The sequence below is a fragment of the Rhipicephalus sanguineus genome, chromosome 1 (assembly GCF_013339695.2).
Source record: "Rhipicephalus sanguineus isolate Rsan-2018 chromosome 1, BIME_Rsan_1.4, whole genome shotgun sequence".
NCBI lineage: Eukaryota > Metazoa > Arthropoda > Arachnida > Ixodida > Ixodidae > Rhipicephalus > Rhipicephalus sanguineus.
The window spans coordinates 247,303,035-247,447,213 of NC_051176.1; the positions used below are offsets into that span (position 1 = coordinate 247,303,035).

At 43.3% G+C, this 144,179-nt stretch overlaps 3 protein-coding genes across 6 annotated transcripts in view; all 3 read right to left on the reverse strand.

The window, feature by feature from the left end:
• Window positions 1–12,420: 12,420 nt before the first annotated feature.
• LOC119376434 (coiled-coil domain-containing protein 102A) lies at window positions 12,421–69,360 on the reverse strand. Of its 4 annotated transcripts, none has more exons than XM_037646269.2 (11): window positions 69,055–69,360; window positions 68,068–68,236; window positions 66,791–66,985; window positions 50,637–50,843; window positions 49,661–49,769; window positions 47,621–47,737; window positions 41,672–41,875; window positions 38,031–38,201; window positions 34,641–34,744; window positions 29,297–29,342; window positions 12,421–23,223 (listed from the first exon to the last, which is right to left on the reverse strand). In XM_037646269.2, exons 2-11 carry the CDS (start codon window positions 68,199–68,201, stop codon window positions 23,152–23,154), a joined length of 1,359 nt encoding a protein of 452 aa, XP_037502197.1. In that variant the 5' UTR covers window positions 68,202–68,236; window positions 69,055–69,360; the 3' UTR covers window positions 12,421–23,151. The 4 variants fall into 4 exon arrangements, with proteins under 4 accessions (XP_037502197.1, XP_049266963.1, XP_037502212.1 ...); XM_049411006.1 differs by having other exon boundaries at window positions 69,238–69,322; XM_037646284.2 differs by lacking the exon at window positions 29,297–29,342 and having other exon boundaries at window positions 69,055–69,353.
• Window positions 69,361–82,113: 12,753 nt separating this feature from the next.
• Window positions 82,114–135,096, reverse strand: LOC119376477 (C-Maf-inducing protein). Its single transcript, XM_037646291.2, has 16 exons — window positions 134,256–135,096; window positions 129,168–129,347; window positions 122,187–122,258; window positions 119,393–119,482; window positions 119,201–119,308; window positions 113,087–113,167; window positions 112,900–113,003; window positions 108,186–108,287; window positions 100,800–100,883; window positions 98,496–98,561; window positions 98,316–98,342; window positions 95,668–96,118; window positions 92,471–92,617; window positions 92,303–92,408; window positions 91,311–91,381; window positions 82,114–86,004 (listed from the first exon to the last, which is right to left on the reverse strand). Exons 1-16 carry the CDS (start codon window positions 134,700–134,702, stop codon window positions 85,951–85,953), a joined length of 2,190 nt encoding a protein of 729 aa, XP_037502219.1. The 5' UTR covers window positions 134,703–135,096; the 3' UTR covers window positions 82,114–85,950.
• A 3,266-nt stretch (window positions 135,097–138,362) lies between these two features.
• Window positions 138,363–144,179, reverse strand: part of LOC119376486 (programmed cell death protein 5) — a 14,494-nt gene continuing 8,677 nt past the window's right edge. The window contains exon 5 of the mRNA XM_037646297.2: window positions 138,363–138,477. Within this exon, the coding sequence (XP_037502225.1) occupies window positions 138,433–138,477 (45 nt within the window). The 3' untranslated portion in view covers window positions 138,363–138,432. The remainder of the gene's footprint in view (window positions 138,478–144,179) is intronic.

Genomic DNA, 144,179 nt, shown 5'->3' on the forward strand with positions numbered 1-144,179 from the left:
ATTCGTCTCCCGCGTTACTCATCAATGCAATGTCATCAGCGAATCGTAGGTTACTCGTGAAATTACTATCGCGTGAAATTACTACGACATAAATGTAAAGTACGCCGTTTGGTTTAATTTTGACCATCAGGGCTCTTTAACGCGTACCTTAATCTAAGTACTCGGGTGTTTTTCTATAAATTTCGCCACAATTTAAAACTGCACAAGGCAAATCAGTTTTGCGATTTCCGGGTCATTCTATGTTCTGTTCTTTTAAGGGGACAATTTAAGTACCGTAGTGTCAGGCGTGACTTGACATAAATATTTCAGTGTAGTGGGACTATAGGACAGTACACAACTAAAGGTCGTCGCGTAACCTATAAACGACAGTCCCGAAGTTATACACCTAACCACAAAGCGCAAGTGCACGAGAGCCTTTTTTTTTTACCACCGAGCTGCTAAAAGGCTATATTCACATGAAATTTAATACTTCTCATATTTAGGGCAACGCCTAGTGCACTTTGCGATGCGCTTGAACCACAGAGCGGCACCTACACTGATATGACTCTCGTGAACGGAGGGTACGACGATCACACACTCTCGACAAGTGCACTCACTGATATTATTACAGTACATATACAGCCGATCAAGGCCAAATGCTTCTTTACATCGTGTTAGGCATACGTATGTGCGGTTAAAGTTGCACTAACGCAACGGAACAAGCTGCCTTTTGAGCACCTGCACAACGAACGCGCACATGCAAACACAACGTGGCTAGCAGACGACGCATGGAGCAATCCACACTAGGTGCGGTTCAGCCAGAAGCCGCCAGGCGGCGACTCCGCTCGATCTTGCGGCCAATTCACGGCGAGATCGACCTATAGGTGGCAGCACCGTCACCCCGCTAGTGTGGATACTGGTTTCGTGTGGTGTGTGTAGAAGTGCACGGGGCTTCTGTTTTCACATCGTTCGTTATCGATGGTGAGGTTTTGTTCGGTGCCACAATGCCGCACATACTGCACAGAGCCAGGGATAAGCTTCCATTTTTATCCCACCGACGCGGAACGTCGCCGACTGTGGCTCGTTAGGCTTCGTAACGGCAGGACGCCTTCCAAGTACGCGACGGTGTGCAGCAAGCACTTCGACGACGGTGCATTCGCATTCGCAGACGAGAAAGAATGGTGAGTAGTCAGCGATAACTTTGCTAATGTGTGCATTTATATGCTTGTTGCAGCTGTGCACTACGAGCGTGAAGACGGTCGCAGTAAGCGAACGCTCGGGGAAGCTTCCCTGTGCTTTGATTTTCCTACACTTCCGCAGGAAAATTAAGCGAGAATCAATCGAGAAAGAAGAAAATTAATTCATGGAATTTATTCTTTGTCATTCGAGTACCGTCTGCGCTGTGAATGCAAAGTTTGTTCGCGCTTGGCTATGAGTCTGTTTAAACGAAGTTCGCACATGTTCCATTGCGTTTATACGGCCGCGAGAACAGTTCTCAGTATTCTGCAGGGCAAGTACGTGCACCGAAACGCGGCAAGAGTGTATGCATGATCTGGTGTATAGTAAAGGATATCGTTTTATGAGCCCTCACTCGCCACGTAAGCGATGAAAATACGCGAGCGAGTTTATCGCCACTGCTGATCTTGATGAATATTGTCACGGTAATAAAAACGAAAGTCAATAACAGCCCGGCTTTCAGCACGACATTTACAATCGAGCTGAACGTCGTTGTCCTCTTCTACTAGCCGCCAAAAAACTCCGCCACGCACAAATAGCAAAACTGCCTCGCACAACAGACAAAGACCCACTGTATGCACGTGTCATTACTCCCCCTCTCAAAAAGCATCGCCTCGATGCTTTCGATGTTGTAAAGGCAAGGGGAAGTCCTCAGCGTGAGTGATATGGCTTCATCCTAGATACGTGGACTACGTCCGGTTGTGGTGCACGACGAGAAGATCGTGTGCTGCTCTCAGGAATAACTCGGTAGTTGATGTCGCTGAGGCGTTCGAGAACTCTGTAGGGCCCGAAGTAATGACGTAGGAGTTTCTCGGACTTGCCGCGTTGGCGGACGGGAGTCCATATCCATACTTTTTCTCCGGGTTCGTACGTCACCTCTCTATGACGAAGGTTGTATCGGTGAGCGTCGTATTGTTGCTGAGAGCGGATGCGAAACCGGGCTAGCTGACGAGCTTCTTCAGCGCGCTGAGCATACTCGGCAGCATTTTCTGTGGTGGTCACAAATGGGTCAGGTAGTAGCATGACGTCTAACATCGTGGTAACCCCGCGGCCGTGAAGCAAGCGGAAAGGTGTGAATCCTGTGGTCTCCTGGACGGCGGTGTTATATGCGAAGGTTACGAATGGTAGAACGCGGTCCCAATTCTTGTGATCCACGTCCACATACATGGAGAGCATGTCAGCAATGGTTTTGTTGAGCCGTTCGGTGAGGCCGTTGGCTTGCGGATGGTATGCTGTCGTCCGGCGGTGAACGGTGCCGCTAAGTATCAGCACTTCTTCCAGAAGTTGGGCGGTGAAGGCGGTGCCTCTGTCGGTAATGACCACTGCTGGTGCGCCATGACGAAGGACGACAGCATGAATGAAGAAGTCGGCGACATCACTAGCGGTGGCTCTTGGAAGAGGTCGCGTTTCGCAGTAACGTGTTAAATAATCCGTTGCAACTACTATCCAGCGGTTACCAGTTGAAGATTTGGGAAATGGACCAAGTAAGTCCATGCCAACTTGCTGAAAAGGCGCTCGTGGGGGTTCAACGGGTTGTAAAAGACCAGCAGGTTTCATGGACGGAGTCTTGCGCCGCTGGCAGTCTCGGCAGGTTTTAACGTAGTGCTTGACAGTGCGGGAAAGTTTAGGCCAGTAGTATTTGTGGCGCATACGCGCGAGAGTACGCGTGAACCCGAGATGTCCAGAAGTTGGTTCGTCGTGACACGCACTGAGGATCTCTTCTCGCATCGTGGATGGTACCACCAGGAGATCGGTTTGAGCGCTAGGGTCAAAGCAGTGCTTGTATAAGACGTTGTTGCGGAGAAAGAATGTCGAAATCGTGCGTCTGAACGTCCGCGGTGGATTGGTAAGCTGTCCCTCAAGAAAGTCAATGAGTGGACGAAGCTCCATGTCGTCACGCTGTCGCTGAGCCAAGTCTGACGCTGTGACGGCACAGAGGAAATTGTCGTCGTCCGTTAGGTCAGGTGTAGTCTTTTCGACTGGGGCGCGTGACAGACAGTCAGCATCGGTGTGCTTGCGCCCTGACTTGTAGACTACCGTAACGTCAAACTCTTGAAGACGCAGACTCCATCGGGCGAGGCGGCCTGAGGGATCTTTGAGGCCTGCAAGCCAACACAAAGAGTGGTGGTCGGTGACTACTTTGAAAGGTCGTCCGTACAGGTAGGGTCGGAACTTGGTTATAGCCCACACAACAGCTAGGCACTCTTTCTCTGTAGTGGAGTAGTTGGATTAAGCCGATGACAAGGTACGACTAGCGTAGGCGATCACCCGTTCGCTGCCTTCTTGCCACTGCACAAGGACGGCCCCGAGGCCAACATTGCTGGCATCCGTGTGGATTTCAGTGTCGGCATCTTCGTCAAAGTGACCCAGGATCGGTGGAGCTTGAAGGCGTCGCTGCAGCTCGCAAAAAGCATGATGTTGCTCTCGGCCCCAAACAAAAGGGACGGTGTCCCTTGTAAGATAGTGCAAGGGTTTGGCTATTTTAGAAAAGTTTGGTACAAAGCGACGGTAGTAGGCGCAAAGTCCCAAAAAGCGACGGACCTCGCCTTTGTTCGTAGGAGCTGGGAAGGCAGAAACGGCTTTCGTTTTTTCGGGATCCGGCAGAATTCCATCGCGGCTTACGACATGCCCGAGAAATTTGAGCTCTTCGTATCCGAAGTGGCATTTTTCGGGCTTCAGTGATAGACCAGCCGTTCGAAGCGCATTAAGTACTGTACGAAGACGCTGAAGGTACTGCTCGAAGGTCTCCGAAAAAACGACGACGTCGTCTAAATAAACAAGACATGATTGCCACTTAAGACCGGATAAGACTGTATCCATCATTCTTTGAAAAGTTGCAGGAGCAGAGCATAGTCCGAAAGGAAGCACCTTAAATTCAAAAAGCCCATCAGGGTTAATAAACGCAGTTTTTTCCCGGTCACGGTCATCGACTTCGATTTGCCAATAACCACTGCGCAGGTCCATGGATGAAAAGTATCTGGCGTTTCGAAGGCGGTCGAGCGAGTCGTCGATGCGAGGAAGCGGATAGACATCTTTCTTTGTAACGTTGTTCAATTTGCGGTAATCTACGCAGAAACGCAGTGTGCCGTCTTTCTTTTTAACTAGCACAACTGGTGACGCCCATGGGCTTGTAGACGGCTGGATGATGTCGTCTGCAAGCATTTGTTGAACTTGTTCGCGAATGGCGTCTTGTTCTCGTCGGGAGACACGGTAGGCGTGCTGTCGGATGGGTCTTTCGGTGGGTTCGGTTAAGATTCTGTGCTTGGTAACGGATGTCTGCTTGATTTTCGACGTAGTGGCGAAGCAGTCGCTGAATGAAAGCAAAAGAGAGCGAAGACTATCTTGCTGCGGAGCCGACAGCTTGGAGCTCACATCTAACCGGACTGTATACTGCTTGTCGTCGTGAGGACCGGAGGATAGTTCTGCAAATAATGGACTGGTTCTGAAGTCGCTGATGTCCTCAAAGTAGGCGACAACGCTCTGCTTTATGAAGTGCTGGTACTCCTGACTGAAATTCGTCAGTAGAACCTTAGCGGGCTCTTGCGTCAGTTCCATGAGGCCGCGGGCGACGCATACTTGACGAGACAGGAGGACAGATACATCGCCTTCTACAATTCCGAGGGCCATTCGGTCGCTGTCGCTCACCACAGTAACCAGCACACTGGAACGGGGCGGCACCGTCACGGAATCGTCGCATACACGCAACGCGACAGTGCGGGATTCGCTTTCGTGTGAGTTCGTGTCGCGTGAAAATGTCACCAGCAGCTCTCGAAGGTTTATGACAGCCCCATATTCTCTCAGAAAGTCCATTCCTAATATGACCTGCCTCGAGCATTCCTGTAGTACGACAAAAGTGCCGGTGAAGGTTGAGTCACCTATATGCACTCTGGCAGTGCATCTACCAACCGGTGTCACCAGGTGACTACCCGCCGTACGCAGCTGGGGACCATTCCATGGTGTCGTCACCTTTCGAAGAGCAGCCACGAGTTCACCACTCATAACCGAGTAGTCGGCGCCGGTATCCACGAGAGCGGTTACTTGGAGATTGTCGATAATTACAGCAATATCAGCGGAAAGTCGTGCGTCGTTATCAGAAGATGGCGTAGCGGATAAATCGGCGTCGTCGTCGTTACTGGGTCGCGTCGGAGGATGTTTGTCAGGTCGGTCAACAGCGGCCCTACCCCCAGAGGTCGCTGTCCTCAGTTTTCCTGACGTGGGCGAGGACTTGGGGACCTTTGGCGAACATTAGAGAACGTGGAGTAACGACTGGGTGAGGTGAAGCGCCGAGGGGACGGTGAACGGGACTGGTGCCTTGGCGCAGGAGGGTATGACTGCTGAGCTGCCAGGTACTGCTCAATCTCGCGTGGGCGCTCACCATTGCTTGGTCGACGTGCGTTGGGGTGGAATCCCTGAAGGCCCATTCTGCGATAATGGCACTGGCGGTAGAGGTGGTCCGCTTCACCGCAGTGGTAACAAAGCGGCCTATTATCGGATGTGCGCCACACGTTTGACTTCCGGGTGACTTCGCGCGGGACTTCGAAGTCATAGGCATTTGCAGCCGCAGCAGGTAATTGTCGTGGCAGTACAGGAAGAGCGGAGGGTGGGCGACGTCCCATAGATGGTTGAGGGGTCCGTAGCGCTTCGGCATAAGTCAGAGCTGGGGCTCCCGCGGGCATTGTCACTAATGGCTGGGTCACGTTCCTGATCTCGTCACGAATCATGTCCCCAAGAACATTCGCGGTCGGCTGATGAGTAGGGTGGCGAGCTTTCTCAAGCTCCTCGCGGACAATGCTCCGCACAAGCTCCCGGAGCGCTGCTACGTCGTGTCCACCCGTGAAGGATGACACGGCGGTGACAGTACTTTGGCGCTCGTACTGAAGAAAGCGTTGCTGAAGCGCCCGTTCCATTGTCATCGCTTCGGTGATGAACTCAGCGACGGTAGATGGGGGCTTGCGCATGAGTCCAGCAAAAAGTTGCTCCTTCACCCCGCGCATTAGGAAACGGACTTTCTTTGCCTCGGCCATTTCTGGGTCAGCACGTTTGAACAAGCGTGACATGTCCTCAACGAACATAGCGACGCTTTCGTTGGGCTTCTGAATTCGGCTCTCCAGGGCCTGCTCGGCTTTCGCTTTTCTTTCAGGATTCCTGAATGCGTCACGCAGCTGTCGTTCGAATTCTTGCCAGGTGTTCAGAGAACTCTCATGATTCTCGTACCACGTACGAGCGTAGTCTTCGAGGGCGAAGTAGACATAGCGCAGTTTCCTCCTTTCGTCCCACTCGTTGGCCGCTGCGACTCGGTCGAAGTGGTCTAGCCAATCGTCCACGTCCTCGAACACATCGCCGTGAAAGGACTTTGGGACACGTGCTGGATAGACCACACTCGCGATGGCAGTGAGGCGGTCTACGTCGCTCTCTTGCGTCTGACTTGCCGTTGTGGCGAACATTCTTGCTGAGCTCAATGGGCCGAACTCGGGAGGTAGTCCTAGCAAGCGACGGCTGTGCCGAAGTGGCCGGTTTTCCCCGGGATCGTGGAAATGGTGGTAGGAACTCGTCTTGAGGTTGAAATAGCGCAAAAGGGTCGTACCCCGCACCTCCACCAGTTTGTCACGGTAATAAAAACGAAAGTCAATAACAGCCCGGCTTTCAGCACGACATTTACAATCGAGCTGAACGTCGTTGTCCTCTTCTACTAGCCGCCAAAAAACTCCGCCACGCACAAATAGCAAAACTGCCTCGCACAACAGACAAAGACCCACTGTATGCACGTTAGAGCACTGCACGGGCCGTAATTCTCGGCCCGGGCCCGGCCCGGGCCCGGAACTTGTTCAAATTTACCCGCCCGAACCCGGCCCGGTGACTCAAAATGATACCCGGGCCCGGCCCGAACCCGAGAAAAAATTTCGCCTACCCGGCCCGGCCCGGCCCGACCACAGATCAGGCCCGACTGAGGCCCGACCCAGTAATCTAGGTGGTGTTACCCGAACATGGAATCGACAGCAAGGTGTTTTAAGTGGCAAATATCTACGCTTTGTTGGCGTGTGTTTCGCTAACAATTATACTTTACCATACGATAATTTCTGGTAAAAGGGGGCTCACGGTGCAAACAGTTGAGGGGACATATTGGATACAATGATTGTTTGTTAGGCAGTTGTATACCGTACCCATTTTTTCTGCAAATACACTGGGGATCATGAAGGGCGTTTTGTAGCAGACATTGTAGCAAAGAAAGTGATTTGCAGCACGAGTTCACTTTCGATAGGGCACGAGCCTACATGACGCCTTGGGTTTTAGAGACAATGGAAAGCTGAACACACCCGCGATTGAAATAAGTAAGAGACGGTTAGAGTATTGGTGGCAGAAAACTAGAGAGAAAGGACAAAAATAAATAATGGGGAAAAAAAAATAAGGACATTCTGCCGTAAAGGGCACAGAACGAAGCTGAAAACTTAAGGTTTTTTTTTTGTCTTCTGGAGTAAAATAGTTTTAATTGAAGTAAAGACACTAGGCCAACGCTAAAAAAAAGGAAAAAGAGAGTAAAGGTTTTCTTTTTTTTTTTTCGAGCCTGGTGGCACACTTGTCACCGCCCCGTTATAAAGGGGACGCTCATAGCATCCATCCATCCATCCATGGATTGATGGATGGATAAACTTTATTATGGTCCATCGGAACGCGCTCTAGCACGTTGCGGGCCGCTTCGACGTCGGAACAGAAAGACCAAGTCTCTCTGCTGCGTCGCAGGCCCGTTGGACTGCCCATATAGCTGTTCTAGCGCGGAGCTGGTAATAGAAGCCTCCCATTTGGACCGCGTGATGACTTCGCCGCCACGTAACACGGAGCACCGCCAGAGCATGTGTTCTAGATTAGCTTGGCGGAGAACAAAACGCTCACTTCACTTTGTTTTTATTGCACTCTATAGCCTATTGAAATTTACAGCATGCTGTAACCACAAAGCCAATCGTGCACCCTTCTCGATATGTACCACCTGTTTTCACCATTGTAGCACCTTGCCACAGCAAGAGAAACAGAGGGGGGAAAAACAAATTTGTGACCGTTGTTGCAAATACACTAACCTAGGTAGAGGTATGGAACCGCGTGCACCACGTGTATGCGTATAAGCAGCCGAAAGGAAGAAAAAAAAACTATTTCTCATCTATAAACCTCCTCTTTGAGGGCTTCTTCTTGAAATTTTCAGCAGTGTATGTTATGCACGGTTTGCACCGTGGTCGTTTTTTTTTTTTTTTTTCATATTATAATGGCTTATGCCTTCCCAGCGATGTTGTACCGGTAGAAGGTGGCCATTGGACTACGCGGTTAGGACTGGCAGGAAGTGGACGAAGCGATTTCGATATATTTTCGGGGTCCGTTCGAGTTTGGTAATAAAGGCGAGACTAAGCTTCTCGAAGCTAACTCATTAGATGCATATGGTTCGAGGTAAAGGGACATCACCCGGCACGAAATCTGTCATTGTCCTTTTTCAAACCAGATATTTTGTCAAGCGAATATACTTCACCCCACGCCTTGTTTATTGGACCTTTTCTGTTCCTGCACATTTCAACGCTGTTGCGGCAGTATCATGTAGCTCTCGCGCACTATATAGGGCCTCAAACACGCGGCTCGCGGACCTCTCGCTAGCGGCCCGCCGCCCCCACATGACTGCCTTGATCCCATTTTTTTTTCTTTAAAAGTATGTTCTTGAGATACACAGGCATCACAGATCGAAAGGATATTTTTCGTAAGGCGCCCCCTGCGGTCACCGTGTGTTGATACATAACCGAGAAACAAGAGCTAGATTTCAGGATCGGCGTCGAGATTTTAGTCATTATGGTTGATACGAAATGACTGTTTCCCCAGACGTGAAAGAGAGACATCCGTTTAATGGCAATACTAAAGCCGAACTGCTGCGCCGGCCATGTGCACGTGCCCTCGATGTCCCTCGGTTTCCCCCTCTTCGATAGAGTCTGGCACGCTCCAAGTTGCTCCGTTCCGCAATGGGCATCGATATGTTGTGGCACTCCTGCCGCAAAATCCCCTTCAGAAATGATCCCGTATATGAGATATGGGAAAGGTCTACTGTGAAATGACGGTAGCTTTAAAACCTGTTCCCTCTCCCACGCTCCTACCTTCGTCATTGCCCTAGCCCTTGCGGGAGTAAATTTTCGTGAATGCGGCCCGTTAGCTGAGGTGAGTTTGAGACCCCTGATATGGCGGAACAAGACGAAAGCTCAGACATTAACAATGTGGCCACAAAAGGCAGGTTGTGCATGTACATCTCGCGCCACATGACCACTGGGAGCCGTCACAGAGTCACAGAAAAAGAATGTGTCTTTAGAGGGATTCTATGTGCAGAGGGATTCTATGTGCACGGAGAGAGACTCCGTGCAGTCCTTTCGTTTTAGAGGGGGGCTCTAACTTTCAAGAACGTTTCCCCGCTTTGTAGCTCTGTGATCGCTCTTGCGATGACATCTCATAAGTATAATTTTATTACATTACATTTATTACTGCGATTACAGAGTAACATTTGGGAAATAAAATAATAACGAAAGCAAATAAAGCACGGAATAGCGAGATGTTACATATAAGCGACTGGTCTATTTACCTTTAGCTCGCCCGTTTCAGATAAATCAAGTAGCTCATATGGAAGAAGAAAAACCAGTTCAGTTCTTATCCCTCATAAAACTTCTCCAAAGAGCTTACCCCACATAGAAAAAGCGTTTTTTCGAGATAAAATGTGGGCCTTATATGTATGCACAAAACAATTTTTCTATTGTCAGTAAATTACTCTTTTACCAATCCAAAAGCACCACGCTCGCCGCGACAAGACTCTTGGTAAGAGAGAAAACTCGCAGGAAAATGCAAGTAACGACGCCAACTTGAAATTCACGCACCAAACTCCGCGACGTCATAGATTCTGACGGCATCTACTGGGCCCTACGTAGCTTATAGTGGGTAAAAATGAAGTACATTGACCTCTGAGGGGCCTTAACAGAATTGATATACCAAGTTTTTGGAAATTTCGTTGAGCCAGGGTCCCCAAAATACGACGAATACACTTTAAAATCCATGACGTCACGTGCGGATTTTTCAGCGTGAAATTTTAAAGTGGAACTTTGACCTTGATTTTCTCCTTTATTAGTAAAGGCATTGACGGTGAAATTAATGACGTTCGGGTTCTCAGAGCACACTTTATCGGTCTAAACCGATTCAGTGTTTCACTTTAGTGACCTTTTAAGAACGGAGCAAAGTCCAAGCCCGGCCCGACCCGAGCCCGCCACCTCAAACCCGGGCCCGGCCCTAAGCCCGGAGCTTCAGGCCCGAGCCCGGCCCGGGCCCGCCGTGAAAGCTACTTTACCCGGCCCGGCCCGGCCCACGGGCCGGGCCGGGTCCGGGTTTTCGGGTAGGCCCGAGCCCGTGCAGTGCTCTAATGCACGTGTCAATATATTTTTCTCGCTCGGTCTCTTTTTTTTTAAAGGGTTTTCGCGGAAGAGATTGAGGCCTGACGCACTTCCGACATTGAACTTGCCAAAGCGCAAATTTGACAGGCATAAGCTATCCTCGCAAGTACACGGGTGTCTTTGTATACATTTCGCCACAAGTTATAAGAGCGCAAGGCAACTCAGTTTTGCGATTTCCGTGTCATTCCATTTTCTGTTCTGTTTAGGGGACAATTTAAGTACCGAAGTGTCAGACGTGCTTGACAGAAATATTTTTCTGCAGTGGGACCAGGACCGTACACAACTAAAGCTCGTCGCGTAACCTATAAACGACAGTCCCGAAGTTATACACCTAACCACAACGCGCAAGTGCATGAGAGCCTTTTTTTTAACCACCGAGCCGCTAAAAGGCTATATTCACATGAGATTTAATACTTCTCATCTTTAGGACAACGCCAAGTGCACTTTGCAATGCGCTTGAACCACAGAGCGGCACCTACGCTGATATGACTCTCGTGAACGGACGGTACGACGACCACACACAGCACTCTCGACAAATGCACTCACTGATCTTATTACAGTACATATGCAGCCGATCAAGGCCAAATGCTTCTTTACATCGTGTTAGGCATACGTACGAGCAGTTAAAGTTGCACCAACGCAACGGAAGAAACGGCCTTTTGAGGCCCTGCATGGCGTACGCGCACATGCAAACACAACGCGGCTAGCAGACGACGCATGGAGCAATCCACACTAGGCGCGCTTCAGCCAGTAGCCGCCAGGCGGCGACTCCGCTCGATCTCGCGGCCAATAGGGGGGCTGCGAGCCTCCGGGAGGAAATATTTCACCTACATCGTGGTCGCGAGCTTATCTCTAGAGGGGATCAACAGGTGGGTCATAGCTTTGTACGTGTACGTCACGTTGACGTACCGAGCACCATTGTTTTTTTCCTATTTTGCTTGCCTGCGGACTTTTATGTTGCGGCATTGCGCACTCCGCATTGGATGAAGAACCGAAGTCACACGTCATGGGCATTGACGTTCCACAAGGGCACCTCCATGATCCGAGATGGGGTCTGGCCAGATAAGTGTGGTCGAGTGTCATTTGTGCTCTGGGGAGGGGGAGGGGGGGCACGGGCCTGGTGTGCCACCCCCTGGCTACGCCACTGATCTAAAGGGGGGCGGCCATTCTGCACCATACCTTTACTCAGTCGAACCTTTCACGTCATTTTCTAATGCGCAGGGTTATGGCTAAGCATGTTTTTTTACCACAATGGCGACCAATGACTCATGATGTTGCATTCAAAGAACTGTTTACTTCCCACCTTTACCCCGGAAAGGCGGGGGCCAATGGCAGGCCATTGTGAGAAGCACGACGTCGATTCATTTCCATATTTGCATCCCTTGCGGAGCTCGTTTTCGTTCGGAATTGGCTAACGAGGTGGGGGGGGGGGGGGGTTGCAGAGAAACTTGCCCTCCTCCCACCCCTGATGGAGAACCTTGCGCACGCCTATGCCTGGAGGCATGGAAGACTCTCCTAATGAGCAGATTTGGAAAACTTTTTTGGTACATACGCCTCCCTGATTGCACCTTCCCCATGGCTGACTCAAATTTACTATGGGGTCCGGTAAAAGGTTCCTTCATAAACAATGCAACTGCTCAATTTCTTGTGCCAACAGTACAGCTTGGTGGTATTGCTCTACAGGTATACCACAAAAATTCAACACAAACATAAGACAGTGTATGTTCGATTTATTTGAAAGCGAAAGCTCACATTTTCTCTTTGAACTCGAACGCAGTGAAGAAACAGCGGAGAAAAGTTGAATAGAACGTGCCAGTAATCAAGATTCATAACTGCCTGCTAATGAACATAATGCCAGATTTGCAAACATTTAATTTTGATATCTAAGAAAAACATATATACTTGCATCGACGTTCAGTAAGAACGTCGATGCAAGTCTGCCGATCCTATTAAATGTCGCCTAATTCATATATTTTGCTGTCCGAATCCCCAGGATCGCACCACCAAAGATTGGTGTTGTGATCCTGGGGATGTGTTGAAATTTGCATTCGAAAAAAAAAAAAAAAGAAGTCTCCATTCAGCCGGAACCGCTTTTTGAGAGTTGCGTGAAAATGGGACTTCGTTGCGATCCTACGAAAAAAGTATTTAGTTGTGGGCCAGACATTTTTTTTCTAACGTACAATAGCGTGCGTTCACAAAATGCTGCTACCTTGCAGTGTTGGTATCGTTATTTTTTAAAAGAACAATGGCAAACAAAGCAACTTGTTCAATAAAGCTCAAATATTCGTTTTTTTTTTCTTCGCATCTAAACGATAAGAATTTTCAAAACCTCGCAGCGCGTTGCCACGCATTAGGTTAGCAATTGTACAAAATATAATTGCCCAGAGTGACGTCAGACGCTAACTATAAATTTTTAAGTACATATCTCTAAAAATGCAACACACTTAAAACTCGATCTCACGAAACCTCATTTTACGAATTTCCCGATCTAACGAAGAAATGTCTATTCCCCGGCAGGTACCCATAGGGTTTAACGGAAGAGAGGGTTCAGGCAGGAGTTGTCCTGCAGACGGCACCCTCGATCTCAGCCTTCCTGCGCCTGGCGTTGGAGGTCCGACGATATCGTTTCACCTCCATCGCCATCTTCAGAAGTGTCACGTCTGTTCACTGAACGGCGGTTTGCTCAGAAACAAAATTTTTGTCAGACTCAAACGCATCTGGTGATTTTACGGCAATGTCTTTGTGCGGCAATGTCTTTGTGCCAGAACTGCTTGAGCCGCTTCGATATATCGGTTTTTCGGATGGAGAGAGCTTTTTCTGGCATAAGGTTCACGAAAAAGGCGCTGTTCAGACCTTTCACACTACAAAAGTTGCGATCACAGGTAATCTTCTTATGCCTGTTCAGATGGCCTAAATGCTGCTTTAAGACGTGCAACTCGGCCATAAATCTCAGGCGAGCACAAGACGCACACGTATGCTCAAGTACGTTGCTCAGTGTAGGGGGCCACCGGGTAGTCGACGACGAGCCGACGTGAAAGCGGGTGTTCTGTCGCGACTTCAACCATTCTGCGTGGTGAAGCTGCAAAAGCGCCGCGCGTCATCTGCGTTATCAAAAACGTTGGTTATCAGATTACGGCCATGCGATGAGCAGCGACAAAGATCGGGTGGCTTATCCTCTCCCGCCGCAGGCTCGCATACATGCAAGATCGTTTGAAGATGGCGCTGCGAAGGGGCGAGCACCGCAGCAATGGCAGCATGCCGAGTCGCTGGGACGCATGTTGAGGTTTTTGTGATTTGCGTGAGAAAACGTAGTTATAATTGATTTCTCTTACTTTTCAAAGCCAAGTGTCCATTTTTTTTTTGTCATTTTGTTGTTTCGTGATTACGACAGAATATACGACCTAAGAATTAGGACTATGGCAGATACACTACATGATGACTATAATTTGCGTGGTTGGGGCGTTAACGTCAATTTGGTCATGGCTTTATAACTTCGATCTCATAAAAAAATAATGCAACATGTTTTCACAGATTAAGTTAGCACACGCAAAATATTGGATCTTACATGACCTTACAGGGGTCCTGAACCACCCTTCGCGCCTGGTGAAAAAAACACATACAGATGAAGGCGGATGCTGCTGTGAACACCTCACCTAAATCTTGCTGTCGTACGCGGCAAGGAGAGTTTACAAGCGGAGCGCGAAGTTGTCACTTTCTCAAACGCCCTCTCTTCGTACAGAGGCCATGTCTTCACTCTTCGGAGCTGACATAAACCAAGCGCGGCATTTGGATCAGATGTGCTTCTTGCAGCGGGGCGCCGCACACTACAGTGTGCTAAAATTACACGGTAGCAACACTGCCGCGCACCGGATTAACACCGGAAGAGAGCAATCGCGTTTCACAACGCGCACTGATCGCGTAGCTTCTTTCCCCCTTTGTCATCCCTCCCTGTGTAGCTTCCAGCTCTCTTGCCGGGATCCCTGCAACTCCGCTCGTACTTGACGGAAGATTCTTGTGGCGATGGAAAAGGTGTTCAGGACGCCTTTAAGTATTTTTGGTTAGCGTTTGACGTCACTATCGGCAATTACATTGTGTACAACTTGGTAACGCCCTTCGAAGTTTTGAAAATTCCGACTATTATGGATGCGAAAAAAAAGGGGGGCAGGGGGCGAAAGCTTGCCCTCGATCCACTGCGCAAGGCTTGAGACAAAGCTAAGCTGGCAGATTTGATGGTGTGTCGTGACTACCACTAGGTTGACCTTGGTTGAACTTGGCGCGTCGGCACCACCTCCGGTAGGCGGGATCCTGACGAAGAGCTCGCATACGCGCAGCATTGCGCTCACGGTGACCGGCAGTATCTACTTGTCGTCTCTTGTTCTCCGTTTCCGTGGCCGTGTATTCTGGGTCTGCCCGTTGCTGCCGTTCTTGTACAGCGACAAGCCTCGCTTCACGATGCGCTGCTCCTTCTTTGGGAGTACGTACTTTCTTTGCGCGAGGTGTCTTTATCGCTGGGCGTGGCTTAGCGGTAGCAGCTGCGTGGTTGTCGCTACTGCGCATGCGCAGCTTGGCATGACGTCACGAGGTTATGCCAGGTGTTCTAGCAGCTGCGGCGTCGCTGGTTTCCATGGCTACGGAGCCGGTGGCTTTTCGTGTACGCGCACTTTTTACGGCTGGCTTCAGCTTGCACGTGGTGCAAGGCGGAGCTTGTGGCCCAACCTAGCTTCTATCGGCTCCTACAAGCTCGACTAAGTCGTTGCTAGATCTGGCTAGGCATTGAAAGGCTTGGCTACGTGGAGCGTAGAACTATATTGCTCGGCGAAGTGTCCTTGTGGCTACGTGAAGTGAACGATTAATTAGTGATTTTTAATAAGCTAGGTCTTAATTAGCACTACTAAATTGCAAGATCTCAATTAGCAAATTCTTAATTTGCAAGACATTAACTAGCAATACCTCAAATAGCAACTTTAACAAGGTCTTAACAATAACCCTTAATTAGCAAGGTCTTAAGAAGACAAAGAGCATGCGCCAGCAAAGCAACACACTAGAAGGCAGAGACCGATCATGATGATAGTTTTTTGCTCACTCTGCATGGTCTAGCCTTGAGTTTAAACAGCTCCGCTGTTAAATATCTTACATTCGAGCAGTATTGAACAATGTGCCTCATTTGCGATTTTTTTTTAAATAACAGTACCAACACTGCAAGGTAGCATTTTGTCAACATGCTTTTCATAGTACGTCACGGAAAATTTTAGGACCCAAAGCTACAATACATTTTTGTAGGATTCCATCAGTCATAATTTCGCACAAATGCAAAGAGTGGCTCCAGCTCAGTGGAGACTTCTCATTTTTTTGGCAAAGGCATTTTTTTTTAATTTTTTCCTGACACCACAAAGATTGATATTGTGATCCCGGGGTCTCGGACAGCAAAAATTTTTTTTTCGGCGAAATTAAATGGGGTCAGCGGAAATGCACCAACGTCTTAACTGAACACACACAGCAGTTTCTTGTTCAGGTTCAGGTTTCAAATTTGTGGTGTTTAACGTCCCAAAATGGCTCAGGCTATGATAGATGCCGTAGCAGAGGGCTCCGCATAATTTTCGCCACCTGGGGTTCTTCAACCTGCACTGCCGTTGTATAGTACACAGGTCTTTCTAGAATTTTGCCTCCAACGAAATGCACCCACCACAACCTGAATCGAACCAGCATCTTTTGGGTCAGCAGCCGACCACTGTAACCACTGAGCCACTGCAGTGGCACTTAGCATTTTATAATGAATATGCTGAATCAAGTAGTTTGAGTTCGAACTGTTGCATCCTCTGTCTCAAATGGTAACCGATACTTGTGATTTGTATGCACAAAAAGGTTTCATCCATGGCAAAGGATGAGAATAACTGAAGAACATGGCCACACATGCCCTGGGTTATAATTTGCTGTGACCTCTACAGAGATCGACCCTGTATATCATCTCACACGTATTGTACAGACTATTTCGTCCACCCAGCCAACTTCACATGAACAAGTGGCAATCACTTTGCAACACGTATCACAATACCGATAGCATGTTCCAGTCTGAGCAAGGTAATAAAAATAAAAGATACAATGCACACTTACTGCAATAAATATAAAAAAAGTGAATGTAGAGTGAGACAACCATCATCCACATTTTCACATAAGCAACATCTTTAACGCCACCAAAATAGTCAGTATCAAGACACTACAACAAAGCTCAATACCAATGACCACACACAATAGACAACATCAGCTCTGTGATAAATACCACACAGAACAATAAATATGACTGCAGCTATGCAATTTTTACACATACAAATAGTACTAATAAACAAGACTTTCATGCATAATTCTACTTTGAGGTCGACAAAAGTAAGAATTATTCAGCCCATATAATAGCAAGCTACTAAAAGAATGACGACACAAACAAGTGGATACATATACAATCAGAGACTTAGCCCATGTTTCTGTTATTTGTTCCCACAAGAAAGCTTTTTTGTGTACTCACATCTCAGCTTTATACCGCAAATTTTTTTTTGCCAGACAATATGCATACATTTCAAGAAAGTTTTCACAATATTCATGTCTTCATGATCAAACAAACACACCAAATCCTCAGTGCGTCATGTGTATCACAAGTGAACACCACAAACATCCAGCCAACAGTGATGTCAAGGTATTTAAAGGGGCCCTGCAATACCTTTACAAGTTATCATACAATGGCCTTACTATTGGACTTGGTTGCCTCTCAAACATCCTGCCACAGAATTTGTTTCGAATTCGTGAAGTATAAACAGAGTTAACACACGAGGCGAGCTTTCTCTCTTCTTTCGTTGCCATGAGCATGACACACCGTCCAAAAGTCACACTGTTACACATCACGGCCTTGAGCATTTTCTTTTTTTTTTTTCCTTTCTTTGAATGTAGCAGCTGCTACTTCCAGTCCAGATGTGCATGGTGCCTGCATGTGACGGCACCCCATGCCAACCTATGAGATAGTCTGCTGGCGTGCCATCCATGAAATCAGTCAATATGTTTTGGACCCACTTGTTGCCAAGCTGGCAACAATATTGCAGAGAAGAGAGGAAGCAATTTTTGGTCATTTTTGTCATGAAATTGTAGATCCCTTGCTGTATGCAGCAAAATATTGTTCAGATGTTCATAGCTATGAAGTCTGGACAACAGATCAACATTTCCCAAATTCGAGTGTGTCGCAAACCATTACCACTTTTGTTTTGTGCACTATGGAAAATGCACCCAGAAAGGAGAGCAAGAGAAAAGAGTGAGTTCTGAAGCAAGATGGTAAGTTGGGCGAGTTGGTTAAAGTTCATTTTTGATGAAACAGCGCGTTACTAAACGAAGGGCGAGAAAAGGAGTACACAGGACATGCGCTGAACTCGCAACTGAAATTTATTTGAAAAAACACTTGCAATATATATGCATGAATGTAACCCATGGTAGGCACCAATGTCCATTCTATTTTACTCTGTTTCGACTACCACGCGTTACGTTCATGCACATATATTGTAATTGCTTTTTCAAATAAACTTCAGTTGCGAGTTAAGTGCATGTCCTGTACACTCCTTTTCTCACCCTTTGTTTAGTAACATGCTGTTTCATAAAAAATGTGAGTTGTGTCTTCACGCCACTTGTTTCCAGTTTTGGTACTGTCCTTGCTTTGAATTTTTGCATCAGCTCCCTTTTAACATATAAGTGTGACATAAATCTTTTTGAACACACCAAAAAAGCTACAAATATGCCAAAAAATTCAGCTTGCATCTTGAAATTTTACACCATCCTTCGTAGCCTCTGGTGTTACAAGAAATGGTTGCTATAAAATGGGCTGCTTCAGTGACATGAACAGAGAATGCCCCACCAAGCAGAGCCCTAAGAAATGAGTTTACATGTTGTACTATCGACTCATTTTAAAGTGTATCCGATAGTTGTGACGGTGTGCATTACATTTGGCTAGTCAAAATAAAGTGCTCATAATAAATTCAACTGGTTAGTTCAGTGTGCTGCACTCCAGCTGGGAGCACTTAGAGGCTCTTTAACCTTAACTCAGGAGTGCGACCCAGTTCTAGAGGAGTTCCAGTCACATGGTTCGTGTAGCCTTCCTTGTTAGTGTAGTTAGTATCTGCCACATCTAGCTGTGGCAGTTTGTGTAGCTGTGCCAAGGCACATGCATGCTTTGTTAACAGTAAAAGCACTGACATGTTTCCTCTTCTAGCCTTCAATTGCTCCAGCGAGTAGTTGCGTACCACGTTTACTCTGGCTTTAATGAAGAGCAGGCTCTGCACCTTTGAAATCAGAGCCAGAGAGTAAAGGGGGCCAGCCAAATGTCATGTGCCTATTAACCAGTTTAAGCACGTGAATAAAAAAAAAATTTGGCATGAACATGTGACCCTGCACATGTGTGCACAGTTAAAAAGCGACTTACAATCTCTCTGAAACTCTGCTGGTGCAGAATAGCTTCCAAAAATCACCAATGAAGGTTTACTATGTGGTAGCAGTTCATTATCATCATCAGCAGCAAAAGGCTATCTTACGTCCACTGCAGGATGAAGGCCTCTCCCAATGATCTCCAATTTAGCCTATATCTTATGCAAGCTGATTCCACTTTATGCCTGTCAACTTCCCAATTTCATCACTCCATCTACTTTGAGCCTGTCCTCGGCTGCATTTCCCATTCCTTGATAACCATTCTGTTGCTCAAAACCTGGTTGTCACCGGTTTTCTGTCCCATAGAATTTCATAATAATACACTAGAGGGAAATCTGGCACTAGTGTCTAAGGGAACTGCAATGCGCCACGCTTCAGCTAGCATGTGAGTGATGGATAGTACATGGATTTGCCTAAGCTTCAGGCTCCATGTGGCTTTTTGACGCTTAAAAATAGTAATTATGAAAGAAGTTCAGCAGTCCCCCTTCACCATTTTGACCCCTTTTAAGCTCAACAATTCAAATCAGCTCATAATGAGCCGTTGTTTTATCCGAAACAAAAGCCAAAACACAACAATAAACAAAACCACAAGAGTGTTCGAAGCCACAAGCATGAAGACTAGGCAAATCCATGTAGTACTACCCATCATTCCCAAGGTAGGCTGAATGATCGCAGTGCCAAAGTTCTCTCTAGTAAATATATTGTAAACTCTGTGGTTTGTCCTATGCATTGTGTGGCCAGGCCAGGCTATTTTCTTTCGCTTGATGTCAACTAGAATATCCGATACGCCTGTTTCTTCCCTGACCCATTCTGCTGCTGTCTTCCAATCTCTTAATGTCTTGCCTATCATTTTCCATTACACTGCATGCTGTGTGGTCTTTAACTTTTTTTCCTTCGTGTTTCTTTGTTATCCTCCAAGTTTCAGCCCCATATTTTAGAACAGGCAGCATGCAATGATTGTACACTTTTTAAGTTAGGGACAGTGGCAGATTGTCATTCTTTGGGAGTGCTTGCCATATGCGCCCCAGCCCATCCTTATTCTTTGGTGAATTTCCTTTTCACAAGCAGGCTCCTCTGTTTGTACATAATTGACCTACGTATACATGGACTCCAATGGTTGGTTGCCAATCGTGAACTCTTTATCTTTTGCAAGGCTATTGAGACCTTTGCCTTCAGCATATTTATATTTAGCACTACTTTAATACTTTCTCAGTTTAGGTCTGCAATCATTTTTTGCAATTCGTCGCCATCATTGTTGAAGAGCGCTTCTTCTAAGCATGCAATGAACAACATGGAAAGATCACCTCTCCATGTCTGACACCTTTATATATCGCAATCTTTTTTTTTCGAAAGTCTGCCCTTAGGCATAATAATTCTATTGCGTTTCTTGTGGGAAAGCAAAGTAGCTGCGGAAATGGCTAGGGTAATTATATATGTTCCAAGTACCCCTTAATGAAACAATGCTTTGAAGACTGCTGATGTCTGTTATGAGCCTAATGCATTTTCATAGTCTGTGAAAGCTATATAAAGGGTTTGGTTGTACTTGGCAGTTTTCTCAGTTTCCTGGTTGATCACACGACTATGATCCATCATAGAGTACTGCTTCCTGAAATCAGCTTGCTCCATGTTTAGGTTATTTTGTATAATACTGAAAGTAAGCTCATGGGTCTAATTATTTAAGTCTTTTGTGTCTCCTTTCTTGTGCATTAATATAATGTTGGCATTTTTCCACTGCATGGCACTTTTGATGTTTTGAGGCATTGACTGTAAAGTGTCTATTTTCTTCCATATTTTAAAATCCCCTCCATCTTTGATCAAATTGACTGTTATCTGTCATCTCCAGTCACTTTTCCATAAGCACATCACGTATGGTCTTCCTAACTTCATCATTATAATTACATATGGAACATCATTGTCTTGTTCAACTTTGGTTTCGCTCAAGGAAGGATGGCTTATCTCCAAACTGAACAGTTTAGAGTAGATATCTTCTACCACCTTCCACTATGTTGTTGAAATTGCTGAAAACTTTGCCCTGCCTATCATTTAGCGTATGCACTTTGGCCCTTTTAAAACAGTTTTACGACAGAGCTTTATGGTCGAGGTTTGCCATGTGTCGTAGATAGAAAATTATCATCATCATGAACTGGCACTCAAGCATTCTGTACAGATGGTTAACAAGAGACGCTGAAACGTGCCCACCAGCTCTGCTGTGACCTAGACTTGCGCGACTTAATGCAAGCTGCGCTAACTTTTTTAAAGCTATTCTGATGCTGCTGGCCATTTTTTTTTACTACTGCCTCTACCCATTTGAGGTTATGTCACTGACTTTCTTCTTGTTGATCTGCTTTGTTAGTTCAACGAAAGCTCAACGTGGCACATGTGCCGTGTCCAGGGGCTTTTTCGTCCTTTTGTTGCTTCTGCGCTAAATATTCATTACCATGTCTTACCAACAAGGCCGTATGTCTATTTTTGTCAGATCAGTGATTTTTATTTGAGATCGTCAGTTAGTCACTTCCATGGGTTGTTTCATTATAAAGAGTTTCGTGGTTTGGGAGAGGTTGCTTACTTCTTGCCTTGGTGCTTTATATCCTACTTCAAATGCTGCTTCAGAAATCAGTCTAGTTACATTTTCGTTTGTTCCCTAGATCTATGTCGCTATTTTCTTCTTGTTCAAAAGCATCACATTTGTTCTCAAGGGCCCTATATTCCTGTTTTTACTCTGACTACATCTAGGTTGCCCTGTTTTTTAGAGGTTAATTTCGCTCTTGTTCTCAGACTGAGGGCTATCCTCACCCTGACTTATAATCACTACACTTTATCTTGCTTATTACTTCTATGTCCTGCAATGCCTGGGTCACCGCATAATACCAAATCTATTTCATTCTTTGTTTTTCAATTAGGGCTTTTCCACAACTACCTCCTATTTCTATGCTTTCAGAAGAAGGTGCTCATTATGCAGTGTTGTTTTCGTTCCAGGAATTCAACTAACATATCTCCTCTATTATTCCTATAGTCAACACCATAGTTACTGAATTGATTCTTCCCCCTTCTGTTTTCTTCCCACTTTCGCACTGAGGCCTCCCATGACTATGGTGTTCTAGGTATGCTCCTTTTTGCAATGATAATCCAATATCCTCGTAGAGTTATTCTACCTCTTCGTCGTCACGGCTGGATGTTAGAGCGTAAACCTGTACTAGTTGCAGTTTATATCTCTTGTTTAGTTTTATTACGAGGCTTGCTACCCTTTTAATGATACTACAGAATTCTTCAATGTTGCCTGCAAACCGTCTCAAAAACTTCACCGGAGAAATTAGAAACTTTACCACAGACAAAACATTTTAAAACATAATTTAACATTTCTGTGTTGTCTTTCTATGTTGTGTACCAGGAAAAAATCACTAACACAATCTTGCATTACCTTGTATACTCCTACCTTGCAGCACAGCTGATTAATATTTAGTTTTAATATTGATAAAACAAAGTAGACTGTACTGGTGAAAATAAATAAAAGCAGTTGATGAAGCATGCTAATTTTGTTTCCTCTTTATCTTCATAGCCCTTAGAAATTTGAACAGATAAAGAAAATGTTCAACAGTTTCCCAGAAGCTTAGAAAGCTAAAAAAAAAAAAAAGAAGATAAGATAACCAGCAGCGCTCTTCCCAATTTGCCCTTAATAAGCGTTCCATACACTTAATGGATTTCTTTTAAGCTACAATTCTGCTAAGGTGAGTGGATTTCCTAGTCCCTTTTATGCTTTGCAAGAGAGTTTAGTGCATATAATGCAACAAGCCAAGAATTTAGCTGAATGTTTTGTATAAATAATAGATATCTTGCAGCCCAGACTGCATTACACCTTAATTCCTTCATATATTTGTTTGTAAATCAGCTACATATATACATATATATAGATATAGTACATGCCACTTGAAAGCTGCATAAGCAGCACTAAAGCTATCCTGCAGTCCAGAAAGCCTATCTCAAGAGGCATCAAAAAAGTTGTCAACCGTCGCCAACCTCGTCTTCACTGAGCAAATCAGCTGCCTGCTCGCCTCGGCTGCTCAGATGATGAAGGCTGTGAAGCTTGTGCGGCACACTGTTCTTCAGCCTATAAAACAGAGACATGGTCAATTAATATTATCAAGCAATAAAGATGGTATTAGGACAAATATATTTGGTAAAGGAACGCATGAAAATCACACAACTATTCATTGCCTGAACTTGTGCTTACGAAGCAAATAGACAGTTTGGTGACAACAGTGACAAGCATATCAGCGATCATTCAACAGAAGCACACTACAAGACAAGCTGCTATTTATACATACACCTCTTCATATTTTTGCCTAGTCAATGGAGCTCACGCTACGATTTTGTACTGCTACCAAATTTCGAATGACCATAAGTCTGGATGGCCATGTGGCGTAAATATTAATGCACTGCCTTGCTGAGAGTTGTGTATTCCTGCACTGGATAACATGATATCACTGCCATGGGAAAGGACCGCATAAAGAAACCATGTTATCCCATAATTTAGGAGGTTTATTGTCTGCAAATACATCACTCGTCACTGAATAGCACTGATTGCCATATTAGTAGCAGTGAAAAAGTTGCTCCAGAGCCTTTTAGATGTCTTTTAAAATATATGCACCCATGCTACTGATTCAATAAAACTTGCTGCTGGGCGAGTTGGTTCATACTTGCAAGGAAAGAATATTGATGCGCACACACATAAAGACACGGACTCAGGAGACTCGGACGAGCGCAGACTTTCAACATATGTTGAAAGTCTGCGCTCGTCCGAGTCTCCCGAGTCCGTGTCTTTATGTGTGTGCGCATCAATATTCTTTCTTTGCGTGCTACTGATTGCAGCACGCTACTGTGACACACAGGAAATGCCAGGAAAACACACACAAACTAGACTCACAAACTTCCCTTGCATTTTTTATGTCAAAGTAGTGTGTGGCAATCAACAGCTATGTGCAAACAACAGACTCGACCTTAGCTCTTCTATTCGCACAAAACCAGAATTTGGTCGTTTGACCATCGATTTAACATGTAGTGGCAAGCCCTGGTCTAGACAAATCTGTTTAGAGCTTTTGTTTTTGTCACCTCACATTAACTTGCTCTACTATTTGTTCAACTGTGAGCGGCCAGTCAAAAAGCACCACAGCCATGACTTGTGCAGCAATTTGTCGTTCATCATGTAGCAAGAGTCGGCCACTGAATCTGCCCACACTCGCTTGACTGGAATGAAATAATGTACTCCACATTACAAGCATATAATAAACTGCGGCTTTGTCACTGTACATCACCACTAGGTCAGCATGATCTCACTGCAGTTTTTGTTCCCTTTCAAAAAAGCTGACCACTGCTTGTGCATCATGTTGCCTAACAGGTGCTGTCATTTATGTTTTCATGTCCTAGCGACACTCTGCTGTCCTATACAGAACAAAATTTTCATATTCTGCTAAATCTAGAGAGGTGTGTGCTAATCTTTATGAGTACCATGCGCACCTGTTAACGGCAAATATTGAAAAGTTTATGAACACTCCTCGTATGAGCCTGCACAAAGGCAAATGCAAATGAGGCACGATTATGGCCCATTATGGTAATTATGCAGGAATGAATAAAAAAAGCACCAAAGCCAAGAGCATTGTGCTGTGCTGTCAATACAACATAACGTCATTACAGACATTTAGACAGTAACTATATTGCAGGTCTATATGCAGGTCTATATTGCAGGTTTATATGCATACTTTAAAACTTGCTAAGAAAAGTGTAACGGTTGTTAAAGTCTAGCTGCAGGTGATAAAATAGCAAAATCTGACATAAGTTGGCTTAAATAAACAGTTGTTATTCTAATACATCTTTGGAAAAAACTTTATAATCAAAACAGGTTCTACAGCATAAAAGTTCTACAACTGACCAAAATTGCACACCAGAGCTGAAGCATAATAAAAAATTAAAACTTTGAAGGCCACTAGGGGAGGAGGCCAATGATGAAAATCTGAGTCACAGCAACTGTTGAATGCATTTAGGTTAGTGACATGCAGCTCACTCTGCTAAACATATGTACAGTCGCGATCATAAATTTGGAGACCATGCGATCGCATGGCAGTGTGCATGTACACACCATCTAAGGGTTTGTTGCCTGCAGTCGAGAGTCTCGGAGTGCGTATGCGCGGCCATTCTGGCCGCTTGCTCGCTTGCTGCATGCCGGCATGCGGGCCAAATATCGAAATTTGTGGCTGCCGCCACCTGTAGTGCTTCATCACGAAACAGCGGCGCGGCAGCCTCGAACCCCTTGGTCCGATGTCGGCGCTGTTTCCGAGCCACATAAAATTGAAACATTTCTGGCGCAGATCGCTATCGCTGGCAGAATGTCACTATCGAAAAAGCGCTAGCCCTTCGCTCGACTATGCTCATGTATTTTCACTGTGTCATCACGTCTCCCTATTGGTGAACAAACATGCCTTCTGAAAATTCTTAAAGAGCAAAAGGTACACAGTGAATTTTACGTATTGCTGGTTAATCTTCCGTAAGCATGCCGCCATGAGTGCCGGTCGAGGAAAGAAACCGATTAGTACATTTATTTGTCGAGGGTCTGTCAACGCCAGATCTGTTATCTGTTAACCCTTTGAGGCGCTATGTACACAATTGTGTACACGACATGTTTCTGCTAGTTGTATTGGCTAGTGGCTAACATATAGAGCAAGATACATTGAGCTTTTAATGAACTGAACTTCCTGCATAATAAATTTGTCTTCATTTAACTTCATTTTTCAGTTTACTGTTGCATATGATCACTGTCCTGAAGGCACTACCACGTTCGACGAGTCGTTTGACATGCCGCTTCCCGCGATCCATGGCAAAACTAGTATCTTGCCTTTACCACAACTTCTATTAAGATTGTATAAATGCAGCAAATAGAATGAGATGATCTGGCTATATGACTGCTCATTGCACCAAATTAATTTTTCTTTAAAGGGCCAGTAAACAACCTCACGGTCCAAAATTTCTAATGGAGAAATAACTGCGCACTTGTTCGACTAAACATGCTACCGCAAGAACTTGGCGAATCAGTGCTGTAATAAGGCAGTTACAGGGCATAGGACGACCCGCTTTGGCTGGTTTCGGTTTCTCGCTTGTTCTTCCCACCCTTCTCTCGCAGCGGAGAGGGGTAGGCGTAGCCCTTTGTCTTGACTACACCCACTTCGTCAACGTAACAAGACGTCAGCGATTACGTCATCGGCGCACAGCCAAGAACTGAGCAAGGCTTCCTCCACGTGCGCACGTGTCATAGTGGTGTGGTGAGGAAGAACGGTGCGAGCAGTATGAGGCACTGGTGAGGCATGCACCCTTCCCCTAGTGGTAAAGTAGGGAGACGCCTCTTTATTTTGGAGGCTGTCATTGTCCCAGTAGTCTCGGGGCTTACAAAATGGCAGAGGGCAGCACAGGAAAATGAAAATGCGGACTGCGTGGCCAAAACTGCATCACCGCAGGACCCAGGCGCCATTTCGTAGTGCAAAGGACCAATTGACGAGCTCAGTGGCACGTAATGTTGCCAATGGGCAAGATTTAGTCCCTGCGCATACGAGAAGCATTGGACAGGCATAGGAAAGAGGCGCGGGCATTGCTTTTCAAAATGGAGGGTCTGCACGGCGCACAGCGCTGTAATATTCGCAAAATGTGATCACCGCGGTCTACTGTACGAATTAGCGAGCTTGTTTGGGGAGTGTAAAATAAAAGTAAGAGCCTGTTTACTGGCCCTTTAATATCAGCTCCAACACGAGCACACAAGAGGAAAGGGTGGTGTTATACAGTATATGAACACCCTGAACACAAGAATGTGGGTATATACCCCTGATGCTTGCATCTAGGTGCTTTACGAAGCACAGTGCTTTGCGTTTGATAAAGCTTCAGCTCCCACAGAGAAAGCGCTCCCTGGCAGGGGCTAATAAAAAGGCAAAGTAGTCATATCTATGGAGCCATAAAAGCACCAATTCAATTAGTTGGCCAACACAAGATGGAGCATTAAGATTAGGAAACAAATACAGAGCACCTGGGTTTGCTTTTTAAACATGCGCAACCGCTACTGGTGGCATGACCATGGGTGTTACCGCCAAACCTACTTGCTCCACACTGCATTGCCTGTTATGCCTACTTATCAGTAATGAGATTAAAGCAACTGCTGCTGATTAAAAAAAGTAATCAATTGCAAAACTGACAGAATGTTTATTTAATTACAACCAAATGAATCCAACAGACAATTAGGCCAAGGAAAGCATAGGGAACATGAATTGTTGTCTTTAATGATAGTGCAGTAATTATGATGTAAATTGAAATGAATTAAAGTGGACAAAAAATTGCCTTTTCCATTTGTGGGATCCAAACCCACAACTTTCGAATCCAAAATGATTAGAATATTGTGGGTTCAGATTTCCCCGACAGAAAGGGCAATTTTAATTAATTTCAATTTACATCATAATTACTGCAGTACCGTTAAAGACAACAATTCATGTCCCCTATGCTTTCCTTGGCCCAAATGTCTGTTGGATTTACTTGGTTGCATCTAGCAAAGAAACAAATCCCTCAAAAACATTCCCCTTCTTTCATCTATTTGATTACAAGTAATTATTTACATGCAATTCATGAAGTACATGTCTGTTCAAGAGCCATGCATTACTACTAAGCGTTATTCCAGGCATAGTGTACCTTGTGTTGGGCTTCACAGTAGACTGTTCACTTACTGTTGTAAATAGAAGGGCCACAAAAGATAATTTTTCAGTTTTATGCCTAATTTGTCTGCTCCCAAAAAAGTGGAATTTAGATCACCTACTGCCTGTATTGTGAGTTTTACTCCTCTTCTGTGCACATGTTGCCAATTGTAGGCAAGGTGTTTGTAACTATACTTTGTTACAGAAGCTAGTACTAGAGCTGTGCCATGCATTCTGTCTTTCTGTACTACTAATACTACACTTGTTTAGATAGTCAGCATTAGGCAAAATGAAGGCCATTGGTACCGAGGTAACACAGGCACTTCTGATTGCAATCAGGTCTGATCCGGATCGGATTTCTCGACTGCGATCAACAATGGTCACTGCTACACGATCCAAACTAAACCACACTGAGTTTGGGGCAGACGTCAGCCAAATCGCAATCTGGCTAGCGGATTCAGTAGCGCAGATCACGAATGAAAGTGACCGTACAGCAGCGCCTTATCCAGATTGAGCCTAATCCAGTTCAGCCCTGATCGCGATCAAAAGTGCCAGTGCGACACCGGTATAAGACGGCTATGGTATGTAATGTCACAGCACATGGTCCTTTCCTTGAACGTTCTCTCCAGAGCACACACAGGAAGGTGGTACTAGAACTGGAGTGACATTTCTGTATGCCAAGGAAGACGTCAGCTAAAGCTATTTCATTCTAATGTGAATGAGTGCGAACTCTTGCATGTGTCTCCACGGGCCAATGTTCATCAAGTGAATTCAAATTCAGTGCCCAGAGTATTGATTCAGAAATGTAATATCAGAGCCTGGATTATACATAGCATGCTCTTGAGAGTACCGGCGCTACAACAACATGTTCATTTTAGCCTTCTAGAAAATTTTACAAATACAAATTTTGGCATCATTAGTGAAATCCAAAGGCCTCAACCAACCAGTTGTATATTATTAACTCTTGGCTTGCAGCAGCTCACGCAGGCGCTGATTGTCACCAGCCATCTTTTATTTTTCTGCATTTTATAAACACTTAAGAGATCTGGAAACTATGAAAATGGAGCACTGGGTGTCATTGATGTCATTGGTGTACCCAGAGGGGAGGGAGGGAGGTTCAACACCCTAAAATGTTTACAATTGGTATGTATACGCACATACCTAGACGTACAAACACACAAACATGCATAAAAAAAGCTGACAACCGCCACAACCGCAAAAAAAAAAAAAAAAAAAAAATGTCCTGGCTATGCCCCTCAGAGCTGTCTACAAGAATGCAAGCTGAAATTCACTTATGTTTCGTTATCAGCCGAAATTTAATTTAAATGAAACTGAGCAAGGTCAACCCAACATTCGGTGCACTTGATATAGAATGGCCCTCAAGTGAAGAAAGCAGAGAAGTTAGTAAAACAGTGCATAAAAATGAAAGGACAGAAAGAAGACGTTGGATGTTAGTGCCAGTACCTTGATGGTGTCCGAGTGAATTGATGCAACCAAGCAATCTTGTTGGCTTTAGAAAATAAAGGGAGACAAAGAAAAGTACAGCCAGGGAAAACCACTCAGCAGCACTTCACATACTAGTATAATTAAAGCACATGATGAAAAAGTGCAGTCTTGTCCATTACACATGCACACACATGCATTACTATATAGAGCTGGCATCTTAAAACACGGGTTTTATGAAGAGGTGCAAACTATCATAGTCTAGATTGCCACCGCCCATCTTTCAATCTCCATTTCCTACACACGCATCAGCAAAAGCAGCCATATAAGCCATAATTATACTTTTTACAGCTTCATCACCAAAGCTTTTAGTTTTGTTTTGGTATTGAATCTTGAAGCTGTTGCTTTTCTGGGCTTCCCTGTATAGACCTATAATCACGCCTCGCACACTATCTGAAAATGTTGTGATACGGCTAGCTTTGCTTAGTGAATTGCATGAAATCTGCTGTAAATGAATGCAAGGGCATTCAAAATTGCTGCAGACTTGACTGTGAAGTCAGTCTCCACATGTTTCAGCACAGGGCTAAAGGCAAGTGGTACGCTCTTCCCAAAAGTTGCAGTTTAGTTTGGCAACTGAAAAATCTTGGCATACACATCGGGCACCGCGTTGATGGCTCTGTAAAACGAACGGTTACAAAGGAATAAGCACAGACACATAAGGTGACTATGCTAAACCTTGTAGAAGGAAGTCATCATCGCTTGCCTAGTCAGCACAGTTTTTTTTTTCTTCTAAATGTTAACTTCAAAGCCCTCAAGATGGCCTGAGACAACACTTCTCCATGTGCATTTTGTATCTTTATATGCAAGAGAAGCCATTACACATTCTTTAGCAATCTGACAAATAACTGCTGTAAGTTCCTCTCTTAGTGTACAACCACCACTGAGATTAATTAATCATGGGCATTCACATGCCTGCTTTGTTTTGCATACTGCCTAGTAAACTGGTTATGTGGTAGCTATATCATTATCCGTGTAAATTTTACTATAGTTAACGGGGCCCTGCAACTCTTTTTGAAAAGACTCAAAAAATGGTGCCCACAGTTGGAAATAACAAGCAGCACGTGCCTGCCTTGCATCGTCACGTGCCATGGTCAAACTCCCCCAGCCACTCGGTGAACAAGTCGTGCGTCAACTATGCCTTGGCATTGTGCCTGTAGCATATGGGCACACAGTGCCGGAAGCAACATAGCTTCCTTGATTTTTCCGTTAATAAAGAGCACATGCCAGCCACTGTCGTCCATATTTGTGCATAGAAGTATGATAATATGCATTTCACTATGTTTGCTGCCACTGTATGAATCTCCTTTCACCACATGCATTTTATTGGGCAGCATTTTCATTTGCTAAAATAACAAAGTTTCTGCACTTAAACACCTCACTCTCCATAGCTTACAGTGATGGCTTAGTTGATCACAAGCCAACTGGCAATATCTTGGTCACTTGCTCAAGCTGGCTTGCCCACAGGAGATTTAAAGAAAATTCCATGCCTCACTTTGAGCCAGTGTACCAACTGTTGTTTGCCAAGAAGTTTAGCAAAGATGTAGAGATCTTGCTTTTGGCCAGAATCAATCCCCAAGTTATAGGAACTTCAGCAGTGTGTCTTTCATGTCAGCATAGGTTGCTTTCTGCAGGCACTTGCTGTCCGTTGAGTTTGCATTGGAGCTGGTAATTTTCTGCTTGTCCTTGAGAACTAGCCCGCTATGCCTTGGGCGGTGCGGGCAGGGCAACATTCCTTTTATTTATTTTTTTACGTGCCCACTCTAAAGTATGCGCTTGAGAAATGTCAAGAGTGTTCATTTCAAGAAGTTCTATTTTTATTGCGATAGCAATTATATGGACAGTCTCGGCTGGATATTGCCGTCGCCGTCGCCGCCGTCATGCACCGTATATGTATAAGTATGTATATATCTATAAAGTCCCCACAGAAAAATAACTCAGAAAAATGCTTCCGAAGCGCGGAATCGAACCAGGGACCCCTTGCTCCGCAGCGAGCGGCGCTATCCACTACGCCACGAAACGCAGATCCTCCACGTAGCCAACGGCGAGCGTTATATACACACCATTTAGCGCTGGACGGACTCAGAGACAGCAGGCGATAATAAGCGTTTCTTCAATACCAGCTAGGTGGCGCTAGGAGCCCCGACGGGCGCATTTAAAAGTCGTCGGCGAGCTTTCTTATATTTGCGCATGGGAGAAGCTTGCCCTTCCGCTGTCTGCTCGCGCGGTTTTCTCGTGGCGAGGGGTAGAGGAATGTTTCACGCTTTCACCGTGATGTCCGCGCTCATGTTACGGCGCGTACGAATGTCACTCGAGCTCAGGGACGCCGCTAAACGAACAAACAGAAGATGAGAGCGAACTATCAAGTGTCACAGCTCGACACTTGAAGCACGCTAGTTTCCTTCGCTGCTTCGGCCACCTGTTGCAAGGCGGCCGCCTTGCAACAGAAGCGCTGTTCAAACTGAGAGTATCCATTGGCGAGCCTCACTTCGTATAGCCTTAGTTCCTTGCTATCGCATTCATTGCTTCGCCCTTGCGGCGAAACTGTGACTTTTTTCACTAGCTCCCAGGTTTGTGCAGCCTGAGAGAGTTCCTCCCAAACTGTTCACTTCGTGGGCATGTCCAGCGCTTTCCGTTTCGCGGCAGCTGCCAGAACACATGGCTTCCTTCTCATCTGCCGTCCCAAACACAACCGCTGACACAACTCGGGTGCAACTAAAATGAAGCACAAAGCACTTGCACCACACATACACCGACATACGCCGCAGATGACGAAGAAGACATGCAACTGTACCATATCCAACAGCAGTGCCTAGCTTGCACTGGCCAGCAACAAGAGTGGCATGGGAGCACCTTAGGTATAAGGCAGGATCTTGAGCAAAGTTTAATTGGATTTCGTCAGATGCTCTATCGATCCATCTCGATCGTCATCTCCAAGTCTGCAGTGGCTTGGTCGCAGCCAGCACAATCTTGACGTTGATATTGAAAACCACATCCCGGCCACTGGCCTGCACTGTCGTTTATGGGGAGAAGGTAGCCCACTTAGGGGGACAAAGTACCGGTGGTCCACCTTAGCGAGGCTCAGAAAAATAGGCTGTGCAGCGTCAAAGGCCAACTCATCGTGGCATAGAGGCAATGCATTGGGCCTACTGCGGCTGTCAGCTGTAACCGATTGGCAAAGCTCAAGGAAGTTCGTTGTATGTGGCACACTGTGCCATTGAAGTAATGCATATTTTCACGGTTGCGCTGGTTGATTCCATAAGCAAAAATTTGTTTTTAGTGGAGCTGTTATATGTGGGTTCAAAAAGTTGGGGACCAACTGATACTTGAGGAGGCCATTGGAATACAACCTCTTAACATTTAATGAGATCTCAAGCCCACAATGCTATACACAGTATACTGCGGCATCACCGATGAAACCTGGCATAAAAAAAAAAACACCCATACACATGAAAGGTCCAGGCATAGTAACAGTTCCATGTCGAAGAAAAGAATGTGTATCGATGGTGGAAACATTCAAACAGCTTATGTGTGCTACAAAAGGGGATTGCTTTCACCAGACTGCAATAGAGTAGAGCTGAGAGATTTTAAAAGACTTGCTGATGTTATCAGTACTCAAAGAGAAATGAGAATGTGCATAATAATATATACTGTGATCATTCCAAAAGTGCAGAATATTAAACATAACAGACAATTCATTCTTAGTGCAATTAGCACTGTTAAAAATCTATGACAAAGAGGGCAGTGATGTTGATGAACATGACTAGAAAAGACTGCATATGCATAAAAAACTAATAACAAACATGTTTATACCACAGTCAAGTGCCCTTTAGGTGAGTTTAGCTAAAATCCGAGGAGTCTTTTTTTTTTCTTTTTTTCTTTCTAACTTTCCGAAATGCAGGGGTTGGCTTAGAAATGAGTAAATATAGTAACTTAGTGAAGCTTCTTACTGTGGAGGAGGGATGTGTGTCTTAAAAAATGTTTTTTTTAAAGCTGGGTGAATAGCATGAAATTTAATACACTTATTCAGTTTTTTACACAGATTTGAAATATATAAATAGATTTTTAATAGCTGCATTAGATCAAAACATATGTAATTTATAACACATATTTAAGCATGTTTATTATGGGGATTTTTGGCAACTTAGCTTTGTCAAACACAAAAACAAAGTATTAATGAGAACTAACAGACAATAATGCCAAGGACAGTATAGGGGATATTATTTGTAGTAATTAGGATATAAACGTGAAGAAAGCAAAGTGGACGAAAAGATAACTTGCTACCGACAGGGACCGAACCTGCGACCATTGCGAGGGTCTCGTTCTGGCAGACTTGATGCCTTCAGGTAGTATGCAAGGGATTACTGGTCAGCTGCCAGCTCGTAAAAAGATCACGTGCTACGTGACGCCAATAGGCAGAAAAAGAGTGTTTCACACTCACCGCCATGGCTGCGATCGCCGCTGACTAACACTACTAGGTTTAAATGCTCGTATATACCCCATAAAGTGGACGGGAGGATGACTGCCACCGTAGCTCAGTGGTAGAGCATCGGATGTGTTATTCAAAGGTCGCAGGTTCGGTCCCTGCCGGCGGCAAGTTATCTTTTTGTCCACTTTACTTTCTTCGCATTTATATCCTAATTACTACACACAACATCCCCCTATACATCCTTGGCATTATTGTCTGTTAGTTCTCATTAATATTGTGTCTAACAAAGAAAAACGAGCCTTTAAAAGTCATCTTTCCTGCAAAAACAAAGTATGTGGCAAGACTGAAAGGAGGAAGCTGATCTGGCTGGTGATGCTATTTATTTTCTTATAATGCCGTTCACCAAATTATAATTCTCGATGATCAGATATAATATGCAGCAGAAAATTTCACTCATATTTGCGTCTATTTATTTTGCATTCAAAGTTCGTTGAAAACAATCAGATTAGCATCACTGGCTAGACCAGCTTTCTGGCAGTCTTGCCACATACTTTGTTTTGTTGTTTGACAATGCGATGTTGCCAAGACTCCCCGTAAATATGCTTTTGGAAAATGCACATCTTTTGTTCTAATGCAGCTACAAAAAATCTAATTAGACATTTGGAATCTGCAGAAAAAAATTGGCTAACTTTGTTAAATTTCATTCAGTTCACCCAACTAATCAAAAAATAAAACAAGACCCAGGTCTCCCCTTACGGTTTGAGAGTCAGAAAATGCGTGAACAGAATACTCTCAAACTACAGCTGGTATGAATTATGAACATGAAACATTAGGATAAAACGTTTGTTGACAGATAGGCTTATCACCATCTACACTCACCTTGTTTGCAAGTGCTCCAGCTGCATCTGCAGTGTTTCTATCTGCTCCTGCAGCTCATCATTACTGCGCTGAAGTTTGCGAATACTGTTGGTAGCAGTGTCAGCCTTCAGGGAGGTGGAGAAAGGCAATAGAGTATCTAACTAAATGTACATAAAGCACACGAAACGGTATCAAAGGCTAGTCATGCTGCAGAGGCTCATAAAAGGTTCCTATCATGATACTATAAACAAAAGTTCTCTATGATACAGTTACTATTTTACAGCGTGTTTTTCTTTACAATACAGATTTTTAATAAAAATCCTATGACAGAAAGGCACCTGTCTTTTTTGCACACGAACTCCATGTCGAGGGGGAAATACTCAGCCGCAGTTAAAATTACACTGTTGCGACTAATTAACAAGAACTCGTTAATTATCTTTTTAATTATTGACTTGAGGGCAGGCGTTTATATTACAGAGTTGTCGTGTGTGCCAATTTATGGCATAGCTATTTTTTAAAAATCACAAAAGGTGCACGTAGTTCGAGATATTCGTAATCGAATTTCAAGGGTGAAATCGAAACTGATCACGTAAGGCACGCACGAAGTGCGACTGTTCAGCTACGTGAGACCGGAACTACCCGTCACAAGGGAATCGCGAAACATAAATGAAGGCGCGCCACGGCTGTATGTTTTCGTGAAAAGCTGCAAGTCATCTTTCTTCTGCCCGCGCATCACCTTACTTTTGCGTGTAGTGTTTGGTGCTTATCCGTTTCTTTCGAACTGTGCACAAGAAAACCGCAATATCAATATTTTTTTTGTGTGGGAAGCATAAAACTCAGGTGCAGCCACTGCGGCGCTACTTCTTGCAGACAGACGAAATAGTTTTTCACCCCTCGTTATAGTTTAAAGGGACCGACAACTGATTTTTCTCGACCCAGTTTTTTATGGCGCGACAGGAAGCTCACCCTTCGTAGCGTTTGTAGCTGCTGTGGTTTATTCGAAAAGCACGTAGTTATTTCATAAGCAGTATTTTTCGATCTCAAAGGCTCCAAACACGCATGAAGGCTTGCTCCAGCAACGCTAAGAATTGATAGCGATGCCGCTAGCCCTTGTGAAAGCTGTCGTTGTTCTGCTTTCGCAGGAGTTACTGTAACTATGCTTAACCATCTTTATTTTGAGCTTTCCAACCATTTTTGAAAATAGCAAGCTGTTACAATGAGATGTGTGGCTTTATACACCTTCCCGGTATTTGTACAGCGTTGTGCGCGCCTGCGCCCAAGGTTGCCTGTGCCTGTGTCATGGATGGCTTGTCCCAGCGTCGTTACTCTCTCGATACACAAGCCAAGCCAAGTAATAGAAAACGTAACTGTGCATATGCACGGCCGCACCGAGTAGCAGCGCGCGTCATTTCTGAGACGAAGTGTAGGTAGCAAAACTATGTCGCTCCAAAACCTTAGCGACCTGGAAACTGCGTGCACGGTTGCATGAGCACGCTGAAAAGTTGCTGAAGACGCGCTGACGAGAATGGGATCATTACGTCACGCGAAGGCAGCGCCACTTTAACGCATACTACTAACGCAGGCCTATGTGTACATTATTATAGAGTAATACCTTTTAATATAAAGAAACGAACAATATTTCAATACTAACAAAAAAATCGTCGACCGCGTACAGCAATCAATGGTCACGTGGCCGTCTTTATCGGATCATTTGTGTTTTTGCTGCCAGAAGCAGGTCATTTTTCGCGACTTTCAATTAAGAAATAAAAATATAAATCCATCTCTCACGAAAAAAACAGGGTTGGTTTGAGACAGTGCGACGGACAATCTACATCAGTGGAGTCAACTCATTTCATATTCTGGGCAGTTGTCGGTCCCTTTAAGAAAGAAGCAGATAAGCACCACCCATCGCATGCAAACATTAAGCGGCCTACATGTGCATTTCAGAATGCTTGCCAATTTTTCTGACCAGATTCTGCTTCGGCGCGCCTTCATTCAAATTTTGTCATTTCCCTGTCACGTGTCATTCCGGTGTTCCGCTGCGCTTTGTGTGCACCGGGCACGATTAGTTTCGATTTCGCCCTTGAAATTCGCGGATGAATTTCTTGAACCACACGCAACTTATGATTTCTAAAAAATGGATATGCCATAAATTATCATGAACTACAACTTCCTAAGATAAACAAATGCACTCAAGTCAATAATTAAATAGTTAATTAACGAGTTTTGTTAATTAGTCACACCAAATTCATTTTAGCTACGGGAAAGTACTTCCGCCATGGCATAGAGGTCATGTGCGAAAGCGAGAGGAGCCTGACTGTCAGAATTTTTATTAAAAATCTGCATTGTATATGTGGATATATTCTTGACTGTATTCCGGAGATAACAGATTTAGGCACTCCGTGCTTACTCATTCTCACCAAAAGTGATCACACTTTGCATGTTTGTTTTGTTTTTTTTGCATTATTTCAAATTTCCTCATTTACAAACCACACATCAAGCATTTTCAACTAAATTACTTACAAACTTTATGCACAAAACTAATTTTACTGTTTGTCTAAGCAATATGCACGTAGTATATGAATTTGTATCTGCCACAAATGGTTAATTATGGACTAAATAAATTCCAACTTGTTCCCTTCTTTTTTTTTTTTTTTAGACAAATCACACTGAAAGAAAAGGTAGGCCTTAAAGGAGTACTGACATGAATTTTAAAATTTTTCGGGTTGTTGCTCTAAATGAAAGCACAGGTGTCGAGAACCCTAAAAAGAGTGCCGTGGTGCCTGGGGATGCATTGCATATATTTTTATTACCGCTTCTTTCAACCAGCAGTTTCGGTTTCGGTTTCGAGAGGGCGGCTTCATAGTGATGTGTCAAAACTGCCCGCGACGTCACGGGCCGACTGCAACCCACGAAATATGCACCTGCTGTCCTTTGCTGTCAGTCGAATGTGGTTCATGATGAGTGAACTGTCGTCCAGTGCCTCCGACAGCGATTTCAGTGATCTAGGCTGCATGCAGAACCCAGACTTCGCAAACCAAGTGAGCTGACTTGAAACGTCATAGGGCTCTCCGTGCGGTGAAGCTGCCTTGCAGATGCTGGGAGATGAAAACTTTAAAATCAAACTTAAATATTTATACGTGTTTCCCGGATGCGGTGTGGGGAGCGCTTTAACACTACATGCCAAGGAAACCAAAAACGTCCGTTTTGCTGCACTTCAAAATCGGGTCAGTACTCCTTTAAGGCCACGGCACTTTGTTTTTATCAAGCTGATTCTTTCGGCAAGTGGTGACCACTGTAATAATTATTAAAACCAATGAACGATTGAGCTTAATGAGACTATTATTAAACACAGTGCAAATGTATTTGCTAAAGAAAATAGTGCATTCCAGTTTTCAGAAAATGGCTCACCTCATCCTCAGCAGTTGCGAGTTCTTTTTTCAGTTCATCAATACGCCCCCGTAGCTTTTTCACCTCTGCCTCATACTGCTCCGATCGTCGCAGTGCGTGAGATAATTCTGTGCTCTTCTCCTGGAGAACTTTCTTCAGTTTGCTATGAGCATGCTTGAGGTCAAGCAATTCCTATAAAAAAAAAAATGGAAGTCTAATTTAAAGAAGCTGTCATACTCGGCGAAGAAAAATTGCTTACAATTTAATCCACAAAAGAAAAAAAATGCTATTTCTAATCTCAGTGCTAGTTATAATGGTGGTGCGAGAATGCCAAATTGTAGCTCTGGATTGAATGAAGCTAAAGTAATCAGAATGCTGAACTAAAGAGTCCTGATCACAAAGAAAACCCAGGTTAATTACAGCAAAGTTGTCTAACGCTAGGATCAAGGAGTACATTTAGGCAAGATTTAGGGTGGCCACAGCTCCGACAGAACCGCCATGCGGTTTCAGAGCACACAGACATGTGCTACGGCAGACGCCTTGAATGTAACGTCTGAGTTCATTTTATTTCTGCAGTTTCACGCACGCGTCTATGATCAGAAGAGGCGGCGTCCCCATCAATGACTGCGGCCCAATATGGCGCTCACCAGGACAAAGGGTGCCACCACCCTGCTCCCGGGGGAGGCAGCACTGACTTCGAGGCACCCTCATTCAGACAGACACGTTGTGCCATCTTGTGGTGTAATATGAAACGCCGAGTTGGCTGCATTTTCAAACTTAGAATTGTAAAAACCGCACGTTACACAGCGCTTTACACAGGGCCTTTCGGTTTTGCTTCTTCATTACATGGCCTAGCTCACACTGTCAGCCATGCACCCTGCGATTGGCATAGCCCTCTTTAATAAGACATACTAATCTTTCTCCAATACATCTCCTTAACCAATTGCGTTTGTCCATTGTATCGTGATGTAAGAGATCCCGAACCTGTAAGAGATCTCGCGAGTTCAAAAAGCAACTGACGTGTTCAGTTGCTCTTTGGTCTTGCTATGGGTCAGACGCCTGTTGTATGTTCCAAAGAGGAGCATCGGCAGTACAAGAAACGTCGGCACGGCCAGATGCGCGGTTGTGTGCGTCGCCATCAAAGCCAGTGCCACCAATTTTAATCGGGCAAGTGAAGCCAAATAAATGCACATGCGATGCCTCGCCGTCTCTAATCCCCCCCCCCCCCCAGGTGTACCACAGTACAACAGTAACAACTGACAGGGCAAAAGCTCCTGCAATTATGCTAAGTGCTGAAGTGAGTTGACACGTGGTCAACTACGACAAAAATCAGCAGAAGAAACAAGAAGTACGTACGCAAGACAAATTGCTCAACTAAAAAGTGAATTTATGGAATAAACACGAAAGGTTCAAACTTAACAGTGAAATTGCATTGTTCCACTTGGTTTACTTAACAAAATGCCTTTTTATGCACTAAAGTTAAAGAATTACTGAAATACTGCTGCATTTGTTGCAAACTTCAGGAACACATATGTTGAAACTAGTGTAACTCTCAAAATTAATTCCAAGTTGATATCACCTTTAAGGTCAGCAAGTACTATTTGTAAATTCCCCATTTAAGCTTGCTATCACATTCATTGTTCTAGATACCATAGAAACACTCCTTTTCATTTAAAGGTGCTATGATACCGATACTCTGAGGCTGAATAGCGCATTGCTTGTATGCCAGTATGCATCCCACAAAATGCTGCCAAGTTTGGAACCCAGTCAGTGCAGTGGAAATTTTGTTCTAAACATCTTACAGTCGCAGTTAACCATATAGCAGTGTGGCAACCATGACTGGTGACAAAATGAATTGACACTCCCAAAAATGACTCCCTCGGATAACAAAGGCCGATCTCGAAGGCCATGCTTTTACCATACTGAGAAAAGAGGAAATTATTGCAAGTACTAGAAAGCATCATGGCTATTATGCAATTTTTTCTGATATCCACGTGTGCTACAGCGGTTTGTCACTGCTCTTTATACTGTGGATAACTGGGTGGTCTTTTAGAGTTGCAGGATGGGTGCCAGAGAAAAAAAAATGAATAAGAAAGCTGCAGAAGGCAGAAGAGTAGATGGTGTGATGACACTGGCAAATTTGCAGAATCGCGCAGATAGCTGACGTGAAACAGGTAAATAGAGGATGCTCCGAGAGCTTTGCCCTGCTGTGTATGCCAAATTGGGCTACTGCTGTCATTATGGGCTACTGTTGTTAATGGCAGCAGTAGGTTGGTAACATTTGTTTTACTCATTCTTGCATTAAGAATATCTGCTTGAATTTCATGCAGTTTTCATGGTACTGGGATTCCAAAAGAATTGCTGACGTACCTTAGACGATCAAAACATACTCCAATTAATTAGTGATGAACCAAAATTGCTGCTCCACTAAACCAACCATACCATGCTCAGAAAAATGGCAAATTTGGCAAACACAGGAAATGCACCTAGTTCCAATAGCAAAATCGGTGACACAATACATGTGGATTACATTTGAAAAATCTAGCAAGGCATCATGTGACATCTGAGTTTTCAGTCACCATCATGCACTGGCCTTAGCACTTGTAATTACAGGGGCAAAACCCATGGTGCAGGAATTTTGTACCTAGGACTAGTGATTGCCATGAGATAGTTCCATGAGCAAACATAGATGACCATCACAGCCTGCCAATACCATTTAATTTCACTACAAGGCTGCAATCAAATGTATACGAGCATCTGCGCATGTTCAGTCATCAACAACCCCTACACACTTTTTTCTTGGTGCTATGGAGAATATTTATTGAGCTTCTTGCAAAATTATTACTTTTTTTATGGTATAAACAACATATACGTTACTGTGGTAACTGATGGCACCTCTACTCATTGGGTAACTAGAGAAAGATTAAGAGGCTAGAAAGCAACAAGTGTCTCTAACCAGTCACATATGTAGGTTAAGTAGTAAAGTGTGTTTGTGTGTTACTTCACATCTTTGAATAATCAAACTATAGTAACGTTAGCCATTCTGCTATTGTGGCTTGGATAAGTGGGAGTTTCGTGGCACACCTGTCTAGACAGGAAGTACATAGCTTGCGCTTGAAAATTGAAGGCTTAACCCTTTCAGCCCTGGATTTTTTATTTTGGTCGGGGACTTTTTTTGTGCGTGTTTTCCTAATAGTTATGACATCAGAAGACCACGAACGAAAAATTGAGCCAGTGGTGCAAGTATTAATGGATTTATAGACATGACATCAAATTAGGTCATCAGGGCTCAGCGGTTGTGAAATGAGAAAAATGGCATCTTTTTTTCTCCTATTCACTAGAGTACGCAAAATGTGAGCCACGTCTCATTTTTCTGTGTGATACTTATTGAAACAGCTTTGGTACGTCGTCCCGAAAATGACGCCTACCCGCCTGAGCTGACCCGCCTTGGCGTCACCCATGACTTTGGTCAAGCTTCTTCTTCTTTGTGGCTCCCAGCTCTGCAAGCAGGCCACAGTTTTGGTGTCGATCGCAGTGGGGATTATTGAAAAAGTATTCCCCCAAGAACGAGCAGTTTTGGTTTCATTTCCGAGGTGCTAGGGGAAATGTTGTGTGATGGTGTCAATTGACACCGCCAGGGCCGAAAGGGTTAAACACTCCACCTTTGTACGATGCTGCAGCTCAGCCTGAAGTGTCTTTTGGTCAGGGCTTGTGGTAGGAGATTGGGCCTTACGCTGCAGACACTCATGCATTTCTTGCAGTGATGCGCGCAGATTCTTGTTGTCCCGCTCCAGTGCTAATTTTTCCGTCTCCAAGCGCTCTCGTCTGCCCCATTCTGCAGCATTCTCACCTTGCAGCTGTACCAGCTGACAAGATGAACAGCAGATCACACACAAGACATCCAACACTTGCTGTGAAAACCTGATCATACAATCTCTGGGGGCTATGCAAGAATACATTCATAGTTCATAATCATTCATAAACAATTATGCTAAAATAAAAAAAAACGAAAAAAGAACAATCACACCTATTTGGACAAGATCAGACAGGCATGATTAGGGCATATTCATGATACCAGTATTCTTAGAATTCCACCCATAAGATGCACAGTGGGGCAGTTCATAATAGGGTGCCCTGATAATAGTATTGCCTTTTATGAAACGTGGGTTAGAGGCACCTTACTACAGCCGGCCACTTGTGCAACTTTAGTACTTGAAGCAACCAATATCATCAACCAACAGTAATTTTTTAGTATAACACATTGGGGTTTCAGGATAAGTTGTAGGACCACCACCACTAAAGACAAATATTATGCTGATGTGCATTGTTAAGAATACCATTCAGGAAACCTTGCAGTGCTTGTTTCATGCAAAAGAAAATGCTTCGTTTAACATAAAATTGCATTTCAAGGGTCTGCATATCCCGAATGCAATCAAAATCATGCAGCCCCAAGCGAGGATATACGATGTCGCATATGCTGTCACATCCCTGTACTGACTGACAGGCAGCGCTATGGTTTCTTGCCAAAAATGAAAAAGCATGGCCAGAAAGTAACTTATCATCACATGAACGTGTCATTTTCTCTAGCATTTAGAGTGAGTTAGTATGAGATGAAGCAAAACCAGTCAAGCTGTACATGTTAACAAAACTACTGAAATGCAAGTGCATGAGTGACAGAAGTTTTCGACCGCCTGCTTTGGCCGTGTCGTTGTCGAGAGAAACATGGCGACCATGAAGTGTTTCCAGCTCCCACTATTGAATCCAGTGTTCGCAGCAACCAAAAGCATAGCCTTTGTGACAGCTGACTGTTACTCTAAATAAATCGTCATAGAGATGCAAGATCGTTCACCACCTAGGTTAAGGGGAGACGTGGGTCTTGAAAAGTGTGTTTTTAATAGTTGGGTGAATGGAATGAAATTTGATAGACTTATTCAGTTTTTTCTGCAGATTCCAAATCTCTGAGTAGATTTTTAATAGCTGCATTAGAACAAAAGATATGCTAGTTCTACAACGTTTTCTAGCACAATTCTTACGGGGATTTTTGGCAACTTATTTTCATCAAACACAAAAGCAAAGTATGCGGCGAGATTGCCAGAAAGCTGGTCTAGCCGATGATGCTATTTATTTTCTTATAATGTTGTTTACCAAATCATAATTCTTGATAATCATAAAGTGTATGAAGCAAAAATTTTTCACTCATATTTGCATCCGTTTATTTTGCATTCGAAGTTCGATGAAAACAATCAAATTAGCATCATCGGCTAGACGAGCTCTCTGGCAATCTTGCCACATATTTTGTTTTTGTGTTTGACAAAGCAAAGTTGCCAAAAAGTACCGTAAGAAATATGCTCTCAGAAATTGCATAACTTTTGCTCTAATGCAGATAATAAAAATCTACTTGAGGATATGGAATCTGCAGAAAACACTGAATAAGTGTATTGAATTTCATTCATTTAGCCCTACTAATAAAAAAAATTTTTTCAAGACCCACGTCTCCCCTTAACATAAAAAAAAATATTTTCACTAGAATCGGGCAGAAGTGCAGGGCTTGCATTTTATTCCATGTTATAATGCACTGCATAGTTCTTTTTATTATGAGTCAGTGATTACTAGTGACAGAATTACACTGAAGAATTGCATTTACTCTACATTTACTTTAACTGCTGTTGATAATATGTATTGGAAATTTAGGCACAGTACTCAAACAATAGTCTATCAGTGAAGCCTAAATTGTTATTTGCCTTTAGTGTCCCTTTAGTAGTATATCTACTATTTCTATCAAGTGCACAGAATTGCAGTATTTCTGCCTGATTTCATTGCATAGGACTGCATTGTGTCAGCTGTTAAAAGAAAGACATGTAGTGCCTTTTCAAGTGGAGGAAACAGTGTATTAGTACATAATTAGAACTATTTCATTATCGTCTTCTGTTCAGTGTTTGCTTACTTTCAATGGTGTCACACTATCAAGAAAACGCAAAGGTCACTCCTTTTGCTCTAACTCTGATGTACACAAGCCACCATGCAATATCGCTGGCAAGATTCAAGCATACACATGTTTACTTTCTTGCTTTAGTTAGTAGTTATGTAGGCTTTTATGGCACAAAAGCAACAAAGGCTATGGTGTGCCAGCAACAACATATTTTTTTTTGTTATTTTTAATGTCATGAAAAAGTACTATCGGCACAGGCTGGATGTAAATTATCCAATATAAACCTACACTCTAAGAAAAAAAAAAAAAGAGTCAAAAGAGGGTCACGGCACTGTGACTCTTTGAGTATCCATTTGACCCCTATTAGAAGGTAGAAGCAGAAAAAGAGAGCATTTCTGCAGGAGTCAATGGACTCTCGTGAAGCGTGTTTCAATTGGCTTCCGTGATGAAGGCGCCACCGTATACGGAGTACATATTGCCACGCCCACTTCTTGTCTTGTTTTGATGTATTCGGGTTTGACCGGCAGGGACGGTTATCAACGCTTGACGCTGTCCGCGAAGTAGTGTTCTAGAAGCGTCGCGATGGTAGTAGATCGGTTTGTTAAGATTGCGCCCCGCACGCGAATGTTCCAGCTTTGTCTAGAGATTACGCCGCCACCAGGGATATTGCTGGAAAGTTCGATAGCGCCTGTATAAAAGCCGACGCGCGTGACCGCTTGTCAGTTGATCGACGGTCGACGCTCTGCTCGCCGCTATCAGTGCATACCGCGTGTATTGCTGTAAATCAACTTTCCGTTTCCCGGCCACAAGTTCGGCCAAATAAACAGTTTCCTCTTGAAAACGCCGACTGCTGTCTTCGTCGACGTCACGACCACGTGACAATATCGCGCGCTTGCCGTTCGGCGGCGCGGCTTGCCAACGGAGACGGGGCGCCAGGGTGGCGCGGCACCTCCACCTGCTCTCTCAGTCTGCTCAGTCTTTTGGAACGTGTTGCGTTGGTTGCGCTGGTGGCGTGTCTTGTCGTTTTGTGCTTGAGCGAACATGAACATCTTCTGTGGCAGTGATGCCAGGCTCCGTGCTCGAAGTGACGCTTTGAGGATGGAATATTCATGGAGCTGCACTGGACAATGTGCGCCTGTTAACGGTGAGTGTACTGCTTTCGTAGGTACTAATTACACAGCTTTAGCTTTGGCATCTGCAGCAGCTCTGCAGAAGTAGGTTGCCAGCCATTTCCAACAGCAGCCTGCATCCGCAGGGCTGTTGAGGATGCCCAACCAAAACTGTCAGTTAACGAGTTGACACCGTTATGCGCGTTGCTGTACAAGCTCCTATAAAATGAGCGATGCAAATAATTATCAAGGGTGATTGTTTGCGGATCGCACATTGTGTCTGCGCTGCTGAAGGTGCAAGGTGTCGTTTTGAGATGCGCTTTAGTCTACTTCATAACAACATTTCCATCGACATTGAGTGTGCAGCGTGCTTCCGCGCATAGGAACGTGAAAAAAAAAGTCTGTGTACAGAACACTTAGACGCGCTATATATAATGGTTTTTGCTGGCTTAAAGACGGTAGTTTGAGGTGCAAATATAGTACGATGCTTCCAGCACATACGCAGTAGTCACTTAAGTTGGAAACGCCTCGCCGGTAAGGTGAAAAGCTGGAGACTTTGAACGGCTGCCGTGCACTCTTTTCCCCCTCATTTCGGTTTGCTGTTTTCGTGGTTTGCCTACATCTGTGATGACTTTCGGCGTTATAACAGAATCGAGTGAGTGTACGTGACTGTGGGAGCTATGTGCAGTAATTCTAGCATATCACATGTCTGATCTCGACGTAGCGTCCCAAGTGTGCTGGGTGTCGTTCGGGCACTCGTACTCGCATGTGTTTATTTGAGTATTTAAGGATAGGTTGCGTTTGTAAAAGACACGGTCAGTAACCGCTCACGGCATGCCCCTGACTGTCAGAGGATGCGCTTGAGTGTCGGAATATGCGGGCGCAAAGCTGGGCTTATTCTGAAAGCAAGTTTTGAAGCGATTTCTCAGAAAAGAAGTGCTTTCATTCGTGCATACCCAGTGCCTATTGCGAAACGAGGTTCCCGCCTTCTTTTACGTGAAAATTTTTTTTAGTAGCGAAATTATTTAAAATGAAACACTTGTGTCAGATGTGTGTACAGAAACGGTGTGTTGAACAAAGAGTGGTTTTAAATACAAATAATCAGTGTGTGTGTGTGTGTGTGTGTGTGTGTGTGTGTGTGTGTGTGTGTGTGTGTGTGTGTGTGCGTGTGTGTGTTGGTTAGTCGCAGAATCCCGGATCGCTTCTCCCACCTCTTTACTTCGGTTGACAGCCACACTCGAGGAAACGAAGGTGTTGCTATGGTCTGGCGCCTCACACTCGTGATGGGAAAATCAACAGCGGCATTCGCCCTGTCAACGAAGCAGTCGGTCCTACATTTCCTTTGGTTGGACAAGACGACGTAGGAAAAGAGGTGAGTGGCACCCACGCAAAGGAGCCTAAACGAATTTTGTTTGTTGTGTAAAAGAGGCTCGCAACATCTTGTGCTGCAAGTCTGTCGCCAAGTGACATGTTACAAAAGCTACTATTTGCAAGTTGTGTTTTGCACGATAACGGCAAAAAACTTGGTTCCTTACTATGCCTGTTCGCATTTGTCGTTTTGTTGTGAGCCATCAATATGTCTGTGTTAATCACTTATTGTGTAGGTTTTGCAAACTCTTACTTCAATTCCGTTTTCTCATCATAATATCATGTTCTGCTTTTCAGATACCATTTTTCAGGGCTGCTCACGCTGAACAGGAACGACAACATAGCAAGTCACAAGTCTGATGCCTCCAGCCGTCACCAATTTTTGATTTATTCATAATCATAAGGAATAAATATGGAAACATGATGCCGATTTCTGCAGTTTATTTTGCACTATATGACACTATGCACATCACAGTCACACATTTTAGTTGGCTATACTCATACAAGCATGTAAATGAGGAATACCTCAACTGCTTAATTGGAAATCACAGACTATCTTTTCATGCTTTCTATATTACTCTGCAGGAAGAGGTGTGTTGTTTTGACGAGTTTTATTAAAATAATGCTAAAACTGAATTATTATTTCTTTGCAGCCACTGGGCACAACCACAAGTATTATTGGACTTGCTTAAAATGAATACTTCACTATTTCCAACAGTAGTCGTGCAAAAGTAGATAATAGTTGTGGAGTCGCTTGACGCTTCGGTGTGGGTCATTTGACCCACGCAGGAGTGGCAAGAGTCGTCAGACTCCCTCAGAAGTGGTAATCTGATCCTTTGGATAAGAGTCCTTCCACTCTTCCTAAGAGGGTCAGGGTACTCTCCTAGAGCGTGCCGACTCTGACCCACCAAGAGGTCACCGTGCCTCTTTAAAGAGGGTCCTATACATGGCAAGTCAGAACTCCCCAAAAAGAGTCACACATACTCTTTTTTTTTCTTAGAGTGTACTACAGAAGGTTGTATCAGGTGGAGTGCTATGTGATTTGTCACGAAGAACTTGCATAGTGGACAGAACAAGCTCATGCATATAAAATCAATGAGTACAGCGTAGGAAGTGCATACAGCACTGCAGAACCGAGAACAGAAGTACTGCATCCATTGAACCAAAGGAAAAAAGGTGGCTAAACCAGGGAAATATTAACTTACCTGAGCCCTCAGCTCAGTCATTCGCTTGTCCAAACACGTGCGGCCACTTGCCTCATCTTCGAGGTCAATAAGAATACACTCCAGCTCATCTTGGTGCTCCGCTCTCACTTGACTCAGCTGCAAATAAACAAGCAATTAGAGGAATGGCCAAGAAATAGTACCACAGCTGCATATACAACATAGCAGGACTGCCACAAGGTTATTTACGACTACTGTTGAAGAATTCTTTCTGTAGAACTTTTCTACAGATAGTCCTGTTCAGTTAAAAGGGCCCTGAAGCACCTTTCTATGAAATCATAAAATGACTACATTGCCTCACAAATTTCTTACCTAAAGGATATGTTAACCACTTTGTCCGGTATAATTTTTTCAGCCAAAGTGGGATGAAATACACTACCCCAGGCACACACAGTAGCTCTTGCAAGTTTCATATCCAAGATAGTAAAAAGAGGCATCACTACTACAAGTCTGAAAGCTACTCTTCCACAAATGTGTGCACCACCTTCAGAACACAATTTACATATGCCATGGACCTATAACTATTATTTAAAGCATTTTGTGGAGCAATATTGAAATAACTAACACATTAATTTGTCAATAATGCAGCAAGTAAGGAACATGTGCAGGTGGTCAACTATAAACTACATGCATTGCCTCACAAACGCCAAAAATACAAGCAATCAAGTTTACAGAGGGCATGTGGTATAGGAGTGGTGTATCGCATTATACTTAACACTCATGGAAAAGTATGTCATACACGCTAGCCTGTTTTAACTCTCTCTGGCATGGTGGTTGCCACCATGTAACCACCTTTTCATTTTTTACACTTGAAGGAAGCAAGCGCCAGGTATCAACTTTCAAACAGCGCGCCTTTTGAAGCTTTCACCGTCTTGAGAGACATGGCGCTAATCCCTTTGGGTTTCAATGCTGTGTTTTTCCTCTTCTAGCTGCTCTAGTCTTCAAGGCATGCTGCACAATAGACACGAGAGTTTTTTATGGAAAGAAAGGTAAGTCTTGTCCTTATTAAGTTAATAGCATGAGATAACATATTGAATAAGTAGCTAATACTAAGCAATCAAGAAATGATGTGCTGCACTGAACTAGTACAAAGTGCCATGTCAATGAAGTTTGTAGACACCTAGACTGACTACCATGTATGAAGGGTCTTGAAAGGGTAGCAGTATATAGTTTTTTTTCTTGGTGTTTCATCTGAGGACTTAGTCAAAATACATTCAAGAACTTTCAAAAACGACATGGATGTGATGAGACATGCAATGTCCCCTTGTGCCTGCAGAGAAACAAAAACTGTCCTGCAGCCTTCCACCAAGAGTGACCGGTAGACCCTTACTCCATGGTGATCACCTCAGGTGGCCAAGTGCCTTTTTTTTGTGAGAATAGCATTTGCTGAAGAAGATTTCACTATTTTTTAAAATAAATACTGTTTCCCACACAAAATGGAGCGCTATGCATGAAAAAGATAATGGTTCGGTGCAGCAGCCCAGACTGACTGCTGAGAATGGTTTTGGCAGTCAGATAGCCAGACTTTGTAAGAACTAGGCATATTCACTCAAACCATGTTTATCAGCAGAGGTAACGGCAAAACTGGAAATGAAGAACTCGGGTTGTTACCATACCATTTGTACCCGTCCCTGATTGCTTAGCAGAGTGTATTAGCAAAATGAAAACTTATTTACGATGAAACAGCATGTAGGTCGGCAGAAGTACTGAATGTTCCTTATAAAACAAATGCTGGGAAACACAAACCATTTCAATGACCCGATTAAACCTAAGGGCACCAAACTGTATATGTGAGTCACTACTTTGTTCATTCTACATAAAGCTTTATACTAACTTATAGTAATGAGACCCTAAACAAGCAAATAATGGCAACTTATCTTAACAATATGGGCTCTGTATTTAGCTTAGATACTTGCTACATTGTCAAACAAAAAGCAACGCGAATTCAATTTAAATAAGAGCTGTATGAAGAAAAATATCCCCCGCCCCAACACACACAAACATAATGAAACTGTGTTTCACCTCTTTGAGTGTGTCCTGGCGAGACTTCCGAAGCTCATCATATTTTGCGCGCAGTTGTCCAAACTCAGCCATTTGCTTCTCAAGTGCTTTGGTCAGTTGAGCTTTCTCCCTAAAATATGCAAAACCACGCTTACTTGTTCAAAGTAACACTCCCAAGCAGTGCTGTCGTTCAGTACTGTCACAGGAACCCACAGACTAATGCATGCTTTGAAATAACCACAATTAAAACTGCAGCAATCTGCACTGTTTAGCTGATGAAGAGTTATTTTCCCAAGCATAACACAAATATACTTCATTACAGAGTTGGGAAAGCAATATCTCAAAACTGGGGGGTCCTCAGGACTTGTGCTGGATGGATGGAGATGTGCTGAGTAGCAACAGGCTTCCACTTAACAAATCCAAAAATTTACATCATTTTATTGATAAATAAGTTAATGACTGCATAGTATAATCCATTTACAAATAATGTTTGCCTCTTTAATCCAGCCTATCCTGCAATGGCGTATTTCCACAGGTAATTTTGTTAAGCCTTGCGATGCCTAAAATAAAGAAAAATAAGAAAAACAGCTGGCAAAATATCGTAATACTGTATAACAAGGCTGACAAGGTATAAGGCAAATAATTTTAACAAGCATGATAACCCAGATTTTCTGTCCTCAAACACAGACTTAAAGCATATTACAACCACAAGGCGCAATCGATCAATCGATTGCAACCAATCAATTGCAACCAAACAATATTAAGACCACTAATACCATTTATGGGCCAATTAAAACTGGCCCATAAATGGCATTAGTGGTCTTAAGTTGCAGCAGAGGTCAAGTTAGAATAAGTCCAATATTTGACTCAGGTGCAATGGCATAGACAGAGATGCTCAAAGCATGCAGAGTTTCCGTGCACAAAGATTCACTGTATGCTTATATCAGCTGCACCTTGACATATTCCCAGATGTATCAAGAAAGAGCAAGTGGCTTACTGTCTTTCGGCATGGAGCAGCTTTGTAGCTTCATCCAGGCGGAGCTGCACTAATGACGACGGCTGGTCTGTGGAGTCAGGATCAAGCTGAGATGGGAGGCTACTGCTTGAATCCTGGTCGACATGCTCTCGTTCTACATGGGATGATGTGCTGCCGGAAGGTGCCAGCACTTCTGTCTCCCTGCTGTTGGTGCTGCTCTCCGCAATTCTAAGCCCAATCAAAATATAATATTTAAAACCTTCATGCATGTTGCTGCACATGAACAATGAAGTAAAACACATGCATAAAATCCTCATTAACAATCCATTCATTACAGCTACGGTTTTGCCACATTATACACATGCTTCTCTACAAGATGGCACTGTAATATAGTCCTAAAAATTTCAGCCTTCCTACAATGCATGTCTACAGACCCTAAAGTTTTACAGAAGTACATTTGTAGAGCTATTTCCTGCTACTGAAAGTGCCTGGTTCTTATGGCTACGGCGGAGCTGAAAGAGGTCTTCTGGATCATTAAATGTACTGCCACAAATGCATAGGTTAACGTTCTTTTGTGCTGTACTTGGGGACACTGGTCTTTCAAGAAGCAAAATTATGGAAAAATCATTTTTTTGAAAACAGCATTTTTGTAACATACGGGCATTGCTGCAAGTACTGACCAAGTTTCTTACACCTTGGATTGATATTTCGGTCACAACAGCAATTTATACCACCAAGACAGGCTACATTCTAACTGAAAAAAAAAAAAACACAAAAACAGGCCTTATTCACACCATGCTGTTGATGAATGATGTATGCCGCAGCAATAGGCATGCAGGTTATATCCCTGGTGGCTACTAATCATCTAACAAAAAAATTTTGAAATCTTGTGTTACATGCGGTTTAACATGGCTTTATTTGTCTTTTTTATTATTTTTTTTTTTGCATTTACTCAAAGCCTAAAAAAAACCAAAACCTTTGCAACCTTTCGGGAGTGATTTCTCAGTAATCAGAGCACCTACAATTGCAATTCTTGTTGCAGTACTGAGCTACATGAGTAATGCCCACAGGGGTAGGAGCAGATTTTTGTATTTCAGTTTGAATGTTTTTATTGTCCATTGATTAAACTAATTAGCCACACTTTGAACAGAAAGGTTTGATATGCTGTGTAATTGTTAATAGTTGTAATATCAAAAAAGTATTTATACCATTGTGAAGCCTACATCGCCTAGTATCAGGCTATGTGCCTAAAGCAAGATTTTGATTAGTAGTTTTTGCTCATTTGTTTTTTTAAAAAATGCTAATTAACTGGAATCAGCAAAGACAACTGAAAAAGGCTGTGCAGTTTCATTAAATTTGGTAAAGGTGATCTTGATGACTTAAAAAAAAAACACTCCCCCTTAAGGCATGAAGGACAAAGTGGAAATGAGACGAGCATGCTGTCAAACTTTCAACTGTTCATTTTTCGAACACTGCTGGTCAAAGACGCTATACACAAGGAATTGTGACAAAGTCGGGTGCTGAATGACCAAGTGAAAGACAGAAAAGAAGGCTCGTTTTTCTTTGTTAGGCACAATATTAATGAGAACTAACAGATAACAATGACAACAATGAGAACTACAGACAACAAGTATTCGCCGCGAGATCGGGCTACAGGTGGCAGCACCATCGCCGCGCAAGGGTGGATAGGCGGTTGCCGGCACGTACACAAACGCACAGCGCTTCGTTGCAAGCGATCTGACCCGATTTCCGGCACACAAAATGCGTTGACTGCAGCTTTCTGGTAATATGTGTGCTCTTCATTCCCGAATTAATGCACGAAGCGCGCCGACCGTTACTATCACTTGTCAGAGAAGCGCATTCTGTCAACGAAAGGGTTGCTCGCCTTCGGCAACAGTCGGCGTTTTCGATATAGATGATGTTTTCTTGTTTTCTTTGTACATGCTTAGCTTGCGTTCCACCTACTATGCACTGATGTAGCGTGACTGAATTAAATATTTACTTCTTGTTCATCTTGATATCCCCAACAAAAAGAAAGCCCGTATTCCTTCACGATGAGTTCAAATAGTAGTTTGTGCCCTACGTGCTCAAATATTCATCCGCATTTCTTATTCAGTTCTCCGTGAAATGTAGGACAGTTGATAGGTTTACTGAGGAAAGCTACGTGGCTGACAGCGCTTTAGCGCTATGGAGATGTTTAACACGCACACGCTTGTTTTTATTCCAGTAACAGTACGCAGAGGTAACTGTGCAGCACGGAACTTTATTCGATTGATTACTTGCACGACAGTAATGGAACAAAGACCCGGTTATTTCACGGGACCAAAGTACGCTTTTTCATGTGAATAATGTCCACTGCCTTCCGTCAATTTATAACACCGCAACACCAATGCTCAAGATAATGTAAAGAAAAAAAGATGTGGCTTCGCGTGAAATTACTACGACATGAATCTAAAGTACGCCGTTTGGATTAATTTTGACCATCAGGGCTCTTTAACGCGTACCTTAAGTACATGGGTGTTTTTGTATAAATTTTGCCACAAGTTAAAATTGCGCAAGGCAACTCAGTTTTGTGGTTTCCATGTCATTACATTTTCTGTTCTTTGTAGGGGACAATTTAAGTACCCAAATGTCAGACGTGACTTGACAGAAATATTTCTCTTTAGTGGGACCAGGACCGTACACAACTAAAGCTCGTCGCATAACCTATAAACGACAGTGCCGAAGTTACACACCTAACCACAACGCGCAAGTGCATGAGAGCCTTTTTTTTACCACCGAACCGCTAAAAGGCTATATTCACATGAGATTTAATACTTGTCATCTTTAGGACAACGCCAAGTGCACTTGGAAATGCGCTTGGACCACAGAGCGGCACCTACACTGATATGACTCTCGTGAACGGAGGATACGATGGCGACTCTGCTAGATCTTGCGGCCAATAGGGGATGTTATTTGTAGTAATTATGATATAAATGTGAGGAAAGTAAAGTGGACGAAATGATAACTCGCTGCCGATGAAAAGATAACTTGCCGAAAAGATAACTTGTCGGTCCCTGCCGGCGGCAAGTTATCTTTTCGTCCACTTTACTTTCTTCACATTTATATCCCAATTAGTACTACAAATGACATCCCCTATACCTTCCTTGGCATTATTGTCTGTTAGTTCTAATTAATATTGTGTCTAACAAAGAAAAACGAGCCCTTAAAAGTCATCTTCTTTCCTTCATTCATAGCGAGGGTCTCGTTGTGGCAGACTTAATGCCTTCTGGTAGTAGGCGAGGGATTATTGGTCAGCTGCCAGCTCGAAAAAGATCACGTTCTACATGATGCCAACGGGCAGAAAAAGAATGTTCCACACTCGCCGCCATGACTGTGATCGGCGCTGACTAACATTACTAAGTTTTAAATGCACATATATAACCCATAAAGTGGTCGGGAGGATGACCGCCGCCGTAGCTCAGTGGCAGAGCATCGGATGCATTATTTGACGGTCACAGGTTCAGTCCCTGCCGGCCGCAAGTTATCTTTTCGTCCACTTTACTTTCTTCACATTTATATCCTAATTACTACAAATAATACGCCCTACACTTTTCTTGGCATTATTGTCTGTTAGTTCTCAAGTGAAAGACAGAAAGGCAAGCATTTAGGACACAAGATTACGCATAGATAAGTAAGGATAATACAATGGCTGTCAATAAAATCAAAGGCTGCCTCATTTAGTGCCACGAAAAGGGCGCTGACATGGTGTTGCAAGTTATTCCTTAACATGAAATAAGCTGCCCAGAGTTCATGTGCTTTTTCAGAGCTGCAATCCGTCACCTTCTTGGTTTCATTAAAAATGGGCTTTCAGCCACATTGTGCACGATGTGCAGCTAAATTACCTAGTGACTTGAGCATCTCTGTTGCATATTTATGCTCTCTTAACACGGTGTTGATACAACATACGGAGTGCCCCATGTATCATTTCTCGCACACCTAAGTACCTTAAAGCTTCTTCTGTGAATGAAGCTATTAATGGGGCCAGGTGCTCATTATTCCTAAGCTTGATAAACTGTTGCTCGATACGGTTGCTAACTTTGTGGCTACATGACCTTCTGAGAGCTTGTCTCAGGCATGAGCAAGCAATGTCAGGCATTAACAAGCACGGAAAGTTCTAAGTTACAGGGAAGCAAATATTTACTGCTTGTTTTGTGCCCCTAACAAGTGCGCAATGGGTGAAAAGTAATTGGAATGTCTAAAAATTGCAAGCTGCTGTTTGCAATTTTGGTATTTGGTATTGCATTTGGCATTTCAACTAGACCAAGAAAAATGCCACAATGACCTTTTCATTGCAAACCAAATTCATTCACTGTATTCAAGAAACATACACTCATACCTTGTAATAGCGAAGTTGAACAGAGGGCCAAAATTACTTCGTTACATCCATTACTTTGTTATATGCATTACTGGCCTTTATTGTAATTTATGCCACCTAAGGTGCAAAACTTTAAAATTGCAAAGAAGATGGCATTGCAGCTCATGGTAATGCTACACAGTGACATATGCAATGAAATATAATTAGCCCTTTCCCTACCAAGTTTCTTGGCCAGAAACAATACAAAAATACCAATTTTTTTATTTGCCTATTTGATCCTATGTGTCTTGAAACAATTAAAAGAACTATTTAAAGGCGCTTTATTCACAAGACACAAGACGATTGGCTTCACTGCACTGCACCACAGAAAGTGCCCTAAGCTCTCCAGTTTTCAGTGCAGAAAATGTGGCTTTGAAGCCTAAAAAATTATGCGCAGGGACACGGGAGCCCGAGAAGGAAGCCTTGGACACGCTGGTGGGGGTTTGTTTACATCTATCGGCGTCCACTGCCTACATACATTGAGACGCAGTCATCGTCCGAATCCGATGATTTAGAATAAATATGCTGTGCTGTGTAGTCTCTGCCGTACTTGCAGGAGAACTGAAATTCTTTATTCCACAAAACTTCGGTAAACAAGCACTTTCTTTTTCGTTTTTTTTTTTTTTTTCCCCTGAACAGAACTATTGCAGGCATGCGCATGCCGCTCGCACATAGAGGAGGGCACCATTTTCTAATTCTGGTTACCAAAATCCAGCCCTTTCTCAACCAAAATGTGTGGTTTGAGCGCACTTTTAAACTTTTTACTGTACCATCGGTTCAAGCCAATGAGAACTCAGCAAAATGAACCAGAGTAGCTTAATCGCGGCGCCCCCAAACATATCTTTCAGCGTAGACGAGCCCAGCTCGTCTTCGGCAGGAGTGGTACAAACCGTGTAGGTGAACTCCGTTCATCTTCCGTAGAGAAAGGGTTAAAGCAGTATGAAAACCTTCGACATTGCCATTGTACAACTTCTTAGCACCTGGCATGACAGCCTTCATGATAGCTGCCTTCTTATCCAGTGAGGTGGCTCTGCACTTGGCTTGTCCATATTGCCGTGAAACTGGCGTAATGGCGACGTGGTAAAACATGGACAAGAGCAGAAAAATGTCTGCCATGAACGAGGAGACCACGGTGCACAACCCAGCTCACTAATTTAGCTGCTGATCCCGGCCACACCATTGTATGAACGAAGCACACGAGGCATAGGCCTTAATGTACTGGTTTGACTTGGCTGGCTTGAAGCCTCCAAAATTGTTTCGCAAGAACGCAATCATGGAATCTATGCCTAGCCACACCAGCGTTTAGAGCATTTGCAAGTCGCCGTAATGAGACAAGTGGATGTACCAGTTATTTTCATCACTACATGCAAGCAATGGCTCACCATTGCAGCATTCTTTCTAATGAGGGCACCATACTGCACAGTTAAGCGTAACCTCCGAGACTGCCGTGACAGAATCTCAAAGGCCAGGCCTTGACCCCGCATACCTGCTGCTATCTCGAAGGGCAAATCCCAACCTTGGCTAGCTGCGCTGGCCTGAAAAGTACTGCACAGTGAGAGAGAGAGAGAGAGAAGCGAGATGGCAGAGAGTGTGGAGGAAGGCAGTGCACTGCTGCTTGCGTGCAGCTATGCTATGCATGGCTTGCTGCACAGCAGTAGTTGGGATGGGGGAGTTTTGAGATACCACACCTCACGGCTGCCGAAACGTGAAAAGTGATACAGTCAGGACGAAAGTGTGGGAATTTCAAGGGGAACTTTATTTTCTTCATTATATTCCATTTTGTTGTAATGAGGTTTGAGTGTATTTAGATGCACATGGCATGCTAACATGCCTAAAGAACTCAACACCACATTACGAAGCCTTCACTTTTTTTTTTTTAACCTAAATTACACAGTGTCAGCTTCATGGCAGCTGTGCTTTCAAGTTGCACCTTTACTATTTGCGGTGATCACCTACTGCAGGAATTTACTCGGCTGATGCACTATCAAACTGCCTAAGCTCATGATACAGCAATCGGTTTTCAGAAAAAAAAAAACAGAAAACAATCACAAAACAAGAGGTTATGGTTCAGAGGCACCCAATTCTTTCACCAGCCAATACAGAATTTTGTTTTTCGGTTTTGTTACCTTGAATATCATTTAATTCAAATAAACAAAATTCAAACTCAGTGGGAATCCCAGTAAAATTCTAATTAATGAGCTTTTCTGTAACAGTATAAATGAGAAAACAGCAGTGTATAAGCACAACCAAAAAAGGCATCCACCGTTACTTCAATGCACAAAAATCCCCGCAGAATGCAAACTGTTTCAAATGTTGTGTGTCCCCACTGTAGCAGCGTGAGGCTGCTACAAATTAGAAATAAAAACATGCTGCAAATGGCTGTGAACTAGTGATGCAGTCAATAGCACTATCAAAACTATCGATAGTTGAGTCACTATCGAACTATCAATGGTAAAAAAAAACTATCAATAGCCCTACTAATAGAACATTCGATAGTGTACTATCGATAGTACACAATCAGCCGTGTGAACTCATGACAGCATAAGCTTAGTTTCCCGAGTGTGTGGTATATGGTGCAGCAGAAAGAGAAGGCTGAATGAGAAGAAAGTTGACATGTTCCTTCACAAGAATGCTTGGCTGACACATGATAATTCAGTCTAACTGTTAATATGAAGAGGTAAGGAAGCCAGTATGTGTGGTGGAACTGCGTGGCTCCAAACTTATGTTCCATGTTGTGATTTCAAAATAAACTCCCTGTAACATCATTGTAAGGTGTAACTGGTTACTTTTAAATATGAATTTATTGATGGATATATTCCGGCATTTTCAGTGTGGAGATAATTTATTTCTTTTGCCAAAATATTGCTCATAAATTAAATGAACTGAGCATTGCTGATAGCAGGCCATCACAAATGTTTCAGCAATGTCGTCAGCCAACAACAGCATAATTATTCACAGCGGAAGTAGTGCGACTGATGGTACTTTTGATAATTTCTTCACACTATCGATAGTATCGAAAAAACTATCAAGATATCGATAGTCAATTTACCGATAGCTTTGCATCAACACTGTGAACACTTTTTCACTTGTTTAAACTTGATAATATAGTTCAGTAAATAATATAGAATATCAGCACTTTTATGCTCCACAAGAGACCAGCACTTTGTTTTGGTTTCACAGACATCAAATGGGGTTGTAGCTTTCGCAATATTGGCCGCGAGATCGAGCAGAGTTGGCACCTAGCGGCGAGCGGATGAAACCCCGTGGTGTGGATGGCTCCTTGCGTCGTCTGCTAGCCACACCGTGTTCGCATGTGTGCGTACGTCATGCACGTCCTCAGATTAAGCTTATTTCGTTGTGCTAGAACAGTATATCAAATGCTTGTATGCATGCCTACACGATATACACAAGCATTTCGCCTTACAAGACTTGTATGCACTCTAATAAGTGAGTACATGCACGTGTCGGTATGGCGCTAGGTACCATTTTTCTCGTTCAAGCGCATCACATAGGGCATTTGGCGTCATCCAAAACGAAATAAAAGTGCTAAATGTCGAAGTGTGAATGCAGAACTTTAGCGACACCATCTCGTGATGTGATGGCGATTTGGAAATCCTTGTGATACCGCAAAGCATGAACTATACTTGGGGACAACTTTCTGTGGCAATGAAGGGAAAGCTACAGAGCCACAATGCACGTATCCTACCGCTAATGAATGTAGTCCCACAATTGCGTCCGTATTTTCTGCGTGAGATATATAAAATACTCCTTCATTTTCTACATGTAGCTTTTTGAGACAGAACGCAGCGTACACAAGCGAGATATTTGTATTTCTTTTACTTTATACGTTGTCACTTCACGTTTTTGCGTGCTTGAAATAGTCGCGCCTTTTACCCGTACCTTAGACGCTGAGCAGCTTTTACGTCGAAACGCAACGCTAGCCATCACTTTCCACGGCTGTTACGAGACGCACGCCAAACTGGACTACCTCGCATAGCAGTACATGTGCAGATGCTCCGCCCCCGTAGCTTTCCCTTCATTGTCACAGAAAGTTGTCCCCGAGTATAGCGCCTGCAGATGATGGTTAGCTGTAAAAAAGACCTGAAGCCACGTATTACTACAGCAGTACGCATATTCACACAAAGAGAAAAGCAGAGTGCACAAAGTTCTACTTCACCTAATTACGCAGATGCATCTAATTACGCAGGCTCAGTCGCACAGCACTATTTATATTGTGGTATAGGCAAAACAGAATTTAAACACGTGAAAATAAAGCAAGAAAAAGCATCGAGCACAGTGCAAAACATGAATGTGACCGAGGGCCAGTACCCCATTTATTGGCAGATTGCACTTCTCTCACAGGTAATAGGTACGTTAGGCCAGTTTCGTGCATTGATGTGGCAATGGAGGGTGTATACATCACCATTACGCTGTAGTCAACGCATTTTATTTGCCGACAATCTACTCAAACCGGCGGCAAAGTGCCGCTGCGTACATTTGTATACGCGCCGCCGACCGGCTATCCACACAAACGCGGCGACGGTGCTGCCACCTATAGCCCGATCTCGCGGCGAATAGTTGGAAAAAAAAAGACATGAACATAAGTTATTTTTAAAATTTTGTTACACAAACTGCAGATCTAATTAGGTTACAAAAATACATAATGAATGGCCAACATCCTACCTAACGAACGCTCTAAAGCACCACATGGCAGTCAAAAGAACATAGAAGAAATGCTGCCTATGATATTAACCTGCCTTAAAGGGACACTAAAGAGCAAAATGATTTTTCTCGCATTAGTAAAGTAGTCTTACACGATACCAAAAACACCACGCTTGCTGTGAGAAGACGCTTAATAAACGAGAAAATGCAGAAAAATAAAATACAGGTGGCGACACCACCTTGGAATTCCCGAACCATTTGCCGTGACATCACATATTTTTGACGGCGCCTGCTTGGGCCTACGTAGTTCCTAATCGGTTAAATCGAAGTACATTGTCCTCTGAGGGGGCGAGAGACATGACATAACGAGTTTGTGGAAATTTCGTCGAGCCAGTGGCGCCAAAATACGTTAAGGGGAGATGCGGGTCGAAAAACGCGAGTTTTCTAAAAAATTATCGATTTTTTGTTTTCACCTGTTTTGTTAAGATTAGTACCTCTACTGTTCTTTAAAAAAATCTATGTCGAGACTCAACTGGAAATGCTTTAAAATTGTGTCTAAAGAGCACAAGGTGGCTGTCAAAAGGCCGAAAGTGTGTCATCTTCGAGCAACTTGCCGCTGATAATGCGCCGCCGCTCGCCATTGTCGACCGCATGAGGCGAAGAGCCGAGCCTCACTCTTCAAATAACGACGATTTCCCGCGCTGCTGCAGCGCAAGAAATAATAAAGAGAAGCACGCTTTTGCCGCCTTTTTCGAGCGACGCGACTGGCTTTAAATCACGTGGTACGGATCGGGAGCCGCCATTGGCCGCTGCGCGCCTGTGTGTGCTGTGAAGCCTACTTGCAGGATCAGTGTCTCGTCGAGCAGCGCAGCTGAACAACGCTTTTCTCGAGTGCTTATCCGTTATGGATGAAGAAAGCCGTAAGAAGCGCAGTCACCGGCCTGTGAAGTTTCACGCGGCGCACGCAGCGTCGGCGTGCGCTGAAGAAAAAATCTCTTGTCGAGGAGTCAGCTCGAAAGAGCTGTGAGGGCCAAACCTATGGTGCTGGCGCATTTTAATGGCAGTGGCCACTACAAGGAGGATTGTTCTTTCTTGTGTACAAATTTCGTCACATTCAATGACATCTTTGATAAATAAACATGCAATTTTGACTTTAAAACGTGTTTTTCTCAAAACAAAATTTTGACATTTTTGTCAATGTGCCCCTCCTTTTTCAGGTACTTTTGGTGCTCAGATTTGCATGAAATTTTTCCCAAATTTTTTCCAAAGTACGAGAAATGCAATTATCTTTTTAAGTTTAAATATTCTTATTATATAATAAAAAAAGTTATGTAAGCTTTTACTAGGGTAGGAGAAATATGAACTTCCCATGTTAAAATTTTTCACGTCTAGTATATATTTTGTATGGACTGCCTAATTAGTTATTTGCATTCCACACTTTATTTGAAACATTATGAACTATCAATTGTAAAAAAATTATTGAAGTTTAGGTCTGAAAAGAGGGGGGTGTTGTGCCAGAGCACCTGACAGAATGGGGAAGCGAATAAACACCTGCACTTCGTTGGAAGTCCACGGCATCGCGACCAAGCTAAGGGGCCCGCACCTGCCACCTGGAAGCAGACTTAGCCCTGCATGCATTGTCTGAAATCCAGTCGTTTCAGCCAGCCACGTCGATTGACGCCAGTCGTTCTTCGAAGCTGCCCAGCTACGGAAAGCAGCATTCCTGAGGACGATGGAAAGGCTGCTCCACACCTGGGACCAAAGAGCCACCCTGTCAACAATGGACTGGTCCCCTATTTAAGTCTGGCCTGGTCCGTTGTTAGGGAGACGCCCCAGCCGACTTGGTCGTGCTGCCAGGCTCTATCCTGCTATAACCTGCTATAACCTGCTATTACCTGCTATTACCTGCTATACCTGCTATAAACGTTGTTAAGATTCATAAACGTTTTGCCTCCTTGCTTGCTCCTCAGCGATAAGTCCGATTGACGGCTACATCGGATCGCCCTCCTCCCGGCTTTCATCGTCACGCAAAACCCACTTCGTAACAGTGGTTGGCAGCGCTGGGATACGCTACCTTCATCTCATCGTTCGACACGCTGGGATACGCTACCTCATCTCATCGTTGGACAAGCTGGAATACGCTACCTCATCTCAACGTTTGGCTGCACCGGAATATCCTGATCCCTACGTTTGGAGAGCCGGATCGGATCCCTGCGGGCCCGAGGAGCGAGGACGCTCACGACACCGCCCGACGGGAGCCACAAGTTCGACCGGAGTCGACAATTTTGGTTGGGTGAGTGCCCAACGTTTACTGGTCATTTCGCCAGACCTCTCTAGCACAGACAGATGGTAGGAGAGAGTTTTGTTTTTTGTTTGATTCAATTTACTCACTTTGAACCATGGTATTCGTTTTAAAGTAAGAGTAAATTTTGTAGCAAGGCATCACGAGGGACGAGATCGCGATGGAGAAATACCTATTGCAGGAGCTCCTTGAAATTTGTGAGGACTTGGGCATTTCCGCCGGGTCCGCAAAAACAAAGCGATTCTCGAGGTGATGTGGGCGGAGAACGTGACCGTCGGGGAAGCTGACGAGACTTGGGAGGATATTTGCGAGAAAAAGCGGAAGGCAGAGGAGCGCGAAAGGCGTGAAAGGCGGGAGGCCGAGGAACGCGAAAGGCGCGAAGAGAGGCAGGCTCAGAGGCGTCACGGGAAGCGAGAGCAGGCTCTTAAAATGAGAGAGCTTAATCGTAAAATTGAGGCGATTAAGTGGCAGCGAGCACGATACTGTCTCCCCGTCTTCAAGTCAGGCTTGAACATTGAGACTTTTCTCGCTGGCTTTGAGACTGTCTGCGAGGAGGTTGGCGTTAGCCGAAACCTTTGGTTAGAAAAGCTTGTCGCGTTACTGCCGCGCCAAACTGCATGCGTTTTGGAGCGCTTATCCGCCAAGGAAGCACAAGACTTTGATAGGGCCAAGGAGGCCTTGTTGCGCCACTTCGCTGCTCCAGGTCCCGCTGACTGCTCAAGTCGAGACGTTAAAGCCCTAGCGCATGAAGCGCATCGAAAGGCGCAGGCGGACGATTCGCGCCGCAGAGACCAAGAGGTCAAGAAACGTCGCGAAGCGCTAGAGGCCGAATCCCGTCGCGAGGCGCTAGAAGCCGAAGCCCGTCGCGAGGCGCTAGAGGCCGAAGCCCGTCGCGAAGCGCTAGAGGCCGAAGCCGATCGCGAGGCGCTAGGGGCCGAAGCCGATCGCGAAGCGCTAGAGGCCGAAGCCGATCGCGAGGCGCAGGACGCCGAAGTGCATCATAGTGATGAAAAGGCCGACTTCGAAGGCCAAGGAAAGGGTTGTACCCGCGACATTGGTACACCGCCACGAATAGAGACAGCTCAGGGCGAGCTTGCTGACTTAGATTGTGTCGGGACTGCCGTTGGGTCAGATGCACAGACACCTAGCCGCGGCCCCGAGAATCAGTTAGTTGAGCCGTCTCAAGCCTTGGCAAAGCAAATGGAATGCAGCGTACTTGCGAGTACGAGTGCCGAGGCTGCGGGCATTCCGAGCAGTACCGAAAGGAAAAGGCGTAGGCGAAAACACGTGAAGGCAAACGCGAGAGCGACGAGTGGCGTTAAGCGCACTAAAGTGGCTAGGCGCGATGACGTCATCTGTCGAGACGCCAAGATCCAGGTTGGGCCTAAGAAATCGAAAAGGCCCGCTAAGAAGAGATGGAAGTTGAGACAGCTGCGGAGATCCAGATTTGGCGTCAGGCGCGCTAAAATGGCCAAGCGCGATGACGTCATCTCTCGAGACGCCAGGTTAAAGGCTAGGCTTCAGATCACGAAGAGGCCCACCAGGAGAAAGGTACAGGAGATTCCGAGAATGCCTACTGGAAAAGGTCTGAAGTTCAGACTCCTGCGGAAACTGAGATCTAGATTGAGCGTGAAGCGTGTCGCGAAGACCCGAATTTCAAGTAAATTCAAGCGCCGTACGTGAAGAAGCGGCAGGAGCGCAGCGAGGTGTCACGTACACCCGGTTAGCGACAAGGGCTGTTCCCCACAGTGGCAAAAGGGTAACTGCGTAGCCCGGAGGGGTACAATGGACAGACAAAACCGCTGGTATGCCGGTTTGTCTGAGTTCGGCGACCACGGTACAAAGGTAGCCGCGACTAAGTGTGTCGAACAGGTTTGTTCCCTGTCCCTTTGTCGAGATAGGACCCCTCGAAAAGTGTGGAATGCGCGGCTCCCAAGAGTTCGTCTGAAAGGGCGCGTTTGGAGACACCCTGGGATAACCGCAGCATAAAGATGAATTGACATCTTGAAAGAAGTTAGTGTGTTAATGTGTACTAACGAATTGAGGAGTGAAATTTTGTAATTTGTCACTTTCCTCCTCATTGTAGCAGACTTTGAGACATTTGTTTGGTTATTTGTTTCTTTTAATACTTAGAGCCATGACCGTCAGCGCTAGTGTAAAAAGCTCTGAATTGTTTTGAAGGAGATGTAGGCTGAGTTAAAAGCCTCCGTTTTAGATACTTTGTTTGTCTTTTTTTTTTAGCTAGAAACATAACCGTTAGCGCTCGTGTAGAGAGCTGTGAATTGTTTTAACGACGATGTAGGCTGAGCGTTAAGAGCCTCCGATTAAGATACCTTTGTTTTGGTATTTAGAAGCGCGAGCGTTAGGACGGGTGAGAAGTGCTGTTCGTTGTGTTTACAGAGATGAAGGCTGAATGTGAAAAGCCTCTGTTTAACATGCCTTCTTACGTATCTTGCAGTACGTGTTAGGATGCGCGTCAGTGTAATTTTAGTTTCTCCTTGTTTTGGGTTAAACGCCTGAGTTTGATTTTCAGTTTATTTCGTTTTGTGTTAAACGCGTGAGTTTGATTTTCAGTTTTCTTTCGTATTTAGTTTGAAGCGCTTTGTTTTCTTTATGTAATACTCATTTGCCAAGTGCAATGAGGGAAAGCGTTTTAGCGAAAGGCTAGTATTGTTTATCTTGAGATGTTTGTTGATAGGCATTCAGAACACTTGCGAGTGGTTTGGCTTTGTGTTGCTTCTTGGCAGTTCCAGGAAACTGCTGCTGTGCCACGGAGGTCACTCCTGGTCACTCACATTTGACGAGGGTCAATCAGCATCGCATTGTCCGAGCTGCGTTTGACAGCTCGAACTCTGGATGCATTGTCTTGTGGCGGGGGTGCTGTTGTGCCAGAGCACCTGACAGAATGGGGAAGCGAATAAACACCTGCACTTCGTTGGAAGTCCACGGCATCCTGGTCAGTGTCTACCCTGCGACCAAGCTAAGGGGCCCGCACCTGCCACCTGGAAGCAGGGACTTAGCCCTGCATGCATTGTCTGAAATCCAGTCCTTTCAGCCAGAACCGTCGTTCTTCGAAGCTGCCCAGCTATGGAAAGCAGCATTCCTGAGGACGATGGAAAGGCTGCTCCACACCTGGGACCAAAGAGCCACCCTGTCAACAATGGACTGGTCCCCTATTTAAGTCCAGCCTGGTCCGTTGTTAGGGAGACGCCCCAGCCGACTTGGTCGTGCTGCCAGGCTCCATCCTGCTATAACCTGCTATAACCTGCTATTACCTGCTATACCTGCTATAAACGTTGTTAAGTTTCATAAACGTTTTGCCTCCTTGCTCTGCTCCTCAGCGACAAGTCCGATTGACGGCTACATTGGATCGCCCTCCTCCCGGCTTTCATCGTCAAGCAAAACCCACTTCGTAACAGGGGGCAAAAGGCTTAAGTTTTTCACTTTGTCACATTGCAGAACTAAAAGTATGCAACTTCCAAGAAAACTAATTATATATTTGAAATCAGCGTAAAAATCTCTACAAACACCCCAAGTTTCATTGCTCTAGGATGAATATTAAAAAAAAAGTGTCTTTGACCCGCATCTCCCCTTAAATGCTCTTTGAAACCTTTTACGTCACGAATTACAAAGTTCGGCGCGAAATTTAAAAATGAAACTTTGAACTTGGTTTTCTCCTCTAATAATAAACCTATGGTGGTGAAATAAACTACACAAGAGTTCTCCGAGCACACTTTATCAATCTAAACCAATTCATTGTTTCTCTTTAGTGTCCCTTTAAAGGGACCGACAACTGCCCAGAACATGAAATGAGATGACTCCCCTGATGGAAAGGTTGACCGATGCACTGACTCAAACCAACCCTGTTTTTTTCGTGAGAGGTAGATTGATATTTTTATTTCGTAATTGAAATTCGCGAAAAATGACCTGTGGCGCCTCTGGTGGCAAAAACATGAATGATCCAATGTACCCAGCCACAAGATTGTTGATTGCTGTACGCCGTCGACAATTGTTTTGTTAGTATTGAAATATTGTTTGTTTCTTTATATTAAAAGGTATTACTCCGTAAAAATGTATGTATAGGCCTGTGTTAGTAGTATGCATTAAAGCGGCGCTGCCTTCGCGTGACGTAATGATCCCATGCTCGTCAGTGCGTCTTGAGCAACTTTTCAGCGTGCTCATGCAATCGTGCACGCAGTTTCCAGGTCACGAAGATTTTGGAGCGACATTGTTTCGCTACCTACACTTCGTTTTAGAAATGACGCGCGCTGCTACTCGGCACGGCCGTGCATATGCGTAGTAATGTTTTTCAATAACTTGGCTTGGCTCGTGCATCGAGAGAGTAACGACGCCGGGACAAGCCACCCATGACACAGGCGCAGGCAACCTTCGACGCATGCGCACACAACACTAACAATACAGGGGAGATGTATAATGCCACATCATCTCATTGTAACAGCTTGTTATTTTCAAAAATAGTTGAAAAGCTCTAAATAAAGGTGGTTAAGCATAGTTACAGGAAATCCTGCGAAAGCAGAACGATAGCTTTCACAAATCGCGAGAAGGGCTGGCGGCATCGCTATCAATTCTCAGTGTTGCTGCAGGAAAGGTACGTCCGTGTTTAGAGCCTTTCAGATCGAAAAATACTGCTTGTAAAATAACTACGAGCTTTTGGAATTAACCACTGCAGCTACAAACACTGTGAAGGGTGAGCTTTCTGTCGCGCCGTAAAAGAATGGGTCGAGAAAAAGCAGTTGCCGGTCCCTTTAACCATGCTCATGAGACATTTGGTTGAACTTTATCAGGATTGCTCACCGCAAGTATTCAAACTCTCGTCGTAGCTGATCGACTTCGGCCTCCAGTTCATGCTTTTCACGCTTGAGGGCTGCAGCCTCCTTTGTCGCTGCATCCACACGGCCCCTGAGAAGACGTGCTTCTTCCCGTGCTTTGTTTCGTTCTGTGCGCACCTTGCTCCATTTTTCACGCCAGTTAGCCGTGCAGTCTGACCACCTGAAAACAGCCCATGTTCTTTAGCGAGCTGTCAAGTGAAGACTGGATTATGTTTTAGGGCACCACAACCAAAACATGTTTATGCTGTAAAAGAGAGTTTAGCCTTACATAACTACAGCAGCAACATGTGTGAATTTTCCTTGCTTCAAAAAATTATTGCTGGGTTCCTTAAACAACACATTTACGTCAAATATCCAAATTAACAAATGTTTACCTCCTCATTCGGCTCTTTATTTGACCAGTAGAGCACCTTTGCCTACCCTACTCTAAATATCAATGGGTGTGCTGCCTCCACTTTAATTTTTTTTATTTCTTCTTAATTAAGCCGTATTGATAATACTTAAGCTATAATAATTACTAATGGGTGTTTGCATGTGGTTGGGGGCGAGCCAGGGGTTGGCACACCAGGCACAAACCCAAACTTCTGTTCACCATAGGATACCTAGCATAAAACAACAAAAGAAAACACCCGCATGCACAGACCCTACTGCCCAGTCGAGGGGGTACCCCTCAACAAAGTACTGAAATGAGAAGGCAAACACCCAGCATTTGTTCACTTCTGCTGGCAATGTGAATGTTTCACAGAACAAGAAACTACCTTCTACCTTATCCAATTTGAACATCCACACTACTGTAAGATAATGTCTACTTCCATAGCTTGACATGGTTTGAAAGCCATTGCACTATGCAGATATTAAGACTCAACTGCAATGCCTGCCAACCACCCAAATCACCCTGCATTTATAGCAAAATGCTACAGGCATAGTCGCTATAGCATTTTGCAATATGCCACTGTACTGAGTGACAGATGTTAAGCAGGAACAGTCTTTAATCATTCTAACTGCAAACATGCAAAAAGTACAATCACCTTTCTGCACTATTGCCACGGTTCACCATGAACATTTCAGGAATTCCTTTAGCTAACCGCATAGAACGAAGTCTTTTTTAATGTGCACTTGTTCTTTTGCAAGTTTATTTTGTACCAACCATAATAACTCCCTTTTGCAATGGCTTAAGGTCCTGGGGGTATACAGAATAAACAGGCCAAACTCAGTGTAGGTGGTTACAAAGACGTTACACACCAACGCATGGTTTTCTCCATCTGGGCTGCTCGAGCTCGAGCCTCTTCCAATTCTCGAAGCCGGAGCTCCTCTTTGGCTTCCCACTCTGAATCATAAGAGCGATATGAAGCATCCCGCTTCACATGTGACGACATGGTTTTATCTTGTACTTGCACTGGCCAGTTGTTGCCTGCATGTTCAAGACCCATTCATGTAGGTTGAGATAAATGTCAATGGATTCCCGATTTAAGCTCTGCATAACAAGACGCATGGCATACAACATTTTTGACACTGTGGAGTAAAAGATGTGTCTAATATATCCCAGCAGCCCCTCGTGTACATAAAAGATCTCTTGACATCTTGAAAGTTGCAGGTGCACACTTGCTCTGCATGTGCAGTGATCAAAGCTTGACAACTTGGCAACGTCATTCTACTGTGGGAGACATAAAGCTATGATCGGTTTATTTCGTAATCCGTGGTTGTAATCGGGGATAGTATTAGGTGGCTACTATGATAGCGGTGTCGTTCTAGCATCGGCAACTAACATTTAGACCCCCTTTGAGCGAAATGCGCAACGACGGGACAAGAAAGCTGACGCACGAGCGCAGTGTACAGATGTACCAACAAGCCCAACCCTTCATTGTGCTACATGAATGAATTCCTTTTTTTCTTTTTCTATTTTATTTGTCTTTAATCGAGAAGCAGCGCACAGATGCGGGTGACATTTCGCTCACATTCGAACGAGCACAACAAATGGCTTCGTCCACGTTGCCAGACTTCGTAAACGAACCCAATAGTGAGATTTCACTTTATACCTCGCAACCTTAAGGCTTGCGCGAAATTCCATACAGGAATATTACGCGTGATCACTGACAGTTTACTCAAGCGATGTTTCAACGAGCTGTGGCAGACACGAGCGACTATATTATTCCGTAAACAGCCGTCCATAAGACCCAAACGTGCCTTCAGATTAGGATATCCTAAAGTATTTTCCGAACGGTTACGCACCTCACGCCTCCACAGTCCACAAGCTCAGTTCAGAGAACTTCCCAATTTGGGTGGCCGAACTGACGAAACATATGATCAGGGATACCGTGCTGCATTATGACAGTCAAGACGAATCGCCTATAGTTTCCCCTTTGGGATTGAAGACAGTGCATCGTAAGGGTAGTTAGGGCCAGAGAAACGAACAGCTACATGGTGCATCGGCCAGAGTGGAAACGGACAACGCAGCACCGGGAAACACTCAGCTTGAGTGAACGCAAAATCGTCCGAATACCGAACCAACCGAACTGGCCAGCGCACCAGCGCACCACCATAACACGGCCGACACGGCACTAGGGTGGCTAACGGCACCAGCAAAGGTTGGCCAGGTTGGCTTTTAAACCGACTTTTAAGAACTGTCAAAAAAGCCAAGTCAGAAAACATCTATGGCCAAGCCCGGCCAAGCCCAGCCATAACAGCCATTACCGCCATGGATGATTACCGCCATTAGACCGCCATACCCGAAACATATTCTAGGGACCGTACCGAAACTGCCCGCAACCGCGTGGGCATAGAATAAAGAGCGTGGGTCTACTCGCGACATGGAAGAAAGCGATATTAAGAACATGTGTCATGCATGTAGGTACAGTAACACAAACAAGACCAGCTTTACAGCTCGATGACGCCACCGTGGACAGCCGAGACGTGTGGTCAGCCAACCACCAGGCAGTAGCACGGCGTGTCAAAACAGTTATGTCGGCTGACACCACACTGCAGTTGCAGTGGCTTCGCCAGAAGTTTCTTTCGATGGGGTGGGAGGGCTGCAAGTTCGATAATTCATTTCGGTTTCGACCTTTTAATATACTTCACAGCCCGCCTCCTAAAACTTCTTGTTGCGAGGGAGAGGAATCTCGTCGAAATATGTCGACCCCCCTTCACCAAACCACCTTGGAGATGCCACTGACCCTAGATTCACTTAATTAACATCTGAAGTCCACCACCAAAATTTCTCATTTTTGGGTACACTGCACAACCTTTTGCTGGGAAGAGGGACGGGGAAGGGGCTTGGTTGAGCACCCCTCCCTCCCAAACCCCCTCTGGCTACGGCACTGCTACCATGCAAATTACCAACTTCATCACGCCACTTGACCGCACTTTCTCCATCTTAGGCGTGCGTAGAGTTCTCTATCAGGGCGGGACCCAGTTTCACAGCAGACACCACCCCACCCCTTTGGTCGTGTCCGAAAGAAAACGAGCTCCGCAATGGATGCAAAAATGAAAACAAAGCAATGACGTGTTTCTCAGAAAGGTGGCCATTATCGTCAACAAAGATGCGTAGCCATAACCCTGCTCAGTAAAAAATGACGAGAAAGGCCCAACTGAGTAAAGGTACAGGGCAGAATTGGCCCCACCCATTCGATGATGACTGGGGGTAAGGGGGGGGGGGCATACCTCCCCCCTGCCCCTCCCATGCGCATGACTATGTCCCCCATCCTGCAACTTAGAGACCACCGTGCCTATCTGGCATACGTATGGCCTGCTCAAATCCATTTCTTCTTAATCTCAATTAGAATATTAATAATATAATAATTCCTGGGGTTTTACATCCCAAAACCACGATACGATTATGAGAGGCACCGTAGTGGAGGGCTCTTGGAAATTGTGACCACCTGGGGCTCTTAAATGTGCACCTAAATCTATGCACATGAGCCTCGAGCATTTCGCCTCCATCGAAATACAGTCACCGCAGCCGGGATTCGATCCCGCTACCTTCAGGTCAGCAGTCGAGCACCGTAACCACCAGTCCACCACGAGTTGAATTAGAATATATTGACTATCCCCATTTGTTCTCCATTGTGCACCAATTACTTTTAACGTCTGTAATTTTTCATTCCATTGCTCATTGCACTACTCAAAACCTCCATGTAGTAAAATGCCATGATTGTACGCTCTTCCTGGATAGTGTTATGCTGCTGGCCATGACATATATGCCTATCATATGGACTACAAGCAACCAGTAGCAACGCTGATCCACACAAACCCAGCGAGCCTCATAGCATAGGAGCAACGTTGAAAACATATTTCTATGCAATGAGCACTCCCTTTCAATTAAAGGTCTCCAGAGGTGTGCACGTATTCATCCACAAGGCTTGAACTGGAGCTATCCTACTGCAACATTACTGTATATACACAGTAGGCAAGGTACCAAATGCATACACTGGTACTATGAGGGCCTTCACTGGTTCCAGAACATGCCAGGCTGGCACAGTCCTACCAGGCATGGACATGTTTTGACCCTAGACACGTCAAGGAAAAATAAACAAAAGAAAAGAGAGATGCCTACTGACCTGTTGCCACCATTCCCCACTTCGGCTGCGGGAGAGTGCTATTCGTTTATATAGTGATAAAGATTTTTGCCTTACATTCTTCTGAAGATTTCCTTTTCATGATCCAGGTCCCTTGTGACAAAATGGCCTAGTTAACACAACTATTACACAAATCTAAAGGTGTCATGACTGCTAATCACAAATTGTCCTCTTTATAGGACTGAGGAGCAATATTCATCTGCCCATCAGATCCACTCTTACATTAGATAATATCATCAATCATTTGTCGTAAGTCATTTTCTTCTTAGTTCTGTACCATTGCTCCCCTTTTTGATCTTCATGATGAAAAACTTAAGAGGACGCTTGAGCTTCGCCTTCAAGACTAGGACGCGATAGCATAACTGGGCCCCATTCACATTGCCTTCTCAATCACTAGCCTAGCTTCAGCTCTCGGTAACCGAGACCTCAACCATGCCGCAAGGAAAGGAACGTCTGTGCACGTCAAAATTGGCGGTTTCAAACTATCCTAGAGTCTCTAGTGCAAGTGCAGTTGCGAAGTGCCCACTACGCCATAATTCTTCCTTTTGCGAGTTGGCGAAGTACCCACTACGCAACGCGCACCTGCACAGCTCTACACTTCGCTGATGCTGTTACTGATAATGACTAATTATGCCTGTACGCTTTGCAATTGGTGGACCTTTAAACCAACCACTTGTTGTGCTTTTCACGTTTTGACGCCTGGTGCAATTCTACGCTTCTGCCACGCAATATTGCATGCGTCATGGACACTCCTCGTACTACATGACATTCCTATAGGGTTTTTTTTCTGGAACAGGTCTTTGAAAACGGGTATTTCACCTGAAACAGGTGAGATATGTTTTTTTCTGACGGCATGGGCGTGGCTCTGAGGTAGAACACCTGCTTGCCACGTAGAAGTCCTGGGTTTGATTCGCACTCGAACCGAACATTTTAATTTTTTCTTTATTTGCATCTATCTCAAATTTTCGCTCACGGACAACGTTTATTTTTCGCTCACAACCAACGATACTGACGCAGACACTGTAATTTCTGCGAAACAAGCTCTTTAACGTTATCGTGTTAATAAATGCATTAAGAGGCACATCAGGGCCCTAGCCACAATTTCTTTTTCGGGGGCAGGGGGGCTGGCCATCATTTATGTATGTTTGTGCATGCATTTGAACGTGTACTAGAAGGGGGGTTGAAAGCCCCAAAGCACGCTCCGGCTATGCCTCTGAGGCATATGGATCTAATGGTAATTTAAAACTGGGTTAGTGAAGCATTTCAAACTGTGTTGAAGTGATGAATTTGAGGAAACTATTTTGGTCCCCATGTTTTTCTATGTTAATCTGTAAGAGCATTATATTATGCTATTTTCAGTCACTATTGGTGGGCAGTGGTGGCTATCCTAGCAAATACCAATATCATGCATGGTTACAAATCCCCCCCTATACCTAGTGCCACCACAGACAGGTCTTGCAGTGATACAATTCAGCCATGAAGGTGTCTGCAGTAACGTGTTTCTTCTCTCTTGACATAAATGTGTCACTTGGAGGTTTTAAGTTCATGAAAGTATACAGAGATGAAAGTGCCAGCGGTTTTTGGGCTGTTCACTTATTTCTCTGTAGACAGACATAACATCTCACAATGAGTTGTGCCCTATACAATGCCATCGATATCAGAGACATTCTTCTAGCTGGCTGCCATCGCATAGTGCTATATTTCTTCCTTGCACTAGCACAATTAATAGAGAGAAGGCAATTCTTATGCTGTAATGGTGTGTGTACTTCATTAACAAGCTATGCAGTGCCCACGAATGTGTGATGTGCGAAGTCAGTGATGACACCAAGCCACAGTAAGAAGTATATTTTGCTGAACAGAAGGTTGCGGCTGACAGTCCAGTCATCGTGATGCCTCAGCGGACCTGACTGCCCGAAAAGCACTCAGCTACGGGTCGTGCGTGGCTTCACGTCTCGTGCACCCGCCAAGTTTCTCTGGCACCAGCCACCATTGTCTTCCTCATCGTCGGCGATGCTGCTACAGGAGGGCGCCCTACTAGTGATGGAGCCATGTAGGTAGACGGAACGATACTTTGAGTAGCCTTCTTGGGGGTGTCGTGAGTTGAGGTTGTGTTGGCGTCTGAAGATCAACCGGTGTTGGGTTCACAGATTTATCCGGTGAATGAGGGAGTGGGCCTTCAACCAAGGCGGGTTTGATGCGATCGATGGAGATGGTATTCTGTTTGCTGTCTAAATCCACTACGAAGTGCTTGTGCACACAATGAATGACGCGATATGGACCATTGTAAGGGCGTTGCAGTGGTTTCCGTACTGCATCGTGGCAAACGAAAATGAAGGACGATGTTGCCACCTCTATAGGAATATGGGAAGCAGTGCGGGGCTGGCAGTGTGGTTCAGGTGCACGAAGTGAGCAGAATGAAACTCACAGATGGTTGATGTAGTCGGCAGGGCCAGGGCATGGTGATGAAATAGAAGGGCTGACAAATTCTCCTGGCAGGCACAGTGGTGCGCCAAAAACCATTTTGGCAGGCATGTAGTGCAAATCCTGCTTCAACAAAGTCCAAAGACTCAGGAGAACCATATGGTAGCGATGTAGACTAGTGGGTGGCATCAGGCTGTGCCCTGAGCGAGGTCTTGATGGAGTGGTGAAAGTGCTCAATGAGACCGTCGGCAATGGGGTGATATGCCATGGTGTGCATGCCGGAAGTGGCGAGAAGGATCAGCAGGTTGTTGAGTAGCGCCGATTCAAACTGAATGGTGGTAACAGTTGAAGGAATGCCGTAGGGGGAAACACCGCCTGTGACGAATGCATTGGAGATAGTTTCACTATAGATGTCAAGCATAGGAAACACCCCTGGCCAGCGGGTAAAATGATCGACACGGGTTAGGAGGTACGCATTACTGGTTGATGGCAGCCATATGGCCCCAATATGTCGAAGTGAAGCTTGTTGAAACATTCTAACGATGGTGTAAATGAGAGGAGAAGTGCCTTGGTGTGTCGGTCGACCTTTGATTGCTGGTATACAAGACAACAACACATCCAGGCACATACAGCCGCGTCCACGTCTGCGTAGACATGCGAGCAGCCGGCCTTGCTCTGCGGGGCGACACCATGCGGCAGTTTTGGGCTCCGACGTGGTGTGCCTAGGAGCATGTGCAGCCTAATAGACATCCAGACCTGCTTTCCACGAGTGACAACGTTGAACACTCCGACAGTTTGCTGATCACCGCGCAAAATTCATCATGCAGGCTCTGCAGCGCAGATGATTGTGCAATGGATGCTTCGGAATGTTCCACAAGTGAAAGTGCAGGATTTGATGTGCCCATGAGATCGTCAGCTGGACCTTGGCTGGGCTAGCTTAAAGTGACCATACATCCCGATTTAGGCGGGACTAAAGCCCCTCCATGCGTTTTCCGCCGGCTAGGTTAAGTAGTGTCATCTCGTCCTCCACCTCTCCCTTTACACCGGTTCCCCGCCCAGCGGAAGCCTAAGTGCTGCCATGATGTTTCTGCCGCTTTTCCAGTTGATGCATATCCGCCCCATGCCCGCCCATGCCTTCTCGACAGAAACATCGAGCAAAAACTCACTCAGCGGCAGGCAGTTTAGGATGAACCTCAAAACAACTACACTTGCGAAACGGAGAAGGAAATATTTGTTTTCTCGCGTGTGCACATGCGTGTGTAGAAACAAGATGGAAGGAAAAAGCAGGAAGAAGTGGCTCAAGAACTTCCTTCCAGAAGCTCCGGAATCGGAAATGGGCAGTGGCGACTGAAAAATAGATGGTGCTACTTAAAAAAGCGGCAGCAGACACGATGGAGGGGCGGGACATGTCCCGGTTTTGCGGCTGCGGTCCTGCTGTCCTGCCAACCTGCTTGCGAAAGGGTGTTTTGTCCCGCTTTAGGCCGAAAGCCAGCTCGCACTCGCAGTCAGCTACGCAGGCTGCGTAGCCCACCCCTTTGTTGTACTACACTATGCATGGCTATGATCTACTCTCTTTCTCTCTATCTCCGTTTGTCTCTTTATGTCTCTGTTTCTCCTTCTGTCTTTTTCTCATTCTCCTGACCATACCAAATCAATCATATGGTTCCCATAAATGCTTGTTCAGCGACTGCACCTGGACAGCTGAGTGGTTACAACGTTCGCCTTCGGATTGTGGGTACCCGCGTTCAAATCCTGCCTTGAATATTTATTGTGTTTTAGTTCTTCTTCTCCTCCTCTCAACTTCCGATCTCCCCTTTTCCTTCCTCCTCCCCACTTTGCCGAGCGCTCGCCTCCCTCCTACTCCCGAGTCCTTGCCTCAGGACTCCTCCTTTTACTATAGGCTTTACTCTCTCCCACCCCAGGCTTCAACCTCCTTCCCCACCGCTCCATCACTCTTAATTCTTCGTTCCGCTCTCTCCCTCTAATGCCTTCACTTTCCCTCGCACCTGCTGTACTTGCGGTAGTGGGGCTTGCGAGTTTTTGCGTACACTACGCGGACTTCCTCCAATCCTAATACAGCTCCGCTGTTAAAAGTGGAATTTTCTGTTTGAGTTATATGACATAGTGCTTCCTTCTGTCATTGTCTGCCTTGTCTCTGCTGAAAACGACGCAGTAGCTCCAATGGCTTGTAATTGCCAAGTTCTTCGGATTGAAGAAGCTGCTGTAGCCGTCGCTGTTCCCTCTTGATGAGCTTGCTCGTAAAGATGTCGAAGGGTCTGTCGCCGTGGGCACGTGGGTGCAAGATCAGGTCGCAAAGCTCGGTGGCTATCTTGGACGGCAGCAATGACTCGAGGTGATTGAAATTTTGAGTTTGCGAAGTGACTCGCTGTTTATTTGGGTGAGCCAGAGTTGGGGGGTCCACAGGCAAGTATTGTGGAACCGCACTGAAAGTGCAGCCACGTCGTGCTGTGGTACAGAGGCCATTCGGTCGCTGTCGGTCTTAGCTGTGGCACCGAGCTGATTGTCGAAAGTATTGCAGTTGTCGTCACCCATGTCCGATGTCGACGCGTGGTCGCCAGTCTGTGACGTGCGAAGTCAATGATGACGCCGAGCCACCGTAAGGAGTATATTTTGCCAAATATGAGGCCGCGGCTGACAGCCCAGTCGTCGTGATGCCTCGGCGTGGGCGTGGCACGGCTGCCCGAAAAGCACTTCGCACGGGCCACGTGTGATGAATTCGAGTCTCGCACACCCGTCTCGTTTCTCTGGCCAGCCGCCGTTGTCTTCCTCATCGTTGGCGATGCTGCTACAGATGCTTCTACAACAAGGTAATATGCATAATTATTGTTCCCAACCTGCATTCTTTGTAATGTGCCTACGTACTGCACACTCGAGACTACCACTGCTCGTGAAACGTTTCAGCTCCATTACAAAGACTGGCGATTCCAATAAGCTTAATTGTTACGCAAACTACTCACCGAACAGCCTGTAAGTAATTGGCTCATCACAAAAGACTAGCTCCTTTCACATTCCCGTAACACACAAACAGGGGATGTTATACTGATCTGCCTGCTGGCAGACATTTAGACCATGATCCTATCCAACCATGTATCCAACTAAGAAAAGAAGTTGCCAACCAGCAGGTCACGTTGGGTCAAGTATGTGGCAAAATACACCAACGCACCACTTCTCGACATTTTAAGATCACTTGAATCTCCCACTCTACATCTGCAAGAGCTGGCCCCACTCCAGAAGAGCTACAACCAACAGTATACCGTCAGTGATGGTAGCCAAGATCAAGCACAACAGGTCCAGACACAGGCGTAAATCACCAGGGGTCAGGGGGGGTCGTGATCCCTCCTTGTGTTCGGGCTGGGGGGGACACCCATTGCATTGTCCCCCCCCTTGAGATTGCCACTTGACTGCTTTCAGAGGACTCAATAGAACAATGCAATTACATGAGCTGAGAACCTATGCTCATTTTCTTTAATTTTATTTCAAAGTATGATTTTAATTTTTTATATAAATAAAAATGATAACAAAATGGTTGCCATGGCAAGAGGTGTGTCCCATCCGAGTTTCCTACAACATTGGGAAACTCTATGGTGTGTCCCCCCTTGTGATTTAACTGGATTTACGGCACTGGGTCCAGACAAGTAGAACTCATCACCAAGGCTCGGCTCAACTTTGATGACTTGGGCTGAGAGTCTGAGAGATGTTTCTCACTCTAAAAGAAAGCCACACCAACCGCGAATTTTAGTGCTCCATTAACTTTGTAGGTTTGCCTATATTTTTGATACAATGTTAAAAAAACTGCCTGTGGTACATACATATAAACCACAAAAAACAGTATAAAACAAATTTCATCAAAATCAAGCCAGTACTCTGCTGGAAAAATGTGGCACACATATCTCCCACTGACTCGTGAAGGTACTATGAGATCACTCCACCGGGAATTTGGGATGAAACGGCAGAAATAAGTGGCGCAGAGTACTTCTCAAGTTGCGCAGAGGAACGTTGAGCGCACCTCATTTCCAGCAGCAGAACAGCACCTGCACATTCGTCTTACAAGACTTCATAGGGCTGTTGTCTGTTCATCATGTAAAGCTTGCTTCACCGCATACATCAACCATTTTTTGTCGATTTTGTTGTCCCTTCTGCCATTGTCGAAATGGTCGGGTACTGATGTTGTCCCTGGATATCTACCCATTTTTCAAGAGGTATATGATATCAAGAAAATTATTCCCATGCATCATTATCCACAATTAGGCTTAGCAAAGAGTGTGGCAGTTTTACAAAGGATTGTGTTTCGATGCATTTATCAGTCAAGTTACTGCACAAGTCTACAAAAACACATTACGACTAGGAGCTGAAATCACCTCTCTAAAAAACCAGAAAAAGAGAAAATTACCTGGCATTTTGAATGACAGTCTTTTTTTTTATCTGAACAAGAGGAAAATTCAGCTTTCATGAAAAATGGGACAAATTTGAACGGCATTGTGGCACTACTGCCACCTTTCGAAACCATGATAAAACAGTTTTTCTCGAGCTTAGATAAATAGCAGCCACTTAGTGTTGCACTAATTGCAACAGGTGATGTGGGAGAAAAATTTTTGTGCAGAAGGAAAGGTGGGACGTATATGTCCTGCTGACGCACAAAGGGTTAAAAATACAATAATAGTAAAAAAGAAATAGCATATTTTCTGGTATCTGAATACTACACCCTTCTGCTAAGCTTCCATTCTTCTTTTGAACTTCAGCACTTTCTGCCCCACTTCTATCATCATAGGCATATAATGAAGTTCAAGAATATCAGGGTTAATATGGTACATGAAGAAACTCATTTTAAATATTGCAGCACTCACTAAGAAAAAGTTCGCATATGTCCTAAAATTCACAAGCCTACATTATGGGTAGGTCATATAGCGAAGCAGTGTGTTCTACAAGCACACAATGGCTACAATTAGAAGAAATCACTTTATAGCAATGAAAGTCAGTGTACTGCTGCATAAAATGCTGTGCAAGGCTGAAAAAACAAGTAGATAGTCTGCTTTTCTTTGGTGCTCCATTTGGGATGTTAAAACCCAGATATTATTATTATTATTATTATTATATTATTATTATTGGAACTCCGTGACTGCTTTTGCCGCAACAGACCCAGAGAGCTTCTCTATCCAATGTTTCTTGGGTATGAATAGTAAGGTTAGGTTAGGCCAATAGTACTGTATTTTGCATGAAATTGAATGCCACTGCTTATTACTTACCTTTGATTGTCTGATCTGTCCTCTTGTGTATGGGGGAAGCAACAACTGGAACAAAGCTTAGCAAAATGTTGCTGAGATTTCTCTATTACTTACACATAACGCCCTTGCACCTGTAACAATGATAAATTGAACATTGCAAACTTGGATTTAAGGCAACCATACAATATGTTGGAGGCGTGTCACAGATTTCACATTAAAGGTCTGTTGTAGGATGTTTGAAAATGCTTTGGTTTACTGTTTTACTTAACAGGACGAACATTTTTTGGACAGAGCAGGCAAATCTTAGGAGCTTGAACTAATGCTGTTAGCTGGGCTAATTGATTGATGAATACATGATTCAATGTGAGCAATGCAAAATCAAATGGGGGAAAAAAACACCATACTGTGAAATGCCGAGCAAGCGCCCTCACTCGAGCAAGCGGCCCCCTCCCTTTTTCGGGAGATCTGAAATAAGTAAGCGCCAGTGACCGAGCAGGTGCCCCCCCACCCCACCCCCTAGTCCCTTTCCTCCCTAGCGGCTGCTTTTTTTTTCAAGACGAGCATCGCTTGTGTAAAAAGGACCACAAGTATCAGCACACTGAATTCGCATCTAATGTTGTTTATGAAATTCCGTTGTCTTGTGGCGGGTCGTATATTGGTCAAACCGACCGGTCGCTGCTTCAATGGTTTGACATTGACGAGGGGGACTAAAAAGAGTACATAAATAAAGCATTTCATTAGAAATATGGATGGGCGTTTTTTTATTTTTAGCGGATCTCCCGCCCCCATCTTGAATTTTTGTCCGGGACCGAGCAAGCGCCCCCCGTCCAAATCTGGTAGGATTATCCTTGGGGGGGGGGGCGCTTGCTCGGCATTTTACGGTAAATGCTGGACCACACCAGGCAGAAACCATACTAAACAGCATTACTGACAAGCAAGGATGCCACTCGCACTCTAAGATAATGTGCTTCTTGCTTTACGATGCCAACAACAATGTTGCTAACTCAATTTTCTTCTTTATTGGGAATAAATGTCTCAATGGTGAATCTGTTATGTTCCTATTTAAATGACGTAGGATACATAATGTGTGTGTTTCATCTTCATCAGTTATCAGCTAGACATCTTTGGCCCTGCTGTTGCTTCTACATGTGTGGTTTCTCTCAGCCTGTCACGTATATATATATATATATATATATATATATATATATGTGCATGCTATGTTGGTCAGACTGGAAGGTGCCTAGAATGTTAGGCTGAGAAATCATTGCACATATGTATGTAAAGCAACAGCAGCTAATCATTGTCGAAGATGGTGTAGTCTGCCTTTTGCTAACACAGTGTCCTATGTCAATTTAGACTGAAGCAGATCAGATTTGTCTTTGAAGAATTTAGCATAAGACGGGAGATAACTGCATTTATCTAGCTTTTTGCTGGTATGACAAGTAAAGAAATTTTTCATACTAGAGGACAAGTGGCACATATGCAAGGTATGCATGGTAAAACTTCCGAGGTATGGTTCCCAATAAGTGTAGCCAGATTTTAAGCATGTCACTCAAAGTATACCATTTGTGGAGCCTCTGTCTTCTCTTTACATCATGTTTGATCTCATACTAGCAAAATGAAACACAAACAAGCTTTTGAATGCCGGGCAAGGAAGAAGCATGCGAAAGTGTTTTAGGATTTTAGGAAATGGATATAGTGAGGTAGCAAACAAATAGAACTTGGTATATGCTCGTGATCCATAGATCATTAAGATATGAATCAATGTTGCAACAGGCCCAAGTAGTGCCCACCGTTGTAGTATTATGCCCTATCTGTTCACACCCAGTGGTGCACAGGTAGTACGGATTTGTTTCAAGATGTTCTAACGCGCAGCATACTGAAATTCGAAACGGAATGACAGTTCACGTTAGGACATACATTGACATTTAAATTACGCCATAGAATCTAGAGCCTTGTGCCCTTGTGGTTGGAACCAATGTAAACCTCAATGGCCACCTTAACAAAATGACAGTGCATCAACTAGTAAAGTATCAATAGTGGGACACATGCAGTTACAGTAACAGCATGTGGCTGTTACTCTGTATGCATGGTACACTACTACATATACACTGAAGGGTATTCTGACAATATAAAATGCATGGTTTAAACACTACCTCCAAGCATCCGCTTGCTTATAAGCTGGCCTCCAGCCAGACATCTGCCTTTTATGGGGTACAACACTTGGCAAAAGATCCATAGGCTTCTGTGCTTGCTTTGCAGAACACTACAACTCTTCAAATGTCTACAGCAGAGGCCTTTGCATATAGCATCCAGAATACCACACATTGAGGTAAGGAGCCTTTGTGTTGGATCCTTTTCTAATGCTGAAAGTACCACAATGGCCCAAGCAACTGACTGGAAGCACGCTTGCATCTATTATATTGGTAGCAAGGAAGTATGCACAAACTAAACATAGCTGCAAGTGCTGCTACCATACGACTTAAGTGAGTTGCAAGCTTTGCTTTCCCAGAGCTCAGTGGTAGCATGACGACTGCAAATGTCAATACCTACCAGTTTCGATACTAAGAGACACCAGCCACACTTGGTAGTTTTAATTTCTCTCAAGTAAATATTTTTTACCCCCATATCATTAACAATATAATCAAATTACATCAAAATTGTTGCATGTGATTCAGACCGACAAAGTAAGATTGAACCCCACAGCGAACGTTCACCATGTAAGCTGACTGGAAACTACATAAACACCAGAGATTTACGTTTAAGTGATTTTAAATGCCTTAACACTATTCATACCTAGCTGTGATAGTCAAAGCCTAAAAATTAGTTCTGGTATACAGCAAGCATCCTATTAAACCCACTAAGGAACATTCATATGATACAGCTAAACTCCCCTATGGTACTTCGACCGTTTACATTCCTGCAAAAAATATCAGCTTAGTGAGCGCAATGTAATTTGCATACACTAAGTTCAAAAAGGTTGCATGAATGCAAGCTCTGCTTATAGAGCCAGGTGTTCTGCTAGCACCAAAGTGACAATAAAAAGCACACAGTTCATAAACATAATCTATATTTAATACAGCGATAAAAACTGAAGCAACAGACATTAAGCACATACGTGAACAAGATATTCAAGGCAGAGATCATACACAAAAGGATTTGAATGAATAAAAGGTGGTATTATGAACAGTGTCAAATGCAATGTTCCCAAATTTAATTTTAGCAGTTACTCCCGGCAAGTGGCGAACATGAGTGTCCAGAGTATGTCAGACTTGCTCTCTTTCAAAGTTATAAATATCAACAACAAATCACACAAACAAAGTTACCAGTATGTATATTGTCTAAATGCAAGTACACAACACACTTATCTTAGGCATTCCCACACAACACGTCCAATGCACCAGATGAAGGGCAGCAAAGGATCTGCCAAGCAATTCAGCAAATGCTTGCCATTTTCCTTTCTATTACACTGCCACATCACACTCCTTGCAAAGGTAGCATCATTAGTCTCCACCTTATGAAAAGCATGGAGAGCTATATTATGATTAGAATGCACACACTGTGTTCTCTGACCACCTGCACATTTTTAGCAAGAGACCTTTCGCATCCAAGTGCAAAAGAGCCAAGCATGCATGCTCTGATTCCATGCTGCCCTGATGGTTTGTGTGATGTGTATTGGCATAGAAGCATGGCAAAAAGCAAGTGATGTGGTGACACCCACAAGTGAGCAGTATCAAGCTATGTGATAGAAGAAAGAAGACAGTCGCCACATATAGTCATCTTTCACCACGATACAAACCACAAAAATATATTTCCATGAATCAAAGCGTTCACATGAAGGACCAAACCTCTTGTTCGTGTTTGTGAGCCAGTGAAGAATCGTTCAAGCCAATTGAACTTACCAGCATATACACAAGTCACAAAGACAACAAAGCAACAAAAACAAGTTCGATCCCCATCATCATTAATTTTGTCGCTTGCAAGCATAATCAGAGTAAACAACTTGAAGTTTTCAAAAATCTACATGTTTTTTTTTTTTGCCTGGGCAGAAAGTTTGACACAAGCAACATGAATGTCACACTACATATGGCAGCAAACCCACCATGCACTAAACTGACATACTGAACACTGTGAAGACATTTGTACATCAAAAGCTAAGCCTGCAAGATGGACAACACTTTGAATTCATAAACTTTATCAGTGAAAGTAGTAATTTGTACATATCTTTGTGTCAAGTGAGCTAGCACTCAAGAGTTCAGGTTTCCCCCATGATTTGTGCTGTTCAGGTGATAAGTGTTGAACTTGATACCAGAAGGTCAGAAAGGCAGCATAAGAAAAAAAAAAGGCTACACAAAAATTTATGCTGCATGAGGAAATGCTACACTGCAGAGGCCAAGAAAAAGTAAGCAGGTTTACGTGAAAGAGTGTAAATGTGTTGTGCTAACAGAAACCTAGTCTGAAAGCACACACAGATGGTTTGTACGTTGCTTGCTAAGGCAGATTTTTTTTTTTGACACAACTGCAGCAGACAAGCCCAAGCTGTGTGCTGCTCATTCCTTGTTTTCTTTTTCCAAGCTCACATTTTAGTGAGCCAGGCAGGCAACTTTCTGTGGCACTAAATGGGCCCTAGTTAGCTAGCTCACCACAGCAGCTCTTCACTCCTCCACACCTTTTCACAGCTCTACCAGGATTTTCCGTAAGCAAGACAGGCAGGAAAAAAATGGACATCCAAATAAAAAGAGACACCTTTTACTGTTTTTTTTTTTTTGTCGCACTCCCGACCCTAAAGACCAGAAAACTTTTGTACCTTACACTGTTTGAGGTGCTCCAAAAATAAAGTGCCACTATGAAACAAATTACAATAGGCTCTCTTTAGGGTGAACTCTGTTTAGCCAAATTTCCTGATAAAACGAACAGCTTGGGAGCCTCTACGTCACTTTCTGCAGATGCAGCATGCATCTGTGAAGCTAAACTTTTGATAAAATAAGCAAATTTTCAAGGCCCATTCAGGTTCATCTTAAAGAGAGTCTGCTGTGTTTTTAATTTGTCTAAAGGAAGGCCTTCCTCCATACATCAGTGTTCACAGAATATGGGCCCTTGCAGCAGCTTTTTACAGTCAATATATATATGCTCTACTTTGTACTGTTTGAACAACACAGGCTGGCACCTGTGTTTCATCTGACCATTGCTGTCCCATGCAAGCTCAGAGAATAAGGACACAACCTTAACCAGGGTGGGAGGAGGGTGAAAAAGGAGACTCAAAAGGGTCCAGAAAAGAGAAGCTCGTTAGACTGAGAGCACAGGCCTGGCACACAGCGCAGAATGAAGCCTGGCACCATGTCGAGCCCCCACAGCAGGCGAGGACTTAGAACACAGCAGCATAGGCTGCAGGAATTCGCTTGGGGTCTCTTGGTGTTATACCTAGACACGCAGCACCTCATGACTCAATAATGATGCATTATAATAGGGAGGCAAAACTACATCAATCGCAGCTTCCCACTAATGACACCTTGTTCTACAGGCAGCTTAGCATACAGTTACATTTACAGGCTACTAGTGCAGCTACATGATATAGTATTATTGATAAATTAATACAGTGGTACTCTAAAATATTCTGGTAATCCTCAAGACACGATCACCAATACAACACAGCACAGCACTCTGAGCAGTTAAGAGTAAAGTGATACTTCCAAGCCCCTGATGGCCAAGGGACTGAACCTGTTTCAGCTGCACATGGCACACAATGCATACACATACACATGCATACAGAAAGTATACTGTCCCTGAACATATTTGATAGTACATACATCTACGAACAATATACAGTGAACATGCTATATGACATTTCAGATACAAGTTTCACTGCCAATATAATACAAAGCAGTTAGGCATGTTTTGGCAAATTGTTGGATCACAAGAAACAATGATGACAAAGTAATGCATTAATGCCCCTCTCCAAAACGTTTATGTAAAAACAATGTGAAAAAAAAAAAGTGTTCCAGCGATTTGTCCGAGCTTAGAGTGAACTTTCTGGCATTTAAAAAGCAGCCTCTTGTCTTTTTATTGGCATGCCTAAAATTTAAGGCAGACAAGCCATCTGAATCCTGCACAAAAGCACAGGTCAATAATCACCTTGAATAGGTTGCAGGCTACACTGCAACTGGTGCTCAATCACAGTTATCATAATGCAATCCCCATGACAAGACAGAAAACAGCTTATAAGTGGAAGCAAACACACAAGCACTACGGGGAGGCAAGACAAGAATGCCATTATCACTAACAGCACACCATGTGTACATGCAGAGAATTCTGCAGAATGAAACAAGCAGCTCATTACATTATGCGAAAGTGTTAAATGCATGGCTGCAACAACAACTTTCATAAACCCTGATTGGTGGAATAAATTAATAAATAACACTACCACAACAGTGAGATGTTCATACCAACAAAACAGATTCCCAAGTGAATTGGCAGCTTTCTGTGGCATGTTCAATTCTGTGACATAATTGCACAAAATACTTTCGAATACATATAAAAGAAGTTTTCTTCAAAAAGAAATGCTCGTTACAAGAACCCTGGAAATGTGACAAGCAAGGAATAACCATTACAACCTCCGAATAACAGTCAAAGTCCTATACCGATTGCAGAAGGTCGAAGGAATGTCACAGAGCAGAGGTATATCTGCATCAAATGGCTCATCACAATAAAAGTTTCTAGCCTTGGAGAACATGGATAAGGAAATGGGCAAATTATATCTGTAATACCAGGTATAGGAACAAGTTCGATGACCACAGAAGACACCAAGTACAGAATTCGAGCAGGACGGTGGCAAAAGATAACTTAGGCTCCCTCCTCAACAAACATGGTTTGAAGGTGTTTTCTGGCACTGATCACCACGCATCTGTGTACCGCACGTCACACTCCTGTAGTGCCGGCAGCTTCTCCTGAAACACAAGGAAGTGGGTAGCACTTATATATTGTGTGCAAAAAAGGGATGGGTGATGCCATTTAATTTGGCACAGGTGAGTGCAAGAAAATAACTATGCATAAAAGGGAAGGCATACACAATAGGGATTATTTATTTTTATCATCCACACCACTCAGTGACTAATCATGTACACAGTGAAAGTTTCTTTTCCCGTGAACTTCTCTGCTTTGCAGTAGCAGAGAAGTAGCACCTCGTTGATAAGCTTTGAAAAAAAAAAAAAAGCATAGAAAAACTTACTAGTATGTCACAAAACTTACAATATGAAGTTACTAAAACTATCTCAATTTTGTCTGAAATGTGATGCACTGACAAAGATAGCAAGGTACTGGACTGATTACAAAGTAAGGTTCATAGATTTATAGGCAGTATAAATTTCTGTAATCAAACACATACAATATAAAGCTTGATGTAACATGCCTACATTCACACATGAGCAATGTTCACTCCAAAACTATGACGAATCGCCATTCATATGCTGGCGTGTAAAACAAGAGGTGAGGAATGCACGAATACTGCATGTGTTGGTCCCAAACAGAATGTTTCATGCTGCTACTAGCCTTTAAATTTCAACTGCGCTAAATAAAACGCCAAAAATCAGCCAGTTATGTGACATTAACCATTTGGTGCATGAGAAGATGGCACATACTGAAGCTGCCAGCTTTCTTTGTTCTGCCCACTCACAGCTTGATCTCCAACATATAGTCCAGGCCACATGTGCACTCGACTACTGGCTTGTTAATCGTGTGAAAAGGCAGATAATGCGATTACCAGCACAGCAAGCGCCAGTGGTCCAAGCTCTATGGCCATGCTCCCAATTATTAGGCTGTGGTCAACAACAGCTAGCATTTTCAGCTTTTCTTTGAGGAATGGCGGCTCATGCTTTCTCAATGCCATTGCTGTAGCTATCAAACAGATCACTAGAATGGCCACAACTGCAATGAATGAGTGAGCTATTTCTGTGCCCGCGTCATTCATGTTGGCAGTGAAAGTGGTGCTTGAGTGCAGTATGTAGCTTCTTGAGCCAGCGCGGTGACTGTGCACTGCATTAATTTCTGCAACTGGTGCATCCGAGGACCCATCTCACTCACAGGGGTGCGACGGCTGGACAAGCTTTTTGTGCAATTTTTGGAGCAGGAAAATGTTAAGGTTGGTGCAGAACATGTTGAGTTTGGAGCAGATTAATGGGGGTCATTTTCTGAGCTGTAAATGTTAAAATTCGTGCTGAGCACTCCAAACAGAGGGCAAGCCAATGAAGGAAGTGATCACAATCTCATTCTAAATCTTCCTTTTCACATTAACTTTAGAAGTTAGAAATGTGACTTCTGATTGTGCAGAAGATTGCTGTGTTCCACATTCATGTTTACAGGATACAGTGAAGTCTGTGAAATTCTAACTCCTATAAATTGACCAAACAGTGAACTTGTTTGAAGTCTCATCATGGTCCCATGCATTTAAGTTGCTAACAGCACTCAGTATTTGAATACGAAGAACTGACAGTTATTTAAAGAAACATTCCCAGTTCTGCCAGCTGCTTAGGCAGAAGCATGATGCCTAAAGAAAGACAAATTTTACTGCTCTTGTTTACAGAGGTGCAAGTTGGCAATCAGATGGTTTGCTTTTTGTTATAAGACCACACCATGGGCAAGCAGTCACATGTCTTTTTGTTGCCTTGTGACAGTGAGTGCTTGTAGTAATTGAGTACAGTCTGATCATTATTGCCTGTGTATTTCTTAATTTAGTGTGCTGATGTTTACTGCAACTTATACAGCCAGTAAAATTATGAACTTTACTCCATGTACAGTTAACTGGAGATTTTTCGGACATGCATGAAAATTCTGATGCTTTCACGGCACCGCTTCAAGCCCCATTGGGTCAATGTAGAAGAATATGTAAAATTTTAGATGCTGAAACTCATCGGCATCCAGTTTTTCGGACTTTCTGCTCAAATTGCAAGTCCAAAAATGGCATTAATTGAACCATAACCACTGCCTCGCAGGCTCGAACCAGTACTTTTGTGAGTTTATCCATTTATGTCTGTAGCGGATTCCAAAAGTCAGCTTTGCCGCAATGATAAGATTTTATGTGGTGAACCATACCTAGAATCAAAAGGGGCCACTGTCATGGTGCGAGTGCGGCAATCCTTTACAGATAAGCACTGGAAATGTAGGAGGTGTGATGGTGGCAGGCGGCAAACATGCCAGTATGACTTAATCACTGACAACCCTATTATGATAAGCATCTTCTGCTAACTGCTCAGTAGTTGATGTGACCTAGCGCAGTTGTAAGCGCACTGCACAATCAAAACGCTTCGTGTTACTATTCACTGCTGCTGCTCTGTGCGAGACTGCTAAGTGCGCTGCATGGACGGAACGAAAGCAGCTCGCCATCGCCCATGTGTGGTCAGGATGGAATGAGAGCGACGAACACGCCCAGGGCAAACACGTGCGTACGGTACAGCCCCTGGCAGTGAGAGCGTGAGCTTAGCAGGCAATGTGCTGCATACAAGTGAACTAGGAACAATAGATTCCACGTGGCAGCAAATGCTGTGTTTCAATGAAGCGTCATAGATCTTCGTACAGTAGCACATTGTCTACACGCGCATGTGCATTGAAGAAAGCCAGATGAGTTGTCCGCTCTCCCACCACAGCCTCTGTGTTCTGCATTAGCATTTCAAAACACTCGGCACTGAAACCGTGTGCCATGGCATGGTCGTACAAGAGAGCTGTAATTTTTTCCACACTTTGCCGGTTGCAAGTTGGCTTCTCACGAGATAAGTATTATGATATTTAGTCCGACAGAAAGCTGAGCTGACTGGTAGGGACTCACTGCGAAAAAAGAAAGCAAGTTGTGTTGACACTGACATAAGAGAAACAAACAACATAAATGCCAGCAATTTTTTTTTCTTCTCTTGTGTCCGCGCCACACTTTATATTATTCTATGATGTATTACGATATGCTACCCAGAATTTGCCATGAAACACAAATACGGTCACACACTATCGCACCCCAATGCAGCAAAATGCAGGTCAGAATGGCGCGATACTCTGACTGCAGTGATTACCAGTATTTCATCAGAACATGGGAGGAATGGGAGGCCCTCAACGCATCGCATTATCTGGACACACAGCGAAGCTGTGTGAACTGGGGTGCCAGTGCCCTGGCCCTGCATGGTCTGGACACATACGTGAAAATGTGATGGCCGCGCAGTGGCCCAGGGCTCGTAAAGGGCCCAAACTCGCTCGCCCAATAAAGTTTTTCCTTCCTTGTTCCTTGGTGTCATTTCAGTTTTTTTTACTGCAGCCAATCAAGTCGAAACTGCAGTACTTTAGCGGAATTTGCTAAGCTGTACAACCGCTGCACTCACAGTGAATAGCAGCTCATTTTGGTTACTGCATTTAAAAGCATGCAGTTTAATTCTAACAGCACTGTGCCACATGAGCTGTCAATCAAATAGGTGAAAATACTATGGGCCTCGACAGCTGGTATGGTGGCGCTGCGGCGCTAGGACAGTCAGCGCCACCAGTAGCGGCCACGTGCGTGATCCCGTCGCGACATGTTGCGGGCGCTCTTTGCAATGACACTGCGGAACGAGCAGCGCGCGTTTTGTCTGGATTCCGCAGAACTGAACACGTAGAAAGATATTTAAAATGCAAGCCATCTTCTTCAAGGCAACAATCTTTACACCGGCAACCATGTTTACGGCATTAGGGAGGAAACTGTGCCTGCAAAGGGGCCCTCCAAATTCATTTGCAAGTGTGTTGCTTAGAGGAAGAGCGTCGGCTAGGATGTCCGCCTTCAGGTTATAAAAGTTTTTATCAATGTCTTGTATTATTTACATTAAATAAATAAGTTTTTTTTTTTCATCTATTACGCCAAGAGCTTCCTTTGACTTTTGCATCCGTTCTGATGGTAGTAGGTGTTCGGGCTAAGCAAGAGAAAAGTTTATTAGTTCCGCTCCTCTCGCTTCTTAAAGGCGAAAGCCTTAGATGCCTCAAACGCGAAATTTGACCGTCGGCGGCGGCTTGCGTCCCGCGGTGTCGGGGACGAGTGATGCAAGAAATCATCATCACGAGATGATGTCACAGATCACCAAAATTTGTGAAGTCATTATGATGTCATCATGACGTCACAGTGACACAACGACACATGATGACATCATCACATCGCATCTTAGCCAACTGGTCAAATGTGGTCCTGATCACGGTGGCAATGCAAAACCATATCAGGTGCAGAAAGCTTTCTAAAAGTGGCGGGGCAGCATCAATACATCAGCTTAGAGGACAAAGAAGATGGCTTTCGCCTTCGAGTCGTCTTAGGTGAATGCACAAGGGACCCTGTGAGTTATTTGCGCTCGCTTGTTCCTTGGGGCTGTTCGATGATTTCTGCACATTTTCCCAGTTGTCTACAGAACCAATTGCACATTGTGGGAGCAAGGTGCACATGCAAGGCTGGGCTGGGTGACGAGGATGGTGTAAGCACGCCACCGCCTGGGCTATGTTTGTCAACAAGTGCAAGCACACATCCTGCACAGAGCTATACCATGTGCCTGACTCTGGCAATCGCCACGCCCCTTCAAGATATGAGGATCTTTAACGCTTCATCGTAAGGTCACGTCGTCGCCTTTCCTATAGCACGCAGGAAAAACTGTCGGAAAATATAGGCAGAGTGCAAGGCTATCGAGCTTCTCTCATCATCGCCCAAGAAGTGGGCACTGCATATGCGGTCTCGGTGCTTCACAAGCTGCCGAAGAACTCCATCGGGGCTAAAAATAGGCACAGTATATGACCACGATGAGCAAATATGCGCAATAATAGCAAGGATTTTAAAAAATGAAGGGCGTCTATTTAACGTCACACCGCCCTCATCGCTCGTTCTCGTGAGCCTTCGATATAAATCCATATAAATGCGTTTCTGTAGCTGTTGTGACAGCTGCACACGCAGCAATAGCATAGTTACACCCCTGTTTGACCGCGAATTAGCTTAGGTTTTTCAAGCTGCTGTAGTTGCGCCCGTACACACCTGCTCTCAGGCACGAGTGATTAGCAGCGTGCTGCGCCGCGGGCGGCACCATTTGTTCAGTCAAAGCTGCAGCGCACTAGGCCTTTAGGGCTGGTGGCAATAAAGGTGATAGGTGTGAATACAATATGTGATTGCCCATGATGAAATGTGTGGGTAGCATAAGAAAAAATAAGCAAGTGTGATCCGCCATTTCCATGTGACATCTAGACAAATCTAGACAAAAATCAAGGAACTTCCACTTACTTTCAAACACTCAAATGTTTGTGCAGACAAACTGGTGCTGTTCAAGTTCAGTTTTCGCAAGCTTTTCATTGCTGCGTGAAAGAGTGGATCAACAAATAAGTACAGACAAAATCATTTTTATGATGCGTTTGCAAGAAAAATTGAAAAGCTCAACCATACAAAAGGTAAAAAAAGCAGTGTCCCTTGTTTCAAAACACACACATAAAATAGATTTTATAAACACACTATTACAAAACTAAACCTGGTTACATAAAAAGAAAGCTAACACTTGGATGGATGGTCGAAACTTACATTAAGAGCAGGGATTGCCACAATAAACTGAACATAAGCAATAGTTGCATATATAAGCAAAGTTACTACATAATAAATTTTTTATGTCATAGTGACAAGCAAAAATGAAGCTCACTATATGTTGGCACAAATTATGTTGATTGTCTGATAATGTAAAAGTTCAATACAATTCAATGTATCTTTATGCAATTCCTTTATTACACCTACACTTTGCGTATTTCATAAGTCAGTCAAAATCTTATTTCTGTTACATGGGCTCGATGGCCAATGACTCTGCCGCCCTGCTCACGAGCGGGACTGTTTCTTTAGTTGCAGGGGCAATCAGTGGTCACGCTTCAGTCATCTGGGCAGGGCCTCTTCTGCCTTTCTAAGTTGTCTCTGACTATATTAACAATCAAACATACAGCCTACTGCTTCAGTCATATGCGGCGAAAGTAATAATGTCCAGTTTTTCTGGTGAGGCCAAGGTCCTGAAGAAGACAGTCCAGAGCTTTTTGCAAAAAATGACATAGTGTACACAAACACTGTGTAAATTCTGCAGAATCAAATGTTACAAGCCCTACAACTCACTCCTGAACTGGTATTACAGTCACACCTTGATATATAAAGAACATCGAATACTCAAGGAGGGCAATACTACATGATTTTTGGTAAAGAAAAAGAAAATAATCTAAAAGTAATGCTACACAAAAAGTGCTTACATTCAAGTGATGACAGCCCTTTGTCAGTGACTGGAGTTTCACACAAGTTGAGCACTTGAAGCTTTGGGAGGTGCTCTGAGATGAGCTTCAACCCAGAGTCACCAAACTGAAAGAGGCATGCCAGAATCAGCAACTAGTCGTGGAAAAGGGTACAGGCCGCTTGCTTACCTGTGTGGACCACAAGTTGAGATAGCGTAAAGAAGGAAGCTTGATGAGGTGCTCAGCACAAGCACTGGTCACTTGGGTAAAAGCCAGTGACAAACATTCCAAGTTTCCAAATGATCCACAGCTCAGCAACTTCTCCAAGTCAGCATCCTAAAATGGTTTGCAAATGTTCCCAAAACCAGTAAGTAAATGAGCATACCTGTTTCTATGATTACAGTAATAATTTATTCAGTTAAGATCCATATGCACAATGTTCTAAAGATGGTAGGCCTTGAATTGTCACCACACCCTTGCTTTCGATGGCAAAGTCATTTTGTGGCTCTCTAAGTGCTGCATGAAAGCTTTAAAAGTGAATTTTGGTTGGCTCTGCACCAAACTACGACTACGATAGGCCACAGTTGACAACACCTGGCACATGTTGGCAAGATGCTGCAAGGAGCTACCTATGAATATGTTTACACAAAAGACTCATTACTGAATGAATGCGAGGTTGTACACGAGATAGAATGATGATCAACCACCAATCTGAGCACCGTTGTAGAGGCAGTGCTTGGACTCGTGGGTGATCAGCCACCGACTACTGTTTGTTCATGTGACTTTTTCGTGTCCTTGCCTATACGTGTTTAAGAGAAATCAAAGATACCATACCAACGAGCTCTGCATTGCAACACTAGTCAAGGCCTACCAAGTTCACAGGTGAATTTGTTGGTCTGAACAGATTAAGCATGTACATAGGCATCATGCTCTTAACTGAATGCATGCAACACAGTTTAAACTGCCAATGCCAAGCAGTCAAAATTGTGACATATATAAGCTTGCCAATTCCATCACAACGCATAAATCATGTTGAGTGCAGTGTGACAGGCGTTTGCCAAGTGCCTCTACAACATTGAATGTTTTCTTTTTCATTCTTTTTTTTCGTCCATTTTTTGGGAAGAGTGAAGGGATGGGGGGTTTCAATTTTAAAACTGCACAGTGGGTTATACAAGATATCGCAGTGGAAAGCCCCAGAATTTTGAGTCCCTGGTGCTCTTCAATGTGCTGCAAAAGCCCAGTACCTCTATTAGCCTCAATTAAGGGGGGACATGGCACTTAAAAAAAAGTTTTTTATTTCTTAATCGATTTTGATGAAACTTTCTGAGTTTATGTATATTTGAGCAATAATTTCAAATATGCAATTATTTTTCTAGTATGATGTGTAGTTTTTAAAATACAAGATATTTCATGTGCCTTTTGGGGAGCAAGATTTTTTCTAAACTGAGTTAGTTACAAAGTAAATCAGCATATCACAATAATCTGCAATCGGAACTGTATGCAGTACAACAAAAATTGGTGTTCTAAACCCATTAGAACAAAAGTTATGGTGTGTTGAACATTCACTAGTGAAATTCTAGCTTGAAATCGACTCACTCGCGAATGTTCAACATACCATAACTTTCATTCAAATGGGTTTAGAACATCCATTTTTGTTGCACTGCACACAGTTCCGATTGCAGATTATCTGGGCATGCTGATTTACTTTGAAACGCAGTCAGTTTAGAAATAATCTTGCTCCCCAAAAGGTACATGAAATATTTTGTATTTTAAAAACTACACAATATACTAGAAAAGTAATTGCATATTTGAAATCAGCACACAAATATACATAAAATCAGAAAGTTTCATCAAGATCGATCAAGAATTAAAAAACTTTTTTTTAAGAGCAGTGTCCCCCATAGGTCGGCAAACTCACTCATGAGTCGACTCACTCAGACTCACTCAGACTCATATCGAGACGTGAGTCTGAGTCTGAGTGAGTCCGGGTGAGTAAAGTTTTTTTGAGTGTGAGTCCGAGTGAGTGCGGTTGGGAAAAATTTTGGTGAGCCTGAGTCCGAGTGAGTCCGGTTGAGGAAAATTTTGGTGAGTCTGAGTCCGAGTGAGCCCTAAGGGCAAAATATATTGCATGAGTGAGTCTGAGTGAGCTCCACATTTTTTGCCGACCTATGGTCCTATCTACTCAACTTTAGCCTTACTATCAGCCCTATGTCAGCTCACGTTTATACTCCCGTATACTCCCGCATACTTCAACGCGCTACCGTTCATACGTCAGCTCAATATTTATTGATCAGAGGCGTGAGTTGAGGAGGGAGAGGGAGAGGAGGTGCCTTGACCTCCCCCCGCAAACTTTTTCACGGGAAGTTACCGATTAAAAATACCTCGTGTGAGTCATGACATTTAATAAAAAGGTCCTTATTGAACTGCAAACTCAGATAACTCGTATTTGAAGGTACGAGATCAAAAGGTGCTAAGTGGCGCATCGATTATGCGACATATTGGCGTTAAAGAGCATTGACATTATGGTAGAAAAAGGACAATTAAATGCTAACGGACTCATGAGTCGACTCACTCAGACTCACTCAGACTCAGATCGAGTGAAAGTGGTTGCAAAAAGTGAAAGTGGTAGCAAAAAGAAGTTGTTACAGGTGGGAGTGGCATATGACATGACCAATTTAGTGTTACTCTTGCATACTGTCAACTCACTTAGCTTCAGTGTTTTTCAAAACTCACAAAACTCAAGTGTCATAAAAGTGGCATAAGATTTGCAACCAGATCTGCAATCACTGTATGCCTAATGGGAGCAACATATCTGCCAAAGCAATTCTTTAAAGGGACACTAAAGAGAAACAATGAATTGGTTTAGATTGATAAAGTGTGCTCACAGAACTCTTGTGTAGTTTATTTCACCACCATAGCTTTATTATTAGAGGAGAAAACCAAGTTCAAAGTTTCATTTTTTAATTTCACGCCGAACTTTGTAATTCATCACGTAAAAGATTTCAAAGAGCATTTAAACGTATTTTGGCGCCACTGGCTCGACGAAATTTCCACAAACTCGTTATGTCAAGTCTCTGACCCCCTCAGAGGACAATGTACTTCGATTTAACTGATTAGGAACCACGTAGGGCCAAGCAGGCGCTGTCAAAAATATGTGACATCACGGCAAATGGTGCGGGAATTCCAAGGTGGCGTCGCCACCTGTATTTTCTTTTTGCGTGTTTTCTCGCTTATTAAGTGTCTTCTCGCAGCAAGCGTGGTGTTTTTGGTATCGTGGAAGACTACTTTAATAATGCGAGAAAAATCGTTTTGCTCTTCAGTGTCCCTTTAAGAGTGTGCTGCATATGTTAGTTGGCTTTAAGTGGTCAAATTGCAGAGTTACTTGCCGTGGAGCGTGCAGGCAGCGTAAGCTTTGTGGGGCCACCTTTTTGCTGGAGCTGGCGTGCCTGGCCCTGGCGTACGCAGAGTGCTCCATAGTGAGGTGAGCTCTGGAGGGCAGCACCAGCCTGCAGCCGTGCCTCTGGCGACTCGAGGGCACCCAGTTCTAACATGGCACATAGTGTCATCTGGCAGGCAGTGTCACCAGCCAGGGCACGCTCGCGCAGAGCATCAAGCCACTTTGCCAGCGGTCCCAAAAAGGCACGCCGTCGGCCACACCCGCATCCCACCAAGGTGCCCAGCAGCTGACTCCAGAGGGCACCACCGTCCTGGCAGGCAGGACTACCTGGGCTGTACAGCTGCAGCCAGCCATCCTTTCCGTCACGTGCACCCAATACCACACTGTGCACCTCACATCGTGGGTCCGTGCCAAGACATTCCACTATAGGCTCCAGGCCCCTGCATCCAGGTGACAAGCATTGGCCATTCCATCAACAACTAAACATTCCTGTGTGAGTCCCGATACCTGACGATTTAAGCTGCAGCACTATCTTAGCTCAAGCTGTTGCCTCTACAAGACAGTAATGAACAAATGCGCTACATGCGCCAAATCTGTCTCGGTCCACGTTGGAAGCTGCAAAAAGCCTGCACTTAAATGTTAAATAGTTACCTATTCATACCTCCATAACTGATGCATATCTATGATGCATATTTGCATCACGGACGAATAAAGTGAAGTTCAAGTTTACAGAGTTAATACCTTAATAAGGGTAATAGCAAAATCCAAATTATCCAAATAAGCTAGCATAGAATTTTGCATTTAAAAAGTGAATACCAGTATGCCTAAAAAGTAATGCTTGAGAAATCTATGCGATGGCAATACACTGCCACATGCTGTGCGTTAAGGTGTGCACTCCATGAGTGAACCTATATAAGCAGCCTGTATGCTGCCAGCTAGAAAGTGATCAGAAAATGTGGACTGAGCAGTGGCCAGCTATCAGGCTGGTAGTAAGCGGAGTGTTCGCTTTTTATGTATGTTTTGGATTTATTGAACAGTTGATTTTGCTCATTGTGCACTGAATTCATACTAATAATAATAATATCTGGGGTTTAACGTCCCAAAACGCACTGAATTCATACGAATGATCTGTACTCAACACTTCAACAGTCTTCCTAGAAGTTTTTACACATGAAGTGTTGCATTATTTAGGCTAGGATAATGAAAACATAAGTGCTTATGTATTTACACAAGCTGATATCAAATATGAACTCTTTTTTATGTATACTATGCAATTTTAAAATTATCATTAATGAAAACATCACTTGATTACATTTTTATTAAACTGGTTGCACACATCTTGTTGAATTAAACCTCATTGGATTCTATACATGTCAAAGAATGCAACAAGTGTAATTTTATGATTACAGCTTTCCTAGAAGAAAAGCCATGAAGTTTTAATGTTCTAATTTAAATGATTGAGAGAAAGTACTTTTCTTATTTTACCCTTTCTAAACATTGGTAACTTCCCAAGGTAATAGTTGACACCCTTTCACACTCTCTAAACCCTCAGCTTTTCAGCACAACAAAAAAATGATCAAAATTCAGTGTGCCAAAGCTGAGAAAAGCTCGTCAGAATATTGTAAGATTACAAAAAATGAAACTCACAAAATAGCAAAAAACTAAACTTCACTGCTCGCTGATGTGATATAAAACGCTGCGATGGTTAAAATAATGATCTAAGACACATGAAAATTGGTGTGGTTATGCAGTAGTGGCAGAATCCAAAAATAACATTTCTTAAAAATCAATTTCGTTTTGCAATCTTTGGTCCCAAAGATTACCTTCCAAAGATTAGCCCAAAGATTAGAACAAAAAACACTGGAAAGAGGAAGTGCAAGGCTGGGCACACCGAAGGGCAGCACTTCTGGCTGCACACACTTTTGACCCCACTGCTTACGATGGCCGTGTTTATGGGCATGCCTGCTGTAGCTATACAACAATCAACTACAATTATATCTATGTAAGAACATTTATCACTGTCTCCCATGAGCACATTCCTTCTTTCATCTAACAAAACTTGCACTGTGTCATTAGTACACGTCAATGGCATTGTGCAGCGTGTCACCATACGGCATGGTAAAGTTGCTGTGCCAGACCGGTTCTAGAACTGCTAACATTTTTATTTCTCGGAACCAGAACTCAACCAGAGCGAAATCGGAGAGGGCAGAACCTGTACCGAACTGGTATTTATGGGGGTAATATCTTTTTAATAGCACAATCACATACACAAAGAAGGAACACTTAATTTTTATTGCTGATAAAGCTGCACCCATTCCGAGCAGAATGTGCATTATGCTATCATTAAAATTTCTGTTGTCAATGTTGCAATGCCCATGCCTTTTTTAAAAACTTTTTACACTTTACAAGGAAAATGTTATGGATATGGACACATTCAATAATAAAGTTTCAATTGCATGATAAAAAGTGGAGGTCCTTTTGGGCACAGACTTGCAGTAATTGGAATGTGCCACGATAAGAAACTTACAGTTTGTACACAAGAAAATAGAACTCAAATTACAAAAGTGGGATTATATAACTACAACCCATGTCATAAAGCTACAAGAATGGGTAAAAAAAAAACAACTTGGTACTCACAGAGTGAACCGCTGGCAGGCAAAAGCACTGTTGAAGAGAAAAGGAGAAAGTTACAGTTTTTGTTTTTTGTAAATCTGTGTTCAAGATTGGGATTACTACAGAGGTAAAAATCAAAACAAAAGGAAACAAAGAACATAAACGTAGAGCGAGCTTTGTACAACAAGGCAAAAAAACACTCACTCATCTGGAAAAGGCAGGGGCTGCAAAAGCTGGCCAAGCGGCAGGCGCCAGTCTTCATAGTTCACACTACATATGCAACAAAATGAAGATACAAAGCCTGTAAACTGCACTAAAATATAAGAGGCAGAGCAACACCATCAACATCAATATGCAGCCTTAAAGGGGCCATGAAATGTTCCCAAAAATTTTGAATGGAGTGTGAATTTAGAATCCTGGCTGTCCATTCAACAATATACCTTGATTCATTTCATTGTTGGGATTGATGAAATAACTATAAAAGCACAAATATGATTTCCTAGCGCGTTCCACTCAATTCTACAGCTCACACCATCTAGTTAGCCAATCAAAAATTTCTTTCGTCGACAAAACATAGTGACGCAGCGAGGCCTGTTGAGCCATAGTTGACCGAGGTTCGGAGCATCATGCCGCTTCGACTGTGGCGTCTTAACGACATCACGCGCACACACCTTGCAATTTTTAATGGGCGACCTTCCCAAGCTGCCACGTCGCATGTTAGAACCACGGTGGAGGAATATGAGAGGTCCTTCAATGGCGGCGCTTCCCTGTGCTGAGAACGCATTGACTCGCGGGATCGAATTCCGGCCGCGGCGGCTGCATTTTCAATGGAGGCGAAAATGTCTGAGGCCCATGTAATTAGATTTAGGTGCACGTTAAAGAACCCCAGGTGGTCGAAATTTCCGGAGCCTTCCACTATGGCGTCTCTCATAATCATATCGTGGTTTTGGGACGTTAAACCCCAGATATTATTATGAGAACGCACTGACTATAGTACCTTTCGTTTTGCCCATGCTCCGAGGGATGGCACTGTATGTTCAGGGGAGGCTATCGTTTGTGCACGTCGGATGCAGTTGTGAGTACTTCTGTGCTTTGAGTGTGTGTGTTGCTTTTCAAAGGCTTCCTGCGGCATGAATTGTTTCTTCAAACCATGATGAGCAAAAAATGTTTTGTGCCGCGTGGCATAACCAGGTGCAAGTCGTGTCGGGAGAAATACTGGTTCTTTTCTGCCCCCCAAAAAAACTATGAAAAACTGGGTACATGACGCGCTAATATATACAAAGGTGATCTTATAGCTATACAAAATGAGTATGCACTGCCACATGGATCACGCTGAACCGATGTCTCCCAGAAGGGCGTGCCATCTGTCGAAAACTGCTAGACGCGCACGCTATACTGGTATGCTGGAGCGGGCACCGTCGAGACACCTCTCATATTCTTACACCGTGGTTAAAACGGAGTCGGCTTTTGGGCTTTGAGAAGTACTGTGAGCTAAAAAAGTTATTGTATTATTCTTTTACTTCCTAGCTTTCATCTAAATCTATTACTAAATCTAAATCCTAGCATGAAGGCTAGGATTTCAAACGTGCAGTACCGCTTTGTCGTTTTAGGAGCGCATGAACGCTAGGATTTCAAACGTACATTATTAAATATAGACTGAATTTTGCACTGAAATGTTTAGAAATCAGCATGCCCGATGCCTATTGAAGCAGTGAAAATTACAACCGGGCATCTCCATTTTCTTTTCATGACCCCTTTAATTGTTCTGAAAATACACCAAAAAAGAAAAGAAAAAGCATTAGATAGGGATGAAGAAGTGCACTGTACTGAGCTGGTTCGTATGTTATTAGAACACAAGGACAGGACTAAGCACAAGGGGCCTCATTTCAGCACTGCAGTCATAATGTATGTGCATGAGGCTTCACACAGAATGCAGCAAGGAAAGCAGGTGTTAAAGTTCTCCGGTTCAGACCCCAAACTGGCGTGAACCAGAAGTGGCGGCCAACACATACAAGGGGAAAAAAACAAGAAAAAGAAAACAAAATGCTGAAGGCCATGATGTTACTGGCTAATGGCGAACTTCTTGCCCCCTTGTTTTTCCCATGCTCATCAGGTTGAAAAAATAGAGTAAGTGAACGGAGCCTGTGATAAACTACCTGAAGCTACTGTTTATACCTGACGGATTTGAAAGACCTTTTCGACAAGAGATTCATGATGCAACAAACTCCAACAATGAGGTCGCTTGACGATTACTTGGGAAGGTGTTGCAGGGCCACTTTAAGGCCTTACACCATGCTTACAGAGTTGATGGCTGTCTAATACAAAGCAACATAATGCAAGAGAAGAATTTTGAACACTGCATTTATCTTTGTGTGCTACACTTTTCTACATTTATGTCCTGCTATTTTGCCCCAACCAACACAGTGTATGAGGCATGTTACTACATTTGGCACTCGGGGTTTAATTACGCAATTACGCGTGAGAAACCAATAATTAAAGAAAACTTACATCACGTCTAACACCTTCACGAAGCAGTCATGCTTAGCTTCCCAGTCACTTGTGGAATGCGATACATCATTGTGATCTTCAGGGCTGAAACGAGGACACATGAGCAGTGAAACCATTGACCATTTTTCCTAATTGCGATAGCTGAGTCCATTCCTTCTTACCCTATTCACGTTAAAACCGATTTTGAATCCATGTGGACATGCGCAAAACTAGGACACTAACAACTTATTTTTGGTGTATATGACCGCCCCTCTTCCTACTCTTCTACCTTTGTCTCCGAGCTTCATGATGCCCTTAACACAGCATAAACACACCACTCTACTGCACCAATATTTCTTCTAGGTGACTTAAACTTTGCTAACATCTCATGGTCATCACAAGTGCCTGTGTTAAAGGGACACTAAAGATAAATATTAAGTCGACGTTGATTGTTGAAATAGCGATCCAGAAACCTCGTAGTGCTACTTTTATGCCAAGGAAGTGCTTATTTTGAAATAAAATCACGTTTATTGGTCAGGCATCGCGTTAGCGCACTTCAAACCCCCCGCCTGAAATCAGACTTTCATACGTCACTGCCGCCATGCCCAACGTTGCCCGCCTTTACTGCGCGGCCGCCGCCACTAGTAGCAGCAGAGCGAAAGTAGCGGGACCCACAGCACCAACAACGGCCATCGAAGCCATCGAAGCTTGCCGCAATCGCCGCAATGGATGTGGACGGAGAACTTCACAACAAGACATTGACTCGCGACGCTGGGCTCCAATTCAGCGACTGCTGAGGGCTCGTAGTGCTGGCATCGTTGCATGCGTAATTTTGTCGAACTTTCTGTCAGAGCGACTTTCACGAGCGCGCAAAACACACGCAGCAGTACGCAATACCGAAACTACCACTGAGACGCAACCGCGTGAGCGAAGCAGGGCACTGGGTGAAGCGCAGTTCGGCGAAAACGGAGCCTTTGAACCACGCACGCCGTTCCCCATGGCAACGCCAAAGAGGTTCTTTTTTCCATGAATCAAACAGAAATGAACAAGCAGCATTTTATTACGTCTCTTGATGCACGGAAGGTTCCTTTTTTATTGTAGCTAGTTTGATTACTAGTGGTTTATTGTAGGCACTCTCATACGTCATCGGGATCACTTCGAAAATGTCCCACTCGTGGCACTCATCATGTGATACATTTAGCTTAATTTCTCGGTAAGTAGGGCACTGCTGTTGATAATATTGCCGTTTTAGAAGTTGTCATACATTGAGCTTTCACTCTGACATAAATTGTTATTTGCCTTTACTGTCCCTTTAAGCCCCTTTTCATCCCAGAGCAGTGACTTCCTAGGTCTTTGTTCAACTTTTTCTTTCAGTCAACTTGTCACAAAACCTACCAGGTCGCTGAATCTTAGTGCGAATACCTTAGACCTAATTTTAGCCACATGTCCAGGCCAAGTGTCGTCCATATCTTGTTTGCCTGGTCTAATTGACCATTTACTATTAGCATTTGAAATTAGCATTGCCAAAGCTAAAATGGGTCGTACCACAAAAACCATTCACGATTACAGCAGAGCTAACTTCGAAGTAATCAACAACAATTTAGCCAATTTTCTAGATTATAAGATTGATTTTTCAAATCGAAGCGTAAATACTAACTGGAACATATTTAAAACAAAGGTCCATGAACTAATTGCAAAACATGTACCGAACAGCATGAAGACTTCTGATCATAAACAACCTCGTAACGCGTACTTGCGCAGATTATCCAACCAAAAGAAAGGATGATATCATATGGCTAAACTAACTCTCTCAAAAGACCGTTGGGCAACATATAAATCAACTAACAGAACTTATGTTGCGGCACTAAACAAGCTAAAAGTTACATCATGCAAACCACACTACCATCTATGCTCCGTGATAGCACTAAAAAATTCTGGTGCGTTATTAATCCTTTATCAACATCATCAGTGACACTGAGTGATTCTGGTGGAGTCTATCGCTGATTCTGAATGTCAAACCATCCTTAACAACATATTTTGCAACATCCTTGTCATCTACACTGCTCATTTTTACCTAATCCATCCTTTCACAATTATTTATCCATGGATGACATTGTTATTGACAGTCGTGGTATTGAAAAAATAATAGTCTTTGAATGTTTTTACAAGTCCAGGTGTCAATCTTATTAATGCGAAGTTTCTTAAGGGTATAAAGGGATGCTCGTCACTCTTTTTGTTACTAATCTTTCAACAGACCATTGATACAGGTGAAATTCCTGACTGAAGAACTGGGAGGGTAGTTCCAATCCATAAATCAGGTAACAGCGCTTCTCCATACAACTACCACCCAATATCATTAACCAGTATCCTGTCCAAAATCTTAAGCACATTCTTTACTCTCAAATTTTTCATTTTCTTGTCTCAAGCTTGTTTTTTTCACACGCACAACACGGCTTCCGAAAAACACCCTCTTGTGAAACACAACTACTAATTGCATTTACCCATAAGCTTCATCTAATCCTTGACTGTCGCTCGCTCGCCGACTGTATTTTCTTGGATTTTGCAAAGGCATTTGACAAAGTTTGCTGCAAGCTGCTTCTCTGAAAGCTAGCGCAACTAAGCCTTAGTCCAAAAATCCTGAGATGGCTAGAACATTTCCTTTGTAACCGTCTCCGTTTAATACTTATAACGATCATACTTCACCTACTAGCTCAGTTGATTCTGGAGTGCCTCAAGGTTTGGTTTTGGGGCCTCTTCTTTTCTTAATCTACATCAATGACCTACCCCAACGTGTTACTTCTAACATTTATTTGTTTGCAGATGACTGTGTTGTGCTCTGTGAAATTATTAACGACCAAAACATTACCACATTCCAAACTGATCTTAACGCTATTTCTGACTGGTGTAATGACTGGTTAATGACAGCGAACAGTAATAAATACAAAGTCCTATGTGTATCCCATACTGTGTCTCGTCCACCAGCATACCAACTTAACACCGTCCTTGAGTCAGTAACATCTTACCGCTACGTTGGAGTACACACCACATCAGATTTAACTTGTTCCCTTCATATTAAACAAAGTAGCTATTTGGGTATGTTGGTAGAACTTCATAATAAAGCAGGTTGATAGTCAGCACTCGTATCATCGGTTCGTAGCTTCTTCTTTTGTATTTGTGTATGTGTGTGCTGTTTTATGATGCCCTTCATGTTAACCGTATAATAAACTACGCTAACCAAATGCTCGAACACCTTTGACATAATTTATCTTTTGCCCCTGCATACACTAAACTTGCTCCTTAACAAAACATTAATCCGCTCTAAACTTGAGTAGGCCTCCACTGTATGGGACCCGAGCTCTATCAAGCTACTTGATTCACTTGAACTTGTTCAAAATAACTCTACTCGATTCATTCTCCACAACTAAAACCAAACTGCTAGTACCTCCTCCATGACTCCTCCATGAAACTCTCAGTCTACCGTCACTTGCTTCTCGCCATTACCTTAATCGACTCTGCCTGTTTCACAAAATTTACTTTACTTCCATAAGTCATCTTCGTAATGAACTAATCTATAACTCGTCCTTCCATTCTGTTCGCATTGACCACTCCCACAAAGTTGGAATTGTTTCCCGTCGTGCTGATTACTGTAACCATAGAGTTTTATTCTACACATGTCACAGGAGTGAAACCGCCTTCCCGGAAGCATCGCCACCACTGAAGATTATCAACTTTTTAAAACAACACTAGCTAATACTGTATAATTAAGAGCCGAACAACTTGTATCTTTATTTCTTTGCTGCATTTCTTGACTGCTTTTACTTGTATTTTTCTTTTACTCACTCAGCTCTGTAATGCCACTGGCCTTAAAGGAGCACTGACATCAAATTTTAAAGTCTAGATGTGCCATTCATTCGATTGCTCGGTATGCTTAGGTCTTCTTGGCCAAATTTGAATGGTGTGCGTCGTGTGGAAGTAATTTTATTTCGAGGGCAAACAGCATGCAAAAGCTCAACGAAAGATTGATCACGTTGCGACATCGACACTAGTGCTACGTGTAAGGTGTGATACATTCCGCAAATACCATCCTGAGTGACGATACGCTAGTAACAGTGATGTCGCCGATCTGAGTGTATTTATTGTGGTGCCGACGCCAGGCGATGCTCTCACTCTCAGCCAGTGGCTCTCCTTGCTGTCCCGATCCGTGCTTGCGATTCATCGCGTCGCATCGACTAATTTGTTGTGTGCTCCAAAGCTCGAGTGCAATCAATCGGAGCGACTACGTGCCAGCATGTCGGGGAACCGCTGTGTAGTGCGGGCCTGCTCGTTGAGGCGCGGAAAAAGCGGAAAGTGCGTGGCGTTTCATTACACGTACGGTACACACCAACACGACCACAAGCTATCAAAGTGGAGTAGCCTATAGATAAATAACATCACTAACAAGTAACACGCATGTAGCGTTAACAGTGAATGTTAGTTCGTCCGTGGAGTTCCTTGCGCTAGCGTAATACCGGTGCAGCCGTAACCGTGAGAGGCCAGATAGGTGGGGCCATCTGACGGCGCAAAGAAGAACCTGGCAAGCACAGCATTGTTATTGTAGAAACCTATCGCATTCTATTTCTCCACTGGTGTGCATTCGCTATGCCGATATTCCATAGACCCCTTTGCATATATAGCGGAATGCCGTGCACGCTAAAATTCTCTGATATAGCTAATTGAGACACACCAGCGAGTATGGCCCAAGCGTGCGTCCCCAGGCACCTCCTCGTTGCTGCTTGGAATGGCGTCCATTTCTGAATCGCTGATTTGCAAAGGGTCGAAGCGAAAATGATTCGCGACGTCGCGTATCGTGGTGATTCTAAGTTGCAGAATGTCGTCATCAACACAAGTCGATACTTTTGATGGCGACGCTGGTGACAAGGCATGACTGAACGTGCACGCCTAGCAGACGAAATGTTAGCTGAGCAGCTGATCCTCACGTCACTCCTTTCTGTGGACAAGTGGTAAACTGGGGCACAGTCTGGAGTTGACCGCGAGGGAGCGCTGCCAGCGCTAAAAAATGGCGGGCTTGCAAGCCGTTTTGAATCGTGCTAGATACTGGCGATATAAATCAATAAAACAGATACAGTGGAACCTCGGTGATACGATCACAGCTCATACGAATTTCGGGGTGATACGAAATTTTCGTTGGTCCCGGCCAAGGCCCATTGGCCTCAATGTAATGGAGTACGGTTGTTGCGAACCGATTTTCACCTAGCGAAGTTTGATACGAACGTTCGAGACCACCCAGGTTCGAAGAGGTGCTGTCCGCGCTGTCGCGGAGGACGCGCCAGCACATGCGAGCGCGTAAACGCAAGCGTGGGCATGCACGCCACACCGCCAAATCGTCAGAATCACGGTGTAAGGAAAACACTTTTCTTACGGTCAGCATAAACCTTCAGAGACGCGTCACGGCCTCCGAGTGTCGCGGGTCACAGCGCACCTGGTTCATTAATTAAATGCGCACGTACGGGCCGTATATTTACGAGTGCTGGTATGATTTCCGACATCTAGAAACTTAACAGGCAATCATTCAGGATTCTTCCTGACGTTGCCGCAGCCCTGACAAACAATAAATGAAAATGTACGCCAGCTTTCTTTTGTCGCATGCTAATTTTCCATGCTTTCTGGAGATACGAATTTCGGATGATACGAATATTTTTGGTGGTCCCGTGAGATTCGTATCACCGAGGTTTCACTGTAGCTATTCGTCCCTCAGTTGCATTTTCGGTCGCGAATCGCTACTAGGGGGTAGATAACTACTCGTGGATGCAAATATCTTGACATGCGTAAATTTGATGTCAGTGCTCCTTTAAGGGCATCAATAAATGACACGAAATGAAAGTAGTATTGCCTCATTCAATACGGTCTTCAAGTCAAAATGTCGCTACTTGCAAGCACAAATATTTCTTTCTTGAACAGATTTCAAATATTCTAAATCACCAATTGTTCACAATAAGAAAAACAGAAAAAGGTGATAAATCATATCCCAGCAGACACAGCAGGTATGAAAGATGGTAGTTAGGTAGCAGAGCAGGCTATGTCACTCAGAAAGCCAGACCTTTCTGGCTAAATTGGTTACCATTCACACTCATTAAAGGTGTTTGAGCATGTGAGCAAACTGCTTCTTTATTCCTAATGACAAGTCTGTGCTTTTCTCAAACAACTTATCATAACATACAATGTAATAATAGAAACTTGGTAATACTGTGAATACTAGGATGTGAACATCATTCTGTAATAATAATGAATAAAATGGTTGTTCACTATTTGAAAGTGCTCAATATTTTATTAGGTTTTAGCCCTCTTTGATTTGGATTCAAAAACTCCTAATACGTGCTCCCCTGATAGGTAGTATAGCACTAAAAGACCAGATTGATGAGTATTCTAATGACTATAAAATTAATGAAAAGACAGCAAAGGAAGTAGCTTGCCTGTATGGAATGTTACAATGAGGGTTAGAGTGTATTTGTATACAGTGCCTATTGGCTGTCTCATTGAATTCAAAGCCCTAATGATTGATTGCTTGCATAGCAGTGGTGTTAACTTAGCGAGAAAGTCGCCATATTTAGCGTCTTTTCAGTCGTGCTAGCGACAATTCTATCTCTTTGGAGTCTTAGCGACTTTTTTGGGGACTTTGAAAAGTTGAAGTATCGTGTGCTAGTTGAAGTAAGAGGGTGATTGAATATTGGGAAACTCTATGAGCATCTGGGAGGGCACGAAACGCACTTCGAAAAGAGGCCAAAACAGGATCAAGCCGCTTGTGGCGCTGCGATCTTTAGTGCGCAATTCGACCGTTCCGAGCACTCCTTCTGTTCCAGTAAACTCATAGGTATGCCCCCATATCATAGGTGTTTTCTGCTGTAACGGCGTCTCCCGGCAGCTCCATTAAGGTGGCTTAGAAGGGGGTACACTGTACAAGGGTACACTGTAGCTCCATGTTCCTCTGCCAACCTCGGCCTGCTTGATCGCCCAGAGTTGCTTGTCCAGGCCAGAACTGAGCAGCGCAGTCCGACGCTAGACAGTATCTTCGTATTCCGACCGTTCACTTCACTCGCCACCACAGGAAAAAATTAAAAATATTGTTTAAAAAAGAATCCCTTCACGTGCTTTATCCACTCGAAAACTAAAAAAAAAAAACTACGAAATAAAAGTAATAATAATCATCATCACCATCATTTAACGACTTTTGGCTAAAATTGGCGTCTTTTAGCAAGCGTCCTGGCGACTTCGACCCAAAAAAGTTAACAGCACTGTTGCATAGGTTGCTTCTACACACAAACAAAACAGTATATATTAATTGGAAGCTCTGCATGAAATAACAACGATATATAAGTCAGCATGACAAAAAATGATCAATAAAAAACTTACTTTCGGCGAGCCTCAAACAAGGCAAATACACCAGCCAGCACCGTAGCCACCAAGTTTGGCAGAACACGAGGATGTGGGCATGTGCTTCCTTCACCATGCACACTGTGAAAGAGAACGGCATGGTAAATTTGTGAGGCAGAGAAGGTTCTGCCAAAAATACCAAGCACTGCTCACTCAACAAAAACGTTATAATATTGTTGTGTTAAAAAGGGTAATATGCACATTGCTACTACCATTATGTGACCATGCTAAATATACCACGATATGACATTGCACCAGCTCACAACCAAAACCTGCAGCCAGAACAAGAGCCCGATAAGGTAACCATAATGATGGAGTGCACCACACACAGACGTCAGCATTAGGTGCACTGTTCCAATTCACACATTATAGCATATGTTTCTGCTACGACATCACGAATTAAAAACAGGAGATACAGACTAAATTATATTTTTCACTGACCAAGACTTTAGCAGCACCAGACATTGAAATAGATGTGATAACTGCAAACATAATTCATGATTAACAAATTTTTCTGATTAGATGGCTAGTTATTGACTTCCGGGGGCATGTTGTAACTGTACTATTTAAGTTCAGTACCTAAACCTAACCTTTTACAAGAACGTTGTTACGGGCTAGTCAGTTCATACCAGCAGAATAAGGTTAAAACTGTATGAAAAAAATGCTGTGCCCATGGTGTCTGGTTCATTCCTTCCACTTGTCGTGCAGTTTTAACCTCTTACAAGAAACTTTGCACCTTGCATCAGTTTTGAGTCATAAAGACTCAAAATAGGCTACAAAATGAACTGCTGTTACAGTTAATACTTTTCTATGCTCTATTTTCACAAAGTGTGAAAATAAATTACCTCAAATAGAAATGCATTCCTGTTCAGATTTCAGGCATTAGTATTTAGAAGACGGCACAAGGCAAACAAGTTACTAGCAAATGTACGAGTGCTGGCTGACTTCAACTCTGCAATTAAAACATGCTCCTTGAGTCATTATGTACCCTAATGGTCAATGAATTTTTAAAAATAATAATGATGTCAATGATCATAGAAATTTCGATGTCCATAACTGCTATGAAACTTGGTCAGAAAAAGCCGTCGTTTTGGCTATTAATCTCTTATTTCCAATATTCTTTGACAGTCATACGAAACCATATTGTATTTCTTGCAGGTTTCACGCAACTGCCAGGATAAAGGTGGTTCAGATCATTACAAGATAAGGCCAGGCATAACCCCATTTTTGTAATGATGCATGACTAGCATCAACAAAGATAAGTTAATGCAACAACTTGTGGCAAACAACTACCCTGTAAATTCCCCTTCACTTCACAAATGTAGGCTATATCTTTTAATTGATCTTATGAGAATGAGTCCTGACCTACACTTTGCCCTTCCAAGATCAAGTTTTACGGGTCTGTTTTATTTTAAGACTTCCCTCTTTAAAAAACACTCCTACAACATTTTAACCCAATTTGCTTCACAGTTCACTTGTGCAGACCTTTACCCCTTCACTAAGCAGTATGCATGTATACGTCCTTGTCATAAGCAGTACAGCAGCAAATGAAGTGCCCTGTGTCGACGTAAGCTGCATGACAATGTTTATCTCAAGGTTTCCTTTCTCAGACACCATGAATTGCCCTAGCTGCATTGCAGGCTGCAAATCTAGTGATTAGTGACGTGTCAAGCTGCGACATCGTGTAAGGCAACCGACGAGCGGGTCGCTTCAGCTCGCCGGTGAAGCAAGCATCAGGCTCTCACTATCCGATCACTGCTAGGATGATCCATGCATCTGCGGCCGTAAATTCTCCCCCGAAGACACCACCTTACTGCCCATGTTTACATTTATCGGTGATCATTCTCAGATACCTTTAGCGTGTCCGCATACTTCTTGATGTTCGCAAATTATCGGCATACTGGAGAATAAAATGCAAGCATCCAGCATCATAGCAGCATCTGGTGGCGCGGAGCTTGACCAGGTGCTTCCTTCTATGTGGCCTCTGCAGCCCACTTCGGCAGCGCAACGCCGCGCTGCCAGAGTTGACTGCAGAGACCATGCAGAGGGAAGCGCAGTTCAACCCGTTGAATGCGCTGCCATCGCAGGCAATGGCTGCGCGTTCAACGAGTGAAGGAGGAAAAACAGTACTGAGATGAAGGGTAACATCCAATTGCCCGTAGCTGCCTTGATACAGGGTGCACCAGTTAATTTATAGTGCAAATGATTTGATGATGCTGTAGCCTAAATGCTGACAAAATTTCACAGAACTGTTTTAGGGACTCTTTAAGAATCTAATACATACAGAGATAAATAAAATGCAAAAAGTGGGGAGGAAACTCAAACGAAGAATTTTTGATATCCTGCCCTGCAAAGTGGGTAAGAGAAGACAGAAAGGTAAACAAGAAAAAGCACAAGCAGAAAGAAAGAGGTAAAACACACACACACACACACACACACACACACACACACACACACACACACACACACGCACGCACGCACGCACGCACGCACATAGAAACCTAAGCTGTCCAAGCACTGCAATGTTCTAGTTCCTTTGTGTGCAATGTCTGAGGATATGCATGCAGTCATAAGTTTGTGCCACAGCCCAGCAAGTATGGGAGAAGAAAGCACTAATCACCTCTGCATTTACCTCTGATCTAAAATGCTAACCGGACACCAATGTTCTAATAAAAACACTAGCATTTAGAATGCAAAGTCCCATTGACAATCACACATTGACGGTATCAACCAAACCTTAAGAGTAAGCAGCTTGTATAGCATGCTTTTCAAGAATTATTGATCTATAATACCCAAGCCTGCAAATTTTGGAGCACAGTTCCTTATTTTCCAATGTACAGAAGGTTACACTGTTAAAGGGAACACTTGTTGTGCGCAGAGCATGCCTGGATTTCGCTCTTTCACAAAAGCAGTCGCCTATAATTGAAGCAGTCAACTAGAGGTTGGCCACCAACTTAATTAGGGAGCCGAAGGCTCCCCTACATCATTTTCCTCAGGATGTTTCAAAAAAAGTTCTTGTCACTGTCAATGGCAGTTCAGATGCCTTTCAACACATCTGTGCAGTGCATGCACACAGCTTACACATCCACTTGTTGTTAGGGGGGCAGCAACATGAGAGGCGCACGTTTGAGTGTTCCCTTTTACAGTGGGCCATACTGTACTTTGGCAGTGTTACTTTCATATGTCTTTATGTGTGGGCTAATTTCAGTACAAGCATTTTGTACATATGTAGGACTGGAACAATTGACTCGCATGCTCTATTCCTGCCAAGCTGCATGTCATTTTCATTCATCAACAGAATTTTATACCCCTGTCACACGGCAAATCTAATGTCATTTACAACAAATGACATTAGGTGAACTTAATGTCATTTTACCTGCCTGGTGTCACACGACGAAAACAAATGACATTTTAAAATGATGACCATGACCTTAGCACTCCGGAGCCGTGACGCTGGGAGAAATAAAAATCTATTAAAACTTGCATCTCACATGCGTGTATCCTAGAAAATAATTTTCTATCACTAAAAAGCTGCTCGAAGCCGTTTTACACAACTTGCCACAGCTGTACGACACAAACGAAGTCAAGCCAAGAACCAATCGAAAACCAACATTGCCGACGATATGACCGGGCGTGCGTACAGTGAACTAAAGCGTGCGAGCACGACTGAATCTCCGGCTGCAGAAATGAGATGGCGGCAGCTAATTCGTGTAGTCACCACCTTGATCACCAAAACACCGTGCAATCGGACGATCAACACCCGCGATACGGGCAACAGCAAGAGAGCACAAATGAAACATGGCCGGCGTCCAGCCGCTGTAGTTGAGAGTAGCTTTCCTTTAGGAACTTTCGCGCGTGCTGTTACGTGATCAAACCAGTAATAAGTTAATCTAGTAAAGAATAAGATATTTACGAATTACAAAAGTTACGCATACATAAGTCAACAGTTATCTCTCTAAAAGGTCCCTGGTGTCGAGACTACGCATTCGGTCCAAAATCGAATGCGAATGTGTTTCGGGAACTCATTCGACTGGAAATGTCATTTTCATCGAATGGCATTAGTTTCCCCGTGTGACAGCAAACAAATGACATTACAAACGAATGACATTAGCTGTAAATGACATTAGATTTGCCGTGTGACAGGGGTTTTACACTCCTAAAGGTGGGACTGCTGGCTATAAAAAACATTCGATTGTGGCTCATGATCAATTTTGATCACCTGAATTTCTTTATCATTACAGTGAAACCTCAATAATTCACAAAGTACGATAATTCAAACTCATCCACTAATACCAGCAAGCATACACACTTTTTTATGCCATAATTCATTATCTACGAAGTCTTTAATTACATCCCATTTAATCTAACAATCCTTGGAGCATGCAGAGTGTGACGCCTATGCAAATGTCCAATGTCAAAGGAGCAAAAAACAATGCTAACGTCCAAGTGAACAAAGTGGCAGAGTCTGCATGTGATACTCATGAGTGGGAACCATGCTAGAACAACATAAACAGGGTAAGTCATCATGATTATTTGTGCCTCATCTCAGTACAACATATTTCTGCCTGGCACACCCAATGGAATGCGGTCGTAGCAGCTAGGAATCAAGCAACAGATGTTACTTTCAGCATGGAACATGCACATGTTGGATATAGCACACAAGAGATCACACAATGTACCAAACACAACAAACCTCCTAACAAATTCCTGCACAGCCTCCAATCCAGAGTTCTGACAGTTTAATGACTGAATGTATTCCTGGACAAGCATACGTGTCATTGGGTACTTGCCAAAATCCTGTGGATAAAAAGTAATAGGAGATCAGAATACTCCAAATAAACTGCTTAACAAAAATGAAATAACCAGCATATACAAATTACCATGTTGCGCTTTAGTATTCGCTGAACCACAGGTGTGTACATCTCAAAAACCAGCTTTGATCGAGGACATTCTCTGCAGTGCTGCAAAGGCAAAGTGGTTCAAACGAAAACAAGTCAGATGATATATAATGGCATAAAATAAGGCAAACTACACATCTCATTAAAAAGAAAACAGTAAATAAGCTACAAAGAACATTTCAGAAGTGTACAATCCTCACGAATTGAAATGTGACATCAAAACTTTCAGTATGAGATCTGGTATGCGCAACTGCCCGAGATCACTGTCATGTTGCTACGAACTGGCTGCTAAAAATAAGGTTGACTCTGATGTAAATGTTCAAGTCGAAATTACGCCAATATCACATGAACTGAATACAGTGGAAACAAAAGTATGTCCATTACTTAACCCTAAATTGTCGCAATCCACGAGGACTGTACATTTTCGGACAAGTTGTTAGGCATATGTACGTGAATAAGTAAAGCAAAGCGCAAATATTAGGATGAAAATAAGTTGCACTGTCCAGACTCAAACTTGTCTTTGTCTCATTTCATGCTCAAGTTTACATATTTCAAAGTGCACTAACACATTGTGGCAGCAGTTTAACTAGCACAGACAAAAGTCACCCATGCTTTGACAACGGAAATGCCCCATAAGGTGCTACCTCTGTGATATTACAGTTGGAACCCGTCATATTAACTAGGAATTCTTCATATAAATGCTTGTTCACAATGGGGTGGGGGGACCAAAAAAAAAACATTGGTGCAGCTCAATTGCCACAATATCAATGGCAAAATGCCAACAAAGTCACCAGCCACAGCCAATAAACTCTACAGTTAACAACATCAACCTTATTGTTACCACTGTTGACCTTCATAAACACACTCCAAAATCGTTGTCTTCCAGGTTGAAATCTAAGAGCTTGCCATACCATAAATGTGCATCCGTTATTTTTTAAACAGAGCAGCTGTTTTCAAGGTATCTTCCCGAGACTTCCACATTCTAGCTACTTTTTACAGTTTACCTGCTTCCCATCCACAACAGCAATAACTCATAAAGCCTCTTGCAGTGACTTTACTTAGAGTTTCTGGCTAGGCGAGTTGGCACATATACTTGTGAATGAAGAGGAAACTAGTGAAACAGATGCATACAAGTAGGACATGAACAGCATATGTGCGCTGGCACCAGTGCTCAACCTGTGTACTTCTTTTCGTGTGTATGCATCTGTTTCGCCAGTTTCCTGTTAGTTTACTAAAACAGTTTAGAACCATCTGCAAGTGGACTCCCAAATATTTAATTGCTGAAACAATTTATTTTTGGATTTTCTTTAGCAGCAGATTATAACTTCACACAGCGACTGTTGCATCTATGATAGGGTACTGCACTGCAGTGATTAAATAAGGAATAATGTGGCATTGCAGTAGTAAACCAACGAAACTTTTGCTTTACCTCTACTCCATCTCACCACTACCGTTCAGCACTGCCAAAGCTACGGTGTGTAAGCAAGCCACATGCTTGCGCAGCAAAACATAGTTCCAGATATAATTACCTTACAATTCGCATGGTTGAGACAGTTTCCCTAGTTTAACATGTGCTGCTTCACATCAATAAGTAATATGTTTATTCTTCATCGCATATAGGTCCTATTTCTTTAATTGTTGTATCAGTAACTGCCGGTAACTGTCGTTACAAATCAACATGGCAGCACCCATGCAGTTGCGACCACCCGTTTCGATCCGAACTTGCGCTTGCTACTCGCCCACAGTGCTTTCAGCAACAAATAAATGGTGAAATTAGCCATCGCTTTGTGCCTACTCACGATGAGCACAAAACATTAAGTATGTTCTGTCGTTATTAGCGAGGTAAGCTGTCTGTTCAGCCACACCTGCTAAGCCTAACGCGCCGAGAACTTGATAACGGTTCATGAAAGTAGCGCAATGTAGTCTCGAATACATAGCTGTTGAAGCGTCAGGACATAAATCACAAGCAAATACAAGCGTCAGTTTGAAACTTACGGGCCACGCAGTGTCGATAGGTGCAGCCATTTTTTTTTTTTTTCAGTGCTGCCGTCTGCTCGCTGAACGGCGCGCGCGCAATGACAGGGGGATGCTTAGCAGACGACGGGGCGCGAATGAATACATCATGAGGAATTTTCGCCCTTTCTGTTGGCTAAGAGGCCATGTAGCCTCCACAGTGCTGAAGAGAACTTCTGAGATGGAGTATAGTTCTTTGGCTATCATGGACCTGCCCGGCTTGTCCATACTGTACAAGCTATTTTATGGGTGTGTATAAGTCTTGGGCTGTTAATTAAGCTAAATGTGTCAACGAATACTATTTGGTGAATACTATTTTGTAGGTCATCCAAGCTTCTAGGAGAGATACTTTCAAGTCCGACGCAACAAGTGTCACATCTTTAAAACCATGTTATCCTGCTTTGCCAGTACAAAGTAAACTCATACCACTCATATCCGAAAAAACATCTGCACAGATGTATAAGGAATTTCATGACCTTCTTAACTTGGCATCACAGCGTACAAAGCTGACAGACGTCACAGCATACAAAAGCACACAACAATGCCTAACAAGATGGGCAAAGCTGCGAGACGATCTTTTTCCTTTGAAGGTCAGCATACCTGCTGAACAAGTTTGCAATACAGTAAATATTTAAAAACACTTCCAAGCATCAATCAGCTGCATCATTGTCGGATCTTGTGTCATCTTACTATATTGTTTTTAAGGGATAGCTTTTGTTTAAACCTTTATTTTTTACTTTATGGCGTGAAAAATTGGGAGATACTGTGTAATTTTATGTGTATATATTCTGAATATAAGCTTTATTTTTGTTTATCTAAAAAATTCAGCTCCTCAGATTTCACCAGAGTTGCAATATTCAAAAAAACACAAGCACATTTATCTGCATCGACTTAAATGTCACGAAACTGGTTCTAGAGCAGGCACAGTAATGAAATTGATCTTACTGGATTTCGTCAATTACGCAGAAGGCAGTGGTACCCTCTGTTGAGTGAAATCATTGGAAATTATTCTTCATGATATTTTGGGAAGTTAAGTGATGGACCAAACAAAAATCAATTCAAATGAGTTAAACAAAAATACACCTCAAATTTGAAATGGACACATAAATTACACATGTCAACGTTTTGAATGATATGACCAGAAGAATAACATTTTTTAAATTTGTGCTTTGTTCTTAAGACCCCAACTCCAATGTCGCAGCCCGTAGAGCGAGATCTTCTTCAGGGGGCCTGAAGCAAATGATTGAGCAAATGATATGAGCACAATGGAACTTACTAAAAGGTACGCAAAATAACATGACAGTATTATGGCTCTACATAATTTGTCCCTTGGCCAAACAATGAACATTTTTGGACCCTACATATGAGGTCAATGTTTCCAATGGTCTTCACTCACTTCACCATGTCAGTCCTAGGGTCCTTGCTCATTAAAGGGACACTAATAAGCCGAACGATTTTTCTCGCATTAGTAAAGTAGTCTTCCACTATACCAAAAAAATGCCCCCACCTCCCCGAAAGGAATCGTGAGGAAATGCGAATGCATTTCTTGCGCCGAGAGTACACGGCGTAGTAATCGCTTCACTCCATTTATATATACGTGCGAGCAAGCGGACGGGAAAGCGCAGGGAGGAGAGAGAGCGAACGGCAAGAGAAGGAGCGGCGAAGCACTGCACCTACCCTCTCCTACACTCTCTCCACACACGCGGAAGCTCCGCCGAGCTCCCACGATGCGAGCGCCCTCACACGCCAGAGCGTGCTCCTCCTCTCCACTCACTCTCCGCTACTCCGCCCGCACCACCTGCTCCGGTTGCTAGGGGCGAGGATAAGCGCGCGCGCCCGCAGCTGTTGCTATGGGAGAGGGAGTGAGAGCGAAGAGATAACACCTGCCGGCGCGCGGACACCGACAGACGCCTGACATGCCCCGACTAAGAAATGCATTCGCATTTAAAACACCACGCTTTCTGCGCGAAGACGCTTAATAAGCGAGAAATCGCGCAAAAAGAAAATACAGGTGGCGACACCACCTTGGAATTCGCACACCATTTGCCGTGACATCACATATTTTTGACAGCGCCTGCTTGGGCCTACGTAGTTTCTAATCGGTTAAGGGGAGACGTGGCACTTTAAAACTTTTTTTAAAATTCTTGATCGATTTCGATGGAACTTTCAGAGTTTAAGAATGCTTGTGTGCTGATTTCAAATATGCAATTGTTTTTTCCTATGATAAGTAGTTTCCAGAATATCACAAACACCTACTTCTTTGTTTAAGGCCTAATTAGCTAATTAACCACAACCTGCACACCAATGTACAATCCACAGAATACATTGAGAATGTTTGTAGTGTGTCGTAAAGTATAAATCATTGTTTTAGGACATCTCCAAGCAGAGTTGTAGGCTGTTGCACCCAATTTAAAAAACGCTCCAATTAATACTCAAAACAAAACCTTGATTTAGAAAATTTTCTTAAGAAAGTACTATAACAAAATTTGCCTTACGACACATCGCATTTATTTATCTTAGCAGCGAAAAAGAAATCATAATGATAACCCAGACAGAACAAAAGATATAGCTCCTCCATTACAGGAAGAGCATGAAAAATTGTTTGCCGTTTGCCCTCAATTTAAAGGGCAGAATGCAAGGTTTTCCTTTTTTATAGTAAGTTCTGGATAGAAGAAGACTGTATGCAGCAATGAAAATTTGTAACTAGGTGCACAATGATGTCAGGAACGTGCAGAGATGGCCAGCGAAAACTAAATTTTTTGGTTGATTTTCATTCCCTAAGTGCCACGTCCCCCCTTAAGGGGAGATGCGGGTCTTTTTTTAATTTCTTTTATTAGCTGGGTAAACTGAATGAAATTTAACAAACTTATCCAACTTTTCCTGCAGATTCCAAATCTCTAATTAAATTTTTGGTAGCTGCATTAGTTCAAAAGATGTGCAATCTCTAAAAGCATATTTCTTACGGGAATTTTCGGCAACTTTGCTTTGTCAAACACCGAAACAAAGTGGGTGGCAAGACTGCCAGAGAGCTGGTTTAGCCGGTGATGTTAATCCGATTGTCTTCAACAAACTTTGAATGCAAAATAAATAGACGTAAATGTGAGTGAAATTTTCTTGCTGCATACTATTTCTGATCATCGAGAATTATAATTTGGTAAACAACATTATAAGAAAATAAATAGCATCACCGGCTAGACCAGCTTCCTGGCAATCTTGCCACATACTTTATTTTTGTGTTTGACAAAGCAAAGTTATCAAAAATCCCCGTAAGAAATATGCTTAGATATGTGCTAGAAATTGCATATCGTTAATTCTAATGCAGCTAATAAAAATCTACTTAGAAATTTCGAATCTGCAGAAAACGCTGAATAAGTGTATTAAATTTCATGCCATTCACCCAACTTTTAAAAAACCATTTTTTAAGACCCACGTCTCCCCTTAAATCGAAGTACATTGTCCTCTGAGGGGGCCAGAGACTTGACATAACAAGATTGTGGAAATTTCGTCGAGCCAGTGGCGCCAAAATACGTTAAATGCTCTTTGAAGTCTTTTACGTCACAAATTACAAAGTTAGGCGCGAAATTTAAAAATGAAACTTTGAACTTGGTTTTCTCCTCTAATAATAAACCTACGGTGGTGAAATAAACTACACAAGAGTTCTCCGAGCACACTTTATCAATCTAAACCAATTCATTGTTTCTCTTTAGTGTCCCTTTAAAGTGCCCTCAATACCATCTACTACTGCTTTGCATACAGTAAATTTCCTGATATAGCAAATACATAGCTCACTTCTGGCTAGTTTACATGATACACTAGCTTATCTAGGTTTAGAGCCTACACCAGGCACTTATCTATATAAAAGGCCCTAGTGTCCACTGCCACAAAAAAGAAGATTTTGAGATATAACAAGTTGATCAGTTCGCAGCAACCTACTGACACCAGTTTTATTTTTTATTATTGAGCATTCACACAAAAACTTCAGGCACAAGAAATCATTTTCTAGTGTTCTTTAATTTGCTGGGACAGAAATATGTAAAAATGAAAACAAGCTATAGAAGTATATGCTTTTATGGAGACACTCACCTTACAAAAATATTCACATATCTCAGGAGAAGGTGTGGTTCTCTCCAGCAGAGGAAGGATCGCATTGATGACAGCCTCGACATCTTTACCAAAAAGCCATTCTCTGCTCTGGAATTTGAAAGAATGAGTGAAAAGATGTTCTTGGCATGAAAGCAGCATGCATTAGGTAGTTCCTCTGGACAGAGCCCTTACCTGAACAAGGAACTTGGATATAACTTCTAGAGGACGTTGGTAGATGTTCTTGTCTTGCAGAGGTGTTGTTAATGCAAGTTCAACCAAGTTCTGGAGCAAAAATACAAAAATGAAATTTATCAAGAAGAAATTACATTTTGATAAGGAGGTCACAGCATTATCCATGTTAGGCCACCTTGAAAAAGCTCCAAATCACATTTAGCTTTACAATCGGGAAAAGAAAACAAAAATTCAGGCAATTTTTTTTTCAGTACAATATGCTTATGACAAGAAAGTAAATTGGATCAATATCCAATGATGTAACCATATAGAAATATTATAGGGTTTACATTTCTTACAACTTGTTACGGCAAGCTCACATCAACTACATCATAATTAATGCCAATTGAACTTTCCGTTATTTTTGGCCCAATTTTTACCAAGCTCCAAAGCATCTAAAACCATTTAATCGTCAAACATTAATCCGTCTGAAGCTTGAATACACATGCGCAGTAACTAACCGCACTCTTAACTGAATCCATAGAATTTCCTCAAAATCAATCAGTCTGTTTCATTGTGTAAGCCTGTATGCGTTCCACAAAGTGTACCATCAATGTGGAGTCCAGTAGTCCGCATGTTTGTTTTTTTTTTGGCTGCTGCTGCCGCAAAGCGCTGCCACTGCATGCACCTCCGTCAGCACAACTATTTTTGTGACGTTATCTGATTACCTGAGCATTACTTATGCAGACGGCAGTCTTACCTCCTATGTATTCTTCTACGTTGCTTCTACGTTTCCTTTGTTTGTTTTTTTGTTATAAACATGAAATCGTTCCACATGAAAACTTTCATGTTTATCTTGCGTGTTATTTATCATTATTATTATTATTTTGCTTGTGTACTATGTACAGGGATTAGAATTTCAAATACTACAAGCAACAACAGTTCATGCAGTCTACATAAAGAGACTGGTTCAAATGGAGACTCATCTAAGTGATTCTGGTGTATTGCTGTTGTTGCACAGACAACCAAGTTCCTGAACAAACGCAAAAAGAAGGTCACTTATGCAAAATAGTTCCCCACCATCGAGTAAGCATGTCCCGCCTCTATGCACCCTCTCAGTTCACTGTATCAATTTATAAAAAGCAATTTATTGTTTCACCAATTTCAAAAGGTGTGCATTCCTTCAAAACAATGCATGATGCTGCAGCATTTAAGGGGGGAAGAGGGTTTTTAAAAATCATCAAGATCTTCAAGATCATCATTCTCTTTACCAAATTTAATGAAACTGCACAGTCTTGTTTAGTTTTCTTTGCTGATTCCAAATATGCAATTATTCTTCAAATATGTCCATTAGTTCCAAAGTTAATTAAAATTAATTAGCATTGTTTCCGGGAACAATGGAGCAAAAACTACTCATCTAAATCTTGCTTTAGGCACATAGCCAGATACTAGGAAACATAAGCTTCACAGGGGTAGGAATACTTTTTTGATGTGCAAACTATTAAGAATTATACAGCATATCAAAGCTTTCTGTTCAACTAGGGTGGCGATGCGGGCTTGTTGGTTCATCGTACTTGAGAAAGAGGTAGCGCCCCAGGGATGGACTTGTCCAAGTGCCCCACATGCTTGGCATGCAACGCACACAGTGCTCCTACAAGGGCTTTGTAGAAAACTGAACACTCGCCAAAATCAGGAGCAAAAGAAAACTATTTAATCCGACGTTTCAAAACCCATACCAGTTTTTCGTCCTACAATGGCTGTGTCTATGAGTATGCTAGCTGTAACTACATTAACTAAATTTTATAGACATTTATGTAAAAACACTGATCACCGTTTCCTTTCTGACAAGGGGCCGATTGGTTCCACCTCCTGACAAAACTTGAAGATGTGACATACAGTCGGCACAACACATAATTGGAAATGAAAAGGAAATTAAATCAAAATTACAAAACAGAAGCCCTGGTGAACTTATGAATGCTGTCACTTCAGTAGTGCTGCCTCAAGTGTTTCTGCTTACCACATTTCCGTCAATGGCACAGTGCAATGTGTCGATGGTAAACTTTACTGTACCAAACTGGTTAAGTGTTGAGAAATAGTTCAGTTCATGAACCATCACAGATTTTTATTTTTCCGACCTGGTACTGCACCAGAGCAAACTCGCTGGGACAGCATCAGAGAAACGTGGTGATCTCAAACCTGAACCAAACCTGTATTTTTTTTTCAGTTCGACATTCTGATGCTAACAAGCATAAAATGCATGTGAACAATCTGGAAGAAGTGCAAAGAATCATAGGAGCTCAAATCATCTTCTTGCTTGCATGATGAACTAAATAAGCACTGGTCAAGTTGCTTTCGTCATTTGTCTTGTTTTACACATATGCCCTAAATAATAATAATTGTTGGGCTTTAGATCCCAAATCCACAATATGACAATGAGGGACGCCGTAGTGGAGGGCTGTAAAAATTTTGACCCCCCCCCCGGTGTTCGGTAACGTGCACCTAAATTTAAGTACACCTCTAGCATTTAGCCTCTATTGACACGTGGCTGCCACGGCTGGGATTCGATCCCCCGACCTCAGGGTCAGCAGTCAAGCACCATCCACTAGACCACCATGGCGGGTCCACATGTACCCTTGACTAGCTAAGCTTGCCTTTCATCTTTAAAGGCGTAAGAATTATTCTACAATTTAGCCTAGCTTAGTTTCTCATTGGTATTTCTTTCAGAGTGGGGTATTCACAGGGACAATACAATAGTTGACGTGCAAGTATGAAGTTGTTTCATAACAGTAACAACCAATAACCAGGATCATCTTACCTTTAGTTCTTTAGTCACAACTTCTATCCTTCGTGACGTCATAAGAATCTTTTCATGCTTCAGTAGGCTTTTCTGTTAGGATGATAAAACACAGTGACTAGACTGCACAAGAAGCAACACTGGTCCCAGTGTGATATACCACACCCTGCACACCTTCAATACGTTGGTTTTTCCATGTTGTAACTAACTGCAACAACGAAAAAGCACTTCATATCATTTTTTTTATTTTGTGTAAAGTATTTAACGCAACTCATTTTACACATTCTGTACAGAAGGTATTTATTACTCTGATGAAATAAGCACAACTTTTTATGCTGAATAGCACTGAAGCTTTTCACAAACACGTATCAGCCAAACCTTGAACAAAAATTGCAACAAATTTTGAGAGAATATACTAATGTTCATTCAACGCCAATAACACTAGCAAGGAGAAGTATCTACTTTTGTACTGAGAATGATGAACCCTTATCTTTGCTGAGCACTACCTACAGTATTTATGTTGGTACACTTCTTATGGGCTTGTACTAAAAATATTAGACCATGCAATCTTATGACAGCTACACTAAGTGATGTGTCAAAAGAATGTTTTGATAAATACATTTCTCATTCTTATCAGAGTAAAGATGGTACTTGGGGGCATAGAGCAAAATGAAGAAAAAACATTCCACCATTGCATATGTTTAATGTAGTACTTGATAGGGCTAATAACTCTGCAAATCAGTTCTGCGGAATGCCGAAAGGTGGTGGAAGGGTTAAGATAGAGAAAATGACAGCCACCTGTTCGTAGCACGAAGCCACAAGGAAATCCAGACAGATTTCTTAGTTACTTCTTAGCTTCTTAGTTGCTGAAAAATTCTATTTGCACTATTATGTTTCAATATGTTTCAAGTTGTAGATTAATTCGCCCTCACACTGCCAATTGCTAGCTTCCTGGTTAGCTCAATTGGTAGAGCGACTGCTCAGGAAAGGCTTTGGTTCCAGGTTCTATCCCTGGACCAGGACTAATTTTTTGGGAACTAAGAAGCTTTCTTTCCAAGAAATCTGTATGGATTTCCTGGTGGCTTCGTGCTAGTAACAGGTGGCTGTCAATTTCCCTTTCTTGGTTACTAACTCTACCTCTTTGATAGGGCTAGCTCTGCCAGTGCTCTTGACAAGAGAGAAAACATTGGAAGACGCTCAAGGTTTTCATTTAAGAATGAAACGTGATAGCGTAATAGGTCCTGCTCACATCGCCTTCTCATTTGCCATGCTTGGCTTCTTGGTGAATCCTTCAACCATGCCATTGTAAATTTGCTGTTGTAAATGCTCCTAGGGCGCCTACTACAAGTACAGCTGCGATGTACCCACTACACCATTATTCACCATTTTGCAAAGTACCGACCATGCATATGTAGGCAATATATGTAGACAGTGTTGACACTGTGGCTGATGATTAATTACTTCTGAGCTCTTTGTAATGGGTGGGCAGCTTTAAAGCACTCACTCGTCATGCAATTCACACGGTGTGATGCCTGGTGTAATTCTAGGCTTCTGCCATGCAATATTATGTCGGTTAACGTGACTGTTCACCCGGCATAATGCCTGTATGGAGTTTTTTTACGAAGCAGTTTCAAACAATGGAGTGGCTCTGCGGTAGAACAATTGACTGCCATGCAGAATGGCTAGTTTGATACCAGCTAAAACCTTGATTTTTATTCTCTCCATCCATTGGGATTTTTTGCTCATGGACAATGCTGAAACCAACACCGTCATCACATTTTCTGCGTCACAGGCTTTTAATGCTATTGCATACCTGCCAAGTTTGGAGAAACGGAATCCGGGAGATCTACTCAAGGGGGGATGGGTACTGCGATAGCAATTATATGGACACTGTCAGCGGGATTTTGCGGTCGCCGCTGATCTGTACAGAGTCCAAACCGATAACATCGCTTACCCATTGTCTGTTTCACGTGCGAGTAAATGCGCACTCGCGCTAAAGGCGAACGCGGTTGAAGCAAAGATGAAACGACCCGGCCGTCACCGTCGCGCGAAGGGCACATGCGATAACATCGCTCCGCGTGCGAGGCCTGTCGTCGCTTGCTTACCAGTTATTTCGTCGGGCAAGGCACCATAAGGGGCGCCGTTGAGACGGGGACGGTCGCAAGCACTGGCGAACACGCTATCTCGACAGACATCGGTAACGGCTACTTTAAGCGGAGAGCCCAGCACTTAAAAGTGCTGGGCTCTCCACTTAAAGCAGTAGTAATCGACACAACATTTTGAAGGCGAGATAACTTGTGGGATAGATTTGTGTGTACACAAACGCATTATCTACGAAATATTAACGGCTGATATAACCTATAGGGTGTGTTCAGATAAGAACGTCGGTGCATGTCCGTCGACCCCCTGTAATTTCGCCGAAAAAAATATATTTCGTTGTCCGCGTCCCCAAGACCACAAAACTACTTTTAGTCTCGCGAAAAAAAATGTCACCTTCCTTAAAAAAATTTAGAAGTCTCCACTGAGCCGCAACCGCCTTTTTCAAATTTCGCGGAAATGGGATTTCGATGAGATGCCACAAAAAACCTACTGCAGCTGTAGGTCTGACAAATTTTCTCTACATACTACGGATAGTTTAAGTTGACGAAACATTATTACTTTGCAGTTTTGATGCTGTTCTTTTAAGAAAAATATTCGCAAAATCGGCACAATGTTCAATAATCCTCAAATTTAAGATTTTTTTTCTCCGCACGTATAAGCGCCAGACTTCCCAAGATTTTTGAGAACATTGCCATATGTTAGCCTAACAAATGTGCTGAACGAAATCGCTGAGAGTGACTTGAAACGTTAACCAGAAATGTTCAACGGAGCACAAGTCTCTAAAAATGCAATATTTCGAAGGTCATTTAAAAAAAAACACCATCTTCGATTTTCTTTAAACTTTTCATAACTAAAGCCAAGCACGTGTTCTAACTTAATCTGTAAAAACATGTTGCATTATTTTTGTGAGGTAGGAGTTATGAAGCACGAAAAGTGGCCAAATTGACGTAAACTGAGTAAGCACAACACTGAACGAGCATGGAGCAATAATTTCCATTATCATTATTTTTAGGTCGTGAATGTGTTTTGTGGATTGACGGATTGACAGAAAAAAAAGAGGAACAGTTGGTTCTGAACAGCAAATTATTACTACATTTTACGCAAACGACAAAAACTTCTACATGGGTCCCAGCCACTGAGCATGCCGCGATGCTGAGTCACACGCTTCGCAGGAATCGCTTTCAAAATCATTCGCGCATGCGAGCCTGCGTACGGATCACAAAGGAGGTGGCTGGAGAGGATCCATGGCTGGATGTTTATCGCTTCCCATGGCACGTCGGTAATGTGATAACGCAGACGGTGCGTGGCGGCACAAGAGGCGCTTCTGGAGCCCGACTGCGCTCGCGAGCTCCCTAACAAAAAAGAAAGAACATAAAACACATAAACTCTTCATAACTAAAGCCAAGCACGTGTTCTAACTTAATCTGTAAAAACATGTTGCATTATTTTTGCTAGGTAGGAGTTATGAAGCACGAAAAGTGGCCAAATTGACGTAAACAGAGTAACCACAAGATAAGCGAGCATGGAGCAATAGTTTCCGTTATCATTATTTTTAGGTCCTCAATGTGTTCTGTTGTGCTCGAGGGACTTTGACAGAGAAAACCAATGAGTTGCCTTAAAGTGCAAATTTGTTCATGTGCGTGCGTGCACGCGTCGAAGTTTTGGTCCATACATAAGGACTAACCGCAAGATTTCTAGAAATGTAGTCGAGTCGTGCGCTCGGAAGGAACAGTTTATTTACCCCTGATGTATACACAGGGCGTCAGAGTCACAAGTCATAGTCATACAAGTTAGACAGTCACTCACGTCCCTGAAGCAGTTGTGTTTTTTTGCTCCTGGTGAAGCAACCTTGTGATCTTGATTACATGCGGCAAGGGGGGCGCCTTGCGCTAATTGTTAGTGGCACCCAGGGTGACCGTCGTGGAAAGCCGCGGTCATGCGAGTACCACCCACAAGAGTCCTCAACACTTTTTAAAACACTTAGCAGGTGCATTATTGTTGGTGACATTCAGTGTCATGTCTTTTTTGTTACGCCTGTATCACTGCGTTCTTTGGAACGATGCTTCCTGCTTCTTTACACGAGGCATGGTTGACACTCAATAAAATTAACCTGATTTCGTAATGAACGTTTTTCATTTTGTAGAGAATCATATTTAGCTGAAGAAGCTCCGCTGTGGAGTAATTCTTGTTTCATGCGCTGAAAAGCAGCGCCTAATCCGGCACTTTCTTCTTTGGACATTCGGCTGTTCTTGCAACAAGCAATTCGTTGTGCTCTTGGCTGACGCGCATCCACTGCCACATGTGCCACGACTGAATGCCATGCACTGGACGGATGCACTGCCACTTCTTTGGTCTCATTTCCCTGAAGGCTTTCTTTTTCTTTCTTTTTTCTTTTTTTGTTAGGGAGCGCGCGAGCGCCGCTTGTGCCGCCACGCACCGTCTGCGTTATCACGTTACCGACGTGCCATGGGAAGCGATAAATATCCAGCCGTGGATCCTCTCCAGCCACCTCCTTTGTGATCCGTACGCAGGCTCGCATGCGCGAATGATTTTGAAAGCGATTCCTGCGAAGCGTGTGACTCAGCATCGCGGCATGCTCAGTGGCTGGGACCCATGTAGAAGTTTTTGTCATTTGCGTAAAATGTAGTAATAATTTGCTGTTCAGAACCAACTGTTCCTCTTTTTTTCTGTCAATCCGTCAATCCACAAAACACATTCACGACCTAAAAATAATGATAATGGAAATTATTGCTCCATGCTCGTTCAGTGTTGTGCTTACTCAGTTTATGTCAATTTGGCCACTTTTCGTGCTTCATAACTCCTACCTCACAAAAATAATGCAACATGTTTTTACAGATTAAGTTAGAACACGTGCTTGGCTTTAGTTATGAAAAGTTTAAAGAAAATCGAAGATGGTGTTTTTTTTTAAATGACCTTCGAAATATTGCATTTTTAGAGACTTGTGCTCCGTTGAACATTTCTGGTTAACGTTTCAAGTCACTCTCAGCGATTTCGATCAGCACATTTGTTAGGCTAACATATGGCAATGTTCTCAAAAATTTTGGGAAGTCTGGCGCTTATACGCGCGGAGAAAAAAAATCTTAAATTTGAGGATTATTGAACATTGTGCCGATTTTGCGAATATTTTTCTTAAAAGAACAGCATCAAAACTGCAAAGTAATAATGTTTCGTCAACTTAAACTATCCGTAGTATGTAGAGAAAATTTGTCAGACCTACAGCTGCAGTAGGTTTTTTGTGGCATCTCATCGAAATCCCATTTCCGCGAAATTCGAAAAAGGCGGTTGCGGCTCAGTGGAGACTTCTAAATTTTTTTAAGGAAGGTGAAATTTTTTTTCGCGAGACTAAAAGTGGTTTTGTGGTCTTGGGGACGCGGACAACGAAATATATTTTTTTCGGCGAAATTACAGGGGGTCGACGCACATGCACCGACGTTCTTATCTGAACACACCCTATAACACGTTTAGGTTCAATTTTTAAATTGCGTGTAGCGCATCTGTACGCAAAACGTCCCACCTCGCGTCACCGTGACGCACGGGGCGCGCAATGCACTGGACGCGCGGGGCAAAGCTGGATTTCCGGGAGATTTTCCTATGACCCGTACAACCGGGAGAAACGTTCAAAATCCGGGAGTCTCCCGGGTGATCCGGGAGACTTGGCAAGTATCATTAAAACCGCAAGATGAGTGCCAATACCATGTTTATAAGGATGGTATGTTACATTTACTGGCCACAATAAAAACTTGGAGGACACTCGAGATTCGCCTTCAAAAGTACAACACGATAGCGTAATCAGGCCCCGTGCACATCACTTTCACAATCACTAGGCTGGCTTCGGTTCTCGGTGCATGCCTCAACCGTGTCACAAGGAAACGAACATCTGTGCGCATAACACTGGCCGTTTCAAACTATCCTAGAATGCTTACTGCAAGTACAGTTGTGCCGTGCCCACTGCGCCATAATTCTTCGTTTTGCGAATCAGCGAAGGGCCTACTATGCGTCCGTAAGGCAACACGTGAACCTACGCAGCTGCTCACTTTGCTGATGCTTTTGCTGATGATGATTAAACATGTCTGAGCACTTGGTAATGGGTAGGCCTTTAAAACACCCACTCGTTGCACAATCCCATGTCTTGACGCCTGGTGCAATTCTATGCTTCTGCCATGCAATATTACATGCATTAAGGAGACTCTCCTGACTACGTGACATTCGTGTAGTGTTTTTTTTCCCGAAGCAGTTTCAAGCAATGGCGTGGCTCTGTGGTAGAACATCAGCTTGCCACGCAGGAGGCCTGGATTCGATTCTCACTCAAACCAAAGATTTTTATTACTTATTTTATTTGTATCTTTCTCGATTTTCCGGTCATGAACAATGCTGATTATTCGCTCACAACCAATGATGCTGACACTGAAATTTCTGCGTAACGAGCTCTGTAACACTATCACATTAATAATATTAAGCACAATACAGCCATTACTAAACAGGCGACACTGTATCGCTGTTTGGCAGGAAAGACCCAGCTTTATGTCAGAAATAATACTTCACAATTAGCCTTTAAACAGGATGACGAAATCACTTACAATGGTATAAATCAGAAAGCTCTCAAATATAGTATTTCAAAGCTACAGTAATCAATAAAAATCTGATTTGTTATGGTCTTCAACGAAATGCAAACATCTTACTTCAATGAAATCATGCACATTAAAATGCATAGTTTCTCCTTTCCAACACTTTAGTGTCTAGACTAGATTTTCGCAATTTTGCTTGTTTCTATGCCATCAATTCCATGACGGTCACTTATGCACACACTTCCTTACACCAGTTTCTACTAAAATTGAAGCACTGAATTATTAGAGGAATTAAGGCATCAACGTATGTACTTACATTCCAGAGGATAGAGTGTAGCCACTGATCACGCAAGTATACATTGGCCGCCTGGAGCAGAAGGGAGCCCTCAGGAATGACCACACGGAGGCAGAATTTGTGACTAGGGTCCCATCGACACAGGGAATACACATCTTCCATGGAGCTGTAGCTAACTGGGTGCTCCATGAAGCCGCCAGGCTGCAATGAATATAAACAGCACAATCAGGAAAAGCTACCAGACCAGGATGTTTTTAACCACTGCAATATCACTGCTCTTAGTCAACACCAGTTGGAATAACACAACCATGTGAAAAAACTGTAATACCAATGCCGACAACCTTCTTTTCGCATTAATATTACAGTTTCACAAAGTCTAGTTCACAAAACACAAAGAACCTGTTAAAGGCTAGACGTAGTTAGGGAGCATTAGCAAAACGAAGACAACAAAAAATTAATGTAGCAAAGGTTTTAAACATTAGGCTGAAGTTTTACAAGTTTGTTGGTTTTAGCATCCATGTGTGATGAAAACACTCCTTTATGTTCTAATAACTAAAAAAACAGCGAAGAGAGGCACAGCTTTGCTTCAACTGGAGCTACCATATTGGAAGTCATGCCCACAGGGCATTACGTGCATTATAAGAAGGTCATATGGGCTCAGCTATTACTGGCTACTGGCTGCAAGTTGTCCTTCCTTTCACTGCAATTTACACTTCTTTTATTACTTTCAAATTTCAATTAAACAATACAGACCGCAGGTGGAAATTCAAAGTGCATGATGCTACAAACATAACACAGCAGTGATCAAATTCTACATGAGATTGCTGAAAGAGCTGAATTTCAGGCTCCTTTCTGAATCATTTCTTTTCAAACTATGACTACTACATCTTCAAGTTTCAGTTTCACTCAAAGAAGGTCATCATTCCAATGCACTGTAGCAATACTAAAATTCTTAAAGCCTGTATTTAAACCATATGCAAACATGTTGGTAACATACACATTCAGACAGCACACAAAGCTCTCTCTCTCTCTCTTTTAATGATTTCTATATTACAGTTACAAATATTAGTTATTTCAACTATAATTTTATGGCTTCATTGTCCATTTGACTAATATTCCTTCCAGGCATTGTGTGGGCACCAAGAAGTGCATCAAAAGCAAGATCACCGATGAAAATAATATTTATTGTGTTCACTTCTTTCATTGCGTCTCACAGTTTTACAACATGCATATCATGCATACATTTCAAAATATGCTGGACAGGTTCTAAATATGCTAGACCTAAAGTAGTTGATGTCCTTGTATCTAATGGTCCTCAAGAGAGTTTTTGCTAAGAGACCTCACCATGTAAACCTGACCAAACTCGGTGGAAATTCTTAATTCATTCTGTAGCAATATGGTTTTCTTTTCTTGACTTTCAAAGATGCAACAAGTGTGGCCAAAGCAAATGTTTAATAGACAGAATTAACTGGTGCCTGTAAAATACAAAGTTGTAACCATTTCATTTAGTGATTTCTAGGAACTGACTTATCTCGAAACCAGAATTTCTACAAGAATACCTCTTAAATGGACCTTGCCTTGAGCCCTGGTTTGCTAATGTTCTGCAAGTGCCATATGATAGGTGTAGATATGCTATTTAGAAGTTAAATATATTATTGATAAAGTGCATGTTCAGAATGGACCTTTTCCACACTTAGCCATCACCTGCAAATGCAAACATTAAAAAACTATCATCCATAAACTATGTATCCAAAACCAGAATGTGCCTGAAAAACAGAGTGCTAAGGGAAAAACTTGGCGCTTCCGGTCTTTTCTTAAGTCAATGGCTTTCTTAATGAATGACCCTCCTTTATTTAATACAAATATTTTTCTAGCCCCTCTTGTTAGCCAATCCAGAAGATAGTGTAGTCTAAAGCCGTTTCAATGGATAGGTGCAGTCTAAGAATGTGGGCCTACTTCAAAGGCAGAGCAACCTAAAAATTCAAGCAGTCCGATGGCCCTCCTCCCCTACGCGTCCCCATGCAATAAGAGTGTTATGCACAGTGACATCATCCCATTCTCACTCGTAACTGACGTTCAAATGCATTTTTTGTTCTTTTTTTCTTCTGTGTACAATTCCAACACATCTGTTACTGCTGGGCACCACTACTACAGGACAAGGCTGCAGCTACTGTTTCATTTCAAGGGGCTGCCACCTTAGTGGTAGGCACAGGAGCCAGTGCCGATCCAGAGCTCAGTGTTAGCTGTTTTCCAAGGTAAGACTGCATAAGCTTTTTCACTTTTGAGTAAAATGCCAAGAGTTGGGCTGTGGATGACAGTAAGTCGGTGGAACTGTACAGGGGCAGCCAGCTTAGAGATATAAAAGGAAGGTCCACTATAGGGCAATCTCGGGTGCTGCTTTAAACTCGGGCTGAAAATATTACCGTCTTACCATCTTAAGTAGAATGTGAGAAATTCTCTATAAAGGTTGTTGTGTGGCATTATTCACAACACACAACAAAACTTGGAATGCTTCACAACTGCAAGTGAATCTTCACATTTGTTTAACCATATGCAAAGATAAGCATATATCGTTTTCATGCTGCAGCCAGAAGCTTAAGATATTTTACAGTAACTAAGTTGCCATGCTTTCACACACCTTATTTCATCCATTGGTGACCAAGTTGGGTCATGCTTATTCTGCCCATTTTTACAAAATCTTGGTTACAGCAATTTCGTTAAGCTATTGAAATGCAAAAGCATAGTTTCTGAGCTTTAAAATGCAATTGCAACTTTTCAGTTCATCAGTTGTTCACCAAAAATGAGATGAGCAAACAAGGTGTCTGACCTTATTAGTACTGAAAATGCTGCAGAAAATTTCAACTTTATTCAGTTTTCTTACAAAGCGAAAAAACAAAAAGAAATGTCAGTAATGTATGTGTGTGTGTGCATTATTTTTTAAACGTTATTTCGGGTGTGAAGCTCGATGGGGCCAGTGCGATAGAATTGATGAAAACGACACTCATGAAATGTTTAGTTTACTGACGCTTTGGCTGGTGTATCAGCCTTTGTCATAATGGGTCACTCTGACAAAGGCTGACCCACAAGCTGAAATGTTAATATACCAGACATTTCGTATGCATGCCCTCTTCAATTACACACACACACACACACACACACACACACACACACACACACACACACACACACACACACACACACACACACACACACACACACGCACACACACACGCAATTAATTATCTGTCCACAAAATGTGCAAGGGAAGCTTCTTGACAGGGCCTTGATTTACAACATAGAAAGCACATTGTATGACACACTGGGAATTCTCAAATCTTGAGCATAGAGGCGGCACCACAAATATTATTTATTCATTTTTACATACTGCAGTCCCACTGAGGCTATTGCAGGTGTGGGGACCATACATCATATATCATACATCAATGGACCATTTGCAAAAATCTGCAAGGCGGCTTTACTGCAAGGTTGCTTTCCATCCAAAAGCTCTCCGTCGCAGACTGGTTTTCTCGCTCATTGTACTTTTACCGTACATTCCGCACATTCCAGTCAAGGCACGCGAGTACAACAAAACGACCTCTTTCCCCAACAATTACTGTGGGGAGGCCTCGTACGAACCCTCAGCCTTCGCTAGGTGGACAAGGCACCTGTCGTTCATAAGAAAAAAAAGGGAGGGGGGGAGGGGGTAGAGAAGCAAAAACAGAATGAGCGAGAAAAGCAGTCGGGGATTGAGAATTTTTGGTTGGAAAATAACCTTGCAGGAAAGCCACCTTGCAGATTTTTGCAAATGGTCCATTGCGGACAAAAAGTTATGAAATGGCAATCCACAAATACCTCCACGTAAGAAATTCGAGTGTTCAACTGTCAAGGAAGAAAAACAGTTAAGACATGTCTGTTCTAATTTGAAATGTTAAAACATTTTACATTAACACTATTAGCAGTACCTTTTCAGGTACACAACAGCACTCGTATGCATGTACCATTACCATAAACGGCTCCTTATACAGCTCGAAATGTCTTGATAGTTGCTAGAAAAATAAAACAGCAAACAGTTTACGGCATAGGTGTACCATATGTATGTCGCATACGATATGCAAAGCATTATAGCTGCACGTGCACTATATGAAACTAAATTCAATGCACCAGAAAAAAATGCAGTGGTTGTTCTAATGCAACCAGCTTTTATACAATGCCACAAACAAATTAAAAGGCCAACCATTATTAACCCAGCTTGTAGGCACTCAGCACTTGTGTGTTAGTGGAGTATGAAAGAGAAACAAAGGCTGCACTTGTTTAGCCTGCATGACATACAGGCACGCATGAACGTACACACACAAGCACACACGTTCTGTTATTCACAATTGGAAGTTCAGCCAAACGATTCATAAAACCTTTTGCACAACGAAAAAAACATTTGTACATGTCACTTTCATTCTTCCTTTTCTTAGTTTCCTCCTGCCTTTGTACTAACATACAATGCTTTGAAACTAGAAAGCTCCATCATGAACACCTGCGAAGAGCAGATGGGTTTGCACTATTGAATGGCTCTAATGCACTTTCTAGGAACTACAAGTGCGCTCAACGATACGCAAAATACGGAGAAAGAAACACTGCACAGAATGTTTTAGTTTTGTTTCATTCATTCCGTAGTTTGCGCATTAGAAGCACACGGCGTGCGTTTTGTGCAAGTGTTTAGAGAGATCCGGATGCCTGCCTGCTGATAAGGCACCTTCCGCCTCTTTAGAACCTTTGTACGTCACCAAGCTCATTCGTGACGTAAAAATTGTGTGCTCAGAGAAAGGAGAAGAAAATGGGAAGGGGGCGCGGAACGTAGATTCCACAATGTGTTGCAAAACAGTGACGAAAGACTATAGTCGTAGAAGACCCCATCAACACACCTGACATGCAAATATTCATTTTCGATGGTTGATAAAAGGAGGGTGACCTCGCCCAGGGTAAAGAAAGAGATAGAGAGAAAAAAAAAAAAAAGAAAGCAGCACAGTAAATGTAACCAAGGCCATTCAAGTTCTAAGCACATGCCAGATCGTGCAATGAGCGGGAAAACAATGCTAAAAGTAGACAACGACATACCGTCTTCGATGACATTTCCGATGTGCCAAGAACAACTCTGTGCGTCTCCCAACGCCGAAGAAACTTCGAACTAAGGATTTTGCTGATGACAGTACGGCTGTGGTTGAGCCTACAGAGCTGCACGTCGCCTTCGTGTGTTAGTTTGAACTTGGGTCCCTGGGCGCAACAAGCAGCAGCAGCAGCAGCTGGCGGTGGCAACGCAGCGGGCGAACCCAGTGGCGAGCCCGGCCTCTCCGCGCTGGTTCCCGCAAGGGCTGAGCAGTCACTGCTGTCGCTCGATGTCGAGTCGACAGATGCCTGAGCTCCGCCTGTCGAGAACACATTGCGGACAAAGCCGGTATCCGCACTGGTGCCAGCAATGTCGCTGGAGCTCTGATCGTCCGATGACAGAAACCGTCGCGAAACAGGGTCCGGGACGCTACGGCTGTTGTTCGGCCGCTCCTCCATCGCTGTCGGTATGCGCGGCTTCACTTGCAAGGCAGCCGACTAAGCCAGCATGAAAACCGCATGCAGCTTAAGAGGCGACATGGGCGCCCTAGGAGATATTTCGCCCATGATGGAAAGACTCCACGTCGCAAAACCGTAGGAGCATTACTGAAGTGTGAACTGCACAAACAACTCAACACAGTCGGCCCAAATAGACTGCCGCGACTTGCGACTCGTTAGAGCTCTACATCAGCCGGAGACGGAAAATCAATTACGAATTGACATTTAAGAGAGTTCAAGATTGATCTTAAAGTGATATAACTATCCGCTATCGCGCTTCCTTCGTTTCCAGTAAAGAAACATGTTCTCAACGTCGCTGCGACTTAAACCCCTGCATCGCCATTGTATAACAGGAAGTGCCCTTGCTCGTCGCTGTAAAGCGAATAAGAAGGATATGACGTCCGTGCGTTGCCCTTAGTAACAGCCGCGCTACAGTAGCCGCGCTATGCAGACGAAACCGAAACACGCGGGGCTTAGGCGAGTTGCACAACGGCAGAAAATGCGCCGTGCCATGCCGAACTAACTAACGATAAGCTGGGGATTACTAAAAGCTACACTTGAGCAGCACGCATGCGTGTCGCAATAAGATTGGACCCTTCAATGCTGCACGGTTACGGTGGCACACGTTCGGCACTGAGCGGGTATGTGCCAAGCAGCTGCTTGGCATCTTTTTTTTTTTTTTTATAGCACAGCATAGCCATGCGTAGTGAAGCATAGCAAGGGTGTGAGAAAGGGTAGTGAGGCGAGGAGGAAGGAAGGGAGGACGGGATAGGGTAAAGCATGACATAACCGTGTATGTCATGCTTTACCCTATGTAAGGGAGATGGGGAAAAGGAGGAGGTGAGAGGGTAAATTATAACGCAGTCATGATGGGAAAGGGAAGTGAGGGTGAGTGATGTGAGGGTTAAAAGGAGAGAAAGGAGGGGGAGAGAACAATATAGAAAGAGATAAAGAAAGAAAGAAGAAGATGAAGAAAGAACTCAATCTGCGTTCGCCAGGTGGTGGTGCTTGCTAGCCAGCTCCGCTGTTTACTCAGATTTCACAGGCGTGGAACTGGCCTTAATTTTTGTTTGTTTGTTTGTTTTCAAATGTTCGTTGTTTTGATTTCAGAAGGTTTTAAATCTGAATGAACCAGTATGTCGATGGCCTAGCTGTAGTCTTGTCGTGCAGATTATTCAACTATATCGGTCATTTTACATTGAATTTTGTTCCCGAGTCAGACGTATTTCTGGTATAATTCGATCACCTGCAGTTATTGCAAAATGTGTTGATCTAGTCTGATAATGTTTGTCTTTTTTAAAGCAAAGAAGCATACATGGATACAAATGCCATGTGATTGAAATATAAATCTCTATGCTTATGGTACATTGCTTCATGTACAGGCTGTTTCACACTTTGTGGAAAACTCGGATCGCATTGAAATGTGCTACGAGTTTTCCCTTAAGTGTGAAACAGCCTGTGCATGCTCTGTGCTTCAAGTACTTTGGTTATCATATATTAGTGAATTCAGAATGATCAGTAACTTCATTATTAAAACAGATATTCAACATTGTTGAATATGAGGCAGAAGATATGAAGGATTCCATTACTTCACCTTTTACAAGAAAAATCAAGCAGGCAATAAGCGCTTTGGCTTTTACAATTTTTGCAGACCTTTTATCACTTCTACAGGACAAATGTCGTGTTTTTTAAGGCAATTCTGCATTTGCTGAACTGATCTTGATAAAGAGTTTTGCTTCCTTCCAATTTACTTTCAACTGGTTAGTACACCAATGAAAAAAAAAGAAAGAAATACACTTAAGATGCCCTGGAGCACATCACTATACTTGGTCACTGCATCAATTGGGATGACACTGCCATCTTGGCCAAAGAAAAGAATCTAGCGACCAAACTTTTGTTATAAATGAGTCAATACTATCAACACAACAGGTGGGAATTTATCTGCTACCTACTATTGGTTGCAAAACTTGGCATAAAAAAAAATAATCAATGACCAAGTGTAACCAAGGAACTGATGTCTTGAGAATGTGTCTGCTTTGTGATCTTGACTTGATCAGCGACTGCAGCTTAATATTTCAGATATTTGATGTTTAATGGAGAACATCAAAGCAATATATAACGATTTTTACCAGCTGCAATGAGCATGTAAATAAATGGAGAGTGAAGATTAGTCAAAATGCTGGTTTCAATGCAAAAAAATAGACTATACGAGGTCCTTTTATTTTCTTTATGCACCAAAATTAGGCGAACAATATCTTCAGCAAATTTTCGTTTCCAGAAAGTAAGTTCAGCTTCAGGCATAAACCTATGAGTATTACTGGTCTGAGCATGTAATTTGCAAAACATTTCCTTCATTATTTGCATTCATGAAGTTCGGCACAGCCCGACATTAAAGTAATTTGCTCATGCCTCTAAATATAATATCCTAACACGTTACCACACAGAAAGCAACTGTTGCCTTTTTACACATTCTTCTGTATCATACCATTCTAAGTTGACTCAAGGCACATAAAACAGAAGTCACTGCATTACAGACACCACCAATAAATGCTTTGTCAATTTGACAATATTTCATATTTCAGCACTTTCTATAAAGTGCACACCCTACTTCATTTACACCCTATCTCAAAAGTCGAACTATCTTGGGACACCCACATAAGAATTATTTCAAGCTCATGGTGATGTCATGGTGTTCATTGGTGCAAGGGCCAAGTGTATCCAAGGCATCAACGTTCAAAAGACAACAGAACTGCAAGACAATCGTACACTAATGGATGCACATAGTTCCTCTGAAGCTATATAAAGATGTAAAAAAAAGGATCCCTCCTTTTTTTCTTTACATGAATAAATTGTGCTTGTGCTTGACAACTCCCCAGTGGTATTTTCATGATTATCGAAGGCATTTTGCCTCAGTGCTGAAACTGCTTTCGAATGGATAATAGGCATAATAAATATATGTTTAATAAAGTACTCAGCCACTGTAAAGGGGTGTTCACACGAGGGAGAAATCCGCGGGGGACACGGGAGGGATTGCGGATTACGTGACCGCGACATCACGGATTAGCGAGTGTGGAGTTCCACTTTGTTCTGTTGGTTTCCCACTATTTCTTCAGCTTATTGGAGCAAAAGTTTCTTGATATTCCCTGGTTAGTGTTCACTGGTCAGTCACAACTGCTCTTGACACTGACAGAGTCTTTGTTCTTTCAGACTGTGAGCTACAACAAGCACAATCCTCTCCTTGTGAGCATTAATGCTATTCTTTTTTCATTTTAGCCATCCTTTAGATGCAGCCATTCTGGACTCTCACATTAAACATAGACCTCGTCTAACTGCTGCGCTTGATATGAAAAAGCCATTCTTACCCTATAAGCTGATTACTATATGACTTTATTGCCAGTTGGGTATTTGCACAAAATTTCAAATAGGGATGTTAACATAGAATGCATACAGTTACAAGAGCAGAATAGAGAGTCTCGTACTACAACATTACAATATATATATATATATATATATATATATATATATATATATATATATATATATATATGACTCTGCATGTTTGATTCTACTTTTATAATCATACATGAAGAAGAAAATACAACACAGTAAGCATACAGCAGGCTGCATGAGCTATTGTTTATTACAGAAATGAGCAGATGTCAAATCTTTTACAAAAACCTTTATTCTTGCCTTAATATTCTTCATCAGAGTCCATGCCAGCCCTGCGCCTGTCAAACTGCAATGAAAAAAAAAAACACATTACCTTTCTTTGTATTAGAACAAAATGCTCATAATACATCACAAAAAACTAGGACAGGTAAAGTATAGGGATGGGCGAATAGTAAACTTGAGGTTCGAAGCGAATAGTGATTGGGTCGAATAATTTCGAATCGATTAGTTTGAATAGTACTGACCACATATTAAGAAAAATGAGCATTTTCATCATGACCCTTAAGAATTGGAACTAGGTATAGGTGAATGTCACTTTTTTGGTTTGAAATGAAGTGGAAGAAACCTTGAATAGTATAAAAATTTGAATAGCAGTAGGGTGCAAGTTATAAGTGGTAAAATACGTTACAATTTAAAAATTACCAGACTTAGCGCATATAAGCCCACATAACATGCTTTTAAACTTAAAAAAAAAAAAAGAAATATATGTACATTTAACCTTGAAGTGTGGCTTCGCAGCAGTGCAGATTTCCCCTGGATGGGTGGTTTCACGGCACAGCAACCAGACGCTGCAGTGAAACCACCTTTACAGGGAGTTATGTGTGGTCAAATATATACATATATTCGTTCATTTTGAATACTTCGAAATTTCGAATAATCTAAATTCGTATCGAAGCGAATTCGAATACTTTAATATTCGTTCGAATATTCGAAACGCCCAAATATCCGCCCATCCCCAGTAATGTAAAATGTAGTCAAACTGTCTAGAAATAGCTTGTAGCATCTTTCATTTTAAAAGTTAGGTGGCTCTCAGTAACTGTATGAAGTGCTTTGCAGCTCTACAATTTTCAGTATCAAAATTCACAATGTTTGTGAAACTTTAGGGTACACAAAAGCCTGTAGCAAGGAAGTCTCAAAAATTATACTCTAGAATCGCAGTAAACAAGCAATGGCTACATAAATGCACCATTTACAGACTAGAGAAAGTCCGTGTTAGTTGCAAATTGACATGGAGCTGATGTGTCAAAAACTACTACTACAAACAGCAGAGATTACAAGAGATGTTAGGTTAATGTGTAGGTCTAGACAAGTTGGCTATGAGTGTTACAGCTGCAGTGCACAAAAATGCAACACACAAAGATGAATAACTAACTTCCAACTGAAGGCTTTATTAGATTTGCAAAATTTAAAGATGCACTAATGTGAGATAAGGCAGACAGAACATACCTGCTGAATAAGATCAACAGCAAAACGAGAAAACTATACTTTGGGAACAGTGTGTGTGAGATGCAATACACATTAACACTACATAGGCAATGCAAGGAAGCCCTCTTTGCCATCACTCATCTTTATTTTGTGCTAGCCATGCCTGTTAGGCATCTTTCAGTCTGACTATATGCAACTGCTGCAGCATTTTCAGGTTATGTTATAAACAGAATTCAGTTTAGGCAACAAACTCCCTGCCATGTTTGATTTTATGCTTGCCACTTGCCTTTCTTAGGCATGAGATGGTGCACAGTTTTCACAGCTTATGTAGCGCTGACAATCACCTGAATGCTACCACGATGACCTATATTTTTTTAGCTTATGGGATCGATTACATAAGTAAGGACTAATTTCAACTTTGGCCTAATATCTTGTCCACCATCGGCTAACAATGCTTTGCAATACCTTATACACTGACTCAACTACAGACTGAATCAAAACTTCTGGACACAGTGCTGTTCAGAGGCTATTGTCTCAGTAAAGTGAGCTAGCATCCAGATGTGTTAATGAATTTTTATGTGCATTCTACACACTTATGGTTCACTAGGTACAGCCACAGTGAAAACGAACACCAAGGCAACGAGCACCCAGAGCCAGGCCACTAATGTGAACGGACATGTTCATCACATGTGTCATTTGTGTGAGTGTGTGGAGTCTACTGTTCCCCTTAGGACGCTCAACTCAGTGAGCAGGGAAGGCACCTCTACGTCTGGATTTTTGGACATGTTGGGAAGTGTGTCGCTACCTGGGCTACAGAGAAGAGAGAACAACCCCGAATGGGAGAGAATGTATTTAAAAAAAAGCAAGTGAATTGCCGCTCTCCCTTGTCCCCATTGCTTGCAGGTGTACAGACGCCACACGTTCTTGCTGTGCTCTTTCAAGTGCGACGCTCATCTGAAGTGATGTATTCAACTCCTGCTGTTTATTGTCACAGTGCCTCGTCTTCCCTGCCAAACCCTCCCTGATGATCAACATGGTTTGAGTTCCAAGCAGACACTGGTGAAGTTTATCCCCGCCTGTCAACAACATACTGTGCAATACCTCATTTCCGTCAGCTCATCAGCTCAAAGGTACACTAAAAGCAAAAGTTTAATCGACGGGCATTTTTAAAATGTCATTCCAGAAACCTTGCAGCATATGTTCCATGCCAAGAAAATGCTTAAAGGAGTACTGACATAAAAATTTTTTGTTGGCATGTTTTGCTGCACTATCTTGCTGGGGGTTTATTAGTCATAACATGGCACATCGCTTCCTGCAATGCACGACAGATAGTTAATTACAGTCTGTTTACTATTGGCCAGTTTCGGTTTAATAATAATATCTGGGGTTTAACGTCCCAAAACCACGCTATGATGAGAGACGCCGAGTGGAGGGCTCCGGAAATTTCGACCACCTGGGGTTCTTTAACGTGCACCTAAAGCTAAGTACACGGGCTTCAGAGATTTTCGCCTCCATCGAAAATGCAGCCGCCGCGGCCGGGATTCAATCCCGCGACCTTCAGGTCAGCAGTCGAGCGCCATAACCACTAGACCACCGTGGCGGGGCCCAGTTTCGGTTTGGAAGAGAGAGTACGACAAGCCACCCGGTGCAACTAACGCCATCTAGCGCGCGAAACGGCACACAGAACTGTGACACACAGAACTGTGACACACTTCTGCGCTGCCTGCATCGTCTGCTGCCGTTCTTTCGCTGGCTGCATGTGCTGCACTGTCTTCGTCGTCTGGTGGCACTGACTTTCTTGAGGCTTCCCCACTTTCCGCACGTTCGCCACGACCACTGGCTCGCGAGCAGCCATCGAATAGTAGCCTGCCGGCGCAAGCGCGACAAAAACGCAAGAGCGACTATGACGTCATCACACTAGCTGTGCCAGCTGAGAGCTCAGCTGCAGTGGTGACGTCTCGAAAGTTGGGGGTCACCTTCAGCTCATCTTCGGTGATGTCTATGTTGCAAGGTGCGACGTATAGTGCTGCATCACGCATGCGAACTTCAAAATTCATATAAATTACCTCTCAGGCTATATTCCCTGTTGAGATTTGGTAGATGAAATACACATGGTCACGGGAATCGATCCCGCAAGCTACCCTGGCCGCAAAATTTTGTGTCAGTACCCCTTTAACCTAAGAAAAAATTATATTTTAGGGGCCTGCATGGACATTTAGCACAATCCAAATTAAGTTCCCGTGAGTGAACAGGAGACTAGGATGTCGCATACACCATCACTGCCCTATAATGCTTAACAGGCCGAGCCAGTAAATGGATTTGGCCTTTTTTTTTTTTTTTACCTATCGCTTGTTTAGGTTTACTTGTTTATATTGGCAATGTTCTTAGGCGTGTTCGAATACTCAAGTTTCAAATTCGAATTGAATAATATCTAATCGAATAATTCGATTCGACTTTGGAATACACAGTATTCATACTCACGAATAATTCAACACGACAAATATTGAGAACGCAGCCGATGTTGAGACTTGGTTGGAGTAGCAAAAACTCCCCCTAATGCACATTTGTATTAGAGGAGGTTATTAGGCCTGTGCAAATATTCGAACAAATATTACAGTATTCAAATTTGCTTTGAGAGAATATAAAGTTTCCAAAGTTTCGAAGTATTCGAAATGAACAAATTGACATATTATACGGCATGAAACCTGCCTAAGAAGGTGGAAAAAAAAAACGTTTACATCTAAGCGCATTCAGAACTTACTGCACTGACTACACATCCTCACTAGAGAGACTAGAGTTATCATTAAGCAAGCCCTCTCTTGATGCACGGGCCCTGCTGGCTTTGAAGTGAGACGCCAGTATATCCTCTTTTTCGGCCCATTAAAACTTCGGCATCTGGAGTCACATGTGAAAATTTGGTCACACTAAGCCGCCACTGCTGCAACACCCGTTGAGAAACTCTAAACTTGAATCCCACCACGCAGTTAGTTTTTTTGGCATGGAGTATAGTAGCCCTCCTGAACGCTACTGAGAATGAGCATCGAAAGTTTTTGAGCCCATAGCACTCATGGCGGAGAAACAGAGTTTAGTTGCTCAGGAATGAGCTGACTCTTCTAAGCAGCTCTTTTCAAAGAGTGAGCGAGTCATGGCTCAGTAAAAGTGAGCGGCGACCTTTTTAGAGAGAAGAAGCGAATAACTGAACTGTAGCGCAGTGCCACTGTCAGATGAGGAGGAGTCGTTCAAGAGAGAGCCGGATCTTTAGAACCACTAAGAGCTGTCAGCTGTGTAAAAGCGAACCACCAAACTACACTGCAGCACCTCTATAAAAAAAGTCGTTCAGGAGTGAGCAGATTCTTTTGAGCCATTCAGTCAGATGCAATTCAACAGGGGCACACCACTGCCCGCCACCGTCTCTGATGGAGTGAAATGAGTCGCTCACAAGTGAGCCGACCATTTTGAGCTGCTCAGTGAGCGGATTCAGAAGGAGCGAATCACCGCTGAGGCAGTGGTCCCGTGGCGAGTGAAATGAGCAGCTCAGGTGTGAGCCAACTCTTTTAAGTGGCTCAGTGAGTAGTTTCTATCGGGGCAAATCACTGCTGAGGCAGTGGTCGCGTGGCAAGTGAGATGGATACTTAACATCGTGGTTTAGCGCTAAAGAAAGACAGACACATGTGAGAGACAGATTCTAGGAAGAAGCTGGAACAAATCAGCCCGCGAACTCTGGGAGGCGTATCATATAAAGAAAAAAGGTACTAACTGTGTTAGCGACACATCTATCTGCTTGTATAGAAATGAGATTAGGCTTTTTGATGTCACATGCCTGTAGCCTGATAAGTGGTGACGTCTTGTTACGCGTTCGTCACGTCTGCGCACCAGTGTGGTATTTATTCCATTGCAACCCTTGCAATAAACCAGTTGTTAGTAGCGCCTGTCCTGTCTCTCACATGTGTCTGTCTTTCTTTAGCGCTAAACCACGATGTTAAGTACTCACCAACTCGCCCAACAACAAGTTCTTATTAAGTGAGATGGAGTCACTCGGAAGTGAGCAGATTCTCCACTCAGTAAGTTCATTTCAGATGGGACTATCCACTGCCGAGGTGGCGACGCTAAGAGGACGTCATAGCCACCATGTTTTAAACACAACCTTTGCTGAATCATAAGCTTAGCCTTCAAGGCTTGTGACTATGAGAGGCAACCGCCGTTAGAATGCGAGCAGGGAGTGGTATATTGGAATGCATTGAGCTTTTTACAATAATTACTGCGGGAACCTACACCAGAGCAGGCCAATGCGTTGTCCGCGCAGGAAAACAATTGGACAAATATGGTCACTCTTGAGATGATGCCACCAGAAGGGTGCAGCAATAGAATGGTGTACTTTGAGCACGAAATTTAAACATGGAGTGCAAAACTTCCTGAATTTATTAAAGGGGTACTGACAGAAAATTTCGTGGGCGAGATAGCCTATGGGATCAATTCCCACGAGCATGTGTATATCATCTGCAAAATATCAACAGCGAATATGACTTTGAAGGTACTTTATATGAATTTTGAAGTTCGCATGCG

Bases quoted from the DNA above. Each gene is read 5' to 3' on its own strand.
- LOC119376434 (XM_037646269.2), bottom strand. From the start codon at position 68,201: ATGTCGTCACATGTGAAGCGGGATGCTTCATATCGCTCTTATGATTCA. The intron at 49,770-50,636 runs GTAAGCCACTTG...TGCATATTTTAG, and splicing joins CTGCTCCATGCCGAAAGACA to GGAGAAAGCTCAACTGACCA. The intron at 23,224-29,296 runs GTACTGGCACTA...TCTGTTTTATAG, and splicing joins TTCACTCGGACACCATCAAG to GCTGAAGAACAGTGTGCCGC.
- LOC119376477 (XM_037646291.2), bottom strand. From the start codon at position 134,702: ATGGAGGAGCGGCCGAACAACAGCCGTAGCGTCCCGGACCCTGTTTCG. The intron at 113,168-119,200 runs GTGAGTGTCTCC...TTGCCTTTGCAG, and splicing joins TATGTGAATATTTTTGTAAG to CACTGCAGAGAATGTCCTCG. The intron at 92,409-92,470 runs GTAAGCAAGCGG...TGCCTCTTTCAG, and splicing joins TCAACTTGTGGTCCACACAG to TTTGGTGACTCTGGGTTGAA.